Below are 144,179 nucleotides of genomic sequence, written 5' to 3'. Positions count from 1 at the left end.
TTGAGATATTAAAATGGTAGTGATTACTTTGAATTTTCTTTTTCACTTATTGTAAACCACAACTCGAGTATCAGGATGGTCTTTATCTGGAAAGTTATCCACATCTCATCACCACGTTGTCACGGCGACCCTTTGTCACGTCACAGATACGGTACCCAAACTCAGATCGCCACCCAAACGATACTGCCGTTGCTAAGGAGGAAAAAGTGCAAATTTGTATTTTATATTTTTTTAAACACAGGGTTTGGTTTCGGATCGCGCCCGATTGACGGATTTCTGAAAGGGAATGGAGCCTATACGGCCGTCAACGCAAGACAAGTCGAACGAGTCCACACGCACACACGCCGGAAGAACTACAAATATGTCAGCTCTGTGTACTTCGTAACGATTGTTGGGCGCGTATTTAATGGGAATTGTAGTTTGTAGCACTGCTCTCATATCATTTCAATGGGTTAAGTTTCTATTCTTCTGTGTTTTTGTATGTTTTGAGCTGAGGTGCCAACTCAACATACAATGTTGATGAAATGAATGAAATGTGGTGATGATTCATGGTTTTTGTGTTAATGTAATAGCAGTTAAAACAGGACCGGTCAAATTTGACCGCGAACACCAAAGTAAAGGGGGGAAACGAATACAATAGGAGGGTTTTAATGTAACCATTGCTTATGACATTGATGATATTTTAAATCAAAAAACATATTCCCTAAAATGTGGAAGCTCTGGATGCCATACAAATGAATAGTTGATATTTTTTTAGGGCCACAACTTTGGCACTAGAGCACTTAGTGTTATCAAACGCATTTCAATGGTGAAACTATCCAAACATATTGCATATGACAACATTTTCCACTACGATGAAAGGCGTGTAAGCCAAAAAAAACTTATTCTGGTTCCATCATGGGTAACCCCACCCATCCTCTCCACCTGCAGCTGGACAGACAGATAACCCCCCTCCCCCCCCCCCCCCCCCCCCCCACCTGGACAGACAGGAGCTCCTTCTCCAACAGACTGCTGCAGCTCCGCTGTCACAGGAACCGATACAGGAAAACATTCCTGCCCACTGCAATAACTCTGTACACAACACGTTCTCACTCCCAACTGGTCACATGTTGATGGACGGTCAACTCCTTGCAGTATCAATACTAATTCGGCTGACTTTTATATTTGATCCAATGGGTATATTGGTATATTTACACCATAACGGTGCACAGCTGATAGAAAGGGACACCTAGTGGTTAAAGCACGTTATTGAAATGTATTATTTTTATTATTAGATATTAATAGGAGACACAGACAGACAAACTAAAAAGGCTTTATTTAAACATTAAAGAATACTTTCGGTTAAGGTCTTATTTTGAATAAGAAAAAAGCTTTGGGGGTATACATATTAAGCCTGATAAAGTACTAATATATTGCTTACCTGCAATGTTAACTACTGTATGTTTAAGCACTTATTTTAACTGATATTACACATATGTATTATACTCTTATAAGATGTATGTAGATAGTATAAGAAATGTGCAGAATATGACAGTTTAATGGTGGAGGTATACACACATTTTGATAGATGTCTTGTAATGCACTGTTGAGGAACCTGCGACCCAAGTTGTTCATCTCCGACCTTGTCAGTTATTGAACATTCAATAAATAAAGAACACAGAATTATTAAATATAAAACACAGAATTTGTGTAATTATACTAAATGATTTACAAATAAACATCACTACATAAGACGAGCTGTTAAATAAAGCTCTTCTGACCTTAGCTGGCATGTGGGTATATACCCACATGACAGCTAAGGTCAGAAGAGCTTTATTATTTATATTATATTATATATATATATATATATATATATATATATATATATTATTTATATTATATTATATATATTATATTTATTATTTTATTATTTATTAATGCTGCCCATTATGGGCACAAGCAATTTTCCCCCATTTATTAATTATATGTTTTAAAAGTGAGTGTTTCCTATCCCCTAAACCTCCAGGGATGTACACAGTTTAATACTGGCAACTTCTTATTATGGGAAATATGAAAACGTATTTTAAAACTACAATTCCCAGCAGAGACGTGCCATAGAACATGTTGCGAAACACACAATAGTGTGTAGTTACTACACAGTTACTACATTTCATTTGTAGTTCTGGGGAGGGGGTGGACCCGTTCAAATCCAGTTTTGGACAGTCTGCCGTGGTTCCATCCCATTTCAAAGTGCTGTTCGACGCTCGGCGTAACCCTCGGCGCACACTCAAACATCCAATCAGAGCTTGAGGACTATCACGGGGTTTGTCCATGGATGGGTTTGTCAACCGAAGCGGAGAGAATACTTACTTCCGGGTGTAACATTTTCAAAAGCAAATGAGCTGCTCCGACCCTCGGTCCTGACGGACTCCAACTTGTGTTCATTAATCAAACAAATAAATACACACAAGGATACTTATGTGTTGTTGAGTAAATAACAGTGTGTGGTTTAGAAAAGAATACAAAATTAGAAGGAAAAAAAGATGAAACAATACAGATTTCAGTATTCTGAGCCCCTACTCTCCCCATAACTGACGGCAACAAAAGTCCTACATTATTCAATTAAAATAAAGAAGTAAAAACAATAAGTGTGGCTTGATATTGAGTAAGAAAAAGGTTGATAAACGCTGTGAGAATGGATCTGCGGAGAGCATTTCGCCGCGATCCCAACCTGTCTATTACCAACGTTCAGGGAGCTCTATGCAAGTCCGTGACGGGGACGGGTTGGGAGTGAGAACGTGTTGCTGTACAACAAATCACCTCTGGCTGGAAGAGAACTCGCTGCTCCATAGTTTCTCTCTTCACTGTACATTTGACATATTCAGTGTAATATTTAATATTCCATCTGTCACATAGTTATGTAAATATAATACCTTGCATATCTTGTTATTGCTCATTTGTAAATTCAACATGTATATTTTCTTCTTTATTTCTTGTCTTTTTATTTGTATTGTATAATGCCATGTGTTTTAATGCTGCTGCAACGCAAAGATTTCCCAAAATGGGATCAATAAAGTTCTATCTTATCTTACACCAACAACCAGTGTTCTGGATGAGGATCATCTCTTTACAAAAATATTCAAGTGCTAACCCATATTGTTACTTCTAAATGAATTTATTTCCCAACGCATTATAATGCAGTGTGATGTAAACAACAAAAAGTACCACAGACGTATGCTTAATTTATATTTATTCATCAACCAACCACATCAATAACATTGTTTTTAAAACAATATAATGGTCCTCTCTGGCAATGGTTTACTTATGTGTTTCACCACAATACAAGTAAAAGGCCACCATAAGGGTGTATGTCTTGACTCTAGAGCGTTGGGGTTAGTCTAACATGAAAAGCATGGACAACAGAACATAAAATCAAGTTATGCAAACGGTTATAACATACAGTATTAAGAAATCATACAACAGAACCATTTTTTTATGATTTAACTATGTATATTAAACTTGTACATTCTATGTGTAAATCAAATATAACAATTTATAACAATGTATTATTTGGTTTTGAGAACAACAATGAGGTGATTCACCAAATAAAGTATTTGTCGTTTATCTCAATGTCCCTAATTATACATCCTAAAAGACTGTGCATTGTACATGTTGATTGAAGTACTTCAATCAATCAGGTTAATAGCTGGAGACCAAAAAGGACATATAACTGACAAAGCAATTAAAGCAAGTAACGCAAAAGAAACAAAAATGAACAATTAGAGGAAAGCTGTTATTGGCCTGCGGTGTAACAGGTGCAGTCATATAAAGTTAATGACAGGTAAATCCTATAAGAGATCAAAAATAATAATGCATAGGCATCCCGTTCTGGGAAAAAAGGGAAAGACCTCCTGCTCTTGGACAATGATGTGCTCACCAAGTTGTATGGTAACCAGCAAGATATACTTGGAGATTTAGGAATTTACATTCCAGTGTTTCAAAAAGGATCAAAAGTGAATGGTTCATTGCTCAGGATGCATTCCAGGGACGCTGAGCATTTTCTTCAATACAATTTAAGTTATGTACAAGTGAAATGTTTGGCCTGATGCTGCGGCATAGGGAAAAGTCATATGGTCAACATATTCAAGGGTGATCTTCCATTGAGGAGTATGAATACAATCTCTAAATATAAAGTCAGTAAAGTATTTACATTTCTGATAGAACATCAAGTCTTGGCGGATATTCGTGCTTGAGCGCAGCAGCAATCTGGGGAAATACAGAGAAACAAAAAAGAGGGGCAGATCAGAAACCAAATTTGAGGTTTTTGAATACACAATGTATGTTTAGCATTAATGAATACAAAAGTAACAGCAACATGTGTAGGTTGAGGCTAAATCAACAAAGATACTGTAAATTAATTCATAAGTAAATTACCTAAATGATGTTTCCTTCTTCATCTTCACTGGTGTCTGGACTGCTTAGGCCACTTTGACTTTCCTCTTCATGTTGAAGGAAACAAGCATCAGGACCTAAAGCAGTCTTGTACTGTACCACCTGAACGCCTCAGCATGCTTCCTTCTTAGGGTGCACCCAAGTCCTCCATTCCCCTTGTCTACATCTGAAAATACACAAAATATTGTTATATGGACATACTATAAAGTAAGATTGCTTCACGAGGCCAGAGCACTTCAATGGAGTATATTATCTCCCATGTACATATAAAGATGATTGTCACTGTCAAGGGACTTCATTATGTAAAATGGCCGTGTCGAATGGGCAAAGGCCATGATACTCCATCCAATTTCTGTGACCAAGAATGATTTGGGCTGACTTTTTTTCCTTTAAAACTCATACTTTACAAGGTCGGTTAAGTTTTGCTTTCAACTTACCTTCCTCAGCCACCTTATTTTTTAGAGCAACTGCCATGTTCTGCAACCATGTGCAATGCTGCGCCATCTCCCACAATAGGATGCCTTTCTCCTCTTGCAGTCTCCGTGTAAGCATGACTTGATCAAGTATCTTTTTCTTGGCTGTAAAGTTAGTTAAAATCCAATCACAGTTATGTATATACATGAATCACATTTTCATTATAGCATAACAATATGTTCAAAACTCCAAACATGTACTTTCAAAATAATCAAATGTATACACAATAAGAAAACTTAAGATATATACCCTTAAACTAAATGAACGTTCTAACACTCTACATGATATGTGCATAACTCAGCAAGGTATACCTTCATATAACAGAACTTCAAATTAATTATTATGAAATATCTGAAAACTGACCCATGCCATGAACTTCCCACGGCCACAGCGCGGACATGATGCTCCCTCCAGAGAGGGAATGCTCCAACGCAGCAACATATATGCCTCTGGCAGAGTCGTGTACCAGCTGGTTGTACTTCAGTACCTCCTGATTAAGGCGCTTTTTGTCATCTGCAAGCTTCCTTCGAAGTCGATGGCGGAGCTTGCTGCTGTCTGAAAAAGACATGAAGTAGTGGGATAGGGATATGTGACAAACTATATTTGCAAGTGCAAAAAATATATATAATTCAGTAGGTTGAATCTGCAACCTAAAACATTATATTGTTATACCATTCTGTCGGTAAAGGGATTGCTTCCGCTGCCTCACACTTAGGTAAAGCCCCTCAATGCTTTGCTGCAGTGCTGTTTGAAGGATGTCTTCAGAAGTACCCGATGTTTCTGATGTTCCTGTCGAAATAATATTGGCAGTAAAATGTACTGTTACACAACACGTAACGGTTTTGAGAAACAAAGTTGTGCAACATATTTAACACCTTTCAACACAAATTGATGGTACAACTATGGAAACTGGAACATATCAGAGATAAACATGGACACATAGTTGGCTTGCTATTGCTTGAAGATTATGTCCCTGTCTACTGAAATCCAGTGAGGGTCCCATTACGTGGCATGGAAAATCAGCCTTATTGCCTTAAAATTGGCTGCTCTTTAGGATCAAATCTGTAAATTCAAACAGTCATGGACAATGATATTTAGCTGGTGTTATCTCGTCGTGCTTACCAGATGCCCATTCCTTCACGTCGGAAATCCACGTCGACACCATGTCATCTGAGACACAATGTAGCTCCGTCTTGAGTTCCTCAAGACTTGCAGTCTCTTCCAGGAGCCTCTTACTAGTCTGATAAACAGTAGACGATGGACATTTATCAAGATTAAAACTTGCTATGATTAACAACAAGCCATGTGCAAATGACAAAGGACACAACAACACCTTTAATAGGAGGCTCACCTTCACGTATCTTGTGGAAAGTGCCTGATGAAGGGAGTCACCTTTTTTCCTGTTCCATCCCATTGCATGCACTGTGAGCATGTCCAGTCGTGCTTTTGAAAGCAATAATGAGGTTATGATGTGTCATCTAAAAAAGTATGCAATAATAGGGCAAAACCTTCCACTCACCTGCTTTGGACATGTATTTTGTTGTCAGGGCACAACGGGACAGGTAGCTGTTGACCTGCTCCACCTCTTCCCCAGCGGTCATCCCTGCTCCCTCCTGGTTCTTCCCACTCCATATAATCTGATTGTAAAAGATTGCTGGAATTGTTGTGCAAAGACGCTACATACTACTACACTAAACAGTATAGCTTAGATATTTACTACTTCAGTATTATAAATATAAAAAATATAAATGTACGTGATACAAAAATATTTCACATACCTCGCATTTGGTAGCATGGGCTCGAGCATGCATTACACTGGGGAATGGCTTCATGGTAGTCAGCTCCTGGAGAGCAGGAAGGACACTTGCAGCTTTCTCCATGTACGGCCAGTACTTGCAAGCCACATCCATGGCGAAGAACTTGGCTTTGGCTGGCATGAGTTCCTTTTGAAGATACAGGGGGTAGGCGAATATCTCCCCCCTGTACATATTGAAGGCCTTCAAAAGAAACCCATGGCGACATACAGCCACCTCCATCCCTTCTTCATCCAGCTTTGAAGCCCTCCTTGACGTCTCCCTCGCTGCTGTCCACTGGGAGTCCCCACATGTGCCTCTTCCCTGGGTCTAAGACACACATTACATCATGACAAATCAGTTAAAAGCAATGGAATCACGATCTACACCATTTGTTCTAATTATCTGATTTTGGAGTAGATAGTAAGGAGAAGTAGCTGAATTTGAAGAAAGTCAGGGTTGGATATACATGGCTATTTTTGTGATATACCTATAAGCAGTGTGCGAAATACGGGGGGGTCCGGGGGAGCTCGACCCCCCCGTTTAACACCTGAGCCCCCCTGAAAGCCTCAACAGCAACATTTAGGGGGGGTCGGAAATTATAATATGTATTTGTCACTTGCAATGGTCACTAAAATGTTTTTAAGCCTACTATGTCCAGTATTCATAATTCAAAACATTTATTCACAAATAACTTCTATTTTGGCTGTCAAAAGCAGAGCCAGCCGCGTGACACGGGTACGCTGCGTGACGCGGACACAAATTATGCAAATTAGCCATGCGCGGCAAAGAGGAGAGAAAGACGTTACATTAGAGGACTCAAATGTCTAAGAGAAAGCTAAACCAAAGTGTTTTACTCGCGCACTTTGGGTTCACATCCAAAAAAGTGACACCATGAGATGACCAAGAGACACCCAGAGATGATGCTGATGACGCAGCAGCTAGCACAGCACTCGCTACCAGAACCGTTAGCGAGTCGGGGGCTCCTGTCCCGCCCAGTCACTCCCCAGAAGGAGGTGAAGTTGAGGCAGAGCGCTCAGAAGACGCAGCAGTTGCGGAGGTAGCTGCTACTGCTGCTAGTGACTTTCCGCCGGGTGGTTGGACAACGAAGCAGGTGGGCGAATGGAAAGACCGCAACCCTTGGCTTGACATTAAGGCTGGAAAGTTAGGATGCTTAGTGTGTAGGAAAGCAAAAACGTTGCTACTCTCAGAAAAGGGACCGGGTTTACACCTCTCGGAAGAATGGATCAATGGTGATGTTACTAGCCCTGATGCAAAACAGCTACGAAAGAAGATATACAAACACAGGGACAGCCAGGCCCACACAAGGTCAGTGGAAATAGTACAGATGAAAGACAAAGAAACCCTCCCAAACTGTTTCATTGATGTACAGTCCGATTTACTCAAGAAAACAACAGTCTCGTTTAGAACAGCTTACACCGTAGCAAAGGAAAGGCTATCTTATAAAAAGCTCAACCCCCTCATGACAATGCAGGAGCTGAATGGAGCCGAAGTTGGGAATATCCACAAATCTGACCATGCATGCGCAGAAATAATAAGTCACATTGCAAAGGAAATGCGCCGCAAGTTCGTCTCTAATGTGAAAGAAATGGATTCAAAGGTATCAATCACAATTGATGAAAGTACCGTTCACGGTCGTCCCTATCTAATCATTTACGTAAGATGTGATGTCAGTGGTAAGGGGGATGTAGATAATGTTTTCCTGGATATAGTGGAACTCACAGATGGGGTCGATGCTGAATCAATTTATAACTCGATGATGGCGAGTCTATATAAAGCTGGAATGGATGATGACTTTTTGAAGACGCACCTAATAAGCATAGCCACCGATGGGGCTGCAGTGCTCACGGGAAAAGCCAGTGGGCTTGTCGTCAGACTCAAAAACAATTTTTCGAACGTGCAGTCTGTACACTGCCTGGCGCACAGACTAGAACTGTCAGTCAAAGATGCTCTTAAAGATGTGGGTGGCACTAATCACTTTGAGATATTTATTTCACATTTATACTCACTCTACAATCAGTCAACCAGGAATTCCAGATTGCTGAAAGAAGCAGCGGCCGAGCTCAACATGGAAATACTGAAAATAGGTCAAATTTTCTCCATCAGATGGGTTGCCAGCAGCTTTAAAACAGTAAAAGCTGTATGGAAAGATTTCCCCGCACTAGCACTCCATTTTAAAACATCCAGTGAGAACGCATCACGTAATGATCTTGAGAGGCAAAAATACAAGGGACTTCTCAAGCACCTAACCAACTCAGGATTCGTGGAAGATTTGGCTGTCATGAAAGACATCCTGCGTGAACTCCACAGCATGTCTCTCAAGCTGCAGAGAAGAGAAATGACACTTGTGGACTCAAGTGTCCACATCAAACAAACCATCAATATTTTGACCGCCATGAAGACGACCGGGGGGAGATCAACGAAGAAGGCTGAACAGGGCGTCTCATCGGGCTTTTTTAAGGACGTAGAGCTGACAGAAGGCAGGGGGAAAATAAACAAGCCTCGTTTTTATGAATCGGTGGTTGCTACTCTAACCAAGCGCTTACCGGAGTCAAGCTTGGTCCAGACGCTCAAAGCTCTTGATAAGCGCTTTTGGCCAGGAGAGCGGGAAGACTTGACTTTGTATGGCGAACAAGAAGTACACCGTCTGGCTAAATCGCTCGGAGAACCAGCCGGGGACGCCGTGGGGCAGTTTAGAGACTGGAAATTGCAGGGCACTCCACCGGGCAAAACACTGGAACGGCTATGCATAGCAAGTCGCACTTACCTCCCCACGTCTGCTGAGTGCGAGAGAGGCTTTTCCGCCGTGAATAACACCGACAACCAGAGCCGCAACAGGTTGCGCGAGGAGCGCCTGTCTTCGCTTCTGTTTGTGGACCTAAACCAGGGGTGGGCAATTATTTTTTCCATGGGGCCACATGAGAAACAAAAAATATTGTGGAGGGCCGGGCCAAAAGGCTGAACTCAATTCTGCATAATATTAATTGTATTTCTTTATAAAAAGCAGTAAATAGCATTGTTTTGACAAGCTGGTAAGAGTATATGTTATAGTTGAGCAATGAAAAAGTGAGGTTACCTTACAAAAAATGTAATTTATTCAATCAAATTTCCCAAAACAATGGTAAACAAAATGTGAACGTTTTTCACCATTTCTGACTCATATTAGTGAACATTTTCAGTCGCATTCACTACAAAACACATTTTGAGTTTCATATACTGTTGGAAAGTTGTGTAAAGGTTCTTAGCATTCTTAAGACATCACAACATTGTCTTTGTGCTCCAAACATTCAGCAAGATACATCATATTGAACTGTCACTGAACATCACTGAACTGTGATTTTGAGAAAAGGCTTCCAAAGAAAGTGTCCCAGTTCACTGCTAGTTGGTTCCTTTACATGCCTACATTTGTAGTCTAACCACCTCATTTGGTGTTTTTAAGTTCTTTTTTCTTGTTCAGTGAGAGAAATCTAGTCTCTGCTGGGCTTTAACGAGTGCATCGAAGTCAGGTTGAATGTCTGAGGTGGAGATGCGAAGCACAGCTGACAGATGATCATCAGTGAGAGAGGATCTATACCTGGATTTCATAAACTTCATCTTTGAAAATGTTTGTTCACATATGTAGGTAGAGCCAAAGAGAACCAACATCTTCTGAGCATGTCTCCTCATGTTTGGAAAGTTCTCCTCCTCGAGAGAAGAGTAGAAATCCAGCAGAGATCCTGACTTAAAGCGCTCTGCCAGTACTGCATCAGACTGCAGGTCAATGAGTTCCAGCTGAACATCACTGGGTGCATTATCCATACTGCAGGTAAAGGGAGAGGAAATCATGAGCATTTCATCCTCGATTGTTCGGAGATCTTCAAATCGCCTTGAAAACTCACCATGCAATGCTCCTAACATGGATGAGTACCTGCGGAGGTGATCAGCTGATGGTGTGACTTCTTTCAGGGTTTGCATGTGAGTGAGGGTGTTGCTCTCCAGTTGGCTTGAAAGAAACTGCATCTTTCTCATGAAAGCCTTCACCAGGCTGTGCATTTCATGAACAAAAAGGCCCTTGCCTTGCAGTTTGGTGTTCAGTTCATTCATCAGTGCAGTCACATCAACAGCAAATGCAAAATCTGCCATCCAGTCCTCCTCTGAGAGCTCTGGGATGTCTTTGCCTTTCTTCTCACAAAACTCTTGAATCTCTGCTTTCAGGTCCCAAACTCTTTTTAGCACTTTGCCCAGGCTGAGCCATCTGACAGCTGTGTGGTAGCCGATGTCACTATGCTCAGTCTCATGCTCCTCCAAAAGTGCAACAAACTGTCTGTGATTCAATGCCCGTGCCCTGATGAAGTTTACTATTTTAGTAACAACATCAATAACATGGTGAATTTTTAGCACTGACTTGCACAACACATGTTGGTGTATAATACAATGCAAAAATACCAATTTCTGATCTGCGTCGATTTCAGTCACTTTATCTTGCATACGTTTCAAAAGTCCAACATTTTTACCTGTAAGATTTGGACAACCGTCTGTTGTGACACCTGCCAGTCTGTCCCATTTCAGTCCCAGCGTGTCCATGCACGCATTTACCTCCGTGAACAGATCGCTCCCTGTCGTCGTCCCTTTCATCGGCCGCATTGCTGCCAGCTCCTCCGTAATCTTGAAGTCCGGCGTTATCCCACGGACAAATACGAGTAACTGCGCTGTGTCGCGGACATCACAGCTCTCGTCCAAAGCCAAGGAGATAAAGTCAAAACTTGCCACTTCATGTTGCAGCTGAAGCTCCAGATTCCCCGCAATGTCCTCGATCCTTCTCGTCACGGTTCGCCTGGACAGCGGGACTTCCTCAAAGGCTTCTTTTTTTTCAGGGCATATTAGTGCTGCAGAGTCCACTAAGCACTCTTTGACAAACTCCCCCTCTGAGAATGGCTTACTGTGTTTAGCTATTTTGTGGGATATCACGAAGCTGGTCTTGGTTGCTGCATCCTTGGATGTGTGAAGCTTGGTAAAAAAGCCTTGCTGCTTTTGCAGCTTAGCTAGCAAAGCGTTCGATGTGCGCGCCCTTTCAGCATCAGTCAAGTTTTTGTATTTCTCCGCGTGTTTCGTCTCGTAATGCCGACTCAAATTGTAGTCCTTGAACACGGCGATCTGCTCCCCGCAAACTAAACACACGGCTTTACCTCTAAATAAATACTTAGCAGTCCAATTTTTGTTGAAAACCCTACATTCGGCATCTACCTTTCTTTTTTTAGCATCAGCTGACATTTTTGAGCGCTAAAGTCGTCTTGTGACAATTATCCAATAACGCGCACGTCTTGATTTGACGTATTGCGTCATTATGTACGTGAATAAAAAACAACTTCAAAATAAAAGCATTGCAGCTTTAGTCCATGCATGAGGTAAAATTAGAAAATATGTTTATTTTGTAATTTCCAATTAACCTTACACGGGCCGGTCAGAGTCAACCAAAGGGCCGTATGTGGCCCGGGGGCCGTACAGTGCCCAGGTCTGACCTAAACGGACCCCCTTTGGACAAATTCGACCCAGTGCCGTTCGTGAAAAGCTGGATTTAAGCAGGACATCGTCTCTCTTCTTCTTGGAAACCAGGACGGCAACGAGAAGAAGTCGAGCCAAGGCATCTTTGGTCTATTCTCACTTAAGGTAAAAGACTATTTTTTCGATCTTTGCTGTGCATAAGATGAGCGTGTGCGTATGTCCTGTGTGGATTCCGGGGTTAAGAAGAAAAGCATAATTAGCCTTGGCGTTCAAGTTGGTGTGTGTGTGTGTGTGTGTGGGTGTGTGCAGGCCTGCCCCTCCCTACACGCAGATCACGCAGACTGTGTGTGTGTGTGGGTGTGTGCAGGCCTGCCCCTCCCTACACGCAGATCACGCAGACTGTGTGTGTGTGTGTGTGTGTGTGTGTGTGTGTGTGTGTGTGTGTGTGTGTGTGTGTGTGTGTGTGTGTGTGTGTGTGCGTCTGAGACCAGCTCTGCTCCCATTTCCTCGCATAGAATCGAAAACAGATGGTTCTTTAACGGTCGCGTATTCATTCATATGAACGTTAGAATATATAATTATTTGACAGCGCCCCGGTTGAGAAACGCTGCTACTACTGATTGTCTTGGATTGCATCCATGAAATATTGTATAGGCCTACTGCATATTGAGAAATCTTCGACCGGTATATTGCGCAATAAACGGGAGATGGGGACCCCCCGATTATTGACGGGTATTTCGCACACTGCCTATAAGGTAAAATGACGAATAAAAACTTGCATTTTTCAGGGATCTCTGTATTTTGTCGACAAATGCAGCCACCTGTCCACCTGTCTTCTGCCACAAAGAGCCCATTAAAAAAGGCGCTGCCATCAGAACTGAGGAAAAAAAGATTAGCAAATATATCCATGAAATATAAACAGTAATCAAAAAAGTTAAATAACAACATTGTAAAAACAGCACCTTCCACTTCGCCGAAAGCGATACAGCTTCCTGTTTCCATAGGCAGAAACAGCCAACATCTCCGGCGTGCAGGCAGGGCAGATGAAAGGAGCACCACAGCAGAGTTGGTCTTCCTCATACGAGGCATAGGAGAACTCCAGAAAGCTGCGCTGCAGTGCATCTCCGTTGACAGGTCCAGACTGGAAGATAATTACATATATTGCTGTGATTTTGTCTATTTACGGAAATGTTATAATGTATAATATGGTAACGAATATTTACACTTACTCTTCCTCCACACTTTGTGCGATGCTCAAGCAGCTTTGCAAAGGCCTGTCTGGAGAATCCTAGAGAGATGACCTTGAGCTCTTCTAAGGAGCTCAGGAGGTCCAAGGTGTAAAGTGTGGAAATACTGACCAAAGCTGGCCAGTATCCACTCTTAAGGAGGACTTTCAAGTCGGGGGTCCACTGCTGCTGGCAAGTTTGACAGACATATAGTGGCAGATGCAAGTCATAACGCCCTTGGAACAAGTAAATAAACATAATTAAGACACATTTTACAACAGTTCCATCTACAAATAGTCAAAGATGAACAGATTTTACATGAAGGTTTTACTCCAAGTGGAAGCACAATGCCTCAGCCCACAACAGTAAACATATAACAACAATTCAATAGAAATCCAAATATATATATATATATATATATATATATATATATTTGTTTACCATTGATGGTAATTAAAATCACTGGTTTGCCTGGTACCACAGTGAAGTTTGTGCCTTTACAGGAGCAGTTGGGTGCCTTCACAGTTGGCAATATGCAAGCTGTCAAAAAAAAAAGAAAAGCACTAATTACCATTATATGCTGGCCGAAGAGACATGTGAACATCAAAATGCAAGTTTGAGAGAGCATACCTTGGTCATGGGTGTCATATCCACTTTCCACTCTAACAACACACATTGTTGGACTAATTGGTTTAAACAAAAACATTCATTAAACTGTCCCTGTTGTGGAGTGGCTGGTTCTTATGATGAAGTACATCACAGTCTCCACAGAACCACTCCTCGGGGAGACACTCTTTACACCTTGGGAGGAAATACAAAATTATTCTAATATCCTAGAATTACTTTCATTTTCATGTGGGTTTTCTCTAGGTATCCAGTTTTCTAACATCCCAAAAGTCATGCATGTTAGCTGAAATAGCAGGGCACTGAGCATTAATACTGAAAAATTACAATTAGGTAAAGTAATTTAAATAAAGGTAAATGTTATCTCACCTAATAACAGCCGGCTCGTGGCAGAGGCCACACAGGGGATGACCAACAGCCTCTTTTTCTAGAAGGCATTGTAGGTGGTGTGGTCTCGCTTCTTTCCAGCGCTCTGAGGCTTTCTGCTGCCGAAAAGACCAGGATGAGGCAGGGCTTTTTTGAGGCTCAGGAGGAGGACATGAGGAAAGAATGTCAGAGAGTCTCTCCATATTCTTTTCTGTGAACAGAATGGGAAACTTTAACTGTAAATGACTATATTTAAGATGGACACTAAAAATCAAGGATCATTTCTTTGCTCAGTATGGAACTGGCCAATATCTTTACTGAATTACATTCCTCGTTCGAGTCCTGAACTGTCAGTTGTGTATAAGGTTATTTTCTCTCACTAACACAATTTATTTAAAAATGGATTTTAGTTTTAAACTTAAAGCCATTTTTGTGATTTACCAAATTCGTGTTGTGCTGAAGGTTCAGTACGCAGAACCTCCACACTGGAAGACTGGAAGCCCTCAGTCGGGGGGGATGTGACTGTAAAACATCACACAGAGGGTTAAAAACAGATAACTGATGATTTGTATTATCTACCTATTGTTTAAAAGCTTGTGAAATTAAATAAAGCATAGTTCTTATGACACCACAGTGGGAATGTCTCCGACTGTAGTGTCACTATGCGTTTATATATTGGAATTATTGTAGACCCTCAACAAGCAATTACTGTGTTTTAATTCGATTTTCCAACCATTTACTTAGTAAATTCATAAAAATGTAAAATAATTGGGATTTCAACCTGTAGCTGAGCCTTGGCGTCGCCCTCCACGCCTCCCTCTCGGCTTGCCACGTCCTACACAGCCCCTTTTAGGGGACTGTAAAGTGTCTCCTACAGAGCGTGCCCGTTTCCTCTCCTCAGCTGCTTTCTGTGACCAAGTAACAACTCATGTAAGGTTGATGTTACTGATAAACTGATACCATATGACAGTGGACAAATAAAAGTAAATTCATTCACTTGAAGAACATTTTTGCCTCAAGTTTTTCCTACCATATACAACTAATGAAGTAAAACAAGTTGAACAAGCTTTATTTAGTAAGCCTCTGCCCCCCATGTTGTAATGATGAACCGTTTTGCAAAGGCCCTATACATTGATCCAAAATCCAGTTACTCTTGGCCTGTTCAGCATTTTTTGGATAACAGATAGTGCCAAATTCAAGTGGGAAATGAATGAGGTCATATGGGTTAAAACACCAACCTTAGCTTCAGCTAGCATGTGTTCATGCTTCAGCTCAAGAGCCATGCGTTTCCCTTCTTTGGGTGTGGGATTATTGGGGTCTGGGTTGTGTTTTGTTGCCATTGCAACACAGCCAGCCAGCCAGCCAGCCAGCCAGCCAGCCAGCCAGCCAGCCAGCCAGCCAGCCAGCCAGAAATAGATAATGAATGATAGAAAAAGATAGAAACAATAACTATAAGAAAGGTAGGTAGATAGACAGAGAGATAGGTTGAGTTTGGCTCTTAAAAGTGCCGTTGGCTTTATGATGGTGTAGATCAGTGTATGGGTTTGTGGTGTGGGTACGGGAGCTGCAGGAGAGAACAGAAAAAGTGAATTATGTAGTGAAACTAGCTTTTTAAATGCATATTGTGACGGTTTAACTACTTTAGACAGACTGAGTTCATTTACGTGTTTCCTGTTTCATACGCGTAACAAGCACATGGACGTGGACTATGCCCCTCCCCCCCAAACATATATTAAAATGTCGGCCAGCGTTAGTACTGTCATGTGTAAAACAAAAGCGATTAAGATAACGTATAACTCACACTTTAACACCGACGTATGTAGCCGTAATTAAGACAAATATTTTTCACACACCACTTATGAGCTGATATAAATGTAGCTAAACTAATTTAAGCTTATGTTGAACGTGAGCTAGCTAGCTAGCCGCCCGCAAGAATAATTTCAAATTAATGTTGCTTTGCTGATTATGGCGAAAGCATTTCTCAGACTTAGAACAGTTCAGTATGTATGATGAACCATGCGAGTAAAGGCTTAAAAAAAAGCCCCAATTATTAAATCTAAGCAAAACATGTATCAGACTTTAGTGACCCAACTTACTTCGTCAGAGGATGGATCGCAATGCCGGTGGCAGCGTCTTTGACGAATAGGTGGTGCTCTGAATGATGTAATTTCCTGTACCGATTATACAATAAAATATTAATACATTTCCTATATTTTGACACGATAACTCTTTAATAACCTAAGTAGCCTATGGACAAAAACAAAAAAGTATATATCGCCTTATAAAATGCAGAAAAGTTTAAACATCTAACATGATAATAATAAATAAAAAAGAATGATATCTTAAACCAAAATAAATAAAATGGAAAATTAACCGACAACAACAATTTAACATAAATAAAACGAGGATTAAAAGAAGGATAAGTTTGACTCAATGTTGTGTAAAGTACCAGTTATGGTTAAAAAATATATTATTTATTTTTTATTTTTTGAAAATAATACAGCTTCAAGCTTCCCGAGACACGGAGGGGAGACACGAACAATTCTTCCACTTGAAATGTGTTTAAACTGTGTCAGAAAGATGTTTAATCGGTTCATTTTAATTGGTTAATAATTGGTGTTTAATATTGGCAACTTCTAATTGTTGGTGGGGGGCGGCGTTCGATCCAGTTTCGATTCCGTAACCTTGGCGCACTGCCACTCCAACATCCAATCCCGACTTGAAGTTTAATCACGGGGACTGTAGTCCTAAACGATAGCTGGGGATTATGGGTAGTGTAGTGTTTTCAGCCATCCTAAACTCGATGATGCTCGAAATGTCCGTTATAGGCCTACGTCTGTTTCCGGTTATTTTTATTTTGAAATTCAGTTCCTGAAGGACGGCAAAAAAGCCAGAGATTATAGAATTAAACAAATAAATAAAAACAAGGATAATTGTGTGTTATTGTTGACTAAATAACAGTGTGTTATTTTGAAAAGAATAACAAATTAGAAGGAAAAATGAGCCCCATTTATTTTCATCACAGACGGCAACAAAAGTCCGAAATGATACGATTTTAAATAAAAGCAATAATCGTGGCTTGATATTGAGTAAGAACATGTTTTTATGAACCACACAGCTTCCGGTCTTCCTATAACACGTAATGCCGTGAGACTACCAACAGAAATACATTGCTTTTAAAATCGTGCTGTGCAACACGAAAAAAAGGGGAAAGACTACCAATAGAAATACATTGCTTTTGAAATCGTGCTGTGCAACATGAAAAAAAGGGGAAAATCTTGTTGGTGAACACGAATCAATAGATTAAAAATCGTGTTGGTGAACACGAAATGCCGTGAGACTGGGTTGGCGATTCACACCAGACATCCCAAGAATATTGCTGAACTGGAACAGTTTTGTAAAGAGGAATGGTCCAAATTTCCTCCTGACCGTTGTGCAGGTCTGATATGCAACTATAGGAAACGTTTGGTTGAGGTTATTGCTGCCAAAGGAGGGTCAACCAGTTATTAAATCCAAGGGTTCACATACTTTTTCCACCCTGCACTGTGAATATTTACATGGTGTGTTCAATAAAAACATATAATTGTTTGTGTGGTCTTAGCTTAAGCAGACTGTGTTTGTTTATTGTTGTGACTTAGATGAAGATCAGAACACATTTTATGACCAATTTATGCAGAAATCCAGGTAGTTCCAAAGGGTTCACATACTTTTTCTTGCAACTGTACATGGATCCTGAGATTGAAGCTCAAGCCGGGGACCAGTGATATCTTTCTAACATTTATAAATGTGAGGAAATTCATAAACACAATGCAGTTAGGAATAATGCACATTATATGGGTGCATTATGAATATTATTATGATAATTTAAGTTTGATTGTACAGCATGACTTGAGAAATGTACATTTGAAAAATATCAGTATTTTCTTTGCATAATTTAGCAAGTATACCCATGATACCATTTGTGAATTACATCGCAAGCTCTATATTGTCCACAATAACCGCAATATATGATTTCACCAAAGTGCAGCTCTACTGTACTGTAACTGAGCAGTCAGTAATGATGTTTTATCTCAAACATTCGTTCCAAGCTAGCTAGCTAACAGCGACGATCATCACTGCCAAGGAGCATACGGCAGCCGTGTGCGATTTGAGACAATACACGGTCGAAGTTTATAGGGAAGTATCCCAATTGAGACAGAAGGGAATGTTCTGAATATATCTTAATGGTTATATTTTCTGTTTCAAAGCTAAGCCTACAACATGACAATAGAATAAAGTTAATTTTGGTTAAAAAAGAAAAAAACTTTCTGTGGGACAAATAATTCATACTCCCATGCATTGTCTATGGCGCAGCACCAGACTCTGTACTTACGTCACATCTATTTTTTTTCCGGAAATATAAACGCAACACTTTGCTCCCATTTTTCATGAGCTGTATCATAGATCTAAGACTTTTTCTATGTACACTAAAAGCCTATTTCTCTGAGATATTGTTCAGAAATGTGTCTAAATCTGTTAGTTCTCCTTTGCCGAGATAATCCATCCACCTCAGAGGTGTGGCATATCAAGATGCTGATCAGACAGCATGATTGTTACACAGGTGTGCCTTTGGCTGCTCACAGTAAAAGGCCACTCTAAAATGTGAACTTTTATCACACAGCACAACGCCACAGATGTCACAGGTTTAGAGGGAGCCAGGGACCTCCACATCCAGCATCTTCACCTGCAAGATCGTCTGAGACCAGCCACCTGTCAGCTGATGCAACAACTCTACTAAGTTAAAACTGCTAATAGGCTGTATGGCTACCAACTCTACCTAAAACTGTTGAAATATGAAAATTGTTTTTAGTTCTCAACACAAGAAATGTGTGGAATTATCAAGGGCTGTTTAAGGTTAAAAACCGTAATATTACGGCCGCTAACAATTTTAGCTTAGCTGTCTTGCTTTCGGCTTTCAGTTAGTTGAGTTGATAACAACTTTGGCACTGTTGTGCCTTCTCAGAGTTTCTGTATTCAGTTCATAGTTATGTTATTGCACACCAAATTAAATCTACCCAAAGCAAAAGATGACACACTTTAACTTAGTTTAACGTAAGATACATTGATAATAACTCCGCCACTCAGTCACTGTTTTAATTTCATAGTAGCGTTACTTCTGGCCAAAAACAGCACAGCAAAAATGACAAGCTGAAATATACATAGTGCCTTTTACTATGTTACATTGAGGCATCCCTAATGTTGCAAATGTGTTCTCTTTAACTTATATTTTAAGACTTTTTGAGACAATTGGAATAACTGACCCGTACCCAGCTACTGATGCAAAACATATTTGGCTGGCAAGAAAGCACCAGCGTTGAAAACATATTGCAAAACAAGGTAAAATAATTCATTTCTTGATTTGGATTTTGTAACAATTTAAAACCTACCCGTCCATCCTTTTATCGTGAAAGGAAAAACGATATCTGTCAGAATACTATCAGCATGAACCTATTTTTTTTTAAGTAATATCACTATTTTATCAGAAATACTTTCTTTGCCATCATAAAGCATATGTGCATTTACACAAGGGATAAATATTTATGTTAGTATTTTTAATTTTATAGAAAAACAGGCTAATGCATGTATTTCTTTTTTCTAAAGGATTAATGTGACTAGTAAATATTTTACGACCATCTCCAGAACAAACTTCAAGGTCAATTTGGACTACTATTGATCTTGAAGTTTAGGAGATAATAGTAATAGTCCCATGCTTAGGATAGAATACATTTGTATCTAGTTCATCAAAAGATTTTAAATGTCAACTGAAATATATACACATTTATAATCTCTTACGTTTTGTTTCATGAGAACCATGGGGACCATGTTGACTCTGCTGTCCCCACAAATGTATAGCATTTTGAGGAGAAATGAAAAGAAACAACCCAGGAGTTTTGCCCCTTCTCTTCTCTCAGATATCTTTGCCAATTCGTGTTTACACGTATAACTTGGCAACATTCAGCAGTCCAGGGAGGTTTGCAGACTGAATGCTTAGTATTCAGCCTGACCATGAATGGGCAATAGCTGACCGCCACTACCAAAAGAGACAATGGGAGAGGGAAGAGATGAGTCTGCTGGTGCTTTCTGCTGTGATTCAGGAGCTGCAAATAGTGGGAGTGCATTTACAGCTCTGCTGCTCAATGTGAAAGTCTTTACAGGCCCCTCACTTTTATGGCTCTTGTGGAAAGATGCAGAGCCAGCGGTGTGAGTCACCGATTGGATGACTGCACATGTGCTGCTACAGCAGTAAAATATCTTCACTGCTTTCCCCACCGCTTGTTCTCTTGGCCACATACAGCATCAAGCCGCCAGGGACAGAAGAAGAAGAGCTCCCACGCTCACAGTCAAACCCCGCCAAGTTCATCCGCTTGGAAAGAGGTTGACCAAACCACGGCCATGATCTTTCACCAGGGGTACACATCAGCTTAAGGCCCCATTAAAGTATTTTTCCTTGGGTTTCCGAACATCAAAACACAGTTTGAACCCCTAGTAATTATTTCACTCATCTTGAAAAAAGTGCATGAAGTTGAAACCAATGTAGTACCTCAAAAATGCTCAGAAAAACCACAAATGTTTTCATGTCTTTGAACTGTTCGTGGCAAAGAAGCTCAGCCCTTCTCCAACAATGTTGACTCTGGCACTCCCATGGTCGTTTATCAATCATCTTCCTGTGGAAATGCCCACACAACCACTGTTTTGGTAAGCTACCATGTGGTTGAACCATAGGAGCCTGTTCACTTAGTATGGAAACAAAGAGAACCCCTCTTATGGCCCCTGATAATGCTGTCACACAGAGGATAAGAAGATGTTGCATATGATGACATTAGGTCAGCGTTTCTCAAAGTGTGGGACAGAGATGTGATAGGTGGGTCACGAATGGACGCGATGAACGGGAGATTATTTTTTTTTTTTTTAAATAAATTGTTTGGACCTCAGGCCGGAATCGAACCTGGGTCCTCGCGGGCGGTAGTGGACTGTTACAGCCGGAGCCTCGCAACGGCGGTGGACTTTCACAGTGCCGCTGGATGCAGGTACCGGCGCAGCGGCGCTGTGAAAGTCCATGCCCCACCTATGCCAGAGCCAGCGCCCCACCGAAGACAGCAGCCCACCAACGGCAGCCGCCCGCCTGGGAAAGTCCTGAATCTCCCGATGGCCAATCCGAGCCTGCTCACACACATAACTGAAACCAACAGCGTTGCAGTCGGGAAGAAAAGCAATGTGGAGCGGCACCTCACCACTTCATAAGGAGTTTAACTGTGACACTTTTCGAAATCCCGTTTGTGTCCCCCCACTTTACAAATAGGCCTATGTTTATTATTATTTTTTAATGCAAGCCGCCATCGCCACGGAGGAGCACACAGCCTCTGTGAGCGAGCGACACAGAGAGAGAGAGAGAGAGAGAGAGAGGGAGAGCACACATTTATCTATTTAATATGGCCTAGTTGTACAAAATAAAGTAAGAAATCATTCCAATGAAAAAACAGTTTAAAAGGGGAGTGATTAGTAAAATATGCTTACATAAAAAGAAAGAATGCTATAGGTAACATAAGATAAGAATAAACAAGTTTAAATGATTTGTTATTGGTTGTGATCATATTCTAAAGATGTTTGGATTATTGAAAAGTATACAGCTCTCTTTTCATCTGAGTGTTGAGAGCTGTATCCGTACATTCATGTTGTGCTCAAAGTGCACCAGATTGATGCATTTAACTTCAACATAAAAAAAAAAAAATCTTCCCGGAGGTGTATGCCCCCGGACCCCCCTAGAGGATGTGAGGTCCACCCCCAAATAAAGCAGGTTAAAATAATTAAATTGAATACATTTTCTTTTAGTAAATACTGAAAACGGGTCCCACAGACCCAAACAGCAGTAAAAGTAGCTCACGACTTGTTTTCTTTTTTTAAAGTAGCTCTCATCCTAAAAAAGGTTGGAGAACCCTGTTATAGAATACATTTGACAATTTTAAGCTTGACCTACCAATTATTGGAGTGATGAGGAACAGGTGGGGCTTGAAAAGGCCCACCTGTTCAAAGTGGTGAATGACAGAAAAAGTTTGAGAACCACTGGGAGACATGGTCCACATACAGTTACAGTAAACGTGTGTTGTTCTTTGTTTACTTCAGAGCTTATATTTACTATTTCTCAAAGATCCATTACAACTTTCCACTGGGAAATCTACTGAGGAAGCTCTGTTTGGAGTTCATGTCTACAAAAATGTGGACTACCCCCAAGTGGCTTATTATGTAAAAACCCTAAATAGCGGGCCATGCATTTCACCCCTAGGCCTTCAGCAGATTCCTACACTCTTATCATTATGACGTCACAGTTATAGAAAGCATTAATATTATACAGAAACGCAGAATAACAGGGCGTTACATCACAGATAGGTATCTAATGTAGCGAGAATGAATGCCGTTACTAAAGCAGGAAACCCAGTCTCCTTTCACTGCAGCTACTGCTGACAATATACATCATAGCAGAAGCATCAATATTGCCTAATGAAATTACAATAAAATATCAAAAAAGTCATTATTGCCTTTACTCACCAATACGTTTGATTGTTTGTGCACCACAGTTCAATTACTCTGTTATCTGAGTTTTCAGTTCCAATATTAAGTCATGTTCTATCGCCATGGAGGCTAATGCTGAAAGTCAAATCTGTCCAGTCGTATTTCTGGCAGAAACCATTGTGGAGCGCCGTTTCCCGGCGCACTTGTTCGTTAAGCTGTAGGTCCACTTAGGCTTCCCCAACAGTTTTAAAAGCACCGTTGCTTGTAAGTGTCCAGCCGTGCTTTGTGTCTCGCTGCTGCCTTGGTTAGACAACTCAAGTTTGAAAAATGTATATGGCTCCAAACACCGAGTGGATCAGTTGTGAATATCAGGCGTTCCCAGCAATACATTGGCAGTGCTCCTCGGAGTCTGTGAGGTACCACTACAGTTAGTGAGTTGGAAGTGGTGGACAAACCCTTTCCCCGGCTGCGACTGGCTTGCTAGCTTCACCAAATCAATGAATCCTCCGCTGTCAGCCATTGTGGTTTGAAAAACAGCTTTAAAATCTAAACGGAAATATTTTACCTTGTGCAGGTTGATAAGGACGCTACAGATGCCGTTTGCTAGCAGGTCGCTATCGCTAGCTGGGTCATTCCTAGCATTCGGTGCCATTTAGGTCCCCACCACATTATATCAGATATTTTGTATTTAAAAGGTCTAATGCTTTTTAAAAAAAAGCTTGGTTTTAAATGTTTATACCCTCTACCATAAAACAACAATGTTATTTAGCCAGGATATTAAAAATTCTAAATAATTACTCTGATTTTAGCACAAGTAGGCCAAATTGCTGTGTCCCCAATCATGTTTGCTCAACTTCTGTAACACATATACAAAAAGAAATCAAAGAAATACAAACAAATTCTACATTTTTGTGAGTGTTGTATGACCCTTTTGCTAATATTCCTCACCAAATCGAAATTGTTGTTATTAATTCATTTGTATTGAAAATAAAGGTTGTGTCCCCTGTTTGAATGTCCCCCCTGTTACTCTGATTTGAATCCCTCTGGACACGCCCCTTTACTATTCTACTATTTGTATGACTCAAGAAGAAGAAGGATACATTTTGAGTGGGAAATAATCTTCAAGAAGCAAAGTGAATGCGTTCTTCCTTCAACGTTTTTCTAATTTTTTAAAGAACTTAACTATTGAGGTAAAGCATAAAATGTCCACCCTGTTATGCTCATTTTTAGTGGAACTGATCATTTGTTTTACATTTAGAAAATATGGTGAATATATCTATCAAATATATGGTTCTGTTGTCACCAAGTGCTAGCTTGTAGCATGTAGCAATAGCCAAGTTAGCATAAAATGTCCACCCTGTTACCGTCCACCCTGTTACTATTTTTCACAGTAACAGGGTGCACACACAGTAACTGGGGATGGTAAAAAAAAAAAAATGTAAGCATAATATCCTAAGCTTGACCAAAATATTTTTCTTATACTTTAACAAGCCATCATTCAGATTAAATTAAAAAAAAACATGGAAAATTATGTTTTTTATTTTTGAATACCCTAGCTGAATGACCCAGCTAGTGTTTGCTAGCACTGACAATCCAATCAAAGGACATGAAAATGCCTACATTATCGTAGGCCTGCTAGATGCCCCGGTCTGGCCATCTCTTAATCTGATTGGTCGAGGCAACAGATTAATTGCCATTTATATATATAAAATATATCACAATGTTAGTAAGTGATTCTGATAGTGCTTAGGCCAGCCTTGCTGCTCCTGACAGCTGCTAAATACTAAGAACATGATCATCCAGAATCTTGATGCATTACATTCCTGTATCCACAGACTGTGCAGTATGTCGATAGAGAAAGATTTGAAAAAGGTAAAAACACCCAGAGAGGAATGGTAGCATTGAAATATTAAAGTTTTAAACGGGATGAAATCAGTGAGAGAGCGTGATTTGGTTGGAATAGATAAGGGAGGTGAAAGGAGAAAAAGATTATCTTTATTTCGCATGTTATTTTTGATCCATTTATCACTGTACGGAAACCCGAATAATGATTTGCTCTGTTTAACGGTGTGGAGGTTATTTATTATAGTTCATATGCGGCTGGCTGGTTGCATGTTAGAAGGGGGTGGGAGGTTTTATTTGGCATGTGCTGAAGGCCTCGGTACTGGACCACAGGGAGCTGCTGTTAGTCACTTACTGCTCATTGTGGAAACTCTGACACACAATTGCCAGTTGCTGAGGCCACGGTTTTTTTGTTGATCATGGAGGACTGGCAGGTTTTTTGTTTCTATAGTTTTACCTCCTGCACCTCTGAAGTACAGCAGAGGCTCATATCAGACATATTTGAGGAGACGAATAAATTAAAGCAAAATGGTAGGGTCCACTGAGCCACACAACTCGTCATCTAGGAATGTTGAAAAAAAAAAACTGTTAAAAAAAGCACAAGTTTGAGGGTGGTCAATCAATCAATGTTTATTTATATAGCCCAATATCACAAATGTTACATTTGTCTCAGTGGACTTCACAGTTTGTACATAATATCAGTATGACAATACGACACCCTCTGTCCTTAGACCCTCACATCGTACAAGGAAAAACTTCCGGAGAAAACCCACAGTTTAAAGGGAAAAATGGGAGAAACCTCAGGGAGAGCAACAGAGGAGGGATCCCTCTCCCAGGACGGACAGACGTGCAATAGATGCCGTGTGTAAATTGAAAAGATAATACATTTGCAACATAGGTAGTCCAAATGTTTGGAAATGCATGTGTGTATAATAGGAAGATGAATCCATGAGTATATCCATCCAGGACTTATGATCCAGGACCACAGCCACGACTCGCGATCCAGGACTCGCGATCCATGACACAGTACCCATGACTCCGGATCCCGGCGTATATAGACACCAAAAAGAAAGAAATTTGGGGAAGCTGGCTTAATCGGAACATGAGAGTACACAGGTATAGACAGAGAGAAGGAAGAAGTAAGATGTCCCCGACAAACTAAGCCTATATCAGCAAAACTAGGGGCTGAATCTAATCAGCCCTAACTATAAGCTTTATCAAAAAGGAAGGTCTTAAGCGCACTCTTAAAAACGGATAGGGTGTCTGCCGCCCGAACACAAACTGGAAGCTGATTCCACAAATGTGGAGCTTGATAAGAAAAGGCTCTGGCTCCCATTGTACTTTTAGAGACTCTAGGAACAACCAACAACCCTGCATTCTTGGAACGCAATGCCCTAGTAGGACAGTAGGGTATAATGAGTTCTTTAAGGTAAGATGGCGCCTGCCCATTAAGGGCTTTGTAGGCGAGAAGAAGAATTTTAAATTCTATCCTGTGTTCTATAGGGAGCCAGTTTAAGGCAACCAGAACAGGAGTAATGTGATCCCTTTTCCTAGCTCTGGTTAGTACACGAGCTGCAGCATTTTGAATCAGCTGAAGCGACTTGACTGACTTCTTGGTACACCCTGATAATAAGGAGTTACGATAATCCAGCCTTGAAGTAATAAATCCATGGTGGTGTGTTGTGATTGGATAGGATAAGACCAAGGAAGGAAGTACTCAGATCCTTCAAAGTACCAAATCAACATAGTAAAAATACTTGCTTCTTGAAATGTGTGATTTTTGTATTGACCTGGTAAAGTGCATTGGTATTATCAAGCATCAATAATTAAAGTAATCGTCCTCTGTGAATGATACATTGTTTTATAACATTATTAGATGGATGGATAGGTTCTTAGAGGCAAGGGAGAAAAACGCTAATCGTGATCTCTTCTCTAAGGCTGATCTATACAGTTTTCTCTCCTGTGGGGATAAAAATACATTTTTGTCAGGATCATTTTTGTAAGTTTTCTCATTTGTTTCATATCTGAAAGTTTATTTGTGAGTGTTTGTTGCTGTAATACTCATTTCAAGCCTCAAGAGGTGCACCACTATCTCAGGTTTATATAGTACTTTCTGAAGTATGCTGTACTTGAGTATATATATATACCTAGTTACTATACAACACTTGGCCATTGCAGTCAATGTCGTGGCGTCGTTAAAATAATAATTCGGCATTTCTGAAAGAACTACTTCAACATTTTTGGAATAAAGGTGGTATTCAATTTCATTCTGAAAGTTAGTTGTGAGGCTCCAATAAATTAAAAACTCCACAAAGGGATAAACGGCTGCTGAGACAAGTGTTTCCAATTAGCAGGATACACTGCACCGTGCATCGTGTCAGTGTATGTTCAGTTTATCATACTGAGCTTTACATGCGCTTACGATTGTAAATGATTACACTCATTAGCCGGCCCCATACAGCTGTTACACTCATCTGTCCAAAAGTACGAACTCCCACCCACACAGAGACAGTACATCATGTCTCTCCACTAATTGTGAGCAGTTGCTTTCAGAGAGGGTTTTAGATTTGAATAATCGTTCCAGTGAGATGTTGTAATTATGCTTACAACATTTAACTCTATGTGATGTGGGACATTCAAACAGCCTCACATTAACTTGAGTATAGATTATGCAAGACCGAAAAGACCCAATCAGAGTGTGAGGTTTTTCACTAATCATGCACAGTGATTGGAAATATATGTATCCTTACAGAGGGAATTTGGGATATCTCTGTATCATTCCATAAATCAGAAAGAACTGTTAACAGCCATAAAACAAAGTCAAATTTCAGGGATGAAAGGCTAGGCTATGAATGATATCTGAACAAACTCCTCTAGTAAGGCCTTCAGAATGTTGATGGAAATGAAACTGAAAAGTTTGTCTTATCTGAAGTGGAGATTTCTAGTGAGAGAGTATAAAAAAACACATTTGAAGAAAAAACACAATTTAAAGAAGTATTTTAGCGTTCTATTAATTTCACTATACCCTGCATGTTAACAGGATGAGTATCTATATATAGTTCACATAAATGAGGTATTATCATATGTTAACTTTTTCAAAATGTAGGAGAAATATACAGAAGCAATTGACAAATTAAGAAAAATAAAAACACTTGAATGTGTATTTTGTATTTGTTCTTTCCACTAGCCTAGAACAAGACATGTTATGGAATCAAAGTAGTCCAGACTCTCAAATTTGACATGGAAAATGTTTTTTCCTGTAACGTGTTGTGTATGTGGACATGGTTTGAACACGCCATTCCAAAACCAGGGTCATTAATATGCTGCTATAACAGCCTCCTATCTTCTGGTTGTTGTCCAACCTAAAGTGGGACCGGGCAGTAGAGATGTGTGTCTCCCCAGCAGATACAGCAGTATCTCATGCTTCTACTGTACGACATTTTAAAGGCCGATATTTGACATTTACTCCACTACATTTATTTCAACAATCAGTTACTACAGTAGTTACTTTGTACATATAGAAACACATGATATCCTGATGCGGTGTAATGCAGTAATGTTCAACTAATCTACACAGTATTTCTAGTATCTAAGTTTGTCCAACATTGACCAACTACAAATTCTTTCTTTCTACTAAAATGCTCTTACATGTAAAAAAACCAGGATCAAACAATATCCAATTCAATATAATACTGTGAACAGATCCATTCTGCTTTACGAGTACTACTTTCTATACTATAAATCATATACTAAACAGAACTGTACTTTATAATTCTGTCAAGTTCTGTCAAGTCCTAGTGTTCATCACAACATGATTTATACCAGATGTTCAAACTTTTCATTATACATATCCAAATGTGTTCCATGTCTGCAGAAGGTGGTGGAACGTGGTGTGAAATAAAGTGGAGATCAACTACTGAACTGAATAATGTGAGAGTAAATCAGCTTGAGCTTTCTGGCATCTGGACGTTGTGCTATCATTTCTGACCAAATATTTATTTTTCTCCTTTACAGACAATGACAGAGTTGCCTTCACTTCTTTGTTTGTTTAATTAGAAATGATTTAGGTCTGATCTCTCTAGGGACGTCTACATTTCCTGTTCAAAATATCTAATTCTCGCAGTGTACAGTGTGACATGGTCATTTGTGTGGTGCCTACACACAGTGTACCATTTTCAGAACGTTAAACTTTGCAACAAAGACCTCGACACATGAACTGATAATCTCATGGGTATATTTTCATTTTATCTTTTTTTGAAAGGGTTGTAAGGAAACTGAGGTCATGTGAAAGAAAAGGTTACATTTGTGAACCTTCCCCACTGAATGCACAACGCATTCTGTTAATGGAGGTTAGCCAATCTTCTTCAAATACCAACAATCAAATCCCACAGGCACTCCCCCCCTTAACAGATGTTTTATTAGAAACTCACTTTGTCCATCCATCTTCTCCCGCTTGTCCGTGGTCGGGTCGCGGAGGTAGCAGTTCTCACTAAGTGACAAAGTCTTTGTATTTGGTCATTTTTACTGTTCAGTTATGAATTCTAAAATGTTTTCTCTGTGAAATGGTAAATGCTAATTCAAACAAAGCTCTTCATCATTCGTGAACATCATTTTGTTGAAGAAACTGAAAATTATATTCTGGAGTTAGGTCAAGTCTATTTATAAACCCCAAATCACAACCAGAGTTATCTTATCATTCATTTAGGGCAGGGCTCCCTTCACTCTTAAGTTAATTCACTTTCATCTAAAAAGCAGTAACATTCAAACAGTAATTGTAGAACGAAATTACACAAATGGTTAGCGACCATGGGCACAAAGTGTCCTTACAAAAAATGTGTGCTCGATTAGTTACTTGAAGACCCTTTGAAAGTGTGTTGCTTCTCTCATAACATCAGCCATCACAGCTCTTTCTGAAAGTGTAGCCGACAACAGGTGTGATCTACTTTAAAGCTTTGGACTTTCTCAGGAGTCTGACATGCTTTGTTTGGGGGCATTACATGTTGCCAAATAACACTATTAGTCGTAATGTCTGCAGCTCAACTCCTTTAGTCAGGGAGAAGGTGCAGTCTGGTGGTCAGAGGATCCAGCCTCAAAACAGTCATGGAGCTCGGAGTCACAGGGGGCGCTGCAGACTTCTTCATCAAACATTCTTAATCATGACAATAGATTTTATTCACTGCAGAATGTTTTCTGCTTTCTTCTTTCAGTGGAATTCAAGCAGAGGTGGATGAAGTAGTCAGTTCCAGATTGTAGGAATACTCTAATCATTCAAAAATATTACTCAAGTAAAAGTAGAAAAGTATTATAAATATAGTTAAAGTAGCGACAGTAAAAGTAATCCTTGTGCAGATTGGTCCATTTCAGAATAATAAATATGATATGTTTTATAATGATTGATCATTAAAGTGTTCTCAAAGCTGCTAAAGGTGCAGCTAGTTTGAATGACTTTGTATACTGCAGTGTAGCTTGTGAATTTACTTCAGGTGGAACTAAAGTCGGATTCAACACTTGATTATATTTCACATCATTCATCCACATCTGTAAAGTAACTAAAGGTATTAAATACATGTAGTGGAGGAAAAGTACACCTTTTAATTCTGAAATGTAGTGAAGTAGAAGTACAAAGTATCATCAAATGGAAATAGTAAATGTTGGAGATGAATGTTCAAACTGGAGCCACAAACCACCAGAAGACAGGAGTTTAAACTTCTTTGTTTTATTTTATCAGGGTATGTTGGTGGGATGGTAGCTGTTGCCAATGGTTCTAGTAGAAAGGTGAAACAAAACTGATTACAGCATTTGCACATTAAAATACTTCAATCAAATTAGAACTAAATTATATTCATTACTACATTGAACAACAAATGTGTTCAATACCATTGAGGTTACTCAAGTGCAAACATCACAATTACAAAGAGGATTCTACTTACATTGGTAAATCAAAAGACACATGGCGAACAACTACCAAACACTCAATCCTGGTGTTGGTGTTTGAGGACAAAGAGGAGGAAGTCTTCTTCTTCTTTTTTTTCTTTAATGGCGAATCGCTTCCACTTGGAGCATATATCGACACCTACTGTTGAGTTATTACATGTTCATATTAAATCCTTATCCTCAGACCAGTGCTTTTGAGGAATTTGAAGATCAGCTTGTTTGCTTCATTTCTTGATTTACTTTCATATATTGCCTTGAAATCCATGTCCTTGATGTTGAGTTGTTCCAGTGCAGTTTTCAGAATGAATCTTTGTCTGTTATAGTCCGGGCAGCTAGAAAATAAATGATGTATTGTCTCTGGTTGTTGGCAACCATCACAATTGCCATTTGGATGTTTTCGAATCAGATGCAGTGATGAGTTTAGTCCAGAGTGTCCCAATTTTATCCTGCTGTTAATGCTCTGTTCTCTTCTACTACTCCCCCACGTGCTTCCTGTTCCTACTTCCCTTTGTATCTGATATAAATGTCTTCCTTTGGTGTTACTGTCCCATAGTTTTTGCCATTGTTGTTTGATAACCACTTTTGTAAAAGATTTGACTTCTGCTCTACTGATGGGTACCATAATATCAATCTGGTTTGCTTTCAAACTACATTTTGCCAGTTGATCCACTACTTCATTCCCTCTAATACCCACATGCGCTGGAACCCACACAAATTGAACAACAATTCCCAGATGAACTAACCTAAACATGCTTTGTAAAATTTCATGTAAAATATCCTGACGACATTCTGAAGAGAAGTTGTTTATACTCTCCAGAGCTGCACTGGAGTCAGAGCAAATGACCACTCGCATTGGCTGTATTTCCTCTACCCACTGAAGTGCTAGAGAGATAGCCATCATCTCTACTGTATATACTGCAATGTGATCACTTGTACGCTTTCCCACTTTGACTTTTAACTCAGGAACATAAAATGCACAACTAGTTAGACAATTTTCTGGATTTTTGGATCCATCAGTAAAAAAAATTATAAAGTGCCCATATTGTTCATGAAGAACAGTGTTCACATAAGCCTGTACATTGAATTTTTGTTTTTCATTGAATGTACCCGTTTCAATAGTGATAAATCTACTATAGGTTGAGGTAGCAACCATGGTGGAACAGCTGATAACAACACCGTCGGACTAATATTCCATTCTTTAACTTTGAACTCCTTACATATTTCCGAAACACAAAAACAAAAACTTTCTTTTTTTATTTTGTTACTTTCCCAACTTGTTTGTGCAGTTTGTTTAGTAGGGTGAGTATCATTATGACCCTGTAGATTTGCCCAGTAATTAACAATTAACTGCTTTCTCCTCAAAGAAATAGGTATGAGGAGGAAGTCCTCATCCAGGCCTCTATTTATAGCCTGTGAGGAACTTCTACCTGCTTCCCTACACAGTGCCTCTTGTGGACAGGAGGGTTACACACATGCAATTTCTAACAGTAAAGTTGAAGTACCTTAACCCTCCTGTTGTATTCGGGTAAAATCTGACCGATTTACTACTTTCATCAATCATAACTTTTTTGTTTTACATTCGATTGCATTAAGGCTTTATGATATCCTTCACAGTAGACATTTTAACATATACAATTGCTGACCACCACTTTCATTGCATTTTGGATGATTTAGTCAACTTTGTAACACCCATGGTGTTCCCGGTCAAAAATGACCGCCATAAAGAAAAGGAATTAACATCCGGATCAGATAACACACACACACACACACACACGCACGCACACACACACACACACACACACACACACACATACACACACACACACACACACACACACAGAACAATTTGACACATTCCCCACTCTTCTGGTCCCATCCCCCCACATGGATCACACCTGGCACACCAATACATGTTCAATGTCTGTTCTTTGTATATTTTCTGCAGTTTTTCATGTATACCAGTAGTCTGATACAATATTTACAGTTTGAAAGGGTGTTAAATGAAATTTGGTGAGGATTCATGGTTTTTTGTGTTAATGTAATAGCAGTTAAAACAGGATCGGTCAAATTTCACCGCGAACACCAAAGTAAGGGGGGGGGGGAAACGAACACAACAGGAGGTTTTACAATTGCACTTAAAGGTGGGGTAGGTAAGTTTGAGAAACCGGCTCGAGATACACTTTTTGTTATATTCCATGGAATGCTCTTAACATCCCAATAGCAATGAATATCTTAAGTGCTTTGATAAAAAATCCATAAAAAAATGTAATCTGTGGAAGCCGTAGTTCTGTAAAAAAAGCGACCAATCATCTGAGCCGGCCCGGCTAAAATAACTGGATGGCCTACCTGCCTGTCAGCCTTCCATCTGTGCACAAATTTATCTCATGCCCTCATTGGTCATGTGCGCGTTCGTTTGTGTTGGAGGAGGGGCTCTGTAAGGAAGTAGCAGATTTCCTCCGGCTGTGTATTTTCAAATTCTAGCGCACTCGAGCTGGTTTCTCCAAAATTACCTACCCCACCTTTAAAGTACGGTACTTGAATAAATGTAGTTAGTTACTTCCTACCACTGAATTTTAACATATCCCTGCAACTTAATTATAGATGGAAGAGTAAAAATGTAATATTCAATAATAACAAATATGACTGTTTTGGGATGTTAACAGCTTCTGGTTTTGTTAAACATCCAGCTGCTGTTTGAGTTCCACAATGACATTAAGTGTAATGTGAACCATGTACCTTGTCATGTTTATTATTCAAAACAGGAAAGAAAATAATGAGTTGCTCATGTTTATTAGAAAGTCTATTTCGTGTTTATTTCCCCTATACCCAGATAAAACACACATTTCAGTTAAAATCAAATGAAACACAAATAAAAACAGCTTGACAAGTACATTCCATTTCTCAATAGCTGGAACTTGTGTGTTTGAGGCAGTGGATCCAGAAGTGCACTTAACATTTCATTATGTTTGGTCATTGTCATTTATATACACACATGAGACTAAACATTACTGTGGATTGTGTGGCTGTAAAATCGTGAAGCTACGATTCCACAGGGATCAAGTGAGGTTTAAAACATAAGAGTCAATAAAAGCCAAGGTTGCTATGTGAATGTGGAATGTAAAAAACACAAAAAAAAGGATACTGCATTGAATAATGCCAGTCCTGCATACTCAGTTATAACTAATCTCTGTCCAAAAATGTCATAGTTTCTTTCATAATTATCAAAGTGATTTGATAGAAAAACTCTTATGATGCCATTGTTCCAAAATGCACTTAATGAGTCGATAAAACAAACATACTACATAGCACCAGTAGGTTAAAACAAATCATGCAGCAAATTGTGTTGTTTCCTTCTTGTTGTTAAAAAAATATTTCAAGAATTTGGGTTAAAGTCATTTTTTGTGGAATCCAGTGAAGCCACCCTTGCTTTGGCTTTGCATCAGTTTACAGTATGGCCATTTTGGATGGTTTGGAGGAAGCTGTGTCCTATGTTCTCATCGCAGCGAGGACTCCTTGTTTGAGGGGTGCTGATAATGAATGAAAGGAGAAACCTGGTTAGCCATTTAATGAAGAAAACAACATGTATTTGTTTCTATGGGGACTTCCTATTGTTCTGAAAGCCCATTAATCCAAAACACCAGTAGTCTGAAAATGATGCCATGGGAAAAAAATCTCATTGTCCAACAGGTGTGATCCCAACAAAACCCCCCCATTATTCTGAATGCGCAACTCCCTGCAACAAACGGAAGCACATGAGTGATGACATCATCGGAACTTCACAATTTTCTTTTTTCCAAACTTGGTGACGGCAGAACTACCTTATGATTGGCTAGTAACCGATGAAGGCAGCGTTGGACCACCAACTCATGTGTACGGAGTAAAATTACTTTTGCCAGCGGAGTTGAGCGGCATTTCAAGATGTTCTCTTCATGGGTCAGTAACTTGATCATAGCTGATCAGAGATACTGGAAGATGATTATTATGAACAGAACATGTACCTGGTTTTCCACAAGCGTTCACACACTCCTGATGCGTGTCGAAGCGATTCTGGTTCCCACCACAGCCTCCATACCAGAAGCGCGTGCAGCTCTTACTGGTGGCATCGAAGTGCCACTTCAGGACAAACTTGGCACAAGTTCCTTCCTCTTTGGAAAGCTGGCAAATGTCCACAGCTGTAGAGCCCGCTGGGAGGGAAGTGACAAAGAAGATCATGGAGAGTATACAAACACAACGCAACTACAACGACACATATCACTGGCAGGGCTGCATGCTTTAACTAACTGCTCACTAAATAACTTAATAAACGTAATGTCTAGTGGAACGTCACGTAGAGGATTACCCAATGGAAATAAGCACAATGCTGCGATGTTGCAAGGAAATCATGAAAGCACTTTAATCACTGCAGATTTTCATTATTCCATAATCAATTGAGATAGAGCCCATTGCGTTTAGACTAAGTATTTCAGTCCAATTTACGGCAACGTCTAACCTTACTGACAAATTGAACTTGTCTTCTGGGAGGACTACTGCCAGAAAAACAATGAAGCATTGAACAAGGCTTTCCATTCATTTTCTCTGTGGTCAGGACTTGGCTTGCTCCTGTAACAAAAGCATAACCTTCTCAGATTTCCAAGCTTGGCTTTGACTTGTTTCCGTCATTTAGAGCAGCAGAGGAGCAGTGGAGGAGGTGGGTTAGTTTCCAGTTCAATACAAAGGAATTATTGTTTAGCAAAGTTTTGTGGAAATTGAATTATACAGTGATGCATATCTTTTTGAGAAAAATGCATAATATTAGGGTTGGTCTGAAAATTCATATCAAGTTTGTTTTTATACTCTACCAGGAAGGAAGTGCTTTTTCGTCTCTATTGGCTCACTAGCATATATGTGCAGCCACATCAAAGTCAGTTATGTCTTAAAAAATAAAGAGTTAGAGGGGAAGGAACAGTAACATAATACTGTGCAGAGGGATACTCAGTAGTGAATGTATATGAGATCTCACCAGGATCCAGGAGGACCTCCACCTGTTCAACCTGCTGCACGCGTGGCTCCGGCTCTGGCACTGTGGAAACATAACAGTTAGATGTGGTTTCAGCTGAAAGAGACAGATGTTCACCAGCTGCTGGACAACTATTAGGATGTGGTGATATACAGATATGAATTACCACAGACATTTACTATTCAATTATCATTGTCTGTAAGGCACATTAGCAGAATGCTTTCCGTTTACTGCTTTACCCTTCCAGTAAACCTATCATGGGATCATTGACATGTTAAAAGAGAATTCACAGGAATAACAGTAAACTTCAGCTTCTATAAATATCATGGAATAAATGAATGGTTTGCTAAGCCTTGCCCACTTAATTAGAGTGTCTACGCCCGTCAAGCTTCTAATTCTCGCACTGCCTGTGTGTGAGTTGGTTGGAAACGCTGCTTCCAGTAATTTGTGTAACTAAGGCAAACACAGCAAAGTGTCTTGAATATGCAAACTGTCAACAAAAAAAAAACAAAAAAATCAAGCTAAATGAAGAGCAGGACAAAGCCTTGGAACCTGATATACCAGCAACTAGGCTCAAACCCAAAACAAATGTGTCTTTATTCTGAAGGAACATATAGAGTTACATGACATATCCCTTGACTCTGGAGGTTACTGCTGTAGTTAACCACCTAGCAGGCCATGCTAGCATTCACAGCTTACATTTGAGCAGAAAAAAAAACAGTTTCATCTATCCTTTACATTTGTTCATCTTTTCGCTCTAAAAGTGATGCTTAAAAAAAGAAAACACCCTTTAAATAACCAGTACCCTCCTTTTTTAGAGACTAATTTTCACACCATTGCATTTTGTGGGGACATCCATGGCCTGGTGTGCTCAGCTGTGACTGGACTACAGTTGTTCTGGAGCAAGGTTTAGCAAACCTTTTTTTGATACACAACCTGCAGGTCTTTACCTGCAGGTTGTGTAACTGGACTTGGTTTTGTGCTGTGTTGTATCAGGCCAACCCAACCGTACATTCCCTCAGAGGGCCCAGCCCTGACAAACACTTACCTGACCTCATGCAGTTTTTCAGGCAGAGGGCCTCAGTGTCGAACCTATTGTCATTGCCTCCACAACCTCCATACCAGAACTGTGTACAGATCCCGTTCTTTCTGTCAAAGAACCACTTAGCCTGATATTCTTTGCACGGCATTCCAGGGTCATAGTCAAGTGAGCATTGGTCTGCAAATTCATTAACTAGAACATGCATAAAGAAAAGAGACAAGAGCAGTGATGGACGACAGACAGAGAGAGAAGATGAGTTTGTGTTAATATTTAATGAAGTATATATTAAACATACAGCATGTACTGTGTGCTGTTAAAGAAGATGCTGGTTATGGATACAATCATATTAATAAGGGTTCTTAGCTCTAATGGGTCAAATGAATCTTATACTTGATATGGTTCATTCTCCTAGGGCAAAGGAAATGGAATACAACATGCCATAACATCTTTCAAGGGCTACTGGCATTATTAGGAGTTTGGACATTTGAAAATAAGAAAGCATTCAGTAGAAAGAAAGAGGTTTAGGTGCAGGTTTATTGGTGAATCTCACAGTTAGTTATAACTACAGCTACTGTTTTGTTAGTTTAGTCATCCAAGATCTTTAGGCTGTGTGGTTCAGGTTACCAGCATGTTACCAATCCCAGGAGTCAAACCCATAAAATAAATATAAATTCTTCATCGCAGATAGCTAGGAACAGTCCCTGGAGTCTTGGCTGCGTTGTCTGTTAATTCATTTCTGGGACAGCATTGTGTTAACTTTGCTAGGACAATCATGTTCTTGCTCACAGTCCTGATCATGGTTTTTGTGTTTCCTGTTTTATTTTGAAAAGTTTTCTCCCCGTGTTTTGTCTGTTTTTACTTCCTGTATTTGTGTTTTCCCACCTGTTGAGATTGTTTGCCCTGTCCTGTTTTTTCATGTCAGCTTGCCCTCATTTCTATTCAGTTCTGTCGGACCCTTGTGTGTGTTTGTCGTACATCGGGAGGTTCTGTTCAGGTTTGGCTTGCCTTGACATGTGTTTTCTTTCGAGTGTTTGCCCTATCCACGCTACTTCACTCCTTCCTCATACACACTGGCTTATCAGAGTACAGCGATCACTGAATACAAATAGTAAAGGCAGTATTGCTAAACGAATGATTGCAGGGCAGGTAGAGAAGCTTATCTCCTCAGACTCTCCTGTTAGTCACTTTAGATGTCCTCATGTCTTAGGAATGCCTTTAGTTTGTGCCTTCAAAGAAGCAGCAGCTGCAAAGCTTTACTCCTCGGACAAATATATGGGCTCTAAATATGTTTCCCTGCATCTACTGTCTTACCAACAAGAAGTTGATTTTTTACAATGCAACTTCAAGCAACCAAGACCAATAGTTTGAGCGGTAGGTTTTCTACTTTTTCAGAATGACCCACATTCTATTTTGGGCCTTTACATTTTTTGTTGCAAAATATTGCTGTCTACAGCATAGCATGTTATGTTCTTGAAACATCAGGTTTTATTTATCATACTGCCTAGGAAACAAAGTGAAATACAAACAGACCATAAACATCCTTGCAGCAGTAAAATATAGAGTAAATACTGAATGGAAGATCAAAGAGTGAATTTCTTCCAGCTTATTAACATTTCATGCAAGTTTAAAAAAACATAGTAGGAGGTAAAAGCAGAAAACATGGGCACATATGCATGTGTTTGCATGTGCAGTCACTCACCAGTTTGTGGTCTGTCCAGTGGTGTAGTGTTCACAGGGCTGCTGCTCCGGCTGGATGGCTTATGCTCTGCTGCTTCTGTCAAAGGGAAGATGTATTCAGTTTAATTTGGCTTGGCTTTGGTTTAAAAAATGTTTAACATCTCCCCTCCCCAAACACAGACACAAAAACCAACTATAACATGAAGAAAAAAAGACCAAGGTGTTTAAAAATGTCCAAAAAGACTGCAAAGTAAGGGTCAAAGTAGGGGTATTGCAATACATTCACATTTAAGATAACATGGATCATTTTAAATAGGAATAATTGATATTATGTTTAAAATACAATTATATATTATTATAAAATCTTGTATATGATCCAGCACCACTTAAGTCATTGCTGTTTCTTGCTGTACTTTCTTTGTCTTCCCCACCCAGAAATGTTCATATCTGGTGGAATTGATAAGGTTTCAATGTTGTGGGTGATGAGGCTAAGGAAATATTCCTTCCTGTTTTTTTAATAAGACATCAGCTTGTGGGATAAAAAACGTACGACTCATTTGTATAGATGTGTTTAAGGACCTACTTGTAGTCATGATGCCTTTGCGGGTGGAGACGACCTGTCCCTCGGCAGTGTGGGCGGTGACCACAGCGTGGTATGTCTGAGCGCTCTGCAGGTTGTCCACGGAGAGCTCTGTGCCCGACACGTTGGTCTTCAGCACCAGGGCGTGGTCGTGCAGCCGGGTCACCATCACCTCGAAGTACACAAAGAGCTTGGAGTCCGGGTTGTTCCAACGCAGCTTGAGGCTGCTGGAGGTCACGTTAGAGACGTGGAGCTCATCTGACTCTGAAGGGGGGAATACTCACTTCAGTATGGCTCTTGGCTATGGGGAAATGCATCCGTAGCTACTATTAGCTGTTAGCTATGCATTGCTTAAACGCAGCGGTGTCAAACTCAAGGTCCGTGGGCCGGATTGGGCCTTTCGCCGGATATTTGGACCTCATTTTAAGTGGCCCGCAAGAGCTTGAAAAGGAATATAATGTACACTACAATTGGCGTAATTGTTCAATATTTGCTTTCGATTATTTGCCCTAGACTTCTTCTTTCAGACGTAGTTATTTATGGAGTTATTACTAGAACTGATAATAATCCAATGCAGAGCCAATAATGTAATATAATACATTATATTTTATATATATTCTTAAAGTTACAACCAGCCTTTTGAGTGCAACCATAATGCTAATGTGGCCCGCAATGAAATTGAGTTGGACACCCCAGGCTTAAAGAATCAGAATTCAAAGTGAATAAAGCCGTATTTACCAGTCCATATCAAACAGTACTTTAAACTCCAAACTTACCAGTGTGCTTTCTTTGATGAACTGTCTGTTGGTTTTCATGATGTTTGTGATATTCCCTGTGAATATACCAATAAATCGTGAATAAAACCATCACAGTCCCAAAACAGAAACAAGTTATAAATACATACAAAATACTACAATACTAACTCCTGTTGGTGTGATGAAGAAAAGGGGTTTTTCAGGGCCTGGTCACTCTGGAACCACTTGCAGTTTTTGGAGACTTCAGGGGACATGTAGAAAGCATTTTCAACTAAAGAGAAGAATAAGGCAGAACATGGTGTGTCACTCACAGGGACTTGGATTAACCTATCAATTAATGGCATTTAGACAAAAAGAAACAAAAACATAAATAAAATAAATGGTCTTTGACTTACTGCTGATGTACTTTGGCAGCAGCTGGCCGAAGGTCTGCATGTGTTTGTCGTAAAATTGTGAGATGGTGTCCAGACGCTTAAAGAAGACATCCGACGGCTCACTGGCCATACGTGACAATACACGAGCGTCCCCAGCGCTCAGAGTCTCGCCCACACCCAGGATCACCAGGAAGTAGCCTCTGCACTTGATCTCAGTGGCAATACGCACCAGCTGCTCCTCTTCTCCTTCCACACTTCCTGTCACAAAGAGCAGCAGCACTTTCCTGGGACGTTGGAGAGGCACCACTTCAAACACCTGCTCCACGGTCGATTCGATAGCCGCCGCCAGCGCCCGGCCACCCTGTAGCTGTGGCGTCTTCTCCAGCAGGAATTTGACTATATCCTGAGCTGAGCTGTACTCGGTCAAACCAATGTCAACACGGATTGGAGAGCCAGTTTTGTTGTTGAGGAACTCGTAAGGGGCTTGCTGGATCACAGACACTCTGGGGTGGTGAGCGGATGTTGTGGGATTTGAAGACACTTGGAGCTGCTCAACGATGGACGCGATGTAGCGTTTAATTTCAGTAAAGACAGTTGGGTAAGTTGTCTCCGAGCTGTCCATGATGAAAGCCATGTCGATGTCCTCGTCGGTGGTGGAAGATCTCCTGTCTCGGCTAGCTGGCGGGGGCACATAGTCACACATCTGGTCCGGAGAGCAGACGTCTAAAAAAAAAGCAACCCCATAAAATGTATTTTTACTTTAGTCACTAAATGAAGGCGATGTATTTCGAATCCTCAAAAGTTGTATTGGAGGTACTCATTAAGCCAGTGTACTGTCCATAGTTTCCGTTAGCCGGTAATTACCGGACTTTGACCGGTAAAATATGCTGAAGACCGGCAAATCTAAATCTCTCCGGTCAAAATGTCTGGTCAAAATGTCCAGTCAAAATAATTTCCCCTTAGCACAATACCACATAAGTTGCGCAAAAATCACACGTAGCTATTTTAATTACCTCTCAAACTACCTAAACTAGTTATAGATATGTTTATTTTTACTGTCGGGTCACTCATTACTGGATCCGCGAGTTGCATGAGACGGGTACTGACGGGCTGTCAGGAGAGAGAGAGCTCCGTTTATTATTCCCGTGTTATTATAAGTTACTGTACACTTTGAATAATGTAGTTAATCTACTATAATTAGTTTGCTTGATATCAAATCCTATCAATTTGTTTTAAAGCTCAATAAATAACAAAGAAGACCTTTGAACGGCACTTTTCTCATTTAGTCCGGAAGATTTCAACTTTAATGGACATGTTGACCGGCAAAAAACTCTGGCACTGTCAGACCAATGGACCAATTTTTTTCGGAAACATTACTGCGATAAATATAACAATATAACATACAATATTATTTTCCAATTTCTAAAATAATTATATGAACAGAAACAGAATATTTTCAGGACAACCTTTGTATGAGATGCAAATATGTTTAAGACAATTTTTTGGAAAAATAAATCAGTGTAAATGTGAAAGATATATTAAGATATAATATTAACAAAAACTAATCTGTGGTGACATTATTAATGTTCAAACATGGAGCTCTTACCGAAGCAGACATGGCAGTTCATCACCTTCTGGAGGACTGAATTGTACTGAGCACTTCCAGGGCCAGGCAGCACGAGGACCTGAGCCAGGGCTGTGTTGTTCACCTGGAGAACAAGAGGGACAGTACAGTTCACTGCATCAGTTTCTACTGTAGAGACACTGTCAATAGGCTTATGTATATGCCTGTACTGCAAAGTTCCTCTTTGACATATAACAATAATAATTATTAATATTTATACAGTAGGCCTACTTTTGAAAACAAAGTTACAAAGTGCTTTCCGTGGACAAGTCGCTCAGGCGGCAACAGAACATGAGGTCAACTAACCCCACCCCACCCCGCAAACTATACAATGTTAAGTACAATAATACAAATGTAAAAAGAAAGTAAAGTCGAATAAAACATGGATGTAAAGTAAAAACGAGTAATGGTATTATTAGTAAAAGGCTTTAATAAGAGATTCGTTTTAAGAAGTGATTTAAAAGATGTCCCTGATTCTGCCAGCCTCAGATTCTCGGACAGGGAGTTCCAGAGCTGCGGTAAAAGGCTCGGTCACCCTTAGTTTTTAGCGTGGTTTTGGGAACAGCCAGAAAGAAGAGCCCTACCTGAGGATTTGAGGCTGCCACAGGCTCATAAGGGCACACAAGTCAGGGAGGTAATCAGGATCCAAACTGTTAAATCTTTAAAAGTAATCAGTAAAATCTAAAACCAATTCTAAAACAGACAGGTTACCAGTAAAGACAGACTAAATTAGGGGTGTTGGGGTCTAGCCTTATTTGTAAAAGATCTTGCTGCTGCATTTTGAACAAGTTGAAGGAGGGATATTGCTTTTTGGCTTAATCTAGAACATAAGGAGTTACAGTATTCCAGACGTGATGAAATAAAAGTAGACAAAAGTGGATGACTTAATTTTTGAAAAGATAGTAAACTGATCAAAACAGAAACTTCTGATTAAAAGAGAGGCTACTATCAATCATCACACCGAGGTTTCTGGACATTGGTTTTATATTTGAGGCGATATCTATTGTGTTTCTGCTCTGTATTACCTGCAGTGCCCTGCCGAGACCTCTGTCCTCACGGTTGACTAAGAACAGTGCGGAGATGCCAGCATCATGGAGGCGGAGAGCTGCATTAGTGATCTCCTGCGCCTTGTCGATGGCCCCGCCCACGAAGAAGACGGCCACCTTCCTCATGAGGAAGCCGCTGCGCACTCTCTTGAAGGTGTTCTGGGCCACAAAGTTCATGGCGGTGTCCAAGCCGCGCTGCTTTCGGGTCTGCAGGGTCTGCAGCCCCTCGATGCGCTGCAGCAGCGCACGTTTCTTCATTGCATCGGCAAAGCGGACCTCAGTGGTCACCTCATCGTTATACATGGTGACAGCCACACGAGCCCCTCTGGGACAGTTACTCTCAGAGATGGTGATGTCCCGGACCAGGCGCAGGACTGTGTCACGCATGTTGTTGAAGGCTGGGCGGCCAACGCCCTCGGAGATATCCAGGACAAAGGCCAGCTCAGTGGGGTAGAGCGGGCACTCCTGCTGACCTGTGGGTGTACATGTAGAAGATTTAGATTCTGTGTAACAGTGCATAAAGCACATATTTGAACTAATTCATACTATCATACTTACCATAACAGCAAGCTGGTAGGAAATAGGGGACAAATATTGTTTTTAGTCCCCAACACATGAGTATATTCATTTATTTTGTAATAACATTACTGTTGATTGCAGAATTTTACTCACGGCAGTTTTCTCTGATTTTCTTAACCAGGTCACATTGCTGAGAACAAAAGAGAAACACGTTGAGAGAGTGATCACCAGAGATGTGTTTTGCTATTTATTAAATACAGTTTCCAAACTGTGTATAGAAGCACATACCACAACACCTGGTCCCCTCGGTCCTTTCTGACCCTATTCAAATCAAATAAAAACAGTGCATGTTACCCATGACAAAAAGCATTTTTTTGCATTGCTTATAATAACAAATGTTGTAAAGAGCAACAATTTAGGTGAGCTCGAGTGTTAACTCCATCAAAACCATCCCTTTTCAGAAAGTGTTCGTATACTAAAAATTATAACTCCAGAAATGTTGCTACGGTAGCACCATGTCATTCATACAGAGGTTCCTCAAAAGGAATCATTTCATGTTGCTTACATATGGCCCAGGATGTCCGACCTCTCCCTTCTGTCCGGATGTTCCTATATTCCCAGAGACACCCTGGAAAGAATGACAAGTGTAAAGAAAAAATAATGAAAGCTATTCGTTTTTAGTTTTAAAAAGAGCTTGTTTTAATGTGCACGGTCATGCAGCTCATTCACAGCTAAGCCTGCATAAAGCTTTCTACTGTATCAGGCCACCGTATCACCGCATTCACCAAACATGTCCAGTGATGCTGGGGGCTTAGGCTAAGTGATACCATACAGCATATATACATATATACATACACATTTACAATGTTTTATCAAATGAATCAATCGAAGGATCTCCAAACATACCCTCTGGCCAAGATTGCCTATGGGTCCAGGGCCGCCCTTTGTGCCGGGGTCACCTGCTGCTCCCTGAAGTGATGGAAGGGAAGTGAATGGAAATGAGAAACAGAGTTACCCTGTAATCTACAAGCTGTGATGAGATTCTACTCAGGACTCAGTGTTGTGTATTACCTTTCGTCCTGAGAATCCTGGGAAGCCCTCATCACCCTGTGGAGGGAAATGCATACTTTGAGAATTGTTTATTTGTTTATTTGTATCCTTTTTTAATAAATGTATATATCCTTTTTGTTTTTGTTTGTAAGGTATTCCCTTTGAGTTGTTTCATTTATTATTTTTCCTTTAGTTGTGAGTGCTAGATCTGCTGTATCTCCTGAGGATTCTTGACCTCACATTGTCCTTTTCTAATCATTAGATATATGAGGCTAAATACAATTTTAACACTCATTTTATTGAAGATGACAAAAACCATGTTTTTATTACCATACATTGCTTCAGATTATTAGAGATAAAAGTGTACTTGCCTTTCTTCCTGTAAGCCCTGCAACGCCAAACCCGTCTCTGCCGTCTTCCCCCTTTGAAACAAAGGAGAAGAAGAGAAAGGCTCGACCAACGTGCAATCAAAGTCAGAGTACTTATTAAAGACAGAACACAGGGAATAAGATCCGTCCCAGCAAAAACACCAATTCCGTAACACAACAGAGTCGTTTTCAGATAGAGATCCTTGCTTTAAAGCAAACGAGGCAGTGAGGTAGTGGTAGTTATTCAAAAGATTATCTAATAACTGTCTGATATTTGGACATTTGTTTCCCTAAACAATATGACAAACTGTGTTTATCTGATATCATGAAGAATGGTTCTTATCTGGCCAACTTTCACCCTTTTACATTATGGAGCATGCAAGAAGATGTGTCTGCACTCTTACAGGCTCTCCACGGGGACCAAGAGGTCCAACAACACCCTTAGGTCCTGGGTCTCCTGGCTCCCCCTACACAGGCAGAGAGACAGGCAGATACAGACAATGAGACAGAGACAGAAATAATTACACGAGTGAATGTCAATGCTTCAAGTTAAGAGGGAAATTTATCTTTGAGCTGTCAGGATAGAGTTTCTAAGGATTTATATATTTGCAGTAGATCTCAAGCAGAACCTTGATGTTTTCTTATAGTGCTTTCATGCCGGCTGAAATAGAATATTCATATGTGTCCGAGATTGTAAGAGAACTGGGCTTAGGCCAGCGTGTCCATAAAGGAAACAAGCAGGTGACGGGAGAACATAAGCCATACAATTATCTTCCACTCAATACCTTGCGACCAAGAGCTGCTCTTCTCCCCTTCTCTCCAGCCGTACCTGGGATACCTCCGGGACCCTGAAAAATAAAACGTTAAAATACATACCATTTTCCTAAATAAAGTTATACTGTGCACCTTTTTTTCAGTTAATTAAACCAAAACAAATTGTTAATAGTTGCAATGTGTTGTTAATTTGTCTCTGTTCTTTATCTGCATTTGATCATTTTAAACCATTTCATTTTTTTTTTAAATGTGATCAATAAATATACATGTCCTTACTTCAATCAATATGATTGTAGTATGTTACAGACATAGCTAAAACAAATACTGAATAAAATGGTCCTCAGAGGTTCACTCACCCTGGGTCCAGGATTTCCATCTTCTCCTCTGGGTCCTGGTGCACCTATCGGTCCAGAGGGACCCTTAAAGAAGACAAACCAGACATTTATGAGGCACCAGTCTCTTCAATTTTAGAGCTAGACTTCCAACACTCAAATAGAGAATGAAAAAACACATTCCTAGATAAATAAATAAATCAGCCACAGTCCAGTAAAAACCATTTGTAATGATGCTAATGTGGCCAAGTAATGACAGCATTCTCTGTAATACATATTTGGCAGGTGAATTTGTGAATTGGATAATCTGCCAAATATTATGAAAAGAAGGACAAACTTACTCTAGATCCTCCAATACCAGGTTCTCCCTGAACACCCTCCACTCCAGGCTTTCCGGGATTTCCCTTTAACGACATGCCAACAGCAAAATGTTATTGTAACTACAAAAGTTACTGAAATATGTATAAAACAATGTATGGTATCACTATAAAGGGACTTACAGCTTGTCCAGGTGGGCCCCTTCTGCCATTAGGTCCCTAATAAAGTGGGAGTAGAAAAACCTTTTGATTAAAAAAACAGTTGCAAATTAGTATTAAACAAAGTTAGTGAAGATATGGTCAAAGGATTTACCCCTCTTCCAAGTTCACCGGGGCCACCCTTCTTTCCATCCTCACCAGGCTCTCCCTGTCATTTCAGAGCAAATGTCCGAATGAACCCAGCATGTAAACAAAATCAAGCAGGATCTGTTTAAAATGGATATTTGTTTTCATTTTCAAAGCATTATAATGTGTTAAGAGGGATGTTACCGCTGGTCCTGCATCACCGGGGTCTCCTTTAGATCCTGCACGTGTGTTATCTTGTCCACTTGTACCCTGTTAGTAAGAAAACACTTTTTCAAGTTCAACATTCAGCTGGTATAGGACTTATTATTTTTTAACAGAACTGTTAAAAGTATCCATGTTGAACACAGTGAACGTAGATGTGTTATAGATCCTGGCAGTAAAAGGACGTAAAAACCAGCATCCATAGTACTCACGGGGTCTCCTCGGATTCCCTGATCTCCTATGCCTCCACTTTGTCCTTTGAGGCCTTTGGGACCCTAAGAACAATATGCGAACATTTATCAGCACTAGCAATATGATATGTGTAAAGATATATGGGTATATAAAATGTAAAAGGTAATGTATCCAGTCACTAACTCTCATGCCAGGGTTTCCACTGTCTCCGGAGAGTCCAGCCACTCCACTTTTGCCCTGAAATATAGAGAAGATACATATTAAAGCCCATAATCATACATAAACCAAAGCACATCACATATTTTTCACACATCGACTCTTTGGTGGGAAGACAGGAAGCTCTCAAATCTGTATGATGTATTACATATAAAGCACAAAGACTTAATGACAAAATCTAATATTATATAACACACACTTACCTCTTCTCCATTAATGCCATCAAGCCCAATTTCTCCAAATTCACCCTAAAACACATTTACAGTTGTCAGATTATCAGTCCAACATTCTTTGCTGACAGTAGAATCTAATAATGACGAGTTCTCCTGAGAGAACATACTCACCTTTTCTCCTGAGTAGCCACGAGAACCCTGAACAAAAGGAAAACAGTTTTATCCCATTATGTTAATACAAAAAAAGAATGTTGAACATTTAAAGTAAGAAATTAGTTTAAATTGAATGTTAAATGTAATATCAATGCCTTTACCTTGACACCCCTTTGTCCAGGACATCCCTGGAAACCTTGAGTTCCATTCACACCAGGAGGACCTCTCTCTCCCTGTCATTACAGAATAAAGACAATACATTACAGAGACAGAATAAAGCCGGAAAGTACATTTGAAAATAAAATAAAGTTGGTGGAGAAAAAAAAAAAAATATATATATTGATTAACATTGTTTGAAAATGGTTTTATCATTATACATTAGGAAAGAAAGATGGAAACATCATCAGACTGTGACGAGGCATTAAAACTCACAGGTCCTCCCTCATCTCCAGGATGTCCTTGGCTTCCTGTTAATCCCGGACCACCCTAAAACAGATATTACCAAAACATTAGCTTTTGAAAAACAATGATGAAAAAAATGGAAATTCAGGTGTTGTAGCAGCAACAGAATAAGACAGAAACACATGGGATAATAATACATACAAATAAAATAATGCAAATAAAATAATACAAATAAAATAAGATAAAATAGGAGTAAACATGTAGTAATAGTATGAATAGCAATAACAAGAAAGACCTGAGTCAAAGTCTGAACCGGTGAATGTGCATACCTTTGTTCCTGGAAGTCCAACTGCTCCTCGGTCTCCTCTGGTGCCGGTACATTTGCACGGCACTGCACAGCACTCTCTCTCTGCAATATTGTCCTACACAGCAAAAACCCAAATGTTAAGTTCTTCAATGTTTAATAATAACGCTCACAAAATACTTCCGTCTAACTGAATAGAACTCACCAGTTCTTCCATCAGCTCATAGTCCAATTCCATGACATTGACTCGTAAGGGTCTGGTGTACCTAAATCCGCGACCAAATTCCAGCAGCAAAGCCTCCTCAAATTTGGGCACCCGCTCGAGCCCAACTAGAATGAAACTGTTCACTCCTGTTTTGTAATTAGAAGAGTTTAAGGAACATTGATTACTTATGAATATAACATGAGCATTTCACAAGTTTAAGGATAGGTAGTCATTAAGGACTGTTGCATCATCTGTGTACCTGACATCTGAAGCTCCTCAACTCCTTTTTTCAATTCAGCGTATTGGGCGTCAATACCATCAGTCAGATGAACAACAACCTTAAGTAGAACAGATAAAATCAGTTTGACACATCCTTACGTTCTCCATGGGTCTATTGTTTAGTCCATTTAAAATAAGAAAAAACAGATTATGTTGCCTCTTTCCTGGTCTTTATATATGTATGTCCAAATACAGGGTTCAGCTTTTATTTGTTACCTAAATGTTGATTAAATATGAATGAAGATTAACTTGGAGAATGAAACAACTGAACCTGACATGAAGCAGTGTGCTGGAGAGAAAACCTCTTACAAGAGCTCTTATTGTACAGCGGTGTTATAGTGTGGAGGTTCTTGTCTTGTGAACAACGTTTAACAAGTATATAAACTGGCTACAGGAAGCACTTTCAGCATTCCAGCTTGATGTTTGCCTGCCATCAAGAAGCTCACTTACTTAATGTTAATTAGCAAAAGCTTACATTTCTTAACAACAACAATAGCAACTGTCAGTGCATTCTAAAAATGAATAGCTTCTACAGGTTGCACACTGCCCTTTGCTGATAAGAAAGAAAGAGTTAGGGCATGTTCACACCGGAAGCACATAGACGCAAATTCATTAACTCTCGGTTTTTAATAACTAGTATCAGTATGTCGTTATTTCAGCATCATTTTTAAACATGTACAATTAAATCACAGTCAAATATGTTCCTTTTGTTGTAGTTGGTATCTAAAATAGTATCTACATGGAGCCACACCTCCTCGCTAGAGAGTCTAGTTTGAATGACGCGAGTAAACACAACTGAAAAGCGATGCAAATGTTTGCATTGTGTCTGGTGTGAACGCACCATTAAAGTCTAGATAACAGAATATATTATAACTTTTGCAAATTTGATTTTGGCCTGGCATATCTGTTGTTAAAACTGTTTCAGTAACCAACCTTGAAAACGTCATGTCTTGTTTTGAACCTTTCGATGTAAGCTGAGATGGTTTTTCCATTTAGGACAAAGGGGCCACGCCTCTGTAGGGCTTTGAAGGCCTCAAAGAGACCTTGATCATTTTCTGTAAAGTCCAGCTGAATAGGATTAGAGTTAGAGTCCATGGCCAGCATGCCCACTTGGACAGACGGAATCTGCCCGGATGAGCAACTGATAGCTGCCATTTTGGAAATCCTCTTCAGAATGGCTTCCATCCTCTTTTGGAGGCTGGTCTGAGCACTGAAGATGTCTTGTTCAGAAACATCAAAACCCACCAACACTTCTATGCTGCAGGCTGTAAGACAGAGCATCTGTTATTAGACATTTTTGCTAAACCACAGAAACTGAAACGTTTACATTTTAGCTGCAAAATGTGAAACAGCTCATGAAAGGTATTACATGAAAAAAAACAATATATCTTACTTTTAGTAGATTCTGGCACACCAACACACAACTTCCCTTTCACTTCATCATCCAAAGTCTCCAGGATTTGCTCATTCAGCTCGGAAAGTTCCAGATAGGTGCTTGCTCTAGCCACAGTGGAGGACTCGCTTGCTAGGTTTTCTAATTCAACCTCAATGTCGCCCACTCCTATAGCAAAGACTCTCACACCTTTTTTCTTCAAACCAAGAGCTGCTGTTTTTCCATCATCAGCTGAACGTCCTCCAGTGAGAACCATAAGGATCTGAGGAGTGCCATCATCCATCCTACTGCCTTTTTCTTTGGTAAAGTAAACATCTTGAATGTGGCGAATGGCAGCACCAGTGTTGATTCTACGTCCACCTTTGTATTCTGCTCGGCCAATGGCACTTACAATGTCTTGCTTGTTCTTGTATGTGTTGAGGTAGAATACATCAGTAACATCTGTGGTATATTGCGCCAAGCCGATCTGAAGGTTGTCTTGCTCATTGAAGAACAGATCAATTAGGTTGGTGATAAATGTCATCACTTCATTGAAGTTGTCCCTTCCCAAGTTAATGGAGCCATCCACCAAAAACACTATATCAGCCTTTTTGGATGGCACGCCTGTTGATGCTAAGAAGAGAGAGGCGAAATTGGTGAGTACAGGGTAGAGCACTGTAAGAATAGGAGAATAAATGTAGACAATGTACTCATTAAATTGTGAGACCGTGAGATATTTAGGAATGTGAATTTTTCTCAACTTACTTGGATATTCTGTGGGTAAGTCATCAGTGCTGGTTCTCAGCCTGTCAATAACCCCCTGCTGGATTGAAGGCAGGCCAGGGAAGTTAGAAACCTGAAGGACATCAGATGAGGTGGTGGCAATTTGGCTTAGCTGTTTTCTGTCAGCACCAGCTGCTCCAACACCAATGCAGTTGACCCGGGAGCCCTTAAGCAGAGGTCCATAAAGAGCAACATCTTGGCGGGAACGTCCACCTGTGAGAACCACAAGATGCTGGGAGGCTGCAGGACGAGCACCAGCAGCGGGCTTTAACTCATTCTTTATGACGTATTCAATGGCATCAGCCAGATCTGATGATCGGCCACCCATCTGACGAAGTCTTTTAACAGCAGAAACAACAGCTGGCTTGTTGTTGTGAGAATTGAGTGAGAACTCTGTCTTTACTCTGTCTGCATACTGGACAACAGCAACACGCACTTGATCAGGCTGCACATCGAGTTGTTGGACAATGTTGAAGATGAAGTCACGGATATGTGCAATTCCAGCAGCACCTGTATTGTCTGAGCCATCAATAAGGAAGATGATGTCCTTTCTCCCAAGATTTAGGGTTGGGCCTGCACATTAAGCACAGAGGGAAAAGGAGACATACTTCATTTTCAAATATATTATTAAATGACTGAAAAAATATGTATGACTTTAACACCACTCCTTAAGAAAACTTAGGTCTGGAGGCATGCAGTAGTGGATGGGTGAACACTGCCCAAAACCCTTAACAACGTACTACTATGCCCTGAGCAAATTATAAAGACATGTTTAAGCAATGTTTTATGAGCATTTAAAACTTGAAGTTAACTTAACCATGAATATATGAGATAGTATTTCTTACCCAAGTCCTCTGGGGGAGGAACATAACTGCTGATGATGTCAGTGGTGGATATTGTTTTCACTGAATTAATGAGCTGTGACTCCACTCTTGGAAGCTGCTGGAAACTGTCAACTGTGTATGCCAGTTCAGGCCTCAGGGAAATCTGTCTCAGTTCATCAGGGTCTGCATTCCTTGAACCAATTGCAAGAGGTGCAACCTGGTTTCTTTTAAGTTGCTCAGCTGCAGTGGATACATCATCAGAAGATTTGCCACCTGTAACTAGAATCAGGAACTGAGGCACACCATCCTCGATGCGGCTACCCGCTGATCTCTGGTAGATATTTCTGTGGACATACTCAAGAGCACGACCTGTGTTAAGACGGTTTCCACCTTTGGTTCGCAGTTTCGTCACAGCCTGTCGTACCTCATCTTTGGTAGAGAATTCATTCAGAAGAAATTCTGGCTTCGGGTCATCACTGTACTGTACCACTGAAATTCTGACCTTATCCAATCCTACATCCAGCTTATCCACAACTCTTCCAATCATTTCACGGATGGAAGGGAACTCACTACGCACTGCTGTTGTGCCATCAATCAGAAACACGACATCCCTCTTTTCTCCTCCTGTGGGTACTGGTTGGATTACTGCTCCAAAACAATGCAAGCACAGTAACAAGGTAACATTACTTATTAGAGTGTTTCTAATATACATGGTGTAGCGTAGAGGATATACAGTATGACTGAGAAAGTCAATAATCATGTAAAAACATAAGGCAAATGTAAAATAACATACTATAGTAAAGTATTGGATTGGGGTATGTGAGAATGTTTAGGCAGTAAATCAATTTATTAAACCATAGGATAAAAATTACCTTCAATGGTTGGGAATACTGGACGCAAACTGTTGATGTCATCATCTGACAGCTCAGTGAGTGTGGTGATTAAGTTTTCTTGGACTGTGTAAAGGCCAGGCAGATCATCTACACTGAAGGCAAAGTTAGGCACATATGACACCACCTGAAGCTCTGTAGGGTTGACATCCCTGGTCCCAATGGAGAAGGGAAGAACTCTGGATTGTTTGAGGGAAGATGCTGCGAGATTGATGTCATCTGTGGAAGACCCACTTGAGACGACAATAACAAACTGTGGCACACTCTCTTGCTTCCTGCTACCATGGACAGGTGTCAGAACATCTTGATTGATAAACTCCAAGGCCTGACCCAGGTTACGTTGTCTTCCTCCTCGATGCCTCATTTCCCTGACCGCATTCAAAACACCTTCTTTGGTTTTATGTTTGTTCAGATACATGTCAACTTGGGCAATGTCACCATACTGGACCACGCCAATCCGGATCTTGTTTTCGCCCACATTGAGAGTATCAACAACCCTGCGGATAAACTCCTGGATGATGGGAAATTCCCGTCCAACACCATCAGATCCATCAACGAGGAAAACGACATCCTTCCGGGGTCCCTGTGTCTCACCTGAAAGACAGAAATAAATAAAAAAGATCATCAAGAATATACATTTGCTCAAAGAGAGAATGCAGCTGCTAGCAAAAGAAAGAATCAACTCATAAAGACTCTTGTTTGAATCTGCAAGATAAGCATTCCAATGTAGGCTTTATTTCCTGAGACTCAGATTCAAGAGTCCTCAGAATCAAGCACTGCGCTCTATTGCGAAACTTCTTCATCTTCAGTAGGCTGCAGATTTATCAAACATATGAATAACCAATTAAGAAATAATGAGCCTTATTGTCTGTGATCACCCATAACGCACAATATTAAAGGCAAAGTTTATGCAAAGTAAAATATGTCGAATGTCTACCTAAACTGTTGCTTTAAACTTTTAAGATTTTTGCATCACTTACTTCAAGTACATTTATAGAACACGTATTGAGTTATGCATTGGTTAAGAGGTCACAAAGTTGAGACAAATGTACTTTGTAGCATACACACATCTAATTCACCTCTGATCAATGCAATCAATTTTTTGTAGGACCAACAACTTTACGCTGACTGAATAGGAAATCAAATTAAAAAAGATTAAATAGATTGAGAACCCTGCTAATTCTGTTTATTCAGCCGTCATCTAAATAAGGTGAGAACGAGTGCTTGGAGTATAATACATTGCATTGAGAGCAAACAAGTCTGGTGGCCTTTTTAATTCAACATACCAAGTGTTTCTTGGGAGAACTGAATGACAGCAGCCTCCACCGAGGACTGAAGTTGCTGTTGGATACTGGGAAGGTCATTGAAATCAGACACAGAAAGAACAAAATTGGGACCGTGGGATATCTTTTCCAGTTCTCTGCTATCAGAGCTTCTGGTTCCAATTGCGAAGGTCAAGACACCCAGCTGTTTGAGATCAGAGGCTGGTGCATCAACACTGTCAAAAGACCTTCCGCCACTTAGCAATAACAGGATCTGTGGAACTCCTACTAGGCGCCGGCTTCCAGCAGAGGCTGTAAAGACATTATCCCTCAAGTACTGGAGAGCTGCTCCAGTGTTGAGGGGTCTTCCGCCTTTGTGTTTCAAACCTCTGACTGTGTCAAGGATTTCCCCTTTTGTCTTGTATGTGTTCAGATAGAAATTGACAGCTGGATCTCTGCTGTACTGCACCACTGACACACGGTCTTTGTTGTCGTCCACACTTAGTTTCTCTACTACTCTTTGGACAAAGTCTTGCATGGCTGAGAATCCACTTCTTGTACTATCAGATCCATCCAACAAGAACACAAAATCTCTTCCTGGTTGTTGTCTCTCCACTAGGGAACATAGAATTGTAGAGATGTTTAGGTTTGTTGTCAAGAGTCATATGATGAAAACAAAGCGACATTTTAACAGCAATTCTGATGGCGCACCTGTTTTTTTCAAAGCTGAATTTAGTGAATTACACTTGAATACAGTTCAAATTGCATCCTACAATGATTTTGGAATGTAAGTAAGTCACTTTCTTACCAGTTTCTGTTGGTGTTACCGGCATAGCTCTCACTAGCACTGTGCTCATCACAGAGGAGAGCTGTTCTTGGACACTGGGGAGGTCAGTAAACTCAGACACTGATAGAGCGTAACTAGGGTCATATGATATCTTCCTCAGCTCTCCACTGTCAGAGTTCCTTGTTCCAATACCAAGCACAATGATGCCCTGCTGTTTGAGAGCAGAGGCTGGGGTGTCTACATTGTCAAAAGACCTTCCACCATTTAGCAGGATCAACATTTGTGGAACACCTTGCAGGCGCCTACTCCCGGAGGAGTTTGTAAAGACATATTCTCTGACGTATTGGAGGGCAGCCCCGGTGTTGAGGGGTCTGCCTCCTTTGTGTCTCAACCCTCTAACTGAATCAACAATATCCTCTTTTGTGCTGTATGTTTTCAAGTAGAAATTGACCTCTGCATCTTTGCTGTACTGTACTACAGAGACACGGTCTCTGTCCTCTCCCACATTGAGTTTCTCCACCACCCTCTCAACAAAATCAAGCATGGCAGGGAAGCCATTCCTTGTGCTATCAGAGCCATCCAGAAGGAACACAATGTCCTTTTTGGCAGAGTCAACTGAGAAAAGACAGGTAGACAAAATATTAAAACCGTTGCAATAATATGTTCATGGAATAGTTCTCAAGATTTGGAGTATCTTTTTGAAAGCACCTAGCAATGACTACTTTAATTGTAAACAGTGAAAATAAAACCGGCACCCTCTCTATTTAAAAGTACAATGTAGGTCAAATAAGTCAGGTAGGCTTCAGGCCAACAAGAGGACATGCTTGTTAACATACCAAGTACAGTTGGGTTTTGTGGGGTGACGTCTATAACCACAGCCTCCACCGAGGACTGAAGTTGCTGTTGGATACTGGGAAGGTCATTGAAATCAGACACAGATAGAACAAAATTGGGACCGTGGGATATCTTTTCCAGTTCTCTGCTATCAGAGCTCCTGGTTCCAATCGCGAAGGTCAAGACACCCAGCTGTTTGAGATCAGAGGCTGGTGCATCAACACTGTCAAAAGACCTTCCGCCACTTAGCAATAACAGGATCTGTGGAACTCCTTCTAGGCGCCTGCTTCCAGCAGAGGCTGTAAAGACATTATCCCTCAAGTACTGGAGAGCTGCTCCAGTGTTGAGGGGTCTTCCGCCTTTGTGTTTCAAACCTCTGACTGTGTCAAGGATTTCCCCTTTTGTCTTGTATGTGTTCAGATAGAAATTGACAGCTGGATCTCTGCTGTACTGCACCACTGACACACGGTCTTTGTTGTCGTCCACACTTAGTTTCTCTACTACTCTTTGGACAAAGTCTTGCATGGCTGGGAATCCACTTCTTGTACTATCAGATCCATCCAACAAGAACACAAAATCTCTTCCTGTTTGTTGTCTCTCCACTAGGGAACATAGAATTTGAGAGATGTTTAGATTTGTTGTCAAGAGTCATAGGATGAAAACAAAGCGACATTTTAACAGCAATTCTGATGGCGCAACTGTTTTTTTCAAAGCTGAATTTAGTGAATTACACTTGAATACAGTTCAAATGGCATCCTACAATGATTTTGGAATGTAAGTAAGTCACTTTCTTACCAGTTTCTGTTGGTGTTACCGGCATAGCTCTCACTAGCACTGTGCTCATCACAGAGGAGAGCTGTTCTTGGACACTGGGGAGGTCAGTAAACTCAGACACTGATAGAGCGTAACTAGGGTCATATGATATCTTCTTCAGCTCTCCACTGTCAGAGTTCCTTGTTCCAATACCAACCACAATGATGCCCTGCTGTTTGAGAGCAGAGGCTGGGGTGTCTACATTGTCAAAAGACCTTCCACCATTTAGCAGGATCAACATTTGTGGAACACCCTGAAGGCGCCTACTCCCGGAGGAGTTTGTAAAGACATATTCTCTGACGTATTGGAGGGCAGCCCCGGTGTTGAGGGGTCTGCCTCCTTTGTGTCTCAACCCTCTAACTGAATCAACAATATCCTCTTTTGTGCTGTATGTTTTCAAGTAGAAATTGACCTCTGCATCTTTGCTGTACTGTACTACAGAGACACGGTCTCTGTCCTCTCCCACATTGAGTTTCTCCACCAACATCTCAACAAAATCACGCATGGCAGGGAAGCCATTCCTTGTGCTATCAGAGCCATCCAGAAGGAACACAATGTCCTTTTTGGCAGAGTCAACTGAGAAAAGACAGGTAGACAAAATATTAAAACCGTTGCAATAATATGTGCATGGAATAGTTCTCAAGATTTGGACTATCTTTTTGAAAGCACCAAGCAATGACTACTTTAATTGTAAACAGTGAAAATAAAACCGGCACCCTCTCTATTTAAAAGTACAATGTAGGTCAAATAAGTCAGGTAGCGCTTCAGGCCAACAAGAGGACATGCTTGTTAACATACCAAGTACAGTTGGGTTTTGTGGGGTGACGTCTATAACCACAGCCTCCACCGAGGACTGAAGTTGCTGTTGGATACTGGGAAGGTCATTGAAATCAGACACAGATAGAACAAAATTGGGACCGTGGGATATCTTTTCCAGTTCTCTGCTATCAGAGCTCCTGGTTCCAATCGCGAAGGTCAAGACACCCAGCTGTTTGAGATCAGAGGCTGGTGCATCAACACTGTCAAAAGACCTTCCGCCACTTAGCAATAACAGGATCTGTGGAACTCCTTCTAGGCGCCTGCTTCCAGCAGAGGCTGTAAAGACATTATCCCTCAAGTACTGGAGAGCTGCTCCAGTGTTGAGGGGTCTTCCGCCTTTGTGTTTCAAACCTCTGACTGTGTCAAGGATTTCCCCTTTTGTCTTGTATGTGTTCAGATAGAAATTGACAGCTGGATCTCTGCTGTACTGCACCACTGACACACGGTCTTTGTTGTCGTCCACACCGAGTTTCTCAACTACTCTTTGGACAAAGTCTTGCATGGCTGGGAATCCACTTCTTGTACTATCAGATCCATCCAACAAGAACACAAAATCTCTTCCTGGTTGTTGTCTCTCCACTAGGGAACATAGGATTTGAGAGATGTTTAGGTTTGTTGTCAAGAGTCATATGATGAAAACAAAGCGACATTTTAACAGCAATTCTGATGGCGCAACTGTTTTTTTCAAAGCTGAATTTAGTGAATTACACTTGAATACAGTTCAAATTGCATCCTACAATGATTTTGGAATGTAAGTAAGTAACTTTCTTACCAGTTTCTGTTGGTGTTACCGGCATAGCTCTCACTAGCACTGTGCTCATCACAGAGGAGAGCTGTTCTTGGACACTGGGGAGGTCAGTAAACTCAGACACTGATAGAGCGTAACTAGGGTCATATGATATCTTCCTCAGCTCTCCACTGTCAGAGTTCCTTGTTCCAATACCAAGCACAATGATGCCCTGCTGTTTGAGAGCAGAGGCTGGGGTGTCTACATTGTCAAAAGACCTTCCACCATTTAGCAGGATCAACATTTGTGGAACACCTTGCAGGCGCCTACTCCCGGAGGAGTTTGTAAAGACATATTCTCTGACGTATTGGAGGGCAGCCCCGGTGTTGAGGGGTCTGCCTCCTTTGTGTCTCAACCCTCTAACTGAATCAACAATATCCTCTTTTGTGCTGTATGTTTTCAAGTAGAAATTGACTTCTGCATCTTTGCTGTACTGTACTACAGAGACACGGTCTCTGTCCTCTCCCACATTGAGTTTCTCCACCACCCTCTCAACAAAATCACGCATGGCAGGGAAGCCATTCCTTGTGCTATCAGAGCCATCCAGAAGGAACACAATGTCCTTTTTGGCAGAGTCAACTGAGAAAAGACAGGTAGACAAAATATTAAAACCGTTGCAATAATATGTGCATGGAATAGTTCTCAAGATTTGCACTATCTTTTTGAAAGCACCTAGCAATGACTACTTTAATTGTAAACGGTGAAAATAAAACCGGCACCCTCTCTATTTAAAAGTACAATGTAGGTCAAATAAGTCAGGTAGGCTTCAGGCCAACAAGAGGACATGCTTGTTAACATACCAAGTACAGTTGGGTTTTGTGGTGTGACGTCTATAACCACAGCCTCCACCGAGGACTGAAGTTGCTGTTGGATACTGGGAAGGTCATTGAAATCAGACACAGATAGAACAAAATTGGGACCGTGGGATATCTTTTCCAGTTCTCTGCTATCAGAGCTCCTGGTTCCAATCGCGAAGGTCAAGACACCCAGCTGTTTGAGATCAGAGGCTGGTGCATCAACACTGTCAAAAGACCTTCCGCCACTTAGCAATAACAGGATCTGTGGAACTCCTTCTAGGCGCCTGCTTCCAGCAGAGGCTGTAAAGACATTATCCCTCAAGTACTGGAGAGCTGCTCCAGTGTTGAGGGGTCTTCCGCCTTTGTGTTTCAAACCTCTGACTGTGTCAAGGATTTCCCCTTTTGTCTTGTATGTGTTCAGATAGAAATTGACAGCTGGATCTCTGCTGTACTGCACCACTGACACACGGTCTTTGTTGTCGTCCACACTTAGTTTCTCTACTACTCTTTGGACAAAGTCTTGCATGGCTGGGAATCCACTTATTGTACTATCAGATCCATCCAACAAGAACACAAAATCTCTTCCTGTTTGTTGTCTCTCCACTAGGGAACATAGAATTTGAGAGATGTTTAGATTTGTTGTCAAGAGTCATAGGATGAAAACAAAGCGACATTTTAACAGCAATTCTGATGGCGCAACTGTTTTTTTCAAAGCTGAATTTAGTGAATTACACTTGAATACAGTTCAAATGGCATCCTACAATGATTTTGGAATGTAAGTAAGTCACTTTCTTACCAGTTTCTGTTGGTGTTACCGGCATAGCTCTCACTAGCACTGTGCTCATCACAGAGGAGAGCTGTTCTTGGACACTGGGGAGGTCAGTAAACTCAGACACTGATAGAGCGTAACTAGGGTCATATGATATCTTCTTCAGCTCTCCACTGTCAGAGTTCCTTGTTCCAATACCAACCACAATGATGCCCTGCTGTTTGAGAGCAGAGGCTGGGGTGTCTACATTGTCAAAAGACCTTCCACCATTTAGCAGGATCAACATTTGTGGAACACCCTGAAGGCGCCTACTCCCGGAGGAGTTTGTAAAGACATATTCTCTGACGTATTGGAGGGCAGCCCCGGTGTTGAGGGGTCTGCCTCCTTTGTGTCTCAACCCTCTAACTGAATCAACAATATCCTCTTTTGTGCTGTATGTTTTCAAGTAGAAATTGACCTCTGCATCTTTGCTGTACTGTACTACAGAGACACGGTCTCTGTCCTCTCCCACATTGAGTTTCTCCACCAACATCTCAACAAAATCACGCATGGCAGGGAAGCCATTCCTTGTGCTATCAGAGCCATCCAGAAGGAACACAATGTCCTTTTTGGCAGAGTCAACTGAGAAAAGACAGGTAGACAAAATATTAAAACCGTTGCAATAATATGTGCATGGAATAGTTCTCAAGATTTGGACTATCTTTTTGAAAGCACCTAGCAATGACTACTTTAATTGTAAACAGTGAAAATAAAACCGGCACCCTCTCTATTTAAAAGTACAATGTAGGTCAAATAAGTCAGGTAGCGCTTCAGGCCAACAAGAGGACATGCTTGTTAACATACCAAGTACAGTTGGGTTTTGTGGGGTGACGTCTATAACCACAGCCTCCACCGAGGACTGAAGTTGCTGTTGGATACTGGGAAGGTCATTGAAATCAGACACAGATAGAACAAAATTGGGACCGTGGGATATCTTTTCCAGTTCTCTGCTATCAGAGCTCCTGGTTCCAATCGCGAAGGTCAAGACACCCAGCTGTTTGAGATCAGAGGCTGGTGCATCAACACTGTCAAAAGACCTTCCGCCACTTAGCAATAACAGGATCTGTGGAACTCCTTCTAGGCGCCTGCTTCCAGCAGAGGCTGTAAAGACATTATCCCTCAAGTACTGGAGAGCTGCTCCAGTGTTGAGGGGTCTTCCGCCTTTGTGTTTCAAACCTCTGACTGTGTCAAGGATTTCCCCTTTTGTCTTGTATGTGTTCAGATAGAAATTGACAGCTGGATCTCTGCTGTACTGCACCACTGACACACGGTCTTTGTTGTCGTCCACACCGAGTTTCTCAACTACTCTTTGGACAAAGTCTTGCATGGCTGGGAATCCACTTCTTGTACTATCAGATCCATCCAACAAGAACACAAAATCTCTTCCTGGTTGTTGTCTCTCCACTAGGGAACATAGGATTTGAGAGATGTTTAGGTTTGTTGTCAAGAGTCATATGATGAAAACAAAGCGACATTTTAACAGCAATTCTGATGGCGCACCTGTTTTTTTCAAAGCTGAATTTAGTGAATTACACTTGAATACAGTTCAAATTGCATCCTACAATGATTTTGGAATGTAAGTAAGTAACTTTCTTACCAGTTTCTGTTGGTGTTACCGGCATAGCTCTCACTAGCACTGTGCTCATCACAGAGGAGAGCTGTTCTTGGACACTGGGGAGGTCAGTAAACTCAGACACTGATAGAGCGTAACTAGGGTCATATGATATCTTCCTCAGCTCTCCACTGTCAGAGTTCCTTGTTCCAATACCAAGCACAATGATGCCCTGCTGTTTGAGAGCAGAGGCTGGGGTGTCTACATTGTCAAAAGACCTTCCACCATTTAGCAGGATCAACATTTGTGGAACACCTTGCAGGCGCCTACTCCCGGAGGAGTTTGTAAAGACATATTCTCTGACGTATTGGAGGGCAGCCCCGGTGTTGAGGGGTCTGCCTCCTTTGTGTCTCAACCCTCTAACTGAATCAACAATATCCTCTTTTGTGCTGTATGTTTTCAAGTAGAAATTGACCTCTGCATCTTTGCTGTACTGTACTACAGAGACACGGTCTCTGTCCTCTCCCACATTGAGTTTCTCCACCACCCTCTCAACAAAATCAAGCATGGCAGGGAAGCCATTCCTTGTGCTATCAGAGCCATCCAGAAGGAACACAATGTCCTTTTTGGCAGAGTCAACTGAGAAAAGACAGGTAGACAAAATATTAAAACCGTTGCAATAATATGTTCATGGAATAGTTCTCAAGATTTGGAGTATCTTTTTGAAAGCACCTAGCAATGACTACTTTAATTGTAAACAGTGAAAATAAAACCGGCACCCTCTCTATTTAAAAGTACAATGTAGGTCAAATAAGTCAGGTAGGCTTCAGGCCAACAAGAGGACATGCTTGTTAACATACCAAGTACAGTTGGGTTTTGTGGGGTGACGTCTATAACCACAGCCTCCACCGAGGACTGAAGTTGCTGTTGGATACTGGGAAGGTCATTGAAATCAGACACAGATAGAACAAAATTGGGACCGTGGGATATCTTTTCCAGTTCTCTGCTATCAGAGCTCCTGGTTCCAATCGCGAAGGTCAAGACACCCAGCTGTTTGAGATCAGAGGCTGGTGCATCAACACTGTCAAAAGACCTTCCGCCACTTAGCAATAACAGGATCTGTGGAACTCCTTCTAGGCGCCTGCTTCCAGCAGAGGCTGTAAAGACATTATCCCTCAAGTACTGGAGAGCTGCTCCAGTGTTGAGGGGTCTTCCGCCTTTGTGTTTCAAACCTCTGACTGTGTCAAGGATTTCCCCTTTTGTCTTGTATGTGTTCAGATAGAAATTGACAGCTGGATCTCTGCTGTACTGCACCACTGACACACGGTCTTTGTTGTCGTCCACACTGAGTTTCTCTACTACTCTTTGGACAAAGTCTTGCATGGCTGGGAATCCACTTCTTGTACTATCAGATCCATCCAACAAGAACACAAAATCTCTTCCTGTTTGTTGTCTCTCCACTAGGGAACATAGAATTTGAGAGATGTTTAGATTTGTTGTCAAGAGTCATAGGATGAAAACAAAGCGACATTTTAACAGCAATTCTGATGGCGCAACTGTTTTTTTCAAAGCTGAATTTAGTGAATTACACTTGAATACAGTTCAAATGGCATCCTACAATGATTTTGGAATGTAAGTAAGTCACTTTCTTACCAGTTTCTGTTGGTGTTACCGGCATAGCTCTCACTAGCACTGTGCTCATCACAGAGGAGAGCTGTTCTTGGACACTGGGGAGGTCAGTAAACTCAGACACTGATAGAGCGTAACTAGGGTCATATGATATCTTCTTCAGCTCTCCACTGTCAGAGTTCCTTGTTCCAATACCAAGCACAATGATGCCCTGCTGTTTGAGAGCAGAGGCTGGGGTGTCTACATTGTCAAAAGACCTTCCACCATTTAGCAGGATCAACATTTGTGGAACACCTTGCAGGCGCCTACTCCCGGAGGAGTTTGTAAAGACATATTCTCTGACGTATTGGAGGGCAGCCCCGGTGTTGAGGGGTCTGCCTCCTTTGTGTCTCAACCCTCTAACTGAATCAACAATATCCTCTTTTGTGCTGTATGTTTTCAAGTAGAAATTGACCTCTGCATCTTTGCTGTACTGTACTACAGAGACACGGTCTCTGTCCTCTCCCACATTGAGTTTCTCCACCACCCTCTCAACAAAATCAAGCATGGCAGGGAAGCCATTCCTTGTGCTATCAGAGCCATCCAGAAGGAACACAATGTCCTTTTTGGCAGAGTCAACTGAGAAAAGACAGGTAGACAAAATATTAAAACCGTTGCAATAATATGTTCATGGAATAGTTCTCAAGATTTGGAGTATCTTTTTGAAAGCACCTAGCAATGACTACTTTAATTGTAAACAGTGAAAATAAAACCGGCACCCTCTCTATTTAAAAGTACAATGTAGGTCAAATAAGTCAGGTAGGCTTCAGGCCAACAAGAGGACATGCTTGTTAACATACCAAGTACAGTTGGGTTTTGTGGGGTGACGTCTATAACCACAGCCTCCACCGAGGACTGAAGTTGCTGTTGGATACTGGGAAGGTCATTGAAATCAGACACAGATAGAACAAAATTGGGACCGTGGGATATCTTTTCCAGTTCTCTGCTATCAGAGCTCCTGGTTCCAATCGCGAAGGTCAAGACACCCAGCTGTTTGAGATCAGAGGCTGGTGCATCAACACTGTCAAAAGACCTTCCGCCACTTAGCAATAACAGGATCTGTGGAACTCCTTCTAGGCGCCTGCTTCCAGCAGAGGCTGTAAAGACATTATCCCTCAAGTACTGGAGAGCTGCTCCAGTGTTGAGGGGTCTTCCGCCTTTGTGTTTCAAACCTCTGACTGTGTCAAGGATTTCCCCTTTTGTCTTGTATGTGTTCAGATAGAAATTGACAGCTGGATCTCTGCTGTACTGCACCACTGACACACGGTCTTTGTTGTCGTCCACACTTAGTTTCTCTACTACTCTTTGGACAAAGTCTTGCATGGCTGGGAATCCACTTCTTGTACTATCAGATCCATCCAACAAGAACACAAAATCTCTTCCTGTTTGTTGTCTCTCCACTAGGGAACATAGAATTTGAGAGATGTTTAGATTTGTTGTCAAGAGTCATAGGATGAAAACAAAGCGACATTTTAACAGCAATTCTGATGGCGCAACTGTTTTTTTCAAAGCTGAATTTAGTGAATTACACTTGAATACAGTTCAAATTGCATCCTACAATGATTTTGGAATGTAAGTAAGTCACTTTCTTACCAGTTTCTGTTGGTGTTACCGGCATAGCTCTCACTAGCACTGTGCTCATCACAGAGGAGAGCTGTTCTTGGACACTGGGGAGGTCAGTAAACTCAGACACTGATAGAGCGTAACTAGGGTCATATGATATCTTCTTCAGCTCTCCACTGTCAGAGTTCCTTGTTCCAATACCAACCACAATGATGCCCTGCTGTTTGAGAGCAGAGGCTGGGGTGTCTACATTGTCAAAAGACCTTCCACCATTTAGCAGGATCAACATTTGTGGAACACCCTGAAGGCGCCTACTCCCGGAGGAGTTTGTAAAGACATATTCTCTGACGTATTGGAGGGCAGCCCCGGTGTTGAGGGGTCTGCCTCCTTTGTGTCTCAACCCTCTAACTGAATCAACAATATCCTCTTTTGTGCTGTATGTTTTCAAGTAGAAATTGACCTCTGCATCTTTGCTGTACTGTACTACAGAGACACGGTCTCTGTCCTCTCCCACATTGAGTTTCTCCACCAACATCTCAACAAAATCACGCATGGCAGGGAAGCCATTCCTTGTGCTATCAGAGCCATCCAGAAGGAACACAATGTCCTTTTTGGCAGAGTCAACTGAGAAAAGACAGGTAGACAAAATATTAAAACCGTTGCAATAATATGTGCATGGAATAGTTCTCAAGATTTGGACTATCTTTTTGAAAGCACCTAGCAATGACTACTTTAATTGTAAACAGTGAAAATAAAACCGGCACCCTCTCTATTTAAAAGTACAATGTAGGTCAAATAAGTCAGGTAGCGCTTCAGGCCAACAAGAGGACATGCTTGTTAACATACCAAGTACAGTTGGGTTTTGTGGGGTGACGTCTATAACCACAGCCTCCACCGAGGACTGAAGTTGCTGTTGGATACTGGGAAGGTCATTGAAATCAGACACAGATAGAACAAAATTGGGACCGTGGGATATCTTTTCCAGTTCTCTGCTATCAGAGCTCCTGGTTCCAATCGCGAAGGTCAAGACACCCAGCTGTTTGAGATCAGAGGCTGGTGCATCAACACTGTCAAAAGACCTTCCGCCACTTAGCAATAACAGGATCTGTGGAACTCCTTCTAGGCGCCTGCTTCCAGCAGAGGCTGTAAAGACATTATCCCTCAAGTACTGGAGAGCTGCTCCAGTGTTGAGGGGTCTTCCGCCTTTGTGTTTCAAACCTCTGACTGTGTCAAGGATTTCCCCTTTTGTCTTGTATGTGTTCAGATAGAAATTGACAGCTGGATCTCTGCTGTACTGCACCACTGACACACGGTCTTTGTTGTCGTCCACACCGAGTTTCTCAACTACTCTTTGGACAAAGTCTTGCATGGCTGGGAATCCACTTCTTGTACTATCAGATCCATCCAACAAGAACACAAAATCTCTTCCTGGTTGTTGTCTCTCCACTAGGGAACATAGGATTTGAGAGATGTTTAGGTTTGTTGTCAAGAGTCATATGATGAAAACAAAGCGACATTTTAACAGCAATTCTGATGGCGCACCTGTTTTTTTCAAAGCTGAATTTAGTGAATTACACTTGAATACAGTTCAAATTGCATCCTACAATGATTTTGGAATGTAAGTAAGTAACTTTCTTACCAGTTTCTGTTGGTGTTACCGGCATAGCTCTCACTAGCACTGTGCTCATCACAGAGGAGAGCTGTTCTTGGACACTGGGGAGGTCAGTAAACTCAGACACTGATAGAGCGTAACTAGGGTCATATGATATCTTCCTCAGCTCTCCACTGTCAGAGTTCCTTGTTCCAATACCAAGCACAATGATGCCCTGCTGTTTGAGAGCAGAGGCTGGGGTGTCTACATTGTCAAAAGACCTTCCACCATTTAGCAGGATCAACATTTGTGGAACACCTTGCAGGCGCCTACTCCCGGAGGAGTTTGTAAAGACATATTCTCTGACGTATTGGAGGGCAGCCCCGGTGTTGAGGGGTCTGCCTCCTTTGTGTCTCAACCCTCTAACTGAATCAACAATATCCTCTTTTGTGCTGTATGTTTTCAAGTAGAAATTGACCTCTGCATCTTTGCTGTACTGTACTACAGAGACACGGTCTCTGTCCTCTCCCACATTGAGTTTCTCCACCACCCTCTCAACAAAATCAAGCATGGCAGGGAAGCCATTCCTTGTGCTATCAGAGCCATCCAGAAGGAACACAATGTCCTTTTTGGCAGAGTCAACTGAGAAAAGACAGGTAGACAAAATATTAAAACCGTTGCAATAATATGTTCATGGAATAGTTCTCAAGATTTGGAGTATCTTTTTGAAAGCACCTAGCAATGACTACTTTAATTGTAAACAGTGAAAATAAAACCGGCACCCTCTCTATTTAAAAGTACAATGTAGGTCAAATAAGTCAGGTAGGCTTCAGGCCAACAAGAGGACATGCTTGTTAACATACCAAGTACAGTTGGGTTTTGTGGGGTGACGTCTATAACCACAGCCTCCACCGAGGACTGAAGTTGCTGTTGGATACTGGGAAGGTCATTGAAATCAGACACAGATAGAACAAAATTGGGACCGTGGGATATCTTTTCCAGTTCTCTGCTATCAGAGCTCCTGGTTCCAATCGCGAAGGTCAAGACACCCAGCTGTTTGAGATCAGAGGCTGGTGCATCAACACTGTCAAAAGACCTTCCGCCACTTAGCAATAACAGGATCTGTGGAACTCCTTCTAGGCGCCTGCTTCCAGCAGAGGCTGTAAAGACATTATCCCTCAAGTACTGGAGAGCTGCTCCAGTGTTGAGGGGTCTTCCGCCTTTGTGTTTCAAACCTCTGACTGTGTCAAGGATTTCCCCTTTTGTCTTGTATGTGTTCAGATAGAAATTGACAGCTGGATCTCTGCTGTACTGCACCACTGACACACGGTCTTTGTTGTCGTCCACACTTAGTTTCTCTACTACTCTTTGGACAAAGTCTTGCATGGCTGGGAATCCACTTCTTGTACTATCAGATCCATCCAACAAGAACACAAAATCTCTTCCTGTTTGTTGTCTCTCCACTAGGGAACATAGAATTTGAGAGATGTTTAGATTTGTTGTCAAGAGTCATAGGATGAAAACAAAGCGACATTTTAACAGCAATTCTGATGGCGCAACTGTTTTTTTCAAAGCTGAATTTAGTGAATTACACTTGAATACAGTTCAAATTGCATCCTACAATGATTTTGGAATGTAAGTAAGTCACTTTCTTACCAGTTTCTGTTGGTGTTACCGGCATAGCTCTCACTAGCACTGTGCTCATCACAGAGGAGAGCTGTTCTTGGACACTGGGGAGGTCAGTAAACTCAGACACTGATAGAGCGTAACTAGGGTCATATGATATCTTCTTCAGCTCTCCACTGTCAGAGTTCCTTGTTCCAATACCAACCACAATGATGCCCTGCTGTTTGAGAGCAGAGGCTGGGGTGTCTACATTGTCAAAAGACCTTCCACCATTTAGCAGGATCAACATTTGTGGAACACCCTGAAGGCGCCTACTCCCGGAGGAGTTTGTAAAGACATATTCTCTGACGTATTGGAGGGCAGCCCCGGTGTTGAGGGGTCTGCCTCCTTTGTGTCTCAACCCTCTAACTGAATCAACAATATCCTCTTTTGTGCTGTATGTTTTCAAGTAGAAATTGACCTCTGCATCTTTGCTGTACTGTACTACAGAGACACGGTCTCTGTCCTCTCCCACATTGAGTTTCTCCACCAACATCTCAACAAAATCACGCATGGCAGGGAAGCCATTCCTTGTGCTATCAGAGCCATCCAGAAGGAACACAATGTCCTTTTTGGCAGAGTCAACTGAGAAAAGACAGGTAGACAAAATATTAAAACCGTTGCAATAATATGTGCATGGAATAGTTCTCAAGATTTGGACTATCTTTTTGAAAGCACCTAGCAATGACTACTTTAATTGTAAACAGTGAAAATAAAACCGGCACCCTCTCTATTTAAAAGTACAATGTAGGTCAAATAAGTCAGGTAGCGCTTCAGGCCAACAAGAGGACATGCTTGTTAACATACCAAGTACAGTTGGGTTTTGTGGGGTGACGTCTATAACCACAGCCTCCACCGAGGACTGAAGTTGCTGTTGGATACTGGGAAGGTCATTGAAATCAGACACAGATAGAACAAAATTGGGACCGTGGGATATCTTTTCCAGTTCTCTGCTATCAGAGCTCCTGGTTCCAATCGCGAAGGTCAAGACACCCAGCTGTTTGAGATCAGAGGCTGGTGCATCAACACTGTCAAAAGACCTTCCGCCACTTAGCAATAACAGGATCTGTGGAACTCCTTCTAGGCGCCTGCTTCCAGCAGAGGCTGTAAAGACATTATCCCTCAAGTACTGGAGAGCTGCTCCAGTGTTGAGGGGTCTTCCGCCTTTGTGTTTCAAACCTCTGACTGTGTCAAGGATTTCCCCTTTTGTCTTGTATGTGTTCAGATAGAAATTGACAGCTGGATCTCTGCTGTACTGCACCACTGACACACGGTCTTTGTTGTCGTCCACACCGAGTTTCTCAACTACTCTTTGGACAAAGTCTTGCATGGCTGGGAATCCACTTCTTGTACTATCAGATCCATCCAACAAGAACACAAAATCTCTTCCTGGTTGTTGTCTCTCCACTAGGGAACATAGGATTTGAGAGATGTTTAGATTTGTTGTCAAGAGTCATAGGATGAAAACAAAGCGACATTTTAACAGCAATTCTGATGGCGCAACTGTTTTTTTCAAAGCTGAATTTAGTGAATTACACTTGAATACAGTTCAAATTGCATCCTACAATGATTTTGGAATGGAAGTAAGTCACTTTCTTACCAGTTTCTGTTGGTGTTACCGGCATAGCTCTCACTAGCACTGTGCTCATCACAGAGGAGAGCTGTTCTTGGACACTGGGGAGGTCAGTAAACTCAGACACTGATAGAGCGTAACTAGGGTCATATGATATCTTCCTCAGCTCTCCACTGTCAGAGTTCTTTGTTCCAATACCAAGCACAATGATGCCCTGCTGTTTGAGAGCAGAGGCTGGTGTTTCTACATTGTCAAAAGACCTTCCACCATTTAGCAGGATCAACATTTGTGGAACACCCTGCAGGCGCCTACTCCCGGAGGAGTTTGTAAAGACATATTCTCTGACGTATTGGAGGGCAGCCCCGGTGTTGAGGGGTCTGCCTCCTTTGTGTCTCAACCCTCTAACTGAATCAACAATATCCTCTTTTGTGCTGTATGTTTTCAAGTAGAAATTGACTTCTGCATCTTTGCTGTACTGTACTACAGAGACACGGTCTCTGTCCTCTCCCACATTGAGTTTCTCCACCACCCTCTCAACAAAATCACGCATGGCAGGGAAGCCATTCCTTGTGCTATCAGAGCCATCCAGAAGGAACACAATGTCCTTTTTGGCAGAGTCAACTGAGAAAAGACAGGTAGACAAAATATTAAAACCGTTGCAATAATATGTGCATGGAATAGTTCTCAAGATTTGCACTATCTTTTTGAAAGCACCTAGCAATGACTACTTTAATTGTAAACGGTGAAAATAAAACCGGCACCCTCTCTATTTAAAAGTACAATGTAGGTCAAATAAGTCAGGTAGGCTTCAGGCCAACAAGAGGACATGCTTGTTAACATACCAAGTACAGTTGGGTTTTGTGGTGTGACGTCTATAACCACAGCCTCCACCGAGGACTGAAGTTGCTGTTGGATACTGGGAAGGTCATTGAAATCAGACACAGATAGAACAAAATTGGGAACGTGGGATATCTTTTCCAGTTCTCTGCTATCAGAGCTCCTGGTTCCAATCGCGAAGGTCAAGACACCCAGCTGTTTGAGATCAGAGGCTGGTGCATCAACACTGTCAAAAGACCTTCCGCCACTTAGCAATAACAGGATCTGTGGAACTCCTTCTAGGCGCCTGCTTCCAGCAGAGGCTGTAAAGACATTATCCCTCAAGTACTGGAGAGCTGCTCCAGTGTTGAGGGGTCTTCCGCCTTTGTGTTTCAAACCTCTGACTGTGTCAAGGATTTCCCCGTTTGTCTTGTATGTGTTCAGATAGAAATTGACAGCTGGATCTCTGCTGTACTGCACCACTGACACACGGTCTTTGTTGTCGTCCACACTGAGTTTCTCTACTACTCTTTGGACAAATTCCTGCATGGCTGAGAATCCACTTCTTGTACTATCAGATCCATCCAACAAGAACACAAAATCTCTTCCTGGTTGTTGTTTCTCCACTAGAAAAACATAGAATTGTAGAGATGTTTAGGTTTGTTGTCAAGTGTCATATGATGAAAACAAAGCGACATTTTAACAGCAATTCTGATGGCGCAACTGTTTTTTTCAAAGCTGAATTTAGTGAATTACACTTGAATACAGTTCAAATTGCATCCTACAATGATTTTGGAATGGAAGTAAGTCACTTTCTTACCAGTTTCTGTTGGTGTTACCGGCATAGCTCTCACTAGCACTGTGCTCATCACAGAGGAGAGCTGTTCTTGGACACTGGGGAGGTCAGTAAACTCAGACACTGATAGAGCGTAACTAGGGTCATATGATATCTTCTTCAGCTCTCCACTGTCAGAGTTCCTTGTTCCAATACCAAGCACAATGATGCCCTGCTGCTTGAGAGCAGAGGCTGGTGTTTCTACATTGTCAAAAGACCTTCCACCATTTAGCAGGATCAACATTTGTGGAACACCCTGCAGGCGCCTACTCCCGGAGGAGTTTGTAAAGACATATTCTCTGACGTATTGGAGGGCAGCCCCGGTGTTGAGGGGTCTGCCTCCTTTGTGTCTCAACCCTCTAACTGAATCAACAATATCCTCTTTTGTGCTGTATGTTTTCAAGTAGAAATTGACCTCTGCATCTTTGCTGTACTGTACTACAGAGACACGGTCTCTGTCCTCTCCCACATTGAGTTTCTCCACCACCCTCTCAACAAAATCACGCATGGCAGGGAAGCCATTCCTTGTGCTATCAGAGCCATCCAGAAGGAACACAATGTCCTTTTTGGCAGAGTCAACTGAGAAAAGACAGGTAGACAAAATATTAAAACCGTTGCAATAATATGTGCATGGAATAGTTCTCAAGATTTGCACTATCTTTTTGAAAGCACCTAGCAATGACTACTTTAATGTAAACAGTGAAAATAAAACCGGCACCCTCTCTATTTAAAAGTACAATGTAGGTCAAATAAGTCAGGTAGGCTTCAGGCCAACAAGAGGACATGCTTGTTAACATACCAAGTACAGTTGGGTTTTGTGGTGTGACGTCTATAACCACAGCCTCCACCGAGGACTGAAGTTGCTGTTGGATACTGGGAAGGTCATTGAAATCAGACACAGATAGAACAAAATTGGGAACGTGGGATATCTTTTCCAGTTCTCTGCTATCAGAGCTCCTGGTTCCAATCGCGAAGGTCAAGACACCCAGCTGTTTGAGATCAGAGGCTGGTGCATCAACACTGTCAAAAGACCTTCCGCCACTTAGCAATAACAGGATCTGTGGAACTCCTTCTAGGCGCCTGCTTCCAGCAGAGGCTGTAAAGACATTATCCCTCAAGTACTGGAGAGCTGCTCCAGTGTTGAGGGGTCTTCCGCCTTTGTGTTTCAAACCTCTGACTGTGTCAAGGATTTCCCCTTTTGTCTTGTATGTGTTCAGATAGAAATTGACAGCTGGATCTCTGCTGTACTGCACCACTGACACACGGTCTTTGTTGTCGTCCACACTGAGTTTCTCTACTACTCTTTGGACAAAGTCTTGCATGGCTGGGAATCCACTTCTTGTACTATCAGATCCATCCAACAAGAACACAAAATCTCTTCCTGGTTGTTGTCTCTCCACTAGGGAACATAGGATTTGAGAGATGTTTAGATTTGTTGTCAAGAGTCATAGGATGAAAACAAAGCAACATTTTAACAGTAATTCTGATGGCGCACCTGTTTTTTTCAAAGCTGAATTTAGTGAATTACACTTGAATACAGTTCAAATTGCATCCTACAATGATTTTGGAATGGAAGTAAGTCACTTTCTTACCAGTTTCTGTTGGTGTTACCGGCATAGCTCTCACTAGCACTGTGCTCATCACAGAGGAGAGCTGTTCTTGGACACTGGGGAGGTCAGTAAACTCAGACACTGATAGAGCGTAACTAGGGTCATATGATATCTTCCTCAGCTCTCCACTGTCAGAGTTCTTTGTTCCAATACCAAGCACAATGATGCCCTGCTGTTTGAGAGCAGAGGCTGGTGTTTCTACATTGTCAAAAGACCTTCCACCATTTAGCAGGATCAACATTTGTGGAACACCCTGCAGGCGCCTACTCCCGGAGGAGTTTGTAAAGACATATTCTCTGACGTATTGGAGGGCAGCCCCGGTGTTGAGGGGTCTGCCTCCTTTGTGTCTCAACCCTCTAACTGAATCAACAATATCCTCTTTTGTGCTGTATGTTTTCAAGTAGAAATTGACTTCTGCATCTTTGCTGTACTGTACTACAGAGACACGGTCTCTGTCCTCTCCCACATTGAGTTTCTCCACCACCCTCTCAACAAAATCACGCATGGCAGGGAAGCCATTCCTTGTGCTATCAGAGCCATCCAGAAGGAACACAATGTCCTTTTTGGCAGAGTCAACTGAGAAAAGACAGGTAGACAAAATATTAAAACCGTTGCAATAATATGTGCATGGAATAGTTCTCAAGATTTGCACTATCTTTTTGAAAGCACCTAGCAATGACTACTTTAATTGTAAACGGTGAAAATAAAACCGGCACCCTCTCTATTTAAAAGTACAATGTAGGTCAAATAAGTCAGGTAGGCTTCAGGCCAACAAGAGGACATGCTTGTTAACATACCAAGTACAGTTGGGTTTTGTGGTGTGACGTCTATAACCACAGCCTCCACCGAGGACTGAAGTTGCTGTTGGATACTGGGAAGGTCATTGAAATCAGACACAGATAGAACAAAATTGGGACCGTGGGATATCTTTTCCAGTTCTCTGCTATCAGAGCTCCTGGTTCCAATCGCGAAGGTCAAGACACCCAGCTGTTTGAGATCAGAGGCTGGTGCATCAACACTGTCAAAAGACCTTCCGCCACTTAGCAATAACAGGATCTGTGGAACTCCTTCTAGGCGCCTGCTTCCAGCAGAGGCTGTAAAGACATTATCCCTCAAGTACTGGAGAGCTGCTCCAGTGTTGAGGGGTCTTCCGCCTTTGTGTTTCAAACCTCTGACTGTGTCAAGGATTTCCCCGTTTGTCTTGTATGTGTTCAGATAGAAATTGACAGCTGGATCTCTGCTGTACTGCACCACTGACACACGGTCTTTGTTGTCGTCCACACTGAGTTTCTCTACTACTCTTTGGACAAATTCCTGCATGGCTGAGAATCCACTTCTTGTACTATCAGATCCATCCAACAAGAACACAAAATCTCTTCCTGGTTGTTGTTTCTCCACTAGAAAAACATAGAATTGTAGAGATGTTTAGGTTTGTTGTCAAGTGTCATATGATGAAAACAAAGCGACATTTTAACAGCAATTCTGATGGCGCAACTGTTTTTTTCAAAGCTGAATTTAGTGAATTACACTTGAATACAGTTCAAATTGCATCCTACAATGATTTTGGAATGTAAGTAAGTCACTTTCTTACCAGTTTCTGTTGGTGTTACCGGCATAGCTCTCACTAGCACTGTGCTCATCACAGAGGAGAGCTGTTCTTGGACACTGGGGAGGTCAGTAAACTCAGACACTGATAGAGCGTAACTAGGGTCATATGATATCTTCTTCAGCTCTCCACTGTCAGAGTTCCTTGTTCCAATACCAAGCACAATGATGCCCTGCTGCTTGAGAGCAGAGGCTGGTGTTTCTACATTGTCAAAAGACCTTCCACCATTTAGCAGGATCAACATTTGTGGAACACCCTGCAGGCGCCTACTCCCGGAGGAGTTTGTAAAGACATATTCTCTGACGTATTGGAGGGCAGCCCCGGTGTTGAGGGGTCTGCCTCCTTTGTGTCTCAACCCTCTAACTGAATCAACAATATCCTCTTTTGTGCTGTATGTTTTCAAGTAGAAATTGACCTCTGCATCTTTGCTGTACTGTACTACAGAGACACGGTCTCTGTCCTCTCCCACATTGAGTTTCTCCACCACCCTCTCAACAAAATCACGCATGGCAGGGAAGCCATTCCTTGTGCTATCAGAGCCATCCAGAAGGAACACAATGTCCTTTTTGGCAGAGTCAACTGAGAAAAGACAGGTAGACAAAATATTAAAACCGTTGCAATAATATGTGCATGGAATAGTTCTCAAGATTTGCACTATCTTTTTGAAAGCACCTAGCAATGACTACTTTAATTGTAAACAGTGAAAATAAAACCGGCACCCTCTCTATTTAAAAGTACAATGTAGGTCAAATAAGTCAGGTAGGCTTCAGGCCAACAAGAGGACATGCTTGTTAACATACCAAGTACAGTTGGGTTTTGTGGTGTGACGTCTATAACCACAGCCTCCACCGAGGACTGAAGTTGCTGTTGGATACTGGGAAGGTCATTGAAATCAGACACAGATAGAACAAAATTGGGACCGTGGGATATCTTTTCCAGTTCTCTGCTATCAGAGCTCCTGGTTCCAATCGCGAAGGTCAAGACACCCAGCTGTTTGAGATCAGAGGCTGGTGCATCAACACTGTCAAAAGACCTTCCGCCACTTAGCAATAACAGGATCTGTGGAACTCCTTCTAGGCGCCTGCTTCCAGCAGAGGCTGTAAAGACATTATCCCTCAAGTACTGGAGAGCTGCTCCAGTGTTGAGGGGTCTTCCGCCTTTGTGTTTCAAACCTCTGACTGTGTCAAGGATTTCCCCTTTTGTCTTGTATGTGTTCAGATAGAAATTGACAGCTGGATCTCTGCTGTACTGCACCACTGACACACGGTCTTTGTTGTCGTCCACACTGAGTTTCTCTACTACTCTTTGGACAAATTCTTGCATGGCTGAGAATCCACTTCTTGTACTATCAGATCCATCCAACAAGAACACAAAATCTCTTCCTGGTTGTTGTTTCTCCACTAGAAAAACATAGAATTGTAGAGATGTTTAGGTTTGTTGTCAAGAGTCATATGATGAAAACAAAGCGACATTTTAACAGCAATTCTGATGGCGCAACTGTTTTTTTCAAAGCTGAATTTAGTGAATTACACTTGAATACAGTTCAAATTGCATCCTACAATGATTTTGGAATGTAAGTAAGTCACTTTCTTACCAGTTTCTGTTGGTGTTACCGGCATAGCTCTCACTAGCACTGTGCTCATCAAAGAGGAGAGCTGTTCTTGGACACTGGGGAGGTCAGTAAACTCAGACACTGATAGAGCGTAACTAGGGTCATATGATATCTTCCTCAGCTCTCCACTGTCAGAGTTCCTTGTTCCAATACCAACCACAATGATGCCCTGCTGTTTGAGAGCAGAGGCTGGGGTGTCTACATTGTCAAAAGACCTTCCACCATTTAGCAGGATCAACATTTGTGGAACACCCTGAAGGCGCCTACTCCCGGAGGAGTTTGTAAAGACATATTCTCTGACGTATTGGAGGGCAGCCCCGGTGTTGAGGGGTCTGCCTCCTTTGTGTCTCAACCCTCTAACTGAATCAACAATATCCTCTTTTGTGCTGTATGTTTTCAAGTAGAAATTGACCTCTGCATCTTTGCTGTACTGTACTACAGAGACACGGTCTCTGTCCTCTCCCACATTGAGTTTCTCCACCACCCTCTCAACAAAATCACGCATGGCAGGGAAGCCATTCCTTGTGCTATCAGAGCCATCCAGAAGGAACACAATGTCCTTTTTGGCAGAGTCAACTGAGAAAAGACAGGTAGACAAAATATTAAAACCGTTGCAATAATATGTGCATGGAATAGTTCTCAAGATTTGCACTATCTTTTTGAAAGCACCTAGCAATGACTACTTTAATTGTAAACAGTGAAAATAAAACCGGCACCCTCTCTATTTAAAAGTACAATGTAGGTCAAATAAGTCAGGTAGGCTTCAGGCCAACAAGAGGACATGCTTGTTAACATACCAAGTACAGTTGGGTTTTGTGGTGTGACGTCTATAACCACAGCCTCCACCGAGGACTGAAGTTGCTGTTGGATACTGGGAAGGTCATTGAAATCAGACACAGATAGAACAAAATTGGGACCGTGGGATATCTTTTCCAGTTCTCTGCTATCAGAGCTCCTGGTTCCAATCGCGAAGGTCAAGACACCCAGCTGTTTGAGATCAGAGGCTGGTGCATCAACACTGTCAAAAGACCTTCCGCCACTTAGCAATAACAGGATCTGTGGAACTCCTTCTAGGCGCCTGCTTCCAGCAGAGGCTGTAAAGACATTATCCCTCAAGTACTGGAGAGCTGCTCCAGTGTTGAGGGGTCTTCCGCCTTTGTGTTTCAAACCTCTGACTGTGTCAAGGATTTCCCCTTTTGTCTTGTATGTGTTCAGATAGAAATTGACAGCTGGATCTCTGCTGTACTGCACCACTGACACACGGTCTTTGTTGTCGTCCACACTGAGTTTCTCTACTACTCTTTGGACAAATTCTTGCATGGCTGAGAATCCACTTCTTGTACTATCAGATCCATCCAACAAGAACACAAAATCTCTTCCTGGTTGTTGTTTCTCCACTAGAAAAACATAGAATTGTAGAGATGTTTAGGTTTGTTGTCAAGAGTCATATGATGAAAACAAAGCGACATTTTAACAGCAATTCTGATGGCGCAACTGTTTTTTTCAAAGCTGAATTTAGTGAATTACACTTGAATACAGTTCAAATTGCATCCTACAATGATTTTGGAATGTAAGTAAGTCACTTTCTTACCAGTTTCTGTTGGTGTTACCGGCATAGCTCTCACTAGCACTGTGCTCATCAAAGAGGAGAGCTGTTCTTGGACACTGGGGAGGTCAGTAAACTCAGACACTGATAGAGCGTAACTAGGGTCATATGATATCTTCCTCAGCTCTCCACTGTCAGAGTTCCTTGTTCCAATACCAACCACAATGATGCCCTGCTGTTTGAGAGCAGAGGCTGGGGTGTCTACATTGTCAAAAGACCTTCCACCATTTAGCAGGATCAACATTTGTGGAACACCCTGAAGGCGCCTACTCCCGGAGGAGTTTGTAAAGACATATTCTCTGACGTATTGGAGGGCAGCCCCGGTGTTGAGGGGTCTGCCTCCTTTGTGTCTCAACCCTCTAACTGAATCAACAATATCCTCTTTTGTGCTGTATGTTTTCAAGTAGAAATTGACCTCTGCATCTTTGCTGTACTGTACTACAGAGACACGGTCTCTGTCCTCTCCCACATTGAGTTTCTCCACCACCCTCTCAACAAAATCACGCATGGCAGGGAAGCCATTCCTTGTGCTATCAGAGCCATCCAGAAGGAACACAATGTCCTTTTTGGCAGAGTCAACTGAGAAAAGACAGGTAGACAAAATATTAAAACCGTTGCAATAATATGTGCATGGAATAGTTCTCAAGATTTGCACTATCTTTTTGAAAGCACCTAGCAATGACTACTTTAATTGTAAACAGTGAAAATAAAACCGGCACCCTCTCTATTTAAAAGTACAATGTAGGTCAAATAAGTCAGGTAGGCTTCAGGCCAACAAGAGGACATGCTTGTTAACATACCAAGTACAGTTGGGTTTTGTGGTGTGACGTCTATAACCACAGCCTCCACCGAGGACTGAAGTTGCTGTTGGATACTGGGAAGGTCATTGAAATCAGACACAGATAGAACAAAATTGGGACCGTGGGATATCTTTTCCAGTTCTCTGCTATCAGAGCTCCTGGTTCCAATCGCGAAGGTCAAGACACCCAGCTGTTTGAGATCAGAGGCTGGTGCATCAACACTGTCAAAAGACCTTCCGCCACTTAGCAATAACAGGATCTGTGGAACTCCTTCTAGGCGCCTGCTTCCAGCAGAGGCTGTAAAGACATTATCCCTCAAGTACTGGAGAGCTGCTCCAGTGTTGAGGGGTCTTCCGCCTTTGTGTTTCAAACCTCTGACTGTGTCAAGGATTTCCCCTTTTGTCTTGTATGTGTTCAGATAGAAATTGACAGCTGGATCTCTGCTGTACTGCACCACTGACACACGGTCTTTGTTGTCGTCCACACTGAGTTTCTCTACTACTCTTTGGACAAAGTCTTGCATGGCTGGGAATCCACTTCTTGTACTATCAGATCCATCCAACAAGAACACAAAATCTCTTCCTGGTTGTTGTTTCTCCACTAGAAAAACATAGAATTGTAGAGATGTTTAGGTTTGTTGTCAAGTGTCATATGATGAAAACAAAGCGACATTTTAACAGCAATTCTGATGGCGCAACTGTTTTTTTCAAAGCTGAATTTAGTGAATTACACTTGAATACAGTTCAAATTGCATCCTACAATGATTTTGGAATGTAAGTAAGTCACTTTCTTACCAGTTTCTGTTGGTGTTACCGGCATAGCTCTCACTAGCACTGTGCTCATCACAGAGGAGAGCTGTTCTTGGACACTGGGGAGGTCAGTAAACTCAGACACTGATAGAGCGTAACTAGGGTCATATGATATCTTCTTCAGCTCTCCACTGTCAGAGTTCCTTGTTCCAATACCAACCACAATGATGCCCTGCTGTTTGAGAGCAGAGGCTGGGGTGTCTACATTGTCAAAAGACCTTCCACCATTTAGCAGGATCAACATTTGTGGAACACCCTGCAGGCGCCTACTCCCGGAGGAGTTTGTAAAGACATATTCTCTGACGTATTGGAGGGCAGCCCCGGTGTTGAGGGGTCTGCCTCCTTTGTGTCTCAACCCTCTAACTGAATCAACAATATCCTCTTTTGTGCTGTATGTTTTCAAGTAGAAATTGACCTCTGCATCTTTGCTGTACTGTACTACAGAGACACGGTCTCTGTCCTCTCCCACATTGAGTTTCTCCACCACCCTCTCAACAAAATCACGCATGGCAGGGAAGCCATTCCTTGTGCTATCAGAGCCATCCAGAAGGAACACAATGTCTTTTTTGGCAGAGTCAACTGAGAAAAGACAGGTAGACAAAATATTAAAACCGTTGCAATAATATGTGCATGGAATAGTTCTCAAGATTTGCACTATCTTTTTGAAAGCACCTAGCAATGACTACTTTAATTGTAAACAGTGAAAATAAAACCGGCACCCTCTCTATTTAAAAGTACAATGTAGGTCAAATAAGTCAGGTAGGCTTCAGGCCAACAAGAGGACATGCTTGTTAACATACCAAGTACAGTTGGGTTTTGTGGTGTGACGTCTATAACCACAGCCTCCACCGAGGACTGAAGTTGCTGTTGGATACTGGGAAGGTCATTGAAATCAGACACAGATAGAACAAAATTGGGACCGTGGGATATCTTTTCCAGTTCTCTGCTATCAGAGCTCCTGGTTCCAATCGCGAAGGTCAAGACACCCAGCTGTTTGAGATCAGAGGCTGGTGCATCAACACTGTCAAAAGACCTTCCGCCACTTAGCAATAACAGGATCTGTGGAACTCCTTCTAGGCGCCTGCTTCCAGCAGAGGCTGTAAAGACATTATCCCTCAAGTACTGGAGAGCTGCTCCAGTGTTGAGGGGTCTTCCGCCTTTGTGTTTCAAACCTCTGACTGTGTCAAGGATTTCCCCTTTTGTCTTGTATGTGTTCAGATAGAAATTGACAGCTGGATCTCTGCTGTACTGCACCACTGACACACGGTCTTTGTTGTCGTCCACACTGAGTTTCTCTACTACTCTTTGGACAAATTCTTGCATGGCTGAGAATCCACTTCTTGTACTATCAGATCCATCCAACAAGAACACAAAATCTCTTCCTGGTTGTTGTTTCTCCACTAGAAAAACATAGAATTGTAGAGATGTTTAGGTTTGTTGTCAAGAGTCATATGATGAAAACAAAGCGACATTTTAACAGCAATTCTGATGGCGCAACTGTTTTTTTCAAAGCTGAATTTAGTGAATTACACTTGAATACAGTTCAAATTGCATCCTACAATGATTTTGGAATGTAAGTAAGTCACTTTCTTACCAGTTTCTGTTGGTGTTACCGGCATAGCTCTCACTAGCACTGTGCTCATCAAAGAGGAGAGCTGTTCTTGGACACTGGGGAGGTCAGTAAACTCAGACACTGATAGAGCGTAACTAGGGTCATATGATATCTTCCTCAGCTCTCCACTGTCAGAGTTCCTTGTTCCAATACCAACCACAATGATGCCCTGCTGTTTGAGAGCAGAGGCTGGGGTGTCTACATTGTCAAAAGACCTTCCACCATTTAGCAGGATCAACATTTGTGGAACACCCTGAAGGCGCCTACTCCCGGAGGAGTTTGTAAAGACATATTCTCTGACGTATTGGAGGGCAGCCCCGGTGTTGAGGGGTCTGCCTCCTTTGTGTCTCAACCCTCTAACTGAATCAACAATATCCTCTTTTGTGCTGTATGTTTTCAAGTAGAAATTGACCTCTGCATCTTTGCTGTACTGTACTACAGAGACACGGTCTCTGTCCTCTCCCACATTGAGTTTCTCCACCACCCTCTCAACAAAATCACGCATGGCAGGGAAGCCATTCCTTGTGCTATCAGAGCCATCCAGAAGGAACACAATGTCCTTTTTGGCAGAGTCAACTGAGAAAAGACAGGTAGACAAAATATTAAAACCGTTGCAATAATATGTGCATGGAATAGTTCTCAAGATTTGCACTATCTTTTTGAAAGCACCTAGCAATGACTACTTTAATTGTAAACAGTGAAAATAAAACCGGCACCCTCTCTATTTAAAAGTACAATGTAGGTCAAATAAGTCAGGTAGGCTTCAGGCCAACAAGAGGACATGCTTGTTAACATACCAAGTACAGTTGGGTTTTGTGGTGTGACGTCTATAACCACAGCCTCCACCGAGGACTGAAGTTGCTGTTGGATACTGGGAAGGTCATTGAAATCAGACACAGATAGAACAAAATTGGGACCGTGGGATATCTTTTCCAGTTCTCTGCTATCAGAGCTCCTGGTTCCAATCGCGAAGGTCAAGACACCCAGCTGTTTGAGATCAGAGGCTGGTGCATCAACACTGTCAAAAGACCTTCCGCCACTTAGCAATAACAGGATCTGTGGAACTCCTTCTAGGCGCCTGCTTCCAGCAGAGGCTGTAAAGACATTATCCCTCAAGTACTGGAGAGCTGCTCCAGTGTTGAGGGGTCTTCCGCCTTTGTGTTTCAAACCTCTGACTGTGTCAAGGATTTCCCCTTTTGTCTTGTATGTGTTCAGATAGAAATTGACAGCTGGATCTCTGCTGTACTGCACCACTGACACACGGTCTTTGTTGTCGTCCACACTGAGTTTCTCTACTACTCTTTGGACAAAGTCTTGCATGGCTGGGAATCCACTTCTTGTACTATCAGATCCATCCAACAAGAACACAAAATCTCTTCCTGGTTGTTGTTTCTCCACTAGAAAAACATAGAATTGTAGAGATGTTTAGGTTTGTTGTCAAGTGTCATATGATGAAAACAAAGCGACATTTTAACAGCAATTCTGATGGCGCAACTGTTTTTTTCAAAGCTGAATTTAGTGAATTACACTTGAATACAGTTCAAATTGCATCCTACAATGATTTTGGAATGTAAGTAAGTCACTTTCTTACCAGTTTCTGTTGGTGTTACCGGCATAGCTCTCACTAGCACTGTGCTCATCACAGAGGAGAGCTGTTCTTGGACACTGGGGAGGTCAGTAAACTCAGACACTGATAGAGCGTAACTAGGGTCATATGATATCTTCTTCAGCTCTCCACTGTCAGAGTTCCTTGTTCCAATACCAACCACAATGATGCCCTGCTGTTTGAGAGCAGAGGCTGGGGTGTCTACATTGTCAAAAGACCTTCCACCATTTAGCAGGATCAACATTTGTGGAACACCCTGCAGGCGCCTACTCCCGGAGGAGTTTGTAAAGACATATTCTCTGACGTATTGGAGGGCAGCCCCGGTGTTGAGGGGTCTGCCTCCTTTGTGTCTCAACCCTCTAACTGAATCAACAATATCCTCTTTTGTGCTGTATGTTTTCAAGTAGAAATTGACCTCTGCATCTTTGCTGTACTGTACTACAGAGACACGGTCTCTGTCCTCTCCCACATTGAGTTTCTCCACCACCCTCTCAACAAAATCACGCATGGCAGGGAAGCCATTCCTTGTGCTATCAGAGCCATCCAGAAGGAACACAATGTCTTTTTTGGCAGAGTCAACTGAGAAAAGACAGGTAGACAAAATATTAAAACCGTTGCAATAATATGTGCATGGAATAGTTCTCAAGATTTGCACTATCTTTTTGAAAGCACCTAGCAATGACTACTTTAATTGTAAACAGTGAAAATAAAACCGGCACCCTCTCTATTTAAAAGTACAATGTAGGTCAAATAAGTCAGGTAGGCTTCAGGCCAACAAGAGGACATGCTTGTTAACATACCAAGTACAGTTGGGTTTTGTGGTGTGACGTCTATAACCACAGCCTCCACCGAGGACTGAAGTTGCTGTTGGATACTGGGAAGGTCTTTGAAATCAGACACAGATAGAACAAAATTGGGACCGTGGGATATCTTTTCCAGTTCTCTGCTATCAGAGCTCCTGGTTCCAATCGCGAAGGTCAAGACACCCAGCTGTTTGAGATCAGAGGCTGGTGCATCAACACTGTCAAAAGACCTTCCGCCACTTAGCAATAACAGGATCTGTGGAACTCCTTCTAGGCGCCTGCTTCCAGCAGAGGCTGTAAAGACATTATCCCTCAAGTACTGGAGAGCTGCTCCAGTGTTGAGGGGTCTTCCGCCTTTGTGTTTCAAACCTCTGACTGTGTCAAGGATTTCCCCTTTTGTCTTGTATGTGTTCAGATAGAAATTGACAGCTGGATCTCTGCTGTACTGCACCACTGACACACGGTCTTTGTTGTCGTCCACACTGAGTTTCTCTACTACTCTTTGGACAAAGTCTTGCATGGCTGGGAATCCACTTCTTGTACTATCAGATCCATCCAACAAGAACACAAAATCTCTTCCTGGTTGTTGTTTCTCCACTAGAAAAACATAGAATTGTAGAGATGTTTAGGTTTGTTGTCAAGTGTCATATGATGAAAACAAAGCGACATTTTAACAGCAATTCTGATGGCGCAACTGTTTTTTTCAAAGCTGAATTTAGTGAATTACACTTGAATACAGTTCAAATTGCATCCTACAATGATTTTGGAATGTAAGTAAGTCACTTTCTTACCAGTTTCTGTTGGTGTTACCGGCATAGCTCTCACTAGCACTGTGCTCATCACAGAGGAGAGCTGTTCTTGGACACTGGGGAGGTCAGTAAACTCAGACACTGATAGAGCGTAACTAGGGTCATATGATATCTTCTTCAGCTCTCCACTGTCAGAGTTCCTTGTTCCAATACCAACCACAATGATGCCCTGCTGTTTGAGAGCAGAGGCTGGGGTGTCTACATTGTCAAAAGACCTTCCACCATTTAGCAGGATCAACATTTGTGGAACACCCTGCAGGCGCCTACTCCCGGAGGAGTTTGTAAAGACATATTCTCTGACGTATTGGAGGGCAGCCCCGGTGTTGAGGGGTCTGCCTCCTTTGTGTCTCAACCCTCTAACTGAATCAACAATATCCTCTTTTGTGCTGTATGTTTTCAAGTAGAAATTGACCTCTGCATCTTTGCTGTACTGTACTACAGAGACACGGTCTCTGTCCTCTCCCACATTGAGTTTCTCCACCACCCTCTCAACAAAATCACGCATGGCAGGGAAGCCATTCCTTGTGCTATCAGAGCCATCCAGAAGGAACACAATGTCTTTTTTGGCAGAGTCAACTGAGAAAAGACAGGTAGACAAAATATTAAAACCGTTGCAATAATATGTGCATGGAATAGTTCTCAAGATTTGCACTATCTTTTTGAAAGCACCTAGCAATGACTACTTTAATTGTAAACAGTGAAAATAAAACCGGCACCCTCTCTATTTAAAAGTACAATGTAGGTCAAATAAGTCAGGTAGGCTTCAGGCCAACAAGAGGACATGCTTGTTAACATACCAAGTACAGTTGGGTTTTGTGGTGTGACGTCTATAACCACAGCCTCCACCGAGGACTGAAGTTGCTGTTGGATACTGGGAAGGTCTTTGAAATCAGACACAGATAGAACAAAATTGGGACCGTGGGATATCTTTTCCAGTTCTCTGCTATCAGAGCTCCTGGTTCCAATCGCGAAGGTCAAGACACCCAGCTGTTTGAGATCAGAGGCTGGTGCATCAACACTGTCAAAAGACCTTCCGCCACTTAGCAATAACAGGATCTGTGGAACTCCTTCTAGGCGCCTGCTTCCAGCAGAGGCTGTAAAGACATTATCCCTCAAGTACTGGAGAGCTGCTCCAGTGTTGAGGGGTCTTCCGCCTTTGTGTTTCAAACCTCTGACTGTGTCAAGGATTTCCCCTTTTGTCTTGTATGTGTTCAGATAGAAATTGACAGCTGGATCTCTGCTGTACTGCACCACTGACACACGGTCTTTGTTGTCGTCCACACTGAGTTTCTCTACTACTCTTTGGACAAAGTCTTGCATGGCTGGGAATCCACTTCTTGTACTATCAGATCCATCCAACAAGAACACAAAATCTCTTCCTGGTTGTTGTTTCTCCACTAGAAAAACATAGAATTGTAGAGATGTTTAGGTTTGTTGTCAAGTGTCATATGATGAAAACAAAGCGACATTTTAACAGCAATTCTGATGGCGCAACTGTTTTTTTCAAAGCTGAATTTAGTGAATTACACTTGAATACAGTTCAAATTGCATCCTACAATGATTTTGGAATGTAAGTAAGTCACTTTCTTACCAGTTTCTGTTGGTGTTACCGGCATAGCTCTCACTAGCACTGTGCTCATCACAGAGGAGAGCTGTTCTTGGACACTGGGGAGGTCAGTAAACTCAGACACTGATAGAGCGTAACTAGGGTCATATGATATCTTCTTCAGCTCTCCACTGTCAGAGTTCCTTGTTCCAATACCAACCACAATGATGCCCTGCTGTTTGAGAGCAGAGGCTGGGGTGTCTACATTGTCAAAAGACCTTCCACCATTTAGCAGGATCAACATTTGTGGAACACCCTGCAGGCGCCTACTCCCGGAGGAGTTTGTAAAGACATATTCTCTGACGTATTGGAGGGCAGCCCCGGTGTTGAGGGGTCTGCCTCCTTTGTGTCTCAACCCTCTAACTGAATCAACAATATCCTCTTTTGTGCTGTATGTTTTCAAGTAGAAATTGACCTCTGCATCTTTGCTGTACTGTACTACAGAGACACGGTCTCTGTCCTCTCCCACATTGAGTTTCTCCACCACCCTCTCAACAAAATCACGCATGGCAGGGAAGCCATTCCTTGTGCTATCAGAGCCATCCAGAAGGAACACAATGTCCTTTTTGGCAGAGTCAACTGAGAAAAGACAGGTAGACAAAATATTAAAACCGTTGCAATAATATGTGCATGGAATAGTTCTCAAGATTTGCACTATCTTTTTGAAAGCACCTAGCAATGACTACTTTAATTGTAAACGGTGAAAATAAAACCGGCACCCTCTCTATTTAAAAGTACAATGTAGGTCAAATAAGTCAGGTAGGCTTCAGGCCAACAAGAGGACATGCTTGTTAACATACCAAGTACAGTTGGGTTTTGTGGGGTGACGTCTATAACCACAGCCTCCACCGAGGACTGAAGTTGCTGTTGAATACTGGGAAGGTCATTGAAATCAGACACAGATAGAACAAAATTGGGACCGTGGGATATCTTTTCCAGTTCTCTGCTATCAGAGCTCCTGGTTCCAATCGCGAAGGTCAAGACACCCAGCTGTTTGAGATCAGAGGCTGGTGCATCAACACTGTCAAAAGACCTTCCGCCACTTAGCAATAACAGGATCTGTGGAACTCCTTCTAGGCGCCTGCTTCCAGCAGAGGCTGTAAAGACATTATCCCTCAAGTACTGGAGAGCTGCTCCAGTGTTGAGGGGTCTTCCGCCTTTGTGTTTCAAACCTCTGACTGTGTCAAGGATTTCCCCGTTTGTCTTGTATGTGTTCAGATAGAAATTGACAGCTGGATCTCTGCTGTACTGCACCACTGACACACGGTCTTTGTTGTCGTCCACACTGAGTTTCTCTACTACTCTTTGGACAAATTCTTGCATGGCTGAGAATCCACTTCTTGTACTATCAGATCCATCCAACAAGAACACAAAATCTCTTCCTGGTTGTTGTTTCTCCACTAGAAAAACATAGAATTGTAGAGATGTTTAGGTTTGTTGTCAAGTGTCATATGATGAAAACAAAGCGACATTTTAACAGCAATTCTGATGGCGCAACTGTTTTTTTCAAAGCTGAATTTAGTGAATTACACTTGAATACAGTTCAAATTGCATCCTACAATGATTTTGGAATGTAAGTAAGTCACTTTCTTACCAGTTTCTGTTGGTGTTACCGGCATAGCTCTCACTAGCACTGTGCTCATCACAGAGGAGAGCTGTTCTTGGACACTGGGGAGGTCAGTAAACTCAGACACTGATAGAGCGTAACTAGGGTCATATGATATCTTCTTCAGCTCTCCACTGTCAGAGTTCCTTGTTCCAATACCAAGCACAATGATGCCCTGCTGTTTGAGAGCAGAGGCTGGGGTGTCTACATTGTCAAAAGACCTTCCACCATTTAGCAGGATCAACATTTGTGGAACACCCTGCAGGCGCCTACTCCCGGAGGAGTTTGTAAAGACATATTCTCTGACGTATTGGAGGGCAGCCCCGGTGTTGAGGGGTCTGCCTCCTTTGTGTCTCAACCCTCTAACTGAATCAACAATATCCTCTTTTGTGCTGTATGTTTTCAAGTAGAAATTGACCTCTGCATCTTTGCTGTACTGTACTACAGAGACACGGTCTCTGTCCTCTCCCACATTGAGTTTCTCCACCACCCTCTCAACAAAATCACGCATGGCAGGGAAGCCATTCCTTGTGCTATCAGAGCCATCCAGAAGGAACACAATGTCCTTTTTGGCAGAGTCAACTGAGAAAAGACAGGTAGACAAAATATTAAAACCGTTGCAATAATATGTGCATGGAATAGTTCTCAAGATTTGGACTATCTTTTTGAAAGCACCTAGCAATGAGTACTTTAATTGTAAACAGTGAAAATAAAATCGGCACCCCCTCTATTTAAAAGTACAATGTAGGTCAAATAAGTCAGGTAGGCTTCAGGCCAACAAGAGGACATGCTTGTTAACATACCAAGTACAGTTGGGTTTTGTGGGGTGACGTCTATAACCACAGCCTCCACCGAGGACTGAAGTTGCTGTTGGATACTGGGAAGGTCATTGAAATCAGACACAGATAGAACAAAATTGGGACCGTGGGATATCTTTTCCAGTTCTCTGCTATCAGAGCTCCTGGTTCCAATCGCGAAGGTCAAGACACCCAGCTGTTTGAGATCAGAGGCTGGTGCATCAACACTGTCAAAAGACCTTCCGCCACTTAGCAATAACAGGATCTGTGGAACTCCTTCTAGGCGCCTGCTTCCAGCAGAGGCTGTAAAGACATTATCCCTCAAGTACTGGAGAGCTGCTCCAGTGTTGAGGGGTCTTCCGCCTTTGTGTTTCAAACCTCTGACTGTGTCAAGGATTTCCCCTTTTGTCTTGTATGTGTTCAGATAGAAATTGACAGCTGGATCTCTGCTGTACTGCACCACTGACACACGGTCTTTGTTGTCGTCCACACTTAGTTTCTCTACTACTCTTTGGACAAAGTCTTGCATGGCTGGGAATCCACTTCTTGTACTATCAGATCCATCCAACAAGAACACAAAATCTCTTCCTGGTTGTTGTCTCTCCACTAGGGAACATATAATTGTAGAGATGTTTAGGTTTATTGTCAAGAGTCATAGGATGAAAGCTAACCTCAATTTGTACAGCTTTTCTTGATTTAAAATTGACTTCAATAAAGGCTATCAATGCAATTATTCTTACCAATGACTTCAGTTTTTGGAACTTCACTTTTCAATGTTTCTTCCATAATTGTACCAACAACTTGCTCTTGTATATTTGTAAGTTCAGCTTCATCAGAAACAGAAAAAGTGTAACTTGAATTATGAGATAGTCTCTCCATTTCTTTAGGGTCAGCGTATTTTGTTCCAATGGTTAATATTGTGACATTGCTTTCTTTTAGAGAAGCAGAAGGCAAATCCACACTGTCATTTGATGGTCCACCACTTAGAACAACAAGAGTTTGTGGCACATTTGCAATGTATCTGCTACCTGAGGCAGTTGTGAATACATTTTCTTTAACATATGTGAGAGCTGCACCCATTTTCAGAGGTCTTCCACCTTTGTGTGAGAGCCTTCTGACAGCTGTCAGGAGAGCTTCCTTCTTCATAAAGGAATTTAAAAAGAAATTGGCTCGTGCCACATTGCTGAATTGAATAACAGCAACTCTGTCTTCATTTGGTCCAATATTTAACTTTTCTATTACTTTGTACAGGAAATCTTGAATTGCTGAAAATCCATTGCTGGTGTTATCAGATCCATCCAAAAGAAAAACTATGTCTCTTCCATTTTCCATATGTTTTTCTGTTAACAAAAGTGGAGTTGAATTATGTTAATCACAATCATTATATATGTATCACCAACGGAAGATTTGTTTGAATACATTTTCAAATAATCGAAATTCTTACCTGCTTTAGTTTCATCCCCAGCCCCCATTTGAGTGAGATGACTCATTAAACTTTGTTGAATACGAGGGAGATTTACAAAGTCGGGGACTGAGTAGGCATAATTTGGGTCAGCGGAAATGACTTGCATCTCAGCGGAATTTGTCATTCTTGATCCAATTGCAAATGTGACAACCCCTTCAGCCTTCAGCTTACTTGCAGGGCCTCGTGGAGAATCTCTAGACCTTCCACTAGCCAATATGACGAGTATGTGCTTGGTACCTTCCTGATGCTGACCTCCAGCCTTTGAAATAAAGACGTTATCCTTCACAAACTGCAATGCTGCTCCAATATACTGAGGTCTTCCACCTTTTGGTTTTAAACTTGCAACATGCTTAAGAACATCTTCTTTTGTTTTGTAGGTATTTAAATTGAAATTGAGTTCAGCATTGTTGCTATACTGCACAACAGCTACTTTATCTTTTCCTTGGTCCAGGTCTAAGCCTTCAACAATCTTTGCAACAAATTCACGTAAAGCAGGGAATCGACTCCTGACATCATCAGATCCATCAATGAGAAAGACAATATTTCTCCTTATACTGGTGCTTGAACCTAGAAAATTCCAGAGTCATATAAGTCGGTTAACAAAAGAAATCTGAAAACTGCGGATGAAAGTAAAATAAATGCAGTATACAGGGTTTGAATTGCTGTACATTATAAAGATAGTGTTCCATGTATCTATTAATTAAAGATAAAGTCAAGAAAAATCAATCTCACTCACCTACACCAGGGCTGTCAGTATCTTTATGAGATGCAATGTCTGACAGCAACTGTTCTCTCACAAGAGGAAAGTCAGAAATGCCCTTGATTAAATACTTCGCTTTAGGGCTGTGTGCTATTTGCTCCATCTCCACTCTTTCTGCATCAATCATGCCAACACTGAAAATTACAATTCCAGTCTTTCTAATTCTTTCCACTGGACCTAAGACATCATCTTCTGACTTTCTCCCACTTAAGAGAATCAGTATCTGTGGAACTCCTTGCTGGGATCTGCTCCCAGGTGAAGCACTGAACACATTGTTCTTCACGTAATCAAGGGCCAGACCAGTATTCACACTGAACCCTCCTTTTAGTTTGACATTGCTCAAATGACCGATGACATCGTCTTTAAGTGAGTGCGTGTTCAAGAAAAACTCAGAAGTGGGCTCTGTGCTGTACTGAGTCAGAGCCACTTGCACCTTGCTTGGCCCAATTTCTGTTTGCTTAACAAACTCTCTGACAAAATGAAAAATGTGTCTTTCACTTGCTCGCATTTCATCTGATCCATCAATAAGAAAAACAACATCGGCACTCAGCAGCTTTAACTCTGAAATTGTGGAAGTGTCTGAAATCGATAAAAACAAACATTTTACAAAACCAACATATTTACCTTAGACGGACATTTTTTTAGTATACAATCATACAACTTGTATGTCCATCTAGCAGATCTTCATGCAAAAATGATGGCTATTTCTCTAAATCTTACCAATTGCAGTTGGCATTTCTGTTGTTTCTTGAACACCCCTCAATGTGGCTTCTACAGATGTAGGTATGCTTTGCAGATTGTTAAAGTTTGTGACATGAAAATAATGTGCTGGAGTGAAAGAGATGGTTTGCATTTCCAATGTATCAGCATTCTTTGTTCCAATAGTAAAAGTATTTATGCCATTTTCTTTGAGTGATTGTGCTGGTCCTCTGACATCATCCCCTGACCTCCCACCACTAAAAACATACAAATATTGAGGGATTGATTCTGCACTTCTGCCTCCAACTGAGTCAGCAAAGACATTGTCTTTGACAAACTCAAGTGCTTTGCCAATGTTAAGAGGTCTGCCCAACTTATGTCTTATTGTTCTTATGGAATTGAGCACATCGTTCTTGGTTGAATAGGAATTCAGGTAGAAATTGGCTGTGGCATCACGGCTGAATTGAACAATAGCCACTTGGTCTCTGTTCTCATCAAGATTTAAACTTTCAACCATTTTTTCAACAAAGCCTTGTATCTCTTCAAAGCTGTTTCGTGAGTCATGTGATCCATCAATAAGAAATACTACATCTTTTTTCTCTGAATCTGCAACAAGGACAAAAGACTTAGAAAAAAATATGAAGTTCACAGGTAATTTAAAACGCTTCAGTGAATATTTCAGTTATAGCAATAATCTCGAATATATTTTAGCGCATTGCCTTATTATTTTTGCTAAAACGTTGTAGCCAAAAGATTTAAACATCACATCTTACCAAAACCTTTTGGGGAAGTGGTTTGCTCTGGACGTTGAGAAGCATCTCTTAACAATGACAACACATCCTGCTTAGCTGTCGGAAGTTCCTCGTAATCAGTAATAGAGACTGCATAATTGGGTTCATGAGAAATCGTTTGCAGCTGTAGGGTGTCAGCGTCAGTTGTTCCAATGGCAATTGTAATGACACCGGTGTCTTTCAGCATTCGGACCGGGGTCCTTATGTCATCCTCAGATCTTCCACCACTTAGTAGTATAAGTATCTGTGGAACTCCCTCAAGGAGTCTACTTCCTAATTCAGGAGTAAATACATGGTCCTTTACATACTGGAGAGCTGCTCCAATGTTGTGAGGATAACCTCCTTTGTGACTGAGGCCTCTTACTGCATCAAGAACATCATCCTGTGTTGAGTAACGTCTCAAGTCAAAATCAATCTCTGGCGCGTTACTGTACTGGAGCACAGCCACATGATCTCTGTTTGCATCAATATTCAGTTCTGCCACTATTCTCTGCACAAAATCTTTGATATCTGGGAATCTTCGCTGAGAATCATCAGAACCATCAAGCAAAAAAACAACATCTCTTCTGTTGGGATCTGCAATCATACAGGCAGTAAAACAAATGTTTGATGATGAAATGTGTGATGAAAAATGTTAAGTTCCTACAAGTATTAAATTACCCCATGAATTAAGTTATATGCCAATCTGAAGTTGTGCACAAGGTTACAGTATAAAGTCATAACAGTCATTTTTTTTTCTTACCATATAATGTGTGTTTGATAGTAGGGGTTTCATTGTTCATGATTTCAGAAAATATTTGCTGTTCAATGCCTGACAGATTACTGGAGTCTGCTGCAAAGAAAGCATGACTGGCTTCCTGTGAAATAGACTGTATCTCAAGGGTATCTGCATTCTTTATTCCAACCACATATACCATCGCACCGAATCCTCTCAAGTTTTTTACAGCATTTCTGACATCATCACTGGATCGTCCGCCAGTTAAAAGAACCAAAATCTGAGGGACACCCTGTTGGTGCCTACTTCCAGAAGAGGCAGTGAAAACATTATCCTTGACGTACTGAAGGGCTGCACCAGAATTTAGGGGTCTGCCTCCTTTATGCCTCAGAATGCGCACATTATCAGCAACATCCTTCTGTGTTTTGTGTGTGTTCAGAAAAAAATCAACAGAGGGTTCTCTGCTGTACTGCACCACTGAAACACGATCTTTGTTTTCATCCACATTGAATTTGTCAACCATTCTCTCAACAAAGCCAGTCATTGCCTTAAAGGCATTTTGCATTTCATCTGAACAATCCAGTAAAAATACAATATCGTGTTGAATGGACTCAGTTGGATCTGTAGAAACTTTAACAGACAGAAGGATGGTGCTCAATTAGTTAAATATGTATTATCATAGATAGATAGATAGATAGATAGATAGATAGATAGATAGATAGATAGATAGATAGATTGATTGATTGATTGATTGATTGATTGATTGATTGATTGATAGATAGATAGATCTTAAGCCTTACCTAATGCATTTTGTGGTTTTAGCCGTGACTGCTGTCGAGGCACTCTTTTCACAAATGCGGCAAGTTGTTGATAGATGCTCCCAATATCATCAAACCCGAGCACAGAGAAGGCATAGGAAGGGTTATGTGCAATCATTTGGAGCTCGATTATGTCTGAAGTTCTTGTTCCTACACAGAATAGAACAACTTTGTCCTGTTTTAGAGCCGCAGCAGCAATTGCAACATCATCTTGAGATCTTCCCCCACTCAACAAAATCAATATTTGAGGGACACCGTCCTGATGCCGACTTCCAGAAGAATCAGCAAAAGCATTTTTCCTCACGTAGTCAAGAGCTGCCCCAGTGTTAAGGGGTCTGCCTCCTTTGTGGTTCAACTGCTGGACTGCAGCAAGGACATTTAGTTTTTCATTGTAGGTGTTCAAACTGAAATGTGTCTGTGGATCCCTGCTATACTGGATCACAGACACACGGTCTTTGTTCTCACCAACACTGAGTGTTTCTACCACTTTTTGGACAAAGCTTTTCATAGCTGGGAAGCCATTCCGTGTGTCATCCGACCCATCAATTAGAAACACTATGTCTCTTTGAGGGGACTCTAATTCAACTAGAAAAAAATTGGAAAACCTTATTTAACAATTAGACATGTACTGCACAAGCAAAAATATATTATGGTGCAATAATTACACATTAGGTAGTTGGAGAGGTTATAACAGCTGGTATTTACTATGATAAGCAAGGTGTTAGATCTACTCAAAATGTATACAAATGGTAGATGAAGAATGTATTCAGATACTTGAAACCAACTACAAGATAAGAAAAATCATATTCCTCTTTCAGAAATGAAAGAAGTAAAAGTTTAAAAGAAAGATTTAAATATTCTCCAGCTCTAAATTAGTTGGTCAATGATGTGATATCATTGGCTCAAGGTAGAGCTTAAGAATAGAAAGAAGGGAGATGTTCTGATTGGCTGTCAAGAAAAGACTTGAAGGGAAAAAGGACGAGAGCCAATCAAGAAACAGTACTTCAAGGAAGTTGACTCGCCAGTGAAATCCAGTGAAAAAATGTTTGAGAAACATGAAACTGATCAGCTGACATTCTTCAGAAGGTGATGCAGTTTCATTGCAATTCAAACTATGGAAAATAAAGTGCATTAAACCAGCGGAAGGTCGCTTCAACTCTCAAATGCAAATATGGGACACGTCTTACCTATAACAGTGGGGGGCTCAATTTGTATTTCAGCCTTGACAAATGCAGAAATCTCCGGCTGAATAGACAAAAGTTCACCAAAGACAGGAAGGTTGAAAAGAAATCTGGAGGAGAAGGCAATTCTTTGAAGCTCCTCCAGCTTAGTGTTTTTCATTCCAATGGCGAAAGACAGAACACCGATTTGTTTTAGGTCTAATGCCGCTTGCGAGACATCGTCATTGGACTTGCCACCGGTCAGTAAAAATAGAATCTGAGGGACTCCCTCCAGGCGTCTGCTCCCGGATGAAGGTGTAAATACATGGTCTCGCACAAACTGTAGAGCATCTCCAGTGTTCCGAGGTCTTCCTCCTTTATGCCGGAGACTTCTGACAGCGTGGATTATTGCTTTCTTTGATCTGTGAGTTTTAAGGTTGAAGTAAACTGTGTTGTCATTACTATACTGTACGACCGACACCCGAATCTTATCTTCAGCAATTTCCAGGTCTTCCATCATTCTTCTGATGAACTCACGAATAGCTGGTAGGCCATTTCTGGACTCATCTGACCCATCAAGGAGAAACACTAAGTCCCTCTTATTGCTGCCTGTGTTAACAAGGTGATACATGGATAGAAAGAAAAATGATTCATCGATTGACGATCAAGATTTTCTAAGCCTCAAGTAGATTCATCAGCAAGAAAGAAGCTCAGAGAAATAAACTGAGCCCAGAAAGAAAGAAGAGCCACTGCTCTGAAAGTCTTAATTCAAGCTGCAAAGAACCATCTTTTTATCAGAAAGATGTATGATAGAATTTGCCAGTAACTTTTATGTCGACTTTTTGAAAGATATTTGAAAGAGTTTCACATTCTGGAAAAGCCTGAGAAATTAGCTTTTTCATAAAATGTCAGAAACGTGTCAGAAATTTGCCAAAACATTTGTAGTCGTTCATCATCTTTAAATTAGTAATTTGACTAAGAATTTAATTTAAATATTAATGATAGATATTAAGAGAGAGTAAATCATTTTATTCTGAAGACAAAGAACATTATATCGTACACCAAATGTAGGCATGTAATTAAACATGGAATTCTTACCTAATAAATCAGAGATTCCAGTCATGGTTTCCCCAGTCTCTTTGGTTATGTTCAGTATAGCAGCAAGTTGTGATTGTGCTGAGGGCAACTCAGAGAAATCCGTGACTTTGTATGTGAAACCAGGTTTGTAGGCAATCATTTCCAACTCAGAAAGATTTGCATCTCCCACTCCAACCCCCACTGACACAATGTCATGCTCTTTAAGGGCAGACGCTGAGCTTCTCACATTATCACTGGATGGTTTTGTAATTAGAACAATCAAAATCTGGGGCACTCCTTCTAGTCTTCTACTGCCCGTGGAAGAAGTGAAGACACTGTGCCTCACAAACTGGAGAGCTCCCCCTATATTCAGGCGTCTCCCACCCTTGTGTCTTAACTTATCAATAGCATTTAGCATGTCATTCTTTGTCTTGTGAGAATTCAGATAAAAGTTGACATCAGGGTTAGCAGCGAACTGAACCACAGACACTCTGTCATGGCTCTCACTGACAGACAGGCTCTCCACTATGCTCTTAACAAAGAGCTTTATCTCTGAGAATCCATTTCTTGTGTTATCAGAGCCATCCAGTAGGAACACAATATCTCTTTTTGCAGCATTGCTTTGTACTAAGACACAACAAATAATATTTAGTTATCCTGATAAAACATCAGTGGAAAATACATTTTTCATACAGAAGATGTTGCATACAGAAGAACTCAGAAAAACATTTAGCTTACCTTGCTGTAGAACCAGGGTCAACTCTTCCCTTGGAAGGCTCACGTAGTTGTTGAGCTTTTGTGGTACAGTGCTAAGCTCACTGAATTCCCTCAAATTGAAGGCAAAGGAAGGGTTGTGCGAAATGGCCGCAATCTGCCTCGGGTCTGCATCTCTGACACCAACACCAAATGGTACGACCCCGTCTGTTTTCAGCGCTCCTGCAGGATCCTTCACATTGTCCCTAGATCTGCCTCCAGTCAAAACGATGAGAAACTGAGGGACATTTTGTAAGGAACGGCTACCATGCCTTTCAGACAAGATGGTGTCCTTCATGAATCTAAGAGCAGTTCCTGTGTTTAAGGTTCGTCCACCAGTCAGAGTCATTCCATTGACAGCTCTTATTACCTCATCTTTGGTTTGATACGTGTTAAGGTAGAACGTTGGTGTTGGACTCTCACTGTGTTGAACCACTGACACTCGCACTTTGTCAATCCCGATGTCAAGTGGTTCAATGACTTTAATGATAAAATCCCTGATGTATTCAAAATCTCCACGAACACTTTCTGTGCCATCAATGAGAAAGGCAACATCCCTTTCCCCTCCAGCAGCTGAGGGACGAAAAAAATCAGTCAACTCTTTATGTATGTCACAATTAATCATTTATATCAACAGAAAGATTAAAAACTCACCAGGTTCATCAGGGAATACGGATGTTACTGTATCTGTATCGCCAACAACTGTTATCAACTTTGACATGATTACTTCAGCTACAGCTGGTAAACTAGAGAAGCTTGTTTCATGGTAAGCCAAATCTGGAACAAAGGCAACATTCCTCATTAGCGCTTCATCTGCTTGCCCAGAGCTGACTGTGAAGGTCAAAACACCAGCCAAAGCCAATTTATCAGCTACAGATTTGACCTGATTCTGATCCTGGGCTGGACCACCGGTGATCAGAACCAACACCTGCTGGACTCCCTGCCTCCTGCGTGAGCCAGTTGATACCCTGAACATGTTTTCAAGGGCATAATTCATAGCAGCGCCTGTATTCAGAACTGAGCCTCCGGAGAGTCTGAGTTGAGAGATTTTATCCACAACATCTTGCCTGTTGCTGTGACTGTTCAGATAAAATTCAATTTTCGGACGGTCAGCAAACTGCAGGAGACCAATCTGGACTCTTTCAGGACCTACATCCAGCTGGTTGACCACGTTGATAATGAAGTCTCTCATGAAAGGAAAGTTACTGCTGCCAATGTAGGTTGAGCCATCCACAAGGAAGACAATGTCTCTGACCACTATTTGAGTGTGCACTGTTGTTATCTCCACCACTAAGAAAAAGCACAAAAACAAAACAAATGATCCTCTTTATGATACCACTTACATATAGTTTCAGGCTTTTGAAGATGTAAAACAATTAGTGAAACACTAAGAATTAAGACTTACAAAGCAATCCGTAACACCTTTATATTTTCATTCTGCTTATTGTTTGCGTACACAAGGCTAGCCGTACTCCACAGACCATACGTTTTCCCCCTAAACTTTGTTTTACCAAAAGGTGTTTGCTCTCGCCCATCCACTCCTCTCTCTTTCGCCCAACCAATATTCTGCTCACACACAGTATGCGGTCACTTGTGATTTATATTCAGTATCCCAATCAATCGTGTACAAGGTCAACAACTATTTTAACAATTTTTATATTTTCAAAACGCATTTGCTTTAAAATCATTTGAAAGGGGAGGAGTGATGGTGGCATTTTAGGCAACTGAATGCTTCCATAACAAGAACAGTATCAAATGAAGTACTAAAAAAAGGTATCAAACTAAGTCATCCGTATTGCTTACATTTACACAGGTACAGTTATTAATTTTTTTAAACAATACGTATTTCTTTATGTAATAAAGTTGATTCTCTGCTGTTGATTTATGTGTAGGCCTAAGTATGAACTTGTTTTGAACATGTAAAACATGGTGCAATTCATCACTTAGTTACATTAACATTATTTACTCAAATTATGTTCAGCATTTCAACTTTCAACACATTTTGCGCAATTCTCAGGGCTATTAATGGTCAGAATCCATTCTTTGTGAATATGCCCATCAAAGTGGTACACTCATGGAAGGATTTTAAGCTTCATTACATCTGAAGCCAAAATAATTGCGTTAAAAAAATCCTGTTTCCTCCTCGTTCTCTTCAAAACATGGCCTTAAAATTGCTTACATTTAATTAATTTGTCATACCTTTTTTAGGTTTTCTGATCGCGGTTGAATTTGTTGACAAAATAACATTCTAAAATGTCCCATATGTATTGTCACACAACCAAAGGCAAGTAAGATTTAAATGGATTACTTTTATCATGCAGCATACTTTAACGTTCAAAGCATCTGCATTCATTGTGTCCACTTTTTTCAAGGTTGTACTTTAATATGTCAAATGTTATATTTCAAATGTACTTATTTTGTTCATTTAATTATTATTAAAAACGTACCTGGCTCTGTGGGTTGTTCAGTCACCACCACCCCAGCTAGAGTGGAGAGCGCATCAACTATGTCCTTTGGGTTGCGAATCAATTGCCGGAAGTCCCTCATATAGAATGCAACGCTGTCAGCAAAGGCTATCTGCTGCAGCTCCGGCACCTCTGCCGTTTTGGAGCCTGCAGCTAGAGTCAACACGCCCAGTCTCTGCAGGGCCAAAGCTGGTGCTTCCACACTATCACTGGACTTTTTGCTGGTCATCAGCAGTAAAACCTGGGGTATCCCCTGGTTCATACGACTGCCCTTCTCAGGCCGCAGCATATTTGTCCGCACAAAGTCCAAGGCTGCTCCAATGTTAACGGTCTGTCCAGGTCTTGGTTTGATAGAGCTCAAAGCCGCAGTTAATTCCTCCCTGGACCCATAGGAGTTGAGATCCATCTCAAGTCGAGGGACATTGCCGAACTGGGCCACGCCCACTTGAACTTGATCTGGGCCAATCGGCATGATTTCCACAAACCGCTTGATGAATTCACGCACAGAATTGATGATCGTTGCACCCATTGTACTATCGATTAGGAAAATTATGTCTCTTTTTCCAACTGCCAAAACTGAAAAGAAAAGAAAATACATTAATAAGAGAATACTGGTTCATTTCCAACACGTTATAAATAATACATATTTTAGGTCTGAAGTATAATAAAAGCCTAATAAGTATAGTCTGTTAACTAACATTGAGAAGAAGAAAAAAAACTGTGTATTTTCATAAATATGAATTAAGATTTGAAATCAAAATCAAACAAGAGAGTTTTTTTATTTGATGTTTTGACCACTGCCGATGGACAAGATGTGTTTTATAGAAAGCATAAATCAAGCTTAGAATACAAAAGGTGGTTTTAAGTCTTATTATGGATTAATTAATAAAATAAAATAAAAACATATATATACATTGGTGAAAGCCGATTTTGATGTCTTTGTCTTTTGGACTGTCCACACAATTTGACAAAGCCTAATATATACATGGGACATTTACTTGAACGTGTTTTTTCTCACGATTGTCATATTGCTGGAAATTTCAACCCAGTCTCACAAAAAAACGTGTAATAACTACGTTGGTCCACAACATAGGACGTAGTATTTCTACAAAAACGCCTCTGAAATTGTAAGATCCCTACGTTTTTTTTCACCATTCATTCCAATGGCTGGCGTCTATTTCACGTGATCTTCAAATTTCTCCCTGCAGAAAAAAAAAACATGGCCGAACTTCGTTTTATTATCGGTGGAAAATGCCTATTTTAAAGTTAGTTTGGGCATTAAAATACGTTTTGATGTTATTTGATGCGAGAGATATGAGTTGTTATTTCAGATTATGTGTGCAGTGGATGAGCTTTAGTTTGCTAGTTATTACGAAGATTACTTCAGGAAATTGTGTCCATACAACGTTTTCATTGTTACCAAGGTGGTTGCTAGGGACGCTGCTATCAATATTATTTCTGTTATGATGTGTAAACAGACCGAAAACATTTGTTTTAAATAAAATAATACTTTATTCCGAGTGTGCTTGCAAAAAGCAAGCACACTCGGAATAAAGTATTATTTTTGAAATTCTCTTTGAAAGTCATCACATAACTATGATGGGCCGTACAGGCCGTAATTCATACTGGTCCTCTCACGCACATACATTCTCCTTATACTGTATACTGTTCATACATTTTCACTCTTACACACATATATTCTCCTTTCACATACATATATTTTCCCTCTTACATACATATATTCTCCTTTCACATACATATATGTTCACTCTTACACACATATTCTCCTTTCACATACATACATTTTCACTCTCACACACGTATATATTTACACTCACACATTCATACATTTTGCTCTCATATTATCATATTTCAATGCAAACATTCATATATTGTCACTCACACATTCATGCATTTTGTTCTCATATTCATATATTTTAATTTATAAATGTTGTTCTCATGCACATTCATTCCATGTTTACATTTAATATTATAAATAATATATGCATGTGTGAAGACAATATATGTATGCAAGAGAAGAATGTATGTATGTATGAAGACAATGTATGTATGCAAGAGAAGAATGTATGTATGTATGAAGACAATATATGTATGCAAGAGAAGAATGTATGTATGTGTGAGAGAAAGTATAGTGGAAACGGAAGGAGTATGGTTGAAACGGAAGGCAGGTCATTATCGCGCTGTGATTGGCTCAGAAGGTCGAGCGGGGCGGGCTCATGTTCAAAACTTCTGATTCAAATCAACACGATGGAGGGAGATGCATCTGTGTATCTACGGACCATTTTTTTTTCTTTATTAAAAAAGTAAACGGAAGAGTGTTTGAGAGGCGTTTTTGCCCTTTTGCTTTTTACCTTACTAAATGGTCTAATGGTCATTGGAGCGAGGGGGGGGGGGGGGGCGCGAAACTCGCGGAAGTGATTTCAAAGCAAAAAGCACTCGTTTGCTTGGAACGGTGATATTATAAACAAGAGCAAACTAGGTGAATTTAGCGATCACAACGAAAACGGCCAAGACACACATTGAGCCCAGAAAATGAATGTTATTAAGGGCTGTAAAATAATAAGCCTGTGTCTAAAATGGACAACATTGTTAGGAGATTTAAACTATAGCCTACAGCGGTTCTGCACTGCGGTCACTTCAGCCGTCTCTCAAGTTTTTTTTCAAATCAGCAGCTCTTTTTTTCCCTGCTATATTTGATGATCGATACAAATATTTGTTACGACAACTTCTTAATAAAAGTGACACTGTTGGACTCGGTAATAGTTTGCCTGCTACCAAAAATAAAATGAATTACTTTTACTGTGTACTTTATGAGTAATCCTCTGTCAAAGTCCCCTCCATAGTAGCCTACATAATGCATGTTTTCTGCTATCTTTGACGAATGATAAAAATACAATTTTACCACTAGTTCTTAATGATATTGACTGCGGTCAACTCAGCCGTCTCTCGCATTTGTTTGGTCAAATGAGCAGCTCTTCATCTTTGAGTGCGCGATTAATGGCGTCTTTACGGTAATCGCAGAGAAGCGGCGCTGACGGTAGTACAAGAGTTTATGCTATTTGATGAGGGATAAAATGATTTTTAGCCATACGTTTTTTAATAAAATTGGTAACGTTGGACTCAGTACTTGTTAAACTACTACCACAAATACAATGAAGTAGCCTACTTTTACTGTGTAGGCCTACTATTTGAGTAATACTCTGTCAAACTCCCCTCCAGAGTACAATAATGCATGTTTTCTGCCCTCTTTGAAGAAAGATAAAATTATTTTTTGCAATAAGTTCTTAATAAAATCGGTACTGTTGAATTCAGTACAACTTGGACTACTACCAAAAGTACAATGAAGTAGGCCTACTTTTACTGTGTACTTTTTGAGTAATACTCGTTAAATTCCTGTTCAAAGTATACAAATTAATGTATTCTGCTATCTTTGATGAGAGATAAAATGATTTTTTGCAATAAGTTCTACATGAAATTGATACTGTTGGACTCAGTACTACTTGGACTAGTACCACAAGTACAATCAAGTACTTTTACTGTGTACTTTTTGAGTAATCCTTTGTCAAACTCCACCCAGTACAATAATGCATGTTTTCTGCCATCTTTGATGAGAGATAAAAGGTTTTTTTGTACTCATGGGTGGAGTTTGTATCGATCATCAAATATAGCAGGGGAAAAAAGAGCTGCTGATTTGAAAAAAAAACTTGAGAGACGGCTGAGGTGACTGCAGTGCAGAACCACTGTATAGTTTAAATCTCCTAACAATGTTGTCCATTTTAGATACAGGCTTATTATATTTACAGCCCTTAATAACATTCATTTTCTGGGCTCAATGTGTGTCTTGGCCGTTTTCGTTGTGATCGCTAAATTCCCCTAGTTTCCCCCTTACATGCATATATTATTTATAATATGAAATGTAAACATCGAATGAATGTGCATTAGAGCAAAATGTATAAATATGAGCATTAAAATATGAATATGAGAACAAAATGCATGAATGTGTGAGTGACAATATATGAATGTGTGCATTGAAATATGATAATATGAGAGCAAAATGTATGAATGTGTGAGTGTAAATAATATATACAGTATGTGTGTGAGAGTGAAAATGTATGTATGTGAAAGGAGAATATATGTGTGTAAGAGTGAAAATGTATGTATGTATAAGGAGAATGTATGTGCGTGAGAGGACCAGTATGAATTACGGCCTGTACGGCCCCTCATACATAACGACATTGTAATACAGGGTTCGGCTGCATTAAATATTACATATCTGCCGTAGTTCTCTATTTATAGAGCCCTGATGAGAAGACTTCTAGACAAACATCAGGAGCTGCCGCAAACAATGAAAACGTGACGTGGATCATAAAAATATCAGCAATTAAACAACATCTTACATTTCTTTTCACACAATACGTCTCTTTGCAGTATCAACACTAATTCGGCTGACTTTTATATTTGATCCAATTGGTAGATAGGCTGTATTTACACCATAAAGGTGCACAGCTGATATAAAGGGACACCTAGTGGTTAAAGCATGTTATTGAATTTCATTATTTGTATTATTAGATATTAATAGGATCCCTATAAAGTATATTCATTACTCGTTATTCTCTACTAATAGTTAATTAAAGAATGTATATAATGACTATTTTGCACATCCCTTTCAAGATTTCAAGATTTTCTAAGGTTTATTGACATATCATATACACAAACGGTGTAGTTATGCAATGAATGACAAACTTGGGTCGCAGGTTCCTCAATAGTACATTACAAGGTATCTATCAATATTTGTGCATACCTCCAGCAATGTTAACAATGTTGAAGCACTTATTTTAGCTGATATTATATGTATTATACTCTTATAAGATGTATGTAGATATTTCATCTCCGGTCTTGTCAGGTATTGAACAATCAATAAATAAAGAACACAGAATTATTAAATATAAAACACAGAATTTGTGTGATTATACTAAATGATTTACAAATAAACACCACTGCATATTTACAACTGTTACACATGCTGATGTAACGCAAATGTTTCCAACTTGGGATCAATAAAGTATATCTTATCTTAAGATGATCGATGGCTACTGCTATATTTTCAAAATGTGCCTCTGACCCTTGACAAGTGCATGTTTCAGGCTTATCAATTAACAACAGGAGGGGTCACAAACATAAGACCAGCTGTTAAATAAAGCTCTTCTGACCTTAGCTGGCATGTGGGTATATATTATTGCTGCCCATTATGGGCACAAGCAATTTTCACCCATTTATTAATGATATGTCTTAAATGTTAGTGTTTCTTATCCCCTAAACCTCCAGGGATGTACACAGTTTAATACTGGCAACTTCTTATTATGGGAAATACGAAAACGTCTTTTAAAACTACAACTCCCAGTAGAGACGTGCCATAGATAGAGAACATGTTGCGAAACACAATAGCCAGCATGTGTAGTTCTGGGGACGGGGTGGGGGAGGGGGGGACGGGGTGGACCCGTTCAAATCCAGTTTTGGACAGTCTGCCGTGGTTCCATCCCATTTCAAAGTGCTGTTCGACGCTCGGCGTAACCCTCGGAGCACACTCTCCAATCCCAGAGCTTGAGGACTATCACAGGGTTTGTCAAGCGAAGTGGAGAGGATACTTACTTCCGGGTCTAATATTCGCTAAAGCAAATGAGCTGCTCCGACCCTCGGTCCTGACGGACTCCAATTTGTGTTTATTAATCAAACAAATAAATAAACACAAGGATAATTATGTGTTATTGTTGAGTAAATGGAGAATTGCACAGGGGGAAATAACGTATCTATGCCACAATTTTAGATGCGGATTTTGTTAAACTAATACGTTAGGGTTAGCTGTGGACCAACACTATAAATTGACGGGGAAGGGCGTAGCAATAAAGATAACACCATTAAACAGTTACACATCATAACAGAAATAATATCGATAGCAGCTTCCCTAGCAACCACCTTGGTAACAATGAAAACGTTGTATGGACACAATTTCCTGAAGTAATCTTCGTAATAACTAGCAAACTAAAGATCATGTACATCCACTGCACACATAATCTGAAATAACAACTCATATTTCTCGCATCAAATGACATCAAAATGCATTTTAATGGCCAATTTAACCTTAAAATAGGCATTTTCCACGAGAATAGAACGAAGTTCGGCCATGTTTTTTTTTCTGAATGGAGAAATTTGAAGATCACGTGACATAGACGCCAGCCATTGGAATGAATGGTGAAAAAAAACGTAGGGATCTTACAATTTTAGAGGCGTTTTTGTAGAAATACTACGTCCCAAGTTGTGGACCAACGTAGTTATTACACGTTTTTTTGTGAGACTGGGTTGGAAATGTCTCTTTGTTATTGTAAATCAACAACAACGGTATTAAGCATGAAGCATTTTGCACACATCATTATTTACTTAATGAATCCCTTTTTATTGCAAAAACGTATAACTACAAACTGTTTAAGCTCTATCGAATAACATATTTTTAGGCTAGGTCAAAACCTATTCTTAAAGTCCATCCAGCTTTATTTTTTAAACATTGTCTTGGTTATCTTTACAATTGGTTACATTAACTTTGTGGATCTAGACATTTGCTGTAGCTTAGTGACATTTTGAAGACAGAACATTTAGATAAGCTTCAATGCATTACTTTGAATGTCTTTTTACCATCTATGTATATCTTACCTTACACTTTGTATTACATTTATTGTGAACTCGACAGGGTTTTTTGTATTTTGTACCCTTCCAAAACCCCAATGCCTCGCCAACATTTACAGAGAAGTTACATACCTTCTGTGAACTCATTCTGAACTATAATGGTGCGCTGGACCACCCCGTTAATGTACGGGAACAGCTGGTCACCCATGCTGGCCACTGCTCTGAAATCAGGGGCTGACAGGACAAAAGTCTTATCTGTAGCAACTGTTTCCAGATCAGCAGAAACCGTGTCCCCAACCGAAGCGCCGAATGTGATAACACCGGCCCTCTTAAGGGCCCGGTCCCCGGCACCAGTATCATCTGTGGATGGCCCAGCACTGATAATGATCAACATCTGGGGCACACTCTCGTCTGCCCTGCCCCCAGCTGATTGGCTCAAAAGGCTCTCGGCCACTTCCTCCAGGGCGGCCCCCAAGTTAGACTCATCACCCCCTGCGTAGGCAAGGCCCTTCACCGCTTCCACGACTGATGACTTGCTGTCATAACTATTTAGATAGAACTTTATATCTGGGTCGACGCTGTACAGGACCAAAGCAACCCGAATAGTGTCCCTGCCCACATCGAGGCGCTCAATGATTCTCAAAGCCAAATCACGCACAAAGGGGAAGTTTGCTGCTCCAACGTTCTCTGATCCATCAATTAAGAGTATTAGGTCAGCTGAATCTTGTGCTTTAAGGAGAGAGAGAACACAAAACAAAATGGAACTTGTGAAGGTGTTAACATGGTGAGACAGGGACAAAGAATCCAACAAAGAAGTGTTGCTAGCATTTGTCAAGTAACATTTAGAGTGAACAAATCAATCAAACATTGCAAAAACATCATACTGCATGTAGGCTGAACCAAGGAGACCCCCCCCCCCCCCCCTTACTTTGTCATTATCAAACCAGTGGTATAGGATGAATTTATGTAATTCTTCACATTCTGTATGTGGCTAAAATCAGCAGCAATTACAGTTTAAGAGACATCTGATTTCCTTCAATAAAGTACAACTAAATGGTCCGTTGTTAATGAAGCTCAAATTCTCAAAAAACACATATGATAAACTCATCACCAATATCATTTGACCGTTACTCAATTTAATCCCCAGAACTTGTTGTATGCAGTTAGGGAGATTTTTTGGAAGTCAGAACAAAATCAATTAAGAATCGAAGGGCAGTATTACAACATTCATGTCTAAAGGAGTAGGATATTTTGTGTGATGTGTCCCTTCTATTATCTCCATTGTGTTCAGCCATCCCATGCAGACTCTTGTTATGGACCTCAGATAAAGTGACCAGTCATGACCCTGTGGCATATCCTTGGTGCCTACAAGTTTATAGTACTTGAGAATATTGTACATCATTTTATGTAAATTAGTATACATTTGTATATAAGAGATGTTTTCAATTGATTTTATTTGGAATCATGTATGATTGTCAGTTTGGTTATTTATTTTTGGTTACATATTGCGTATCATTTATACCTAACACATATTCTCAAAGTACTTCTGTAGGTCAAGGATGAGTCCAAGCAGGTTCATCTCTGTTTAAAATACACAACATGAACATATCTTGCACAGATAGTCATTGTGACTGATAAAAACAAACATAAGGCAGGACACATAAGCAGTGGTGCATGGTTAGCTATTGTTAAAAGCTCATTGGTTGATTTTGAGATATGATGTCATCCTGGAGTCAATTTTCTTCAACGGTTTTTCTGGCCATCAAAAAGTCTGAGGTGTCAGTATTTAAATTTAACAATTGTATTTCCTACTCTCTGTATTGTGTCCCTTAACCCAAAACTGTGTTGAATACAAAAAGGCTTTATCTGAAAAAAAGGTGTTTGATGCCAACACATAACACATAACATAAATATATACCAGGTTTTAAAGCACCTGGAAAGATGTTTCCCTTTGTTTATATATGTTTTTCTCAATCCATGCTCATTATTTCTTTGCACAGGCATATGTATCAGTTTACACTCCAATTGAAGATGCTGTAGGAATATCAATCACATGCGGTTCTTATTGTGATTCTTAAAGCAGTAGGGACATATTAAGTGTGATAAGACAAAACAAGTGTTGTTAATTCCGCAGTTGGATGGTGAAAGGTTATTGTGGTTAAACATATTGATTGTGTTAATAATCAAATCCAGTCACGGCCACATATGCAGCAGCTTATTCCTGCACATGTAGACATATTAGTAATGGTAGTGACACTGGTCCCATTTCATTACCTGTCCCTCCTCCAGCCAAGGCCCCCCCCCCCCCCCCCGAGCGTGTCACTGCGTCGCAAAGCCCTACTACTAAATCTTGAATTATATTTCGTAAAGTCATAAAAGTGTCTACACTGAATACATGAGTGTTGTGGGGCTGGCTCCCCACCTCCCTGAGCTCCGAGTCAACCGCATCCTGAACTCCAACCGCCAACACCTCCACGCCGGCCAGCCGTAGCACCTGGGCCGGCTCCGCTGCGTAATCCTGGGACAGGCCGTCTGTCAACACCACCACCACCTGGGCCGCACGGCCGCACCATCAGCTGCGCGGCTGCCAGAAGCGCTGGTGGACTGTGTGCGGATCAGATAATCCAGGCCGAAGCCGGTCCGGGCCTGACAGCATCATTCTGCTTTGTTTATCAAAGGCATCTAACTGGAATTCTAACACCCATGAGGCCTCTAAATGTTGTACAATATTGGGAAACACATTTTGAATTCAGATTTATTTAATTCTCACAATGATCAATATTTAGAAAACAACGCTCATAGTAAAGTGTTGTTAAAGACATTCATGGGTTTTTCTGAAGCAATTCATTTTGGAATATATGAACTGGTGCAGATTATTTAATTTTAGATGAGCAAACATGACAATGACCAAGCAGACAGATGATCTGACTGCGGCTGACATGATTTACATGGACTTACCTTCCTGAGCCTCAAGGTTGGGGAGGAGTCCTGCAAACAGGACGCCCAGGAGGACACAGAGCGGGACCATCTGATGCCCCCTCATCTTCTAGCGCCTAAACAGCAAAGGGGACGCCTGGGAAATCAGAAGCAAACATGATATGAATCTTAAACAATAGCCACAAACACTTCCCCCTTTAAATTAGTCTGCTTTTGTAAATTATTATTATATCATTTTCACTGCTTTTTTTCAGCCCACGTTTATTTAGCATTATGAACTCAAACTGCTTTTAGCACTGTATGATTAGTTAGAAGCAATCATACTTATTCAGAATGCTTTAAAACAAAAGATTACTTTTTTAAATTGTGTTATGGTCTCATACTTATTTCTGGCTAACCGACATTTTCGTTGCAAGCACATTATGAAAAAAGACTACTTACAATGCTTTGTAATAGTATGCTGCATATCTTAAATGATTATAAAGTGTTTTGTGGCGCTGTGAAATTGTATATTGTGTTACAACTATGGGAATGATAGTACACTTTGATCCTCAGTGAGTGACAAGTAATTATGAAGCATCAGGATATCTGACCTTTTTTTTCAAATGCTTTATGATGTATTGATTTTTTTTATATAGCAATATCGGTATTAATTAGTGATTATAACTTTAACTGTACAGGGTTGTAAGCATATTAGAACGCATATATCCATAGGTTTGTTTAAAACGAATCTGTCATAAAAACTAAGCTTCCCTTTTTCATACTTTCACATACTTCTGGAATGGTTTGGTGTCACGGCTTTGGGATAAGGATATGCTACTAAAACAGTTGTGCTTTTCGATACACTGCCCTCTCGAAAAATAACACACAACATTAAGTAAATTTTTTGGCCTGGAGTGCAACATCTAATCTTGACACACCACACATCTCCTGTCGGTATTTGCAAGACTATGAGATCTCCTCATCTTACATATGCTAGTGTTACCATGTCCTTATTAAGTCACGCTGTGATAAGCTTTTTTCACTTTAAAAGGCAAGCATGTCCATCCTACTAAAGTTTGAAAACATGGTATAAAGTGCGCTTTTTGGTTTGTAAGTGAGGGAGCTGAAGCATGTGATAGCGTATCAAAAAGCTGTGGTGATAAAAATAATACCTGTTAAAGCTACCAGCCAATGTGCTTTAGTTATTAACTTTGCTTGGCAAAGACTGGATTTTCCAACTCACAAAGTAAACTGTTTTTAAGAGGGGTGTTGGACTGGAAAGTCCAGTTTTACAGCTGGGGTGTGTGTTTGCTTTTCACTCAGATTTTTCCTCATTGTGATGTTAAGCATTGTCACAGGAAATGAAGGGAAGGTCCCAAATGGATCGCTACCGAGAAAGTAAGCATCCCTGTGCATGTGTGAGACGTTGAGAGGAGATGTTTCAGTTTTTTGTACATAATTATTTAGCCATGAATATTTCAAACATCTAATCTATCTCTTACCCAAATAGGATTCCATTTTATGTAACCTTCCATTTCAAGTTGCAAACAAAAAGATTTCATCATAAATCTGCTTTAAAAAAACACACACACACACTCACTCGTAATTTCCTCGTTATAAAATCCGATCTTGATAGATATGGTGATTCAAATTTTGACACTATGTACTTAAAGACTCTGACTTTCTGAACTTTCCCCAAGTTAACACGATCACTCTAACCCTAACCCTAATCAATAGCCTTGCCACAAACAGCCATTTTAGAAGTAAGGATATACTTCCTCCATCACTAGGTCAAAACCTCATGCTGGTCCTCACAAAGATAGAAAGCCAAGAGGACACATACACACATACACACCTATTACATTTGCTACCACCCTGAGGTGATAATGTGTGTCACGGCCCAAGAGCAGCCAGAGAAATTACATTTTAATTACACTGAAGTAAACTTAAAACTGCAAAACGCTGATCTAAGAATACCAAAAGCCACTTAAATGAACCCAAACACAAAGTGAGTGGTTGACTCACCCCTTCTCTCTGACATTTGGAAAGATTTACACCCAAGCATGTTAAGAATTGGATACAACATAAAAGGGGGGAGGGGGGTTAGGGAGGTAAGCAGCCCTCAGCGTCCCAGAGGAGCCTCTCTAAAGCCTCTTAAAGCCTCTACACACCAAACTGACACCAAAGAACACGTCCCGACGGAACGTCGCCTCACGTCTCCTGCGTCTTGGCCATGTTTCGCACTGGAACACAACGCAAAGACTTCAGCCGACGGCCAAGTTGCACGTACGAACTGCGCATGCGTGAGTGGCAATAACTCTCCTTACCAGCAGGCGGCGGTAGTGTGTATTCGTCATTCAAAAGAGGCAACAACCGGAAGACAGACTGCGTGATAACCGAGAGAAGAAGAACAGACTGCGTGATATAAACAAACAACAAATAGCGTGTGTGTTCTATTTTCACTCTACAGCGAGAAGCTCATGGGGCTTTCCCGAACCTGTGTCGAGAGCTGGAGTTAAATGAAATCTCAGATATGGCTTCTTAATAGTTTGTTTGGGTCCCTCACTTCCGTTTCGCTTCTTCTGAGAAGGGCGACACGACGCTCATCGACGATAAGCGTTGTGTCGCCCTACTCAGTGTGTACTGCACCGTCGTGCACCGTCGTGCAACGTCATGCACCGTCATGCACCGTTGTGTCTTTTCGGCCATGCTGACACCTTCCGCCGCCAATTCGACATGTTGAATCGGGGGGCCGTCAGCCTTAGAAATCACTCTGTTTGGCTGTTCAGCTTAGCGAATCAGTGCATGAGAAGCTAAACGGAAGTGAGGGACCCAAACAAATTATTAAGGGCCTTTCTCACTTCGGTTAAATGGATTCCTTGCGTCCCTCACTTGCGTTGTTTCCCTGTGACTAGTCCCTCCCACCAGGGAAGCATGGAGAGACACAAGGAAACCACGAGAAGCAGGGAAATGAGTTTTAAGAGCAATGGGACGTCCTTTCCTCCGGAGCATCACGTGAAGCGACGTCCGTTTGTGATGACGCTGCACAGCTGATCGTCTGACAGCAGCTCTGTCCCCTTTATTTCCACACACACCCCCGCCTCTGTTAGTACACATTTACTGACACAAACATTTGTATCATCTGTTGTAGACCCAAATAAATAAAAATAAAATAAGAACTAATTCTCAAAAAAGAGAAACGCCATTCTTAAAATGTATAAACGAACAATAGTTTGATTAATATTGATTAGAGTGCACAATAGAAATAAAATAATTGAGAGAAGAAAGAGATATGTTATCTATCAAAACCCAGTTAGATTAACATTCATTGGATTGCACACTTTGTTTGTTTGTTTTGATATGTAGTAAATTAACATTTTAAATAGCACTTAATGACTGACTGAATGGAAATGATAATAGATGAAAATGTAAAACGAAAAAAGCGATCATGAAAATGCTTCCAAAAAATGAATAAAATGATTTTTGACCACTTTGTTGTTCAGATATATCACATATTTGTAACTAAATGATACATTAATTGACACAAAAGACGGTATAAACTGAAGAGTGACTCCCGTGAGGTTCATGTATTTTCTTCACTCCGCTGGGAAACTGCTCTCATGTCAAGAAGCATCACATCAGTGCATGCACTGCATTGTCCAATCAGTGAGCGATACACAGTAAGGGGGCGAGGCGAGTGTCTGAGGATTTCTTCGGAGGATGGTCTGATGGTTCCTCGATTATCGCTCCTCCATTATCGCTCCTCGCTCCTCGCTCCTCCGACAAAAATAAGGCCATTGGGACGCTACTCAAGATGGCGCAGACAAATCAACTTCCGGTGAGACCGAGGAGCGAGGAAATGAAAAATAAGAGAAGTGAGAAAGGCCCTAAGAAGGCAAACACAGTCTGTCTTCCGGTTGTTGCCTCTTTTGAATGAAGAATACACACTACCGCCGCCTGCTGGTAAGGAGAGTTATTGCCACTCACGCATGCGCAGTTCGTACGTGCAACTTGGCCATCGGCTGAAGTCTTTGTGTGAGCTGCTGGAGGTCACACAGTGCAGCCTCAGCACTAATGAGTGCACAGTAAAAAAAAGGGGAATTTAGGTAGTTTACTATACCTCTACTTTATTGGCATTAAAACAGTGCATGTATAAGGAAAGAAGATGGTGTCATGGCGGCTCAACTGTGACAACACGGGGGGAAATGCCCTCCAGTGGAAATTGCAGGCACACACCACAGACTGTATATATACATACACACACGTTTTCTTCTATCTTGAATCATGAGCTTATTTCATGGAATATGACTAAACCACAAAGCTAAAGCAATGTTGTGAGAAGAGAAAACTTGGGAGAGGAAAGTAGGATTCTTGTTTTTTTCAATTATATCTCTCATAATTTGTGCTTTCCAGCAATAATTAAAAAAAAATATGCTGTCTATGGTGAGTTTTAACATCTTATGACAAGCTGTAGGCAGACTCAGTGTTGCTGTTAGAGTATAAACAACACACATATGATCAAGAATGCTCAAGGGTACCGCCCCCCCCCCCCCCAGATTTATCAGGTCCAGGGATCTGGAACACTGTTTTCCTAAACTGTAAGTTTCCTCCAACATTGCCCCAGAGAATAACAGGAGAGACTTTGCCAGTAATATAAACACAACAAAATGAAGTCTGGCACACAGTTAGCTACTGCACATTTGGCTTATCACTGCAGCAATTTAAAACATAAACTAAGAGAGAGGAAATTCTGACGAGCAATACAAATACAGAAGGCCAAATAACACAAGACCAAGGCTGCACAGGTTTTAGAAGGAAAAAAAGATCATGCAAAACTGATCATTCTTACTTTGCCTTGTGTCTGATTATTTATCTGGGCCAACAATACATACCAGTATCATTAACTCACAGTTGTGAAAATGTCCCTGTCTCCTGTGGATTTTGTATCTTGCTAAATGCACACTTCAATCCAATTTAAATTAAAATACTTTTTACTTTGGAGTCAAAGAGACCCTTTCACGGGGATAAGAAAAACCTAGGTCAGATAGGCTTGATTCCAAGCAATCCACAGCAATAATAAATTATTAACACATGGCTGTCATATTTAATGCAACAAAGCAGACGTTGAGTTTGTTGGAGTCGCTGTGTTTACACTTGCTACGTCTGCTGTTTATGCACACAGCACTTTGCAGATGTCAAATAAACTCCAAACTGGGAGGAACCAAACAATAACATGCATGCTTACTTTATAGACAGTCTCATCCAAAAGCACCGACTAAATAAAACTTTGCAAACAACTTTTGAATTGGCCATTCAGAAAAGGACTGAGGGAAGTTACTGTACTTCAAACATTTGTAGAAAACTGCAGAGTTTTGCATCACATATAAATGTTTTTCCAAAGGGAAATGGGTAGGGTCATTCTAAAAGCCTGAAAAGATTGTGAGGATTCCACATAAGACAAACATGTTACAGTAAGTGCTTGGAGAATATTGAAGTGTAAAAAAAGCTGCAGATATGTATATCCCTTCAGTCCCCCATTGCTGTCACTATCCAGACAGAAGACCTAAAAAAGTTTCTTTATTTCAAGGAAATGTAAGCTCTTTTGGACACTGCAGCAGATGTTTGTGTTCTCCACTCATGGTCATGTGATTTCAGGTCACTCGAGCCACTGCAGAGAGTGCCAGGCCGGGCCAGAGTGTCAACACCAAGGCTTCCCCTCAGCGCCGCAGAGGAAAACACAGCAGCACAGAGGAGTCCTGTTCTCTCTGATACCAGCAGCCAACACAATGACAGCATGGAACTTACACATAAGTGACACAATCATTTATTACCATTTGGGACTCTAAAGTTCTTATGGCAAAATGTTACCGAACAGCAATATTAGCCTTCATATGTGTATGGCCTCCTTTTTTATCTTCACCAACTCTGAACATCTGTCTCTTTAGCTGCTAAAGGCTCTTCTGTGTTCACCAGCTAGTAAACTGTGTCAGCTGATTTATCAGACGTCTTCACCAGTGTTGGAAGAAGTACTCAGATTTTTTACAAATACTATGGTCTTAAAATATTCCACTAAGCAAACATCGTGATTTTAAAATTCTTCTTCAGTATAAGTTAAAAAAAAGATATCATCAAAATATACTTAAAGTACAAAAAGTTAAATTACTCATCCTAGACAATGACCCGTTTCAGAATAATATGAAGTACTGAAGTATTATCACATACATGTACTTCAGGTATGAACAATGAAAATACTCGTTATGCAGAAAGTGTCTTTTCACAGTATTATATTATCATGGTTATTACATCATTCTGTTTTGGTAAGAGCCTTTCAGTGTAGTAGTTTAAGATAATGTACATACTGTGTCAGTAGTACAGTATGGCATTATATCTATCAGCATACAGTATATGTGTTATTATGTGTACAAAGTAACTAGTAACTGTGAGTATTCAAATAAATGTAGTAGAATAAATAATACGAAATACACCGCTGAAATGTAGTGGAGTAGAAGAATAATGTAGCGGTAAATGGAAATAGTTAATTATTCCATTGTTAATAAACAACATGTGTGAGCGAACCCACACGTTGTACTAAAAAACACTAAAGTAATTTGATCCGAAAGGCAGAGTGAGGTATATTATCCAAACAAATAAATGGATAGACTCATACAAAAACAATCCCTCTCAATCACCAGAAGTGTGTACTTGGATTACTAATGTTGCTGTGTTAGAGACGTTTCTAGGCCACAACCTCTATAAAAACATGGTCACCAGGTGCCAGACCATAAGCAAGCATCCAAGAGGAAACTACCAAAATGTGCAAAATAGGGCCTAAGCACCAAATGTGGACAACACTCATTCCAAGATGAGAGGAAATCTGAGGTTATCTTTCCTCGCTGGGGGGTAAGCCCCTGTCACACTTTCCCGAAATGTACACCCGATGGACACACGAATATGTAATTGTGAATTTCGCACGAAGATGGCCCCGAACCACACACAAAGGCAACATTTACATTACATTTAAGACATACAACTGCAATGAAACGAAAAACGATTATGTTAAAGTACTATGATACTATACTGATATTTTCAGACTTTGTTCTTTACTTTATCCGTCTTTATATGTAGAAGATATTAAGTTTTCTCCGTAATGTTGTTTCCATAACAACAACAACTTCAAAATAATATATTATATCCTTTTCAGTTTCACAGAACACGAATTGGGTTATTTACATAATATGTTTCGATGATTTTGTTGTGCAATAAAACAACCCGATGGACACACGATAAAGGAAATGTTCAAATTCAGCTCTGATCGTAACAACATCGGGCCATTCGTGAGGGCATCTTAAGCTAAGGTGACCAGATTTTCAAAATGAAAACCGGGGACATTTTGAGTTTTGCAGTCAATATATCATGAACATATCCAATTTTCTTCACTGTTTAAGAAAAAAGGGGGACAATTCTGGTTTAATTTAATTAGAACAATTGAACTGTTGGATACAAACAGAAGGAAGATAGCTCATATATGAGACTTCAAAGGTCTTTTATTTTGAAACTGTACATCAGATTGTCCAGATTCTCTCTGAGTGACTAGATGGGGTGTCCTGCTATCACCCTGGAGTGAAATAAGTCTTTGATAATTTGACAGTTTTTATTTATTCTTGTATAAAAACAGAATGACAATCGCCCATATATGAGATTTCAAAAGTATTTTATTTAGAAATTCTACATCAGATTGTCCGGATTTTCTCTGATTGACTAGATGGGGTCTCCTGCTATCACCCTGAAGTATTTGATTGACTTATTGATTATGGATGGTTTCCATTAAATAATAATCAATATATAGATGGACAATAGATCTAATTTGAGATTTTAAACAGCATACATTTTAAATTGTGCTTCAGAAAGTAATGTTATTTTAGGAGTGTTGTGAGATGGTGTCAACATCAATTGAAATTAGTCACCCAGTGGAAATGTCTTCATAACTGTATACTTACATTTTACATTCACTCAGTTATAATGTGGTAGTTATACGTAGTTTGTTTTTTATTATTATTGATCACATTATATAGTACATTTCTTAATTTAAGCTCCAGTATATATGAATATGTTTGGTGTGTTTTTTAGGTATATTTCTTATTGACCGAGTAAACGCTTTTATTTTGAAGGCAGTTTTTACAGGCCTCTACCGTAATCCATAGGATATTCGCGCACCGCAATACAACGTGCTTTTGACTGTGTTTTCTGAAGTGGGGGCTGGCTTGACCACAGTCTGTTTACCCAGTATTTCCTGACATTAAACGTTTTATTTCACCTTACTATGTGTTTTTAACATATAAAAAACGGGGACATTTCCGGGGACAGTTTCAACCGGGGACAGGCCAATACAAACGGGGACTGTCCCCGGAAAACGGGGACGTCTGACCACCCTATCTTGAGCCCTTGCGAAGGTTCATTTTCGTGTTGAATTTGTGTGTCAATTTTGCCCTTCTTAAGGCCATCGTGAGAGCATCGGTGCCATCGGGCATTCGCCCCGATCAGAGTGAGGGCGAATGCCCGATGGCACCGATGATAACAAGATGCCCTCACAATTTGACAAGATGCCCTCACAAGTGCCTTACGAAGTTGCTGCTCACGAAGTTGCTGCCGGAGCCTGAGAAACTCCGCCGGCGGTCATACGATGGCTTAACATGCCCTCACGAATGGCCCGATGTTGTTACGATCAGAGCCGAATTTGAACACTTCCTTTATCGTGTGTCCATCGGGTGTCAATTTCGGGACAGTGTGACAGGGGCTGTAGGGGCCGACTTTGTATGTTGTTATGCACCGATTCCGAACTGCCATCCTTCCAAACTTTAATCCATATCTTTGAAATTATTAGGTAAAGTTTTTGTTTGTAAAATAATGAAACTGACAGTAGTAACAAGTACTTTACCAGTCTTTTCTAAATGTGTGCCTTTTTATGCTGAGTCATCATTGAATCTTTTTGTGTAATCCAGTCACCACCCAAAGTGACATCTGTTTAAGTAGTGAGCAGTGAATGTTATATAGTAAGGATACCATACTGCTCTGTATACATAACACAACATCTTCAATGGTTTTATTTACAGTTACAGCTGTCAGTTTGCAAGACAGACTTTGCGTGAGCACAGCAGTGTGCAGCTGGACCTCACACACTCATTTATAGCAAAGACCACACATACATACAGTACACACAAACACACACGCACACACACACTCAAAAACATGTGTATACATAAACATACTCATACTAGCTCACAACACAACATTCCATCAGCATCCAGGACAGATACCATGTCATTATGTGTGTGTTTCACGAGTTACAGCGAGCAGACCTGCTAGGATAGGAAATGAGGCTTGGCTCAGTCACCTAACATGTCCATTTGCACAATGTGGTGCTGCCATTGGCTTAAATGACCAGTGTGTAGCATTCAGGTGTACACATGTGCAGAAATATAAAATGGGTTTTGTCAGTGTCTATTTGTATTCTGATACTAATTACCCCTTGTTTTCTATTAGGCTTAGCTAAGTCATTTTAAATGTCCCCTTTTGCATGATTATGGGAGGTTAGTTTGTTCATTTATTTTCTTTTGACCTCTTCTATTGGTCTAGTTTTTAAAAGTATTGGTTTATAATGTTTTTTTTAAATGTTTTGAGTAAATAAAAAAACCCAGTTTCTTTAAACATCTCCTGTGTCTGCTTGGTCCTGACACCGGAGATGGTGTGATTTCTAAACAGTGCAGTGAATGTCTTGACACATTCTGCCTGATTCTATTGTGATATTATTTATGAAGGATGTTACAAATCAAGCTTACACATGCAAATGACTGTAATGCACAGTTTAAATCAAGCAATTGGAATTTGTTTCATAAAAGCCTAATGTGAAATCACACATTAGGCTCTGCTCAGTAATACTGTCTAATTGGCTCAACTTCAGCAGCTACTTTATTACAGACTGAAATCTTGTACATATCAATTATAATTTCAACAACTGCTATATGGCCATTATGTATAAATCAATTCCAAATACAAGTTTTTATTATGCATGTCATCTCTTTGCAAACTTTAACAAATGTTAAGTCGAGAAATCATTGAAGTAAGTCACATGGGGCTCAAACCTTAGGCCGGGGGGGCCTGCACACCCAATCCGCGCTTCAACTGTCCGATGTGACGTGACATGTGTGGCACAGATGAGAGGAGGATCAATGACTAAGTTAAAGAGGGAGGGGGGGGGGGGGGGGGGGGGGGTGCTGTGGGCAGTCCCACACAGCTGGAGTGCATTAGTCCGTGTGACACCTAGCAGATGTGTGTTCTAGCCCCAGGGCCAAGATACTGTAATCCTGCGGGCCCAGTTCAAGGATTTAATGTCCTGTTCTTGAACTCATTTCCAAAACCTATTACCTATAATACACGTTAGCCAACTTGGGTCATATCAACTTAAGCAATCAACACTCTAAAATAACAAAATGCTTTACAGTGTGAATGTTAGCTCATCCCGTATATCTCTTCAAATTATAGGCGGTTGTTTCCTAAATGAAGAACATTGAAGCAGTATTCACTAAGATAAGACCTTTCTGAAAAAGATTCCAACCTTCCAGACATCTGCCTGCATTCTGGAGAAAAAACATGAGCTGAAGAGATTGCAGTAGTCATAAAACACACTAATGCTGATTTATATATTTCTATCCAAAGATCCTTCTTAAGAATCCTCCCGGTGCAGCTCTGCCAACAATATATCAGATACTAGCTTCCAACTGCCGCATTGTCGTAACACTGATAGTAAATTATGTGAAAATATTTCAAACAAATCAAATGACTTCTGGAGCGCACACAAGTTTCCAAGTTTGGATTTTGAACCATTACCAAGATCCTCTCTGTCTCACAGCAACGGGCCACATGCAAACACAAAACTGTGTGGAGGTGGGAGCTCATGAGAGTTAATCCCAATGTAAGTTCATTATATTGTGACCTGGAAGCGTCAAATTCCACATGCACACAATGCAGTGAATCCACAGCTGAACTCTGCTGAGCCTGCTCGGACAGTGTTGTAGGGGAAGATTGATGGATCCACCTGGTTGGTTTAACAGTGCAGCCCAACACCAACCCCGCCCCACCCATTCTGTCCAATGGAAGAAACATTCCTCATGGTTCTCCTGGTTCTTCTGGCCCCTATTGTGGAAAACAGTCTCTTCACACTTTTCCACCGCTGCACTGGTTTCAGCGAGGGTGTGGTTTTAGGCTACAGCTGCGGAGGAAACATGTAACAATCCAACGACTGAAAGGGCCAATAATGAGAAAGTACTCAAATGTAAAGATAATTAATGAAATGTTTCTTCACATAAAATACAGCTAATTTGGCAGGTGTCTGTTGCATTACGCCATGCTTCCAAGCACAAATCTGCATTCTACAATAGAAAGCGCATCATACATTGACACTACTCATATCACTAAAACTGATCTGGGATCACAGTCAGGACTTTAGATGTAGCACATTAAAGATTTAAACTACTTTTTAAAAACCTTTTTTAGTAGATTAGGCTTTCCTCAACCCAAGACCTTCAGAAGAAGAGAAAGATGTACAGTTTTCTGAAGAGAAAAAGAGTATACACTCCACATGCTCTGCACTCACATGCGTCACATCACATTGCTGAGGTCTCCTGCTTCCCCCCTAATTGTTGCTCACCTCTTGCCACTCTCACCACTAAAGTATAGGGTTCAGACATGCTGCTAAACGCACGCTGTCTGATATGTATGACCTATAAACCAAAGGTTCAGTGCATGACACCAACCATCAGCTACATGTTATGACTAGAAACTTTGCTGTGGTCAATAAACTATTTATATTCAACAAAGAGTGCAAACAAGGTCAATCCTTACAGAAATAAAGCAAGCATGCATTTCTGAAAAGGAAAGCCGGAACCTTGTTCTGCAACATAAATGATCTTGCAAATCACATATTTAAAACTTACCCTGAGCTGAAGCTGTACTCCACTGTATTTGTTTTTGAAGAAAAATGAAAATCAGTTATATAAAATGACTGCAAGCTGGACTCTTGGTCATTATCCTCCTGGAGAATTCCCCTTTGCTGGCTTTTCCAGCACCTCCCAGAGGAAGGAGGCTGAGCAAAGCTGTGATAAGGTCACTGATAAGAGAAGAGCAGAGAGAGGGTCCTGAGTGAAGGGAGGAAATGTCAGAGACAAAAAGAGACAGACACTCTCCCGGCTGCAAACCAGAGGAACTGTGCTGCTGAGAGCAAGGCTGGGAAGGGACAAACGTTGAAACTTTTGGAGTTCTTCCACCTCTTTCTTCCTCCTCCCACTTAAAGAGAAAAAAGAAAAAGAGGAAGGAGGGAAGAGGAGAGGGTGAGCGGGAGGGAGAAAGAAGTCAATGAAAAACAGACACATAGCCCTGTTTGGTCTGGATGTGAGCACTGGGTAGGATGATGTCACTCATCTGTAGCAGGATTTTCTTCTTACCTTTCCCTACATTCTGCATGTATCCCCCTCTGCGTCTTTGGGGTCCTTTTTCGAACATTCCAGCTATTTGGATGTACATTGCTAAAAACAAGACGTAAAGTAAAACATTATGGTGTATCAACAGCTGACAAACATGATGGAAAGATATCTCACCAAATGAAAGAAATGTACACACACACACACACACACACACACACACACACACACACACACACACACACACACACACACACACACACACACACACACACACACACACACACACACACATCTCACAAAGGAATGTGCAAGGCAGTGTACTGGCTAAGGTTGAACATGTGAATGCCTTAGAGGAAGAGTGAGAACAAAGTGCCATGAATGTAGTTTTCTGTAGAGTGACAAATCCACACGTTACAAAATGATGTATTTGTCTGTTTTTAGATGTATCTGATAGAGACAACACATCACTCCATAAGCATAGGAGTTTATGAGATTGTAGCATCCAAACTGCATGCTATACATAAACCTTGTTTGAAAGATGTAGAGTGTTCAAGCTGGGGAGAATTACTACAGGAAGGTTACTTTGAAACTACAGCATTCATTCTCAAATGAGGTGCTGATGTGTTGTCAGAGCAGCACAGTATGCAAAATAAAACATCATATATACAAGGGACTTGTTAAAGATGGTCCTCGCAGTGATGAACCTAGTGGTGAGTACCTATGAGTACTTTGCTGAATCCTGCAGACCCCTCAGCTCAAAGTAGCGTTTTAGACCCTTAAAGCACATTGATTTGAGAATTGCTTTAAAATCTGTAAATCTTGTGTTTCTGTTCATTCTAAGAACAGCAGCAGGCAGCTGTTTCCACTGAGAACTCCTCTGGCAAACCAACCTGTTCTCATCCTGACTCGTCATATACAGTATGGTGTCACCTTTTGAGGCTCTGAGTAGCTCTCTGTGTTAAACTATGATGCTCTACCACACCCACAGTCTTGACATTTGCAGAACTTTTTTGAACTAAAAAATAACCCAACACTTATGGTCCCCATGATCTAAGATGTTATATTACCCACACAACCACCTGGACCTCCTCCATGGACCCACTGTAGACCACCTGCTGGCACCGGTCACGGCGGACAGACACAGCAACTAGCTCTTTAACATAAAAGAGCACTTAACAGCTAATTTATCTCAGGAATCCAAACCAGAGTTCAAAGGAAAGTGAATACATATGAGAACAATGGCATTTTGTCTTTCTGTTTTATATATAAATAGGAAATTGATTCCTGTTAACATCTTTAAATGTCTTTATGATCATATTTTAAAGGTCTCCTATTATACTGTTTTTTATCAGATATATACAAAACATTTCTCTGAAGAGAAACACCAAAAAGATCATTGCAGCATTACCCAAAATCCCTTCTGTTTCAACCCTGTTTCCAAAGTGCTGATTCTCTGTCTGTTACTTTAGATGAAAATAAGGAGCCCCTCCCCACGCCCCTCTGATACCTCATTCACACCAACGCAACTCCGGTTCAAGCTCCATGCTAGAGCTTTTCAGGTTCAGAACCGGTTCTTCGGTTTAGCTCCAGCTCTTTTCACACTGCCCAGAGTCCGACTGGTGCTGCATTGTGTCATCGTTTGCGTCATGACGTATGAAGCGTGCCTGCTTCATAAAGCCAAACCGCGCGGAAACCCCTCACAGCTGACACCGACAACAACAACAATAGCCGATTGTGCTCCAGCTTCCTCTGTACCTCTTCAGAAGACCAGATTCCCAGTAGGTAGCTGGTCTCTTCAGTGGACCACTGCTGCTTGTTAAGTTTCTCCATCGTTGTGTACAAACTGGACAAAATGCACGCTTCTTGTTGTTGTTCAGGAGTTGATCCCGCCCCTGCCCCTGCCCCCGCCTTGACGTAAGCGTGACGTATGTGGTGCTTTTGCTCTGGCCGGACAATTTTTTGGTGCTCGAAATGAACCGGATTCCGCAGCTAAGAGGCTGCTCGCTGCAGTGTGAACAGGAAAACCCGGTGCTTTTCAAGCTCCAGCTCCGAACCGGCCCTAAAACACCGTTGGTGTGAATGAGGTATGAGAAACATTTGGTTTAGAACACCATGGTGCTCTAGGAGGAGATTCAGGTGATAAGGGGGGGGGGGGGGAGGGGGGGGTTGCTGATTGGCTAATGGTTACACAAGACAAAACATCGTTATGACATCATAAAGTGGCCAACATCTGATCAGCTCATTTTCAGACAGGTTTTTATTTAAATGGATCAGGACAAAAAGTGAGCAAATGTTTTTTCCTGAACATTTCAGAATCTCTTTACACAGAGGGGACACACGTTGATGTATAAAAGACATGAAAAAGTGGATTTTGCATAACAGGTGACCTTTAAAAGACTGTGATGTGAGAGGTTGCTGCAGTTTCCTTCTACTCAACAAAACCTTTTAGCATCTTTGAGCTTGTTTCCGTTCCCTCTGGGGTGCCAGCACCAGACTGCAAGCAGACGAAGTTAGCAACTGGCTGGTGAACATAGTAATAGCCAAAAGAAGAATAAAAACGTTACCTTTTCAACTGTACCTGTTTAGATGTACAGAGAAACAATCCTAATCCGATGCTTATGTGGCACTGTGTGTCGTCAAAAAGCAATAAAGTACAAACTGTATTTATAGTATGGAATGCTTTATAATGAATAAAGTGAACTTCACAATGTCAAGCGGAAGGAACAATCAGCAGCACTCTGCCGCTCAGGTTCGGGCCAAAGAAAGGGAGGACTGCTGCAGCATGTTTCTGTCAGTGAGCTAAAACAGACTTGATTCCCAGAGGTCAGTATGCTGTCAAATATACTCCCTCATATCTGTGTGAATACAAGTTGAAATGTAAGCTTTAACAGCAGTTGATTGTCAGGCTGTGTAACTTCATTAACCCACAGAACAATCTCTGCATGAATACTTTATTCCTTAAACGCTTGAAGGCGGCTCCAGAATGCACCATATGGAAGTGTTTAAAACACTGGCCAACTGCATTCATGTTCCTTCGTCTGTAAGTTATTACTCACACCAACCAATATTTCCTGCAAAGCATTGCACTGTTGTGGCGGTGCTAGGCAACCACTGTTGTTATAGTCATTGAGTTACAAGCTGTTATATGTTCTGAGAGAACACGTGGGCCGCAGCAAGATTGAGGCCCATTTCACAAAATTACTGAAAAGCTTCTTTGATGATAATTGGTGACTAAAGTTGTCCTTTTTTAGTGATGATTGGGGAACAATTCTAACAATATGAATATATGTTCACGATCAAAGCAGGAAGTGTGCAGATGAACTAGATCCAAATACTTCCTCATCATGCAGGAAACATGTCGTACAAATATTCCCTTGTGGTTGAGCACTAACCCAACACAGAGGTTTCAAAATCAAAACCTTTCACACAGTGTGACACAAACTAAAAATGATATTGTTGATGATGTCAATGTCTCGATGTCTTGCTAACAGCTTTTAACAATTAGCCTGAGATGTGAAGGAGAGGTAGAGCTGACATCTGCGCTGACATCTGCGCTACAGAGATCCTTTGATGCTGCCACCAAGGTGACTTCATGTGGGAGGAAACCAGTCAGACTGTTTCCTGTGACACTCTGCCCGGACTCGTGTTTCTTTCATGATTTACAGTCAGCTTTCATTACACACATAGGTATGCCCAACCCAGACAACAACAAATGTGTGATAGCTAAGGTGGTCCACAGGGAAAAACATAGTAGTTTCACAAAAACGCCTCTCACATAATCACATTATGTTCCTGTTCATTTTTCATGGCCAGTGCCCATGTCATGTGATCGTCAACATTCCCTGCGCAAACACAAAAAACACTGGATTTATGTTAGTCGATGATCTGACATTTTGGGATAGTTTCTCCATTATAAGGCTTTTTGTTTACATTTCTGGCGAGAAATTTATATTTTACTTTCAGAATCTACGTTCAGTGGATGTGTAGGATCTATGGTTTGATATTACGAGATAGTTTCAGGTCTCCCCAGGAATACAGTCCCCTCCAAAACTATTGGAACAGCGAGGCCAATGGCTTTATTTTTGCTGTACACTGAAAACTATTAGGTTTGACATCAAAAGATGAATATGAGACAAAAAATCAGCTTTTAATTCCAGGTGTTTACATCTAGATGTAAATGTGTTTACATTGACTGTATGTGTTAATCTGTGAGAGAAGAATATCACTCAACTTTTGATAATTTAAAGATAATTTTTTTTACATTTTCTTCAAACTTCAGATGATGTTTTGGGTGAAGCTACAGTATCACACGGTTCCTACAGTAGAGGAAACTATGAATAGCACAGTAAATGTGTCCTGAAGCTCTATAAAACTGTGAATACAAACCTTGTTTATTGTATTCTTTAATAAGGGCATTACACTACCCGCCGTATAACTGGAGTATTCAATCTGGTCTCTGGAAGTGGCTTTCCTTGCCTGTGAAGACGTTACCATTAGGAACAAACTGTTCACTGGTTTGATGAAAATGCACATGTTGATTCCACTAACACACTTGTTTCCATCGCAGCATCTGTAAATAAATGGGTGGAGGTTGGCCTTACGTCAGTCCACCCACGTGATGAGGAAAGTATTAATACTCACAGTAACGGTAGATGGTAAACAGAAGGAGGTGCAAATAGGGTGAATAACACTGAGCACTTTTACCTTGTTAAAGCCTTCAAGCTTCAGCCATACACAAGAATACACATGTCTCTCAATAGAAATCGATTGTGCACCTGAGGATTGCTGCAACAAGTCCTCCAACTCATACGACCAAATAGGTCGATTGTTGAAGCACTTATTATGACCTATAATCACGTTTTAAAGTTTTCGTCCTCTAGTGCTCCTGTTGAATGCAAACGCTATGGAGGGTCGTATTCACAACTAACCCTCTCTGGAAAATCCTAAAATGTTTGGCCATTAAAATGCTTTTTGATTAGATTTCTAGCGGTAAGTGAGCCGGCTCGGTTCGCTGACGGCCGGCTTGGTTCGTTGACGGCCGGCTCGGTTCGCTGACGGCTGGCTCGGTTCGTTGACGGCCGACTCGGTTCGCTGACGGCTGGCTCGGTTTGCTGACGGCGGGCACCGCCCTTAATTTGTTATGTTTTTAAACGAAGTCGACAGTTCACTAGGACCAACCCCCACCCCCCCCATCCCCCCGTTGACAATTCCCTTTAATAATAGCAATAATAATTGGGAGGGGGGGCGCGGCTGAAAAACTTTGAAAACCCCTGATCTAGAGGATGCGCGCCCCTTGGCTACCAGAGAAATCCAGACTATAACAGTCTTTCTTTCTTGCCTTCAACGGCTGGATCCAGGAAGAACACCAGATTCTGCAGCTTTCTCAGTAAATATAGCGCACGCTGAGGAATGTACTGCTTCAATAGACCATATTTACCATCATAACTCAATTGAAACAAAGGCAGTCAAATGTTTTAAACAGAGTTCAGGGTTGAAGGTCAGATGCCAAATATTAAGATTTAGACGGGCCAGGTTCAAAAGTACACCAGATGCCTGCAGAGACTTTAAATCAAAGCCTGGTGAGGTGATGTGCTTTTCTTTCAAGCAGGAACATGTACTGTCCAGTGGTGGAAGAAGTACTCAGATGTGTTAATTAAGTAAAAGTAGCAATACTTAATTTTAAAAGTACGAGTAGAAGTCCTGCATTCCAAATCTTACCAAAAGTAAAAGTCCTCATAATTAGGGCTGTCGAAGGAACTCATTTAGTTAAATGTTATATTCATAAATAGAAAAGATTAATTCTATATAAAAGTGTGGATAAACAAAACAATATAATTAGTAAATGTTAAGGTTAATAAACTGATGCTAAATAAACTGTAGATAAAAAACAACGATTGGATTTGCATTGCCCCCTTATTTGAAGCTTTACTGATGTGTCACAATAATCTAATGAAATATCTTCATTTGGAAACAGATATTAATTAATTAATCAGCATTTCATGTAGTTATATTTAAGGTGTTTGATTGACAGCCCTAATATTGATGTGTGTATTATGCCCTGGTACGTACTTTCAATTTGAGTCTTGTGAAAGACCTTTCAGTGTATAATTATGGTGATTAATATTTGTATAAATAACATCCATAAACTCTGAGGGGAAATGATTGCCCCACAAACAACAAGAAGCCCGGCCTCCTCGCCCTGCTGAGTAAACTGAGAGCCATTACTCAGCATTTATCCTGAACCATTGAGGCCCATAATGTGGCCTCTTATTCCAGTCAGGTCTCAGCAGAATTATCTTTGGATAAGTTCCATATTTAGACTTATGCCTCAGCCTGTATATGTCCAGATGGGATGGATACATCCCACTGCAGGAAATGAACAGTAGCCTGGGGTTAGGATATGGCCACCTGTTGGAAGCACACAAAAGTAACTCAGAGTACCACCCTCTCTGCTGGCTTACAGTACATATTTGAAGTTACTTGTAGGACACTAGAAATCACATGATATTTTTTAAAAACCTTTATTGTACCGATTTACCATTGGGTACATTATGTGCAGTAGTACCAATTCTACAGTCAATTGTAGGAGGGTAAAACATCAGAAACGGTAAATATTATCATGAGTCATTGGGTGGTACTGAGTCAAAGTCATTCAGAAAGTGGAAAGTACATGACATGTGCCAGTCAGCATTTCACCATTTGAGTGAATATGAAAACCACAGAAAAGATTCAAGCATGTTCCTTCATTTTATGGAACACAACAGAGCAGTGATAATGATCCAGTTATTAGAAGCAATGGACTATAGGGGGGGGGGGGGAGACCTGGAGCTGCAGTGGTTGATGCTATTCATGGGGGACAGTACCAGTGATGAATAGTAACAAAGTACATTTACTCAAGTACTGCACTTCAGTACAATTCTGAGGTATTGTACATAACCTGAGTATTCTCAGTTTATGCTATTTTACACTTCTACTCCACTACATTTGACAAGTTTTTATTCACTACATTTATTTGACAGCTTTTGTTAATATTAATTTTTTAGGTTTAGATTATTAGCTAATAATACATCTTGATATCAAAATCATAGTCCATTATTAAATTAAAAGATTAAATAAACTTTAGGTAAAGATATCCAGCAGTAGAACATAAAGTTATTCTAATTAGCTCCACATTTTAGTAACACAGTACCTTAATATACAGCATATACTGTACGATTCTGAAATGGGCCATTACGCATATTAGTTGTTTTTGTTCTTTTGCAACATTTGTACAAGAAACAATTCACGACAGGAGCTCCAATCCTCAGACCAGATTGGGGGGTTAGGGTGGGGAGCCATACTCGACCCCCCTGAGAGGAAACAGAAACTTATCTCTTGTTTTATAATAGTTTCCTGTGTTCCTGTGTGCTCATGTTTTGCTCCTCTTTTCTAAACCAATTAGATTTTAAGATAGCGAAGACAACAACATTCTTGTCAAGTGAGCTCATTTTGGCCAGACTGGGTCTTGGCTTTAGGGTTGAAAATATAATTATGATCACACTTTTTTAGTTGTTTAGGTCAACAGTAGCACTTTAATTACAATATCCAAACTCTGAATTTGATTTGATACAAAGAGTTAATATTTATTTTGTTAAAACTAAATATACCAAGTTTCCAGTCTTGTGCTAAGCTAAACTAAGCTAACCAGCTACTCTCATTAGATTCAGAGTCACTGTTAATGCACATTCGGGGGAAAAGCTATTCAGTTATTTCCCGAAATGTCCAACCATTCCTTCAGGGACAGACAGTTATGGTCCTCACAAGTATAGTGTACAGTAGTGTCTGTTTGTAAATGTTTATGTGTGTTTTTGCATTCTCATGACTGCAACCCAGTCTCACCGCATTTCTTGTTATAGTCACGAAATTAATTTAATCTATTGATTCGTGTTCACCAACACGATTTTCCCCTTTTTTTTGTGTCACACAGAACGATTAATTAAAAGCAATGTATTTCTATTGGTAGTATGTTTCGTGCCTGCACCACGTCTTTTTGTCCGGTCGGGTCTTGGAAGACCGGAAGCTGTGTGGTTCATAAAAACATTTTCTTACTCAATATCTTAACCTAAGCCTAACCCTATCCCTTTTATTTTAATTTGTGTAATGTTGGAGTTTTTTGCCGTCCGCGAGGAAAATAAATGGGACTCAGAGCCTCAGGATACTGAAATCTGTATTTTTTAAATCTTTTTTTCCTTCAAACTTGTTATTATTTGGTGCAGGCATGAAACATACTACCAATATAATTTTTCCTCTGCTGGGATGGCCCCAGACCCTTAAATCTGCCAAAAGACTTGACATTCTGTTAAAGTTACTCCTCAAACTGTGCGTGTGTTCAATCTCAGGTCATATGAAGCCTGTGTTGTATCTACATTATTATATTCGTAGTTCTTTAGATCAACAGAGAGGCTTTGGCTGGTCTTTTGTTTCTGTTTTGTCATTTTCAACGCTCAGCGTTTCAACATGTGAGGTTATAATCAACACTATGACAGGCAGGAGGTAGATCTTTATTTAGATATTCCGGTGCAGTGGGAGGCTCTAACCTGTGTTTTTTTTTTAGCTTTCAAGTATTTCATTTGGACATGTTGTTTTGTTTATGAAACAAACAATGGCAACCATAACTCGAAAAACATGAATCTGTTTGGATTGAAGTTAATAATGTACTCTTTCAAAAACCTGTAAAATCACTTCTTCAGTTTCAGACATGCAGACAGTGAAGGAACGCACACTGAAAATATGAAATTACAGAGAATTCTTTATATGTTTCAGAGAATCAAAAACATTTGAGCATGATTAACAAAGACTAATGATTGGGGTCAGTGAGAACCTTTTTTTGTCAAGAAACACTAAATAGGAAGCAGATAGGCCTTACAGCTGGCCAAGACGGAAAAAAGCAAGTGAGCAATGCTTCAGGCCCATAAGTTATAAAAGGGAAATGTGTTGCACACATGAGGAGCACAGCTGTGGAGCATCCCAGACTGATCCCATGTCCTTTCATTCCTCTACCCAACTCTTATTGGGATTAAATAGATATTTTAAAATGACACCAAAGCAGTCCAGATTATCCTCAGTGGTGGACAGAACGTGGTCTTTCAGTTCCTGACCCTTATACGTACATCTGGCCAGTGGCATTTATGCACACACTCCCAACAGTCAAGTTCTACTAATTTACAGCGAAAGACACAACTGTGTTTATTCAAACAAGGTTTTTATAAATAATAAAATGAAAACAAAAATCATCTGAACCCTGACATTGACCCCAAACACACTAAGACCATGAATAAAACAGAAACAGCAAATCAATGAAAAGGAGTTTTTAATGCAGCATTTTGTATAATGTTTGCTTTTTATGCTGAAATTGATATCTAAAACATAGTGTATGGAATTTAGCTGATGTTTTTAAAACGGGATTAACAAGTGTTTCGTATGTCTTCTGTATGAAGTAAATGTTGATGAAATAGCAATAGAAGAATGACTTTCCACGTTTTAAGAATTTTCATATGACCTTGGCCTTCAATTGCAAAAAAAATGCAATGACCTGACCCAAATGTGGCAAAAACAAATAGCCTCATTACCCGAGAGCCATGTGTTAGATATATCTAACCGTGTGTTAGATATTTTTGGGACAAGCTCCTATCTAATCAAATATATATTTCATATTAATACATATGATATTAGAATGTGCTTTTTATGTTATCTTCTGCCACTGCTAGGTCACAGCAGGCAGATTGTGATGTCAGTCTTAATCTTTAGGCCTTTCGGTTGTTAAATAGTTTAGATATGTTTGGACTACAGACAGATATGTTGATGGCCAGCCTAAGAGGCAGTTACATAAACTGAGTCAGAGAGAGTTCTGTGGAATGTATGAACGAATATAGCATGAACATATCTCTGTGTTCTGTTTTGGAATGAAAGTCGAATCCTATCCTAATCTTTAAAACTCTTATTTAAAGTGTTGTAACAATGCATAATGTTCAACAGAACACAAAGTGTAGCCATTATCTAACTGAACTAAAAATAGTTATATTTTATGTGTCTCTTGTACAGGCTTTTCTGGATTACTAATGCCTTAGAAAATCGAAGCCAGCCAAATGTGAAGGAACAAGCCATCTCTGTCCAAATGGCATTACTCTGTTATTTCTCTGTGAAGGGCTTTCACATGGCTCCACAGGATTTTTTTAAAAGAAAGACAGACATTGCCATTACCATTTTGGGTTTGGAAAAGCCATTCTGGAATATTCCTCTCTTAGTTTTCTCCTTGCAAACCTCAGGCTACTTCTCTGTTCTTACAGGAAAACGATGAAGTAACTGACCACACCTTCTTCCCACACCACGCACTCAATCTCACTGGGAGGTAAGCTCAAACATAAGATCTGCTCTGTAAACAAGAAAACATCCCTTTAGTTTACGTTCTAAAGTTACTGTTAACAAAAGTTTTAATTTCGGGAAAATGAAACGAGGGGTTACGTTTGGTAACCCTTGTTATATAAGCACAGACGGAGCCCTCTACTGGACTCTATGGGTACACGCGCTGTCGTCCAACAACACCGTTCTGCCCCACTGCCCCTAACAGGCTTTCTGGTTAGCAGCCACTGCACCGCACTCTTCTTTACCTCGGTTGTGACCTTGGAGAAGTCTGGGCCGCGGCTGACAGAGCACACTCCGACGCGCTTACCTCGCGAAAAATGTGCTCGGAAAACAGTGCTGAGGGCCCCCTCCCCCCCGCCCATAGGCAGACAGAGAGAGTCCCCAGCCCTGTATGGGCTCACTATGCACCACCTCTCCCGAGTCCCTAAGGAGCATGGGGAGAGCGCAAGTGCCCCATGTCCCCCACACTCAGACACTGACCCCGTGCAGAGTGTGTGTGGACTATAGTGTGGAGGGCTCTCCCCTCCTGCCTCTAGGCAGGCGAGGAGAGCCCTCCTGCCCCGTATGGGCCCAGTGTGCACTACGACCCCCGGGACCCCCCAGGGGCCCGGAAAAAACTTAAGCGCATTACGTCCGGGGAGGGGGTCAGATGCCCACTGACCCACAGCACCCCCCTCCTCACCAGTCCTGTGTTGCCCCAGCAAGCACGGACGATGAGAAAGAGCCAGACATGTCCAAGAGATAAAACTTTATGAAGGGGCCTGGCGTCTACACTCACGCCGTTGAATAAAGCTGTTGACACAGCCACAGCCCGTGTAGAGTGTGCACGGACCCCCGCGGGGCAGGCTCTCCCCGCCTGTCCGTAGGCATGTGCAATGCACTCGCAGAGCCATCCTGCAAGGCGTTTCTTGGACAAAGCTTTCCCGCCCCCAAAGCACACAAACAGCTGTTCAGTGCGTCTAAAGGCAGCCTTGCACTCCACATAACATGCTAGCGCACGTACCGGTTAGAGGAGGTACAGTTTAGCTTCCCTGGCCCCACTATGTGGTGGAAGACTAAAGCCCCCTAACTGAATAGCCCTCGACCTGAATGCACTCCTTAGGCTCTTGGGTACAAAGGAGGGGTTTGAGTGTCGCCCCGCTCTGGTCACCCCGGATCAACAAGCAACTCGGGTGCACCGATAGAGCGGTTAACTCGGACACTCTCTTGGCTGACATTAAGGCAAGTTGCAATGCTGTCTTCCACGACAGTGCTTTCAGGGAGGAGAGCTCCAGAGGCTCAAATGGTTCTGTGACAAAAGCCTCGAGCACCAACGGCAGGTCCCATTGCGGGGCGGAGGCGTGCACTACTGGGCGCAGTCTCCTGACCCCCTGTAAAAACAGCAACATCAGTGGCTGACTAAAGGCTGACCTGCCGCCAAATCCCTCATGGCAGGATGAGATGGCTGCTGCATACACCTTCACTGTGGAATGAGCAAGCCCTCTGTCCACCAGTAACTGTAAGTAGCTCAAAATAGAGCCCAACTCCCAAGATAGGGGCTCTATTTTCCGCTCCTCACACCATCGCTGGAATCCCAGCCACTTCGGCCTGTAACAGGCTGTGGTGGATCCTGCTCTAGCTGCCTGGATAGGCTGAATAACTCTGTCAGACAATTCACCCTGTCTCAGCCTGTCCCTCTCAGGAGCCAAGCCTGGAGAGGTTGGCCCCGATTGCACCTGCCTCTTGAGACATCGCCCCCCCAGAACTGGGGAATCGCCCAGGGCTGTGTCATCTCTGAGAACCACGGCGCCCTGACGCGATCCGGAGCCACTAGGATGACTGACAGACCTTCTCGCCTCACTCTCCCCAGGAGTGGGAGAATGAGACGCAGCGGTGGAAAGGCGTAGAGCAGCTTTCTTGACCATGGCTCGTGTGTGAACGCGTCCACCCCCAAGGGCGGATCGTCGCTCTGAGCCATGGAGAACAACAGGGCACAGTGGCTGTTGCGCCGGCTGGCGAACAGGTCCACCTCTGCTTGCCCGAACTGGGCCCAGATCTGGTTCACCACCTCCGGGCACTCGCCTAGCAGGGGGCCACCCCTCGACATGAGGTCGGCCCCCCTGTTCTCCAGTCCCGGGATGTGGAGGGCTCTCAGAGACAACACCACCTCTGAAGCCCATAACAACAGTTTCTCCGCTGTGGTCAACGAGGCGGCGGAGCGGACTCCTTCCTGCCTGTTGATGTATGCCACTGTGGTGCTGTTGTTGCTCCTGACCATTACATGTCTCCCCTGAATTAAGGGGTTGAAATGCTGGAGGACCAACACTACTGCCCTTAGCTCTAGGAGGTTGCTGTGCCGTGTTTCTGTTAGAGACCAGCGCCCAGCTATAGCTCTCTTCAGGCAGGTCCATCCCCATCCTATTCTGGATGCGTCCGTGAACACTGTGATGTAGGAGGTCACCCGTCCCAGTGGAGACCCCCTCCGGAGATGTTTTGGGGACCCCCTTATCAAAGAGGGGGGGGGGGGATGGTCACCAGACGTCGTTTGTGCCTCTTGGGATCTAAACAAAGGCCGGCAAACCACCTCTGCAGGCGACGCATATGCAGTAACCCCCACGGTACCACGAGGTGAGCAGCCACCATAAGACCCAGAGTCTGCATGATGGTCAAAGCTGTCACCGTTGCCTCCCGTCGGAGCCCTGAAGCAGGGATGCCTGTCTGCTCTCTGACAGGGTGGCTCGTAGTCTGCCTGCATCGAGCAAAATCCCCAGATACTCCACCTGCTGGTGAGGTATGGGACTGCTCTTCTGGAGCCTTCGCCTTCAATGGCTGTCGCCACGACGCCTCCACACACTGCCAGATATCTGGCAACGGGGCGAAACGAAGGCTGGCTGCGCTGGGCGGACCGGGCCGTAGAACCCCTGGTGGAGGCGGCTCACCGGTTTCGGCGGCAGTGGTCATCACCAGGGGGAAGTCCTGGCGGACAGACCTGGGCGGTGGACTTCCATGGACGCCGGACCCGGAAGTGCCCTCCAACGAGAAGTCCTCGTCATCCTCTTCGGCAAACAGAGCCATCCGCCCCGCTGGAATGGCGAACGTGAATGTCGAACGTGAATGGCCCCGCCTCGGCCATATCCTGGTCCCCCAAACACTCGAAGCAGAGGTGGTGGGGATCGGCGCCCGCTATTAAGCCAGGGCACGAAGGACAGGCCCGGTTCTCTATAAGTGGCGACTCCACTTATAGTACATAACTTATTTCTTTATTCTTTCAAACGTTTTACTTTTCTCTGTCAGGTGTTGTCCTGCTCGCTGAAGAGAAAAGGATGACAGTCAGGAGGTGTAGCTGCCTCATATGCGTGTGCATTCAGGTAGGCTCGCCCTGATTGGCCGGCTACATTTATACAACTTCAATGTGTGAACCCTCGCGAATCATTGATGAGAGTAGTACCCATAGAGTCCAGTAGAGGGCGGAGCAGCGTTTCTGCCAGGGAGGCGTCTTGCTGTCATTTGACGGCCTTATTCAACTCGGGACGCCCTGAACTCGAGCCGAGGGCATCCAAAAATATTAATAATTCGAGAGAATATCGAGAGTTTTTAACACTTGAAATAACGAAAAGGAAACAGGACAAGGACATCCCTCTGTTGGATGGGCAAAGGAGTCTGGTGGGATTCTTTTCGGAGTATTGAAGATCGTTTCCCCGACATCGAAGGTGCCTGCTACAGGAAAACACGGAACGTGCACGATTTGGACGCGATGAGCGGGGGGGTTTTAGTGGAGCACACGCGTGAGCTGCGAGCGCGAGCCTCGCCGCGGCGAAACTGAGGCTCCGTGGTAAACTGTGGTAACATGAAGAGCTGTTTGGGAGCCGTTTGGGAGCCGTTTGGGAGCCAAAACAGCCAGCGCTTTAAGAGAGCCGAGCCAAATGATCCGGCTCACTAACGTAAAAAGACAGTATCTATAAGGGACGGCTCAAAATTCAAAACACACACCCCCCCCCCCCCCCCCCCCCCCCCCCCGCTCTCGGGGTGGACGCCCTCTCAGTCCTGGTCTGGCGGAAACACTGGGGCGGAGCCTGTGTGAGATAGAACACCGCTGTCATCATCAGACTGGCAGGGGCTGTTACTTGCTCTGCTCAACCTCCCGCCGTCCAAATGGACTCAGTAGCGCCCCCTGCTGCTCTGGAGCATGTGTGTGTATGTGTACAAAAATCCTCAACACATCTATGGAGGAATATTACTGCCAAAAGTCACGTGATTTTTTTTTTTAGTCGTAGAAGAAAAGGTTTTGCACTTGTAAAACATATGCTGTATTTGTTTATGTGTTTAAGTACTCGTGTGTTTTGTGTGCTCAATTTGTCTCTGAAACTTGATTTATTAGAAAAATCTAATGTGTTTGTTTGATAGATACCAAACCACATTGTGTTTGTTAGTGAATCATAAAGCATTTGTATCACTTGTTTAGTTTGTTCGTGAAGCTTGTGTTAACCACAGACCTTATTTCAGGCATCTAACCAAAAACATTTCCAAAAAATTGTGACATTAAGGCGAAGGAACCGGAAGCGGTAAAATGCTGACTAATTTTCAAGGAATGATTCCTGCACAACTCGATTCTGCAAAAAATTGCTCTAGCTCCTTTGGCTCCCTCGGTTCCAAGCGGCAAACTCTGTGGAAGAGCCGGGACGCCAATACGGAAGTGGCACACACTGCATTTCATATATTGGCCGATTGGGACTGACTGCAGAAAGGAGCAATTTCCATAGAAAAAACATGTTTCTACCCGTGGATGCAATAAATATTATTATAAATATAGTTAGATTCCACTTTCATGATTATGTATCTGTGAGTGAATTGTTTTCTAACACGACCCTTTTATTTATATTAGGTCTTAAAGTTTTTGCATAAATTAGGGCGTGGTCACACTGAGTGACAGCTCTCTGAAGTGACTGCTGCTGTTAGCTTCTTGTCTCTCTGCTAGCTGCTCCGTGAAGCTACAGGCACTCTGCCTGTTCAGCTCATCCAGGGAACACAACTTGCCCCCGGCCGTGTTTGTTTGTTCTTCATGCTTATATATCGGGCTATTGTGACTCACTCTGCGGTTGAAACAGACGGTGCATGAATCCGTTTTTTGCGGTAAGTCAAATTCGAGTACTTATTTATGTGTTAATGATTTTAATCAGCTACGTGATTAATGTTACGGCTTGGGTTAGCGTGTAAGCGAGTGGTAGCTACATCGGTGCTAACGATGCTAATAGTAGCCTCCAAGTTAAAATCATAGACTATATTTATAAAGGTTAAAACGAAATAGATAAGTGTTAAGTGGGATAATACTGTACAACAAACGGCTTCTGTTTGAGGTTGATAAAATAAGGTCATCCTTGTAACTTAGAGAGATGATTATTATGTAGGTAGGAACTGTATGCGTAAGGTTAATTTAAATTGGCTATGCTCAAGTATGTAGACAAGCTAATGTCGAAGTAGTGTATGTGAAATCAACCTCACAACAAGATGTGTGTGTTTATTACAATTATTAATGTCATATTTCAAGATGATTACTTAGATATTACAATATGGTTGGTTGAGCTGGAGTTCATTATTGAGCTTACATGTTAACATCACAGTCATCTGAAGAACAAACCCAAACCTTGTTGTTTTTATTCATTGCATTACCAAATTGGTATCAAATAAAAAGTAAGCATTGGTAACACAACTTCCAAATTTACAGTAAAATAAAAAGGACCCTGACTTGGACAATACACAATCAAACATGTTCAACAGAAGAGAATCAGTTATATTGTTTGTACACATGGTACTTTATATATACCGGTATCTGTTTGTTTAAGGTGTCCAGGTGATGCAGACAGGATGGACCAGAGAGTGAGAGACAGAACTGGACTCCTCACAGCAGTGAACTTTGTCACGATTCTCATGTTTGGTCATGTTGTAGTTTTGTAGGTTTGGGTGTTTTTGCTGTTTTTCATGTCATGTTTTCCTTTGGGTTATTGTCTGGTCCTTTTCCCTGTGTTTTTCCTCTTGTCATTAGTTTCCCTGGTGTGTCTAATTGTCTGATTATGTTCACCTGGGCCCCTGTGTTTTCTCCTCCCTCCTCACCTTTGTCTTGTTGTGTGATTAGTCTTGTGTGTATTTAAGTTCTGGGTTTTCTGTCTGTCTTGGTCGATTCGTCTTGTTCCATGACTAGTTCTGCGGTGAGTGTTCTGTTTTGTCATTGTGTATATCTATCTATCTATCTATCTATCTATCTATCTATCTATCTATTGTTGGAGATTTGGAGGATGTTTAAAACCAACCTCGTCTCCGCGTGTCGTTTGATAAGCTGGGTAAATTCGTAAAAAGGAAGGGATTAAGAAACACCAGAATGCAAGTTAAACAATAATCTTGTTTTAATGATACAAAGTAACAATACAAATACATCACCGAATCACGAAGCACTCAGCAGAGTACTACCTCAGGTTCTACCACCGTGTGAGACAGGTCTCAGGAACGGCCAGTCAAAAACAAGAGCGCGAACCAAAGGAAAACACAGGCTTTGATACTAAAACACAGGAGGAGGTGTGTGCGTGCTTTCCCCCAGAGGTCATCTTATTGGGAGAGACCAACACATGGCCTGTCGCACCCAATCAGTGTGACACAACAGAAGAAACCCGGAAACAAAAAGTCTCTTTCTCTACCAGACACCTTTTGGTGTCTGGTACGAGCCTGCTCTAAACAACAAGTTTCCTTATCTTATTTCACATCTTGCAGCCAGCACACACACATCCCCTTTATGGCCCTTTGTCCCTGAGTCCATCTCCCCCCCTCAGGTTACCACACACAAGTTAAAAGTATGTTTTAAGATATAGTTGTTATAGTTGGCTAAATATACGTAATACATTTAAATTACTTTCATATCAATAATAACGAGGAACACATTACCTATGCTTTTAAGCAGTATTAGAGATGCTTTTCAAATAGTCAAACTTCACACAGGCCCAATATAGAGAACACACTCATCTGTCCTGTTGTCTTTCCAGCCATTTGAGCTATTGTTCACAGCTCTACTTCAAATAAAAGGTTTCACATTGCATATTTCCAGCTTCCTTTACACATACTGTTATTATTAATACAAAGTAATTAACCACACACATCTATTGAAAACAAGTAGATTTCCCTGATAATTGACATGCTGAAAATCTTAAGAAGAATGTCCCCTCCCCCAGCTCTCTCGTCCCTGTCATAAAAGCTGCTTCCATTTCATATAGAGTAATAAAACATGTTTAAGCTAATTTCTCCACAATGTTTGTAGCCATTTAGTACCCACACATGAAAGAATAAAAACAGAGGTATAGTTGAACAGTAATCACGCACCACATATATTTACTGCAATGAAAACACACACATTTGCCCTAAGCATGTGTAACGCACCCTCTTCTTTTATGAGGGAAACATTCCAGAGTTTTGGAGCTATCCCCAAATATGGATGTCCCCTGCTCACATCCCTCTCTGAACACAAAGACTTCAACTCAATATATTGGGGAGGGAAAATATACTTTGTCCCTTCAAATTTAACACACATGAATATATATAAGGTGACTTTAAAATGAATATACTAGATTTAACTTTCCTGCCATAACACGGTACTTTAATACTTCAAATAATTCAACTAATCCTTCAATTCCCCCTTTTGGTTTCGCCTCACGAGACCAACACACATAAGACATTTGAAACACAACTACTGTCATTCTTTGCTACTGTGTCTGTCCCCCAACCTTAAACCTTTGGGAACAGAACACAACCTTTCATGTCAGTGAAGGAACTATCAGAGTGGTTGCCTGAGTGCCAGAAAGCAGCATCCTTGCGTGTTGTTGAATCCTCAGGATTGAACTGCTAATGTCTCTGGTAATGGAACACACTAATGTTATGGATTAAAAACAACTAAAATCATGATACTGACAAAGTGAATAATTTCCTGGTGATACTGCTTCTACCCGTCAGTGCTTAGATATTATCAAGCTGAAAAATGAATACAGAAATCCAACATACTGTCATCAAATGTCTTTCTATTATGAATTTAAATTAAATGTACATCCCAATAATGATCTAAACCAAAAAGTCTATGGCTTTTACTTCTTTACCAGGCTAGTTACAAGATGTTGTCTAAATTAAATTCTATCTCAATACATTACTATGTTTTAACTTAGCTGTAATATGTTCTTTCTACATTTCAAACCTCAGTTACTTTAATACCTGTTGAAATATTACAAAATTGTTTTCATTATCACAGTTCACCTTCTCATTCTCATTCTGGAATTACCTCTCTCAGTAGCCCCTTGGCCACTGATTCTGCATCTGTGTTACCTGTTATAACTCAATCAATATTAGAAACATGTCAACATTAATCAAACAGTATCTTATCCCCGGATATGGAGCAGGTTAAATCTAAAACTGTCAATCAATGGTCAGATTGAACATCTGAGTTGGAGCGGCAGGTTTCTTCCAGTCCCTAAATGAAAAAATCCCACACTCCCCCTTTTTACACATGTAAACATGTGTAACAAAATCCTGTATGGGAAGAAAACCTTCAGGTAACCAGTGGTTATAAGAAAATACCAAACATCATTCACAAATGTACATCCATAATTTTTCACAGTAAACACTCCAGGGAAAATAAGTGTTTATTTCCAGCTGGCAATCCTAAAAGAAACAGAATCTTTAGATTTTAGTTTGAGTTTTACATTTGCAAACCGCCAACTCCTGTGGGAATTAGAAACGGGTCACATGTGCGTTTTTCCAAATGTGTGGAATTGTAGTAAACCTGTGTTTCCCATGGAGCTCCAAAATAATGTGTTAGTCTAAAGACATGCTCGGTTAGTTATTGTTTTAGAATCATGCAGTTGCACTGATCACATGCAGAAATTCATTCACACTCACTCTGTCAGGTTTTAAAGTCAAGTTTGGTCAGCCCCAGAGTCAGTCATTGATAGTGCTTTTCTCAAGTCACACTGTCAGTCAGGGTCAAAGGTCATTTGGTCTCAGTTTCATTGGCCATGTGTCGTGCTCTGCAGAGACTTTGATATTTCAGCAAAGGCCAGTATCCTCTGTCTACAAAAATCAGTCATATATGGAGCGCCATCATTTATCAATTCACGATTACCACTTTAAGTCAGATATCTCTAACTTGTCATCGGGACGGCTGCTTCCCACATTTCCTGCAACTTGGTGCAAAACTCACTTCATAATAGTACTACTACTACTGCAATTTATTTACACCTAAATAGTATTAAAATGTCTAATAAATCTAATTCAGAAACTTGTGTACATAACTATTATCTTGAGTCAAACCATTACTAGGATATGTGTAGCTCTGCATTTCATAGCTCATTATACTCATTTATCTTCAATTCTGTTCTACTTAAAAACAATGTTAAACTCTTTAGCAGTGTGTGGAACCTTGGGTGTCCGAACATGCAACCATCACCCTTTACTCTATCAATGATTAAAAACAGTTTCCATGCTAAAGCCCTCCTATGGTAATAACTATGCCACAATGGTGAAATCAATATTGTAACAAATGAGATCACTACTTTATTCACACATGAATAAAAATCTCTTGAAGAATAATTTATTAATATGATGGAAAGATTGAAGAATATGGTTCTACACTGTGCTACTCCAAAACACCCCCTGCTTAAAGTGTAGTGCATATTTCCCTCATGTCTCCCCCTTTAACCCTCAGTGTGTTTTTAGGATGATTTTCTCATTTTACTTTAATAGTTTCCTCTTTACTGCTATTTTGAATTTACCAATAGATTAATTCATGGTTAATACCTCTTTTTATCTTTACTTATTTATCAAGTCAATTCAAGTTCTTTAAATGTGGTGTCTTCTATGTGCGTTTTGTGAATAAGTGTGTTTATGTGTAAACTCACTCATTCCCGTTTTCCTTTTCTCCTCTCCTGGTTGTCTCAAGCCGTGACCCCGGCCTCCTCTCTTCTAATTGACCATGCCAACTCCTCTGATTCTGTCTTCTCTTCAGTCCATCAGCTCTTGAATCCATCCGCTGTAACTGTTTTAGGCAGCCTTTGGCCCAGTCACATCTGCAGCCCACCTCATGCCACTGTTCTTGCACTGCTTTGCATTTCATCTCCTCCTTTACAGTCTCTCTGCTGCTTTATGGAGGGCGGATTCTGCTCTCATTCCCCCCACTCTGCTCCTGTGCCAAATCTCGTGGCTCAGCTTCATGCCCTGTCTGAGGGACTGATGAGAGTATTTCTGTATGTCAGCAAGCGGTTTGGTTCTGGATGCCTCAGGTAGAGACGGTTCAGCTCCGGTTCTCTGTCTGTTTGATGGAGAAGGAGGAGCCTCCTGTTGGGTTAGGTCTTTTGTCTGCTTGGAAGGGTCGGGGTCGTAGTTTTTCTAACTCAGAGGGGGAGTCCAGGTCCCGGGACGCATTATCCATAAGAAATCTAGCACACTGAGATTAAATCAATCCAACCCTTTCCACTCTGTCTCTTTCTAATCATACTATCTGTCTTAGTTGCTAAATGCCATCTAAACAACACCATTAATGTCTACTAATGATATTACAAAAACTCCCTCTATAAATTGTTTCATCCATTGTTACATATCTACCCAACCTGACTCTTTCAGGAAACCATTTTCTTCCATAAATTGAAATACCTGTTTCAAGCATCACATATTTCACCCACTACGAAATAACATCTCCATACTTTCTCCAATATTTTAAATCCCACTGTTACTTAGAACAATAGTAAACCGGCAGAGCACACTGATCAGATCACAGTAATATAATTTGACTCAAGTGTAGGCCCATGTCTACTTTCCATTATACTTATTACTTTTGGTGAATATTTCTTTATATTGTCTAAATTCCTTGTCTATGATGTGCAAACAGTTAGAGTATAAAAATGTGTTTTTCTCAATGTATTTACACTCCACGGATTCTTGAGTTTACTCATCTCCTGGTGTTGTCGTTCCTAAAAATGTTAGCAAACACAAAACTCCCACTACAACATTTATAGATAAATTGATCTAGCAAAATGAACTCTTTTCTAATTCAAAATGTGACAAAAGAACAATGATTTGTCTTTCACAAGATGGTGGTCTAACATAATGACTCTTGACCTCATGGGGTCAAATAGATTTAGCCTTTAGGCGGCTGACTTTAAAATGAACTGGGACAAAGAAACCACATGCATGTGGGTATATTATAGTTAAGACAAATACCATGAAATTCACAACGCAATGCAACGGTATCAATCAGTTCTCAAAGACTATGTTTAAATAGCAGCAAATCATTGTTTCTTATTTATTTCAATATATCTACAACTTCAAATCACACATTGATCTGTTAATTTTCAATGTATTTCCTTCCAACTTCAGATCACTAGAGAAAAAAGCAAGCAGACATACTCCGGGCTGCTGCTGCTGCTCTCGAGAGGAAAAAGGGGGGGGGAACTCTTACAGACAAATACTGACACCCCCTTCTCTCTCCCCCGCTGTAGCTCTCAGCCTCTTTAGGAAAAGGGGGGCTTCTCTCAACAATTAACACTTCTGCTATCCTTTTATTCAATTTTTCTGCTTGAACCCACTGTTCTCGTAAGCTCTTAACTCACGCTCCTCTCGTTCAAATTCCCCCTTCATTATGACTTCGTATCTATTCATCTGACTTAGGCTGTTTCATGTTCAATAATATATTCTATTTATTCACAAGAAATATATCCTCCTTACTGTCTGTCCAGCTTTTAAGATGCGATATTTCTTCCAACAGAATGGGAGTTTAAGCCCAACAGACTTATAACGCACCTTTTGGTTCCTATGAACCTCAGATTTGTTATTCACTTTAGCAATGGATAGAGACTCGATACTCTACTTGGCTTCCCCAGCAAGTATAGCCTGTGAGGACTCCCATACCTCCACTAGACCAGGGACTCTATACCCTTCCAGCCGTTCGAGACTCAATACCCTTCGCTGAAATACTTGCTGATTCACTTTTATATGTATAAAAAATTCCCCGTACAGTCTATTCAGCTTTTATTGTCCGATGTTTATTCCAACAAGTTTAGCAAGCCTCTCAGTGAGCTTCAACACCGTCTTTCAACGATGTGACGCTGACATGGAGTCGTAACCCAGGCTTACAGAACTCTTTATCGTGACGTTTGGCTTTATAGATTCAACCCCCACAGAACAAAGGATTAATGAGGTCCGTCACTTCAAAATTGCTTTTTGAAGGTTGCGTTAGTCTCCTTTGGATTTTACTTATAACTCAACTTCAATTCCTATGAACCTAAGAATTATTATTCAGATTCGTCCCCTGGATGCCGTCTGAAAACGGTCACTGGACGTCCCCCAACGAGTCTTCAGCCGTCTCCTTTCTGAAAAAAGTACGGGGCCTTTCACCTTCGTCTTACATACCTCGTTGATTCACTTTTATGTTATATAACTTTCCTACCTATCTAAAATATGTATTTGTATATTCCATCGCAACAACTATGACACCGGAATATGTCTCTGACAACTCTAACATTTAGTTTAGCCAATTACAGACCTTCGATAGAAACAGGCTTGTCTGCTCACTTTTCAATTGTAGGATCCTCGTTTTAGTTGTCAGAGATTATTCTAGGCCTCTTCTCCGGACCATTCGTCCGCTGGCTGCTGGTGGTCTCTTCCCCGAAAACACCCCACTCAGACATGTCGGGTCACCATTTGTTGGAGATTTGGAGGATGTTTAAAACCAACCTCGTCTCCGCGTGTCGTTTGATAAGCTGGGTAAATTCGTAAAAAGGAAGAGATTAAGAAACACCAGAATGCAAGTTAAACAATAATCTTGTTTTAATGATACAAAGTAACAATACAAATACATCACCGAAACACAAAGCACTCTGCAGAGTACTCCGGGCTCAGGTTCTACCATCGTGTGAGACAGGTCTCAGGAACGGCCAGTCAAAAACAAGAGCGCGAACCAAAGGAAAACACAGGCTTTCATACTAAAACACAGGAGGAGGTGTGTGCGTGCTTTCCCCCAGAGGTCATCTTATTGGGAGAGACCAACACATGGCCCGTCGCACCCAATCAGTGTGACACAGCAGAAGAAACCCGGAAACAAAAAGTCTCTTTCAGTTTGACGAAAACCAGACACCTTTTGGTGTCTGGTACGAACCTGCTCTAAACAACAAGTTTCCTTATCTTATTTCACATCTTGCAGCCAGCACACACACATCCCCTTTATGGCCCTTTGTCCCTGTGTCCATCTTCCCCCCCCTCAGGTTACCACACACAAGTTAAAAGTATGTTTTAAGAAATAGTTGTTATAGTTGGCTAAATATACGTAATACATGTAAATTACTTTCATATCAATAATAACGAGGAACACATTACCTATGCTCTTAAGCAGTATTAGAGATGCTTTTCAAATAGTCAAACTTCACACATGCCCAATATAG

General features: G+C 41.2%; 4 protein-coding genes across 12 annotated transcripts; all 4 read right to left on the bottom strand.

Annotated features, from left to right (window-relative positions):
- Nucleotides 1-3,212: 3,212 nt before the first annotated feature.
- LOC307028500 (uncharacterized protein) lies at nt 3,213-16,579 on the bottom strand. Of its 7 annotated transcripts, none has more exons than XM_079663572.1 (19): nt 16,513-16,579; nt 15,655-15,980; nt 15,198-15,324; nt 14,858-14,938; nt 14,420-14,627; nt 14,057-14,227; nt 13,868-13,966; nt 13,430-13,662; nt 13,163-13,341; nt 12,980-13,077; nt 6,684-7,028; nt 6,425-6,542; nt 6,257-6,348; nt 6,028-6,145; nt 5,578-5,694; nt 5,269-5,460; nt 4,869-5,009; nt 4,414-4,597; nt 3,213-4,245 (listed from the first exon to the last, which is right to left on the bottom strand). In XM_079663572.1, the coding sequence occupies exons 9-18, from the start codon at nt 13,320-13,322 to the stop codon at nt 4,509-4,511; spliced, it is 1,470 nt and encodes a 489-aa protein (XP_079519698.1). In that variant the 5' UTR covers nt 13,323-13,341; nt 13,430-13,662; nt 13,868-13,966; nt 14,057-14,227; nt 14,420-14,627; nt 14,858-14,938; nt 15,198-15,324; nt 15,655-15,980; nt 16,513-16,579; the 3' UTR covers nt 3,213-4,245; nt 4,414-4,508. The 7 variants fall into 7 exon arrangements, with proteins under 7 accessions (XP_079519698.1, XP_079519700.1, XP_079519701.1 ...); XM_079663574.1 differs by having other exon boundaries at nt 13,905-13,966; XM_079663575.1 differs by having other exon boundaries at nt 14,420-14,532.
- A 16,947-nt stretch (nt 16,580-33,526) lies between these two features.
- Nucleotides 33,527-120,142, bottom strand: LOC307029901 (collagen alpha-3(VI) chain-like). Of its 3 annotated transcripts, XM_079665998.1 has the most exons (45): nt 119,857-120,142; nt 107,906-108,020; nt 105,080-105,676; nt 98,231-98,824; nt 96,438-97,073; nt 95,769-96,356; nt 52,476-53,087; nt 51,625-52,248; nt 50,762-51,352; nt 50,018-50,629; nt 49,558-49,889; nt 48,605-48,683; nt 48,346-48,491; nt 48,166-48,258; nt 47,867-47,920; nt 47,596-47,667; nt 47,453-47,479; nt 47,312-47,356; nt 47,076-47,129; nt 46,913-46,975; nt 46,683-46,748; nt 46,507-46,560; nt 46,377-46,412; nt 46,218-46,280; nt 45,901-45,963; nt 45,556-45,618; nt 45,175-45,237; nt 44,774-44,824; nt 44,424-44,459; nt 44,259-44,321; nt 43,918-43,980; nt 43,641-43,673; nt 43,506-43,542; nt 43,392-43,403; nt 42,813-43,306; nt 41,770-41,872; nt 40,185-40,886; nt 39,958-40,060; nt 39,811-39,866; nt 39,038-39,298; nt 38,477-38,551; nt 36,784-36,969; nt 35,739-35,798; nt 34,738-34,923; nt 33,527-34,266 (listed from the first exon to the last, which is right to left on the bottom strand). In XM_079665998.1, the coding sequence occupies exons 2-45, from the start codon at nt 107,988-107,990 to the stop codon at nt 34,226-34,228; spliced, it is 8,874 nt and encodes a 2,957-aa protein (XP_079522124.1). In that variant the 5' UTR covers nt 107,991-108,020; nt 119,857-120,142; the 3' UTR covers nt 33,527-34,225. The 3 variants fall into 3 exon arrangements, with proteins under 3 accessions (XP_079522124.1, XP_079522125.1, XP_079522126.1); XM_079665999.1 differs by lacking the exon at nt 36,784-36,969; XM_079666000.1 differs by lacking the exon at nt 105,080-105,676.
- Nucleotides 53,766-56,686, bottom strand: LOC307027913 (collagen alpha-3(VI) chain-like; the record flags this gene model as incomplete). The annotated part of the gene is made up of 4 exons (XM_079662609.1): nt 56,172-56,686; nt 55,379-55,978; nt 54,564-55,157; nt 53,766-54,370 (listed from the first exon to the last, which is right to left on the bottom strand). The coding sequence occupies exons 1-4, from the start codon at nt 56,674-56,676 to the stop codon at nt 53,766-53,768; spliced, it is 2,304 nt and encodes a 767-aa protein (XP_079518735.1). The 5' UTR covers nt 56,677-56,686.
- Nucleotides 56,720-88,409, bottom strand: LOC307027912 (uncharacterized protein; the record flags this gene model as incomplete). Its single annotated transcript, XM_079662608.1, has 41 exons — nt 88,286-88,409; nt 87,552-88,151; nt 86,737-87,330; nt 85,943-86,542; nt 85,128-85,721; nt 84,334-84,933; nt 83,519-84,112; nt 82,725-83,324; nt 81,910-82,503; nt 81,116-81,715; nt 80,301-80,894; nt 79,507-80,106; nt 78,692-79,285; nt 77,898-78,497; nt 77,083-77,676; nt 76,289-76,888; nt 75,474-76,067; nt 74,680-75,279; nt 73,865-74,458; nt 73,071-73,670; nt 72,256-72,849; nt 71,463-72,062; nt 70,649-71,242; nt 69,855-70,454; nt 69,040-69,633; nt 68,247-68,846; nt 67,431-68,024; nt 66,638-67,237; nt 65,823-66,416; nt 65,030-65,629; nt 64,214-64,807; nt 63,421-64,020; nt 62,606-63,199; nt 61,813-62,412; nt 60,998-61,591; nt 60,205-60,804; nt 59,389-59,982; nt 58,596-59,195; nt 57,781-58,374; nt 56,988-57,587; nt 56,720-56,748 (listed from the first exon to the last, which is right to left on the bottom strand). Exons 1-41 carry the CDS (start codon nt 88,329-88,331, stop codon nt 56,720-56,722), a joined length of 23,361 nt encoding a protein of 7,786 aa, XP_079518734.1. The 5' UTR covers nt 88,332-88,409.
- Nucleotides 120,143-144,179: the final 24,037 nt, after the last annotated feature.

Source organism: Notothenia rossii, assembly GCF_949606895.1.
Source record: "Notothenia rossii genome assembly, chromosome: 2".
NCBI classification, from domain to species: domain Eukaryota; kingdom Metazoa; phylum Chordata; class Actinopteri; order Perciformes; family Nototheniidae; genus Notothenia; species Notothenia rossii.
The sequence above is the reverse complement of the archived record's forward strand: the minus strand, read 5'-3'. Positions and strand labels throughout refer to the sequence as shown.

Excerpts from the sequence above, each read along its gene's own strand:
- LOC307028500 (XM_079663572.1), bottom strand. The coding sequence starts at position 13,322 with ATGCACTGCAGCGCAGCTTTCTGGAGTTCTCCTATGCCTCGTATGAGG. Across the intron at positions 7,029-12,979 it reads TACAGAGATCCCTGAAAAAT|ACCCAGGGAAGAGGCACATG; the intron begins GCAAGTTTTTAT and ends TGTGTGTCTTAG. Across the intron at positions 5,461-5,577 it reads ATCCCTTTACCGACAGAATG|ACAGCAGCAAGCTCCGCCAT; the intron begins GTATAACAATAT and ends TGTCTTTTTCAG.
- LOC307029901 (XM_079665998.1), bottom strand. The coding sequence starts at position 107,990 with ATGAGGGGGCATCAGATGGTCCCGCTCTGTGTCCTCCTGGGCGTCCTG. Across the intron at positions 43,981-44,258 it reads TAGGCAATCTTGGCCAGAGG|GGTGTCTCTGGGAATATAGG; the intron begins GTATGTTTGGAG and ends CATTCTTTCCAG. Across the intron at positions 39,299-39,810 it reads TCATCAAAGAAAGCACACTG|AGTCAGATGAGCTCCACGTC; the intron begins GTAAGTTTGGAG and ends TCCCCCCTTCAG.